This window comes from Salvia hispanica, chromosome 5 (assembly GCF_029641045.1).
Source record: "Salvia hispanica isolate PSC_SH4W2 chromosome 5, Shi_PSC_v1, whole genome shotgun sequence".
Classification (NCBI taxonomy): domain Eukaryota; kingdom Viridiplantae; phylum Streptophyta; class Magnoliopsida; order Lamiales; family Lamiaceae; genus Salvia; species Salvia hispanica.
The window spans coordinates 45,943,092-46,068,834 of record NC_142696.1 but is presented as its reverse complement, the minus strand read 5'-3'; the positions used below and the strand labels follow the sequence as shown (position 1 = coordinate 46,068,834).

General features: G+C 36.8%; 20 protein-coding genes and 2 pseudogenes across 32 annotated transcripts in view; 10 read left to right on the top strand and 12 right to left on the bottom strand.

The window, feature by feature from the left end:
• Window positions 1-7,191: 7,191 nt before the first annotated feature.
• LOC125188956 (protein MEI2-like 4) lies at window positions 7,192-7,865 on the bottom strand. Its single transcript, XM_048086080.2, has 4 exons — window positions 7,769-7,865; window positions 7,606-7,690; window positions 7,451-7,519; window positions 7,192-7,365 (listed from the first exon to the last, which is right to left on the bottom strand). The coding sequence occupies exons 1-4, from the start codon at window positions 7,789-7,791 to the stop codon at window positions 7,210-7,212; spliced, it is 333 nt and encodes a 110-aa protein (XP_047942037.1). The 5' UTR covers window positions 7,792-7,865; the 3' UTR covers window positions 7,192-7,209.
• Window positions 7,866-8,371: 506 nt separating this feature from the next.
• Window positions 8,372-9,816, top strand: LOC125188955 (F-box protein SKIP19-like). Of its 2 annotated transcripts, XM_048086079.2 has the most exons (3): window positions 8,372-9,068; window positions 9,148-9,344; window positions 9,427-9,518. In XM_048086079.2, coding segments are annotated over exons 1-3 (864 nt in total). In that variant the 5' UTR covers window positions 8,372-8,403; the 3' UTR covers window positions 9,429-9,518. The 2 variants fall into 2 exon arrangements, with proteins under 2 accessions (XP_047942036.2, XP_047942035.2); XM_048086078.2 differs by having other exon boundaries at window positions 9,148-9,816.
• Window positions 9,817-10,346: 530 nt separating this feature from the next.
• LOC125188953 (protein MEI2-like 5) lies at window positions 10,347-15,361 on the bottom strand. Of its 2 annotated transcripts, none has more exons than XM_048086073.2 (12): window positions 14,663-15,361; window positions 13,995-14,124; window positions 13,455-13,897; window positions 13,023-13,181; window positions 12,829-12,945; window positions 12,583-12,734; window positions 12,389-12,474; window positions 11,523-12,312; window positions 11,360-11,444; window positions 11,205-11,273; window positions 10,940-11,119; window positions 10,347-10,787 (listed from the first exon to the last, which is right to left on the bottom strand). In XM_048086073.2, exons 2-12 carry the CDS (start codon window positions 14,098-14,100, stop codon window positions 10,662-10,664), a joined length of 2,313 nt encoding a protein of 770 aa, XP_047942030.2. In that variant the 5' UTR covers window positions 14,101-14,124; window positions 14,663-15,361; the 3' UTR covers window positions 10,347-10,661. The 2 variants fall into 2 exon arrangements, with proteins under 2 accessions (XP_047942030.2, XP_088915760.1); XM_089059634.1 differs by lacking the exon at window positions 14,663-15,361 and adding an exon at window positions 14,570-14,643.
• A 2,752-nt stretch (window positions 15,362-18,113) lies between these two features.
• LOC125190606 (uncharacterized) lies at window positions 18,114-21,155 on the bottom strand. Of its 6 annotated transcripts, none has more exons than XR_016130881.1 (5): window positions 20,856-21,155; window positions 19,823-20,427; window positions 19,633-19,731; window positions 19,389-19,500; window positions 18,114-19,080 (listed from the first exon to the last, which is right to left on the bottom strand). XR_016130881.1 is itself a non-coding variant. In XM_048087940.2 (4 exons), exons 1-3 carry the CDS (start codon window positions 20,944-20,946, stop codon window positions 19,639-19,641), a joined length of 789 nt encoding a protein of 262 aa, XP_047943897.2. In that variant the 5' UTR covers window positions 20,947-21,155; the 3' UTR covers window positions 19,275-19,500; window positions 19,633-19,638. The 6 variants fall into 6 exon arrangements, 3 of the variants coding, with proteins under 3 accessions (XP_047943897.2, XP_047943896.2, XP_047943898.2); XR_016130880.1 differs by having other exon boundaries at window positions 19,389-19,472; window positions 20,856-21,154; XR_016130882.1 differs by having other exon boundaries at window positions 19,389-19,456; window positions 20,856-21,154.
• LOC125190607 (membrane protein PM19L-like) lies at window positions 18,322-19,270 on the top strand. Its single transcript, XM_048087942.2, has 4 exons — window positions 18,322-18,457; window positions 18,527-18,746; window positions 18,828-18,873; window positions 18,960-19,270. The coding sequence occupies exons 1-4, from the start codon at window positions 18,328-18,330 to the stop codon at window positions 19,104-19,106; spliced, it is 543 nt and encodes a 180-aa protein (XP_047943899.1). The 5' UTR covers window positions 18,322-18,327; the 3' UTR covers window positions 19,107-19,270.
• Window positions 21,156-23,282: 2,127 nt separating the features above from the next.
• LOC125186587 (SH3 domain-containing protein) lies at window positions 23,283-26,794 on the top strand. Its single transcript, XM_089058058.1, has 10 exons — window positions 23,283-23,497; window positions 23,614-23,736; window positions 24,314-24,383; window positions 24,518-24,663; window positions 25,256-25,357; window positions 25,448-25,645; window positions 25,744-25,806; window positions 25,883-25,972; window positions 26,222-26,296; window positions 26,457-26,794. Exons 1-10 carry the CDS (start codon window positions 23,438-23,440, stop codon window positions 26,574-26,576), a joined length of 1,047 nt encoding a protein of 348 aa, XP_088914184.1. The 5' UTR covers window positions 23,283-23,437; the 3' UTR covers window positions 26,577-26,794.
• Window positions 26,795-29,048: 2,254 nt separating this feature from the next.
• Window positions 29,049-34,115, top strand: LOC125190129 (ABC transporter B family member 9-like). The gene is made up of 12 exons (XM_089058972.1): window positions 29,049-29,416; window positions 29,685-29,739; window positions 29,825-30,000; window positions 30,085-30,306; window positions 30,387-30,626; window positions 30,710-31,232; window positions 31,322-31,595; window positions 31,659-32,331; window positions 32,412-32,640; window positions 32,715-32,981; window positions 33,071-33,334; window positions 33,410-34,115. The coding sequence occupies exons 5-12, from the start codon at window positions 30,604-30,606 to the stop codon at window positions 34,052-34,054; spliced, it is 2,898 nt and encodes a 965-aa protein (XP_088915098.1). The 5' UTR covers window positions 29,049-29,416; window positions 29,685-29,739; window positions 29,825-30,000; window positions 30,085-30,306; window positions 30,387-30,603; the 3' UTR covers window positions 34,055-34,115.
• LOC148926918 (ABC transporter B family member 9-like) lies at window positions 29,186-30,569 on the top strand. The gene is made up of 5 exons (XM_089059295.1): window positions 29,186-29,416; window positions 29,685-29,739; window positions 29,825-30,000; window positions 30,085-30,306; window positions 30,387-30,569. Exons 1-5 carry the CDS (start codon window positions 29,186-29,188, stop codon window positions 30,567-30,569), a joined length of 867 nt encoding a protein of 288 aa, XP_088915421.1.
• Window positions 34,116-34,131: 16 nt separating the features above from the next.
• Window positions 34,132-36,997, bottom strand: LOC125190427 (oxoglutarate-dependent flavonoid 7-O-demethylase 1-like). The gene is made up of 3 exons (XM_048087743.2): window positions 36,517-36,997; window positions 35,546-36,118; window positions 34,132-34,518 (listed from the first exon to the last, which is right to left on the bottom strand). The coding sequence occupies exons 1-3, from the start codon at window positions 36,757-36,759 to the stop codon at window positions 34,276-34,278; spliced, it is 1,059 nt and encodes a 352-aa protein (XP_047943700.2). The 5' UTR covers window positions 36,760-36,997; the 3' UTR covers window positions 34,132-34,275.
• A 6,401-nt stretch (window positions 36,998-43,398) lies between these two features.
• LOC125190217 (codeine O-demethylase-like) lies at window positions 43,399-45,208 on the top strand. The gene is made up of 4 exons (XM_048087454.2): window positions 43,399-43,670; window positions 43,743-43,990; window positions 44,546-44,870; window positions 44,948-45,208. Exons 1-4 carry the CDS (start codon window positions 43,452-43,454, stop codon window positions 45,185-45,187), a joined length of 1,032 nt encoding a protein of 343 aa, XP_047943411.2. The 5' UTR covers window positions 43,399-43,451; the 3' UTR covers window positions 45,188-45,208.
• A 7-nt stretch (window positions 45,209-45,215) lies between these two features.
• LOC125190218 (eukaryotic translation initiation factor 4E-1-like) lies at window positions 45,216-47,208 on the top strand. Of its 2 annotated transcripts, XM_089058890.1 has the most exons (5): window positions 45,216-45,685; window positions 45,895-46,054; window positions 46,143-46,268; window positions 46,843-46,908; window positions 46,992-47,208. In XM_089058890.1, the coding sequence occupies exons 1-5, from the start codon at window positions 45,534-45,536 to the stop codon at window positions 47,040-47,042; spliced, it is 555 nt and encodes a 184-aa protein (XP_088915016.1). In that variant the 5' UTR covers window positions 45,216-45,533; the 3' UTR covers window positions 47,043-47,208. The 2 variants fall into 2 exon arrangements, with proteins under 2 accessions (XP_088915016.1, XP_047943412.2); XM_048087455.2 differs by lacking the exon at window positions 46,843-46,908.
• Window positions 47,209-47,280: 72 nt separating this feature from the next.
• LOC125190216 (transcription factor GTE12-like) lies at window positions 47,281-51,081 on the bottom strand. Of its 4 annotated transcripts, none has more exons than XM_048087449.2 (10): window positions 50,943-51,081; window positions 49,458-50,412; window positions 49,297-49,357; window positions 49,146-49,225; window positions 49,006-49,066; window positions 48,848-48,919; window positions 48,237-48,349; window positions 48,050-48,116; window positions 47,713-47,834; window positions 47,281-47,611 (listed from the first exon to the last, which is right to left on the bottom strand). In XM_048087449.2, exons 2-10 carry the CDS (start codon window positions 50,349-50,351, stop codon window positions 47,366-47,368), a joined length of 1,716 nt encoding a protein of 571 aa, XP_047943406.2. In that variant the 5' UTR covers window positions 50,352-50,412; window positions 50,943-51,081; the 3' UTR covers window positions 47,281-47,365. The 4 variants fall into 4 exon arrangements, with proteins under 4 accessions (XP_047943406.2, XP_088915015.1, XP_047943407.2 ...); XM_089058889.1 differs by lacking the exon at window positions 50,943-51,081 and adding an exon at window positions 50,678-50,848; XM_048087450.2 differs by lacking the exon at window positions 50,943-51,081 and having other exon boundaries at window positions 49,164-49,225; window positions 49,458-50,375.
• A 1,528-nt stretch (window positions 51,082-52,609) lies between these two features.
• On the bottom strand, window positions 52,610-54,302 carry LOC125187530 (bidirectional sugar transporter SWEET2a-like). Its single transcript, XM_048084137.2, has 6 exons — window positions 54,121-54,302; window positions 53,744-53,780; window positions 53,442-53,658; window positions 53,219-53,377; window positions 53,027-53,146; window positions 52,610-52,954 (listed from the first exon to the last, which is right to left on the bottom strand). The coding sequence occupies exons 1-6, from the start codon at window positions 54,182-54,184 to the stop codon at window positions 52,838-52,840; spliced, it is 714 nt and encodes a 237-aa protein (XP_047940094.1). The 5' UTR covers window positions 54,185-54,302; the 3' UTR covers window positions 52,610-52,837.
• A 3,786-nt stretch (window positions 54,303-58,088) lies between these two features.
• On the top strand, window positions 58,089-63,309 carry LOC125187813 (5'-3' exonuclease family protein). The gene is made up of 14 exons (XM_089058375.1): window positions 58,089-58,412; window positions 58,972-59,091; window positions 59,313-59,436; window positions 59,586-59,723; window positions 59,834-60,043; window positions 60,136-60,311; window positions 60,408-60,480; window positions 60,563-60,686; window positions 61,147-61,247; window positions 61,372-61,426; window positions 61,502-62,133; window positions 62,234-62,261; window positions 62,584-63,002; window positions 63,088-63,309. The coding sequence occupies exons 1-13, from the start codon at window positions 58,252-58,254 to the stop codon at window positions 62,796-62,798; spliced, it is 2,157 nt and encodes a 718-aa protein (XP_088914501.1). The 5' UTR covers window positions 58,089-58,251; the 3' UTR covers window positions 62,799-63,002; window positions 63,088-63,309.
• A 3,497-nt stretch (window positions 63,310-66,806) lies between these two features.
• LOC125186039 (protein S40-1-like) lies at window positions 66,807-67,385 on the bottom strand. The gene has a single exon (XM_048082340.2). The coding sequence runs from the start codon at window positions 67,335-67,337 to the stop codon at window positions 66,984-66,986; it is 354 nt and encodes a 117-aa protein (XP_047938297.2). The 5' UTR covers window positions 67,338-67,385; the 3' UTR covers window positions 66,807-66,983.
• Window positions 67,386-81,766: 14,381 nt separating this feature from the next.
• On the bottom strand, window positions 81,767-82,486 carry LOC148926917 (subtilisin-like protease SBT5.6 pseudogene; annotated as a pseudogene).
• A 4,617-nt stretch (window positions 82,487-87,103) lies between these two features.
• On the bottom strand, window positions 87,104-91,967 carry LOC125188279 (putative F-box/LRR-repeat protein 9). The gene is made up of 3 exons (XM_048085052.2): window positions 91,633-91,967; window positions 87,787-87,942; window positions 87,104-87,707 (listed from the first exon to the last, which is right to left on the bottom strand). Exons 1-3 carry the CDS (start codon window positions 91,872-91,874, stop codon window positions 87,104-87,106), a joined length of 1,002 nt encoding a protein of 333 aa, XP_047941009.2. The 5' UTR covers window positions 91,875-91,967.
• Window positions 91,968-93,200: 1,233 nt separating this feature from the next.
• LOC125187851 (subtilisin-like protease SBT5.6) lies at window positions 93,201-97,201 on the bottom strand. The gene is made up of 8 exons (XM_048084500.2): window positions 97,123-97,201; window positions 96,649-97,024; window positions 96,453-96,564; window positions 95,602-96,157; window positions 94,966-95,060; window positions 94,537-94,888; window positions 94,013-94,226; window positions 93,201-93,935 (listed from the first exon to the last, which is right to left on the bottom strand). The coding sequence occupies exons 1-8, from the start codon at window positions 97,195-97,197 to the stop codon at window positions 93,415-93,417; spliced, it is 2,301 nt and encodes a 766-aa protein (XP_047940457.2). The 5' UTR covers window positions 97,198-97,201; the 3' UTR covers window positions 93,201-93,414.
• A 3,021-nt stretch (window positions 97,202-100,222) lies between these two features.
• On the top strand, window positions 100,223-102,418 carry LOC125188280 (subtilisin-like protease SBT5.6; annotated as a pseudogene).
• Window positions 102,419-106,294: 3,876 nt separating this feature from the next.
• LOC125187507 (subtilisin-like protease SBT5.6) lies at window positions 106,295-111,259 on the bottom strand. The gene is made up of 9 exons (XM_048084107.2): window positions 111,124-111,259; window positions 110,848-111,040; window positions 110,579-110,761; window positions 110,060-110,171; window positions 108,506-109,067; window positions 108,309-108,406; window positions 107,448-107,805; window positions 107,162-107,375; window positions 106,295-107,075 (listed from the first exon to the last, which is right to left on the bottom strand). The coding sequence occupies exons 1-9, from the start codon at window positions 111,238-111,240 to the stop codon at window positions 106,540-106,542; spliced, it is 2,373 nt and encodes a 790-aa protein (XP_047940064.1). The 5' UTR covers window positions 111,241-111,259; the 3' UTR covers window positions 106,295-106,539.
• Window positions 111,260-114,221: 2,962 nt separating this feature from the next.
• On the bottom strand, window positions 114,222-120,628 carry LOC125186221 (alpha,alpha-trehalose-phosphate synthase [UDP-forming] 1-like). Of its 2 annotated transcripts, none has more exons than XM_048082572.2 (18): window positions 120,267-120,628; window positions 119,619-119,997; window positions 119,406-119,503; window positions 118,945-119,333; window positions 118,511-118,625; window positions 118,307-118,408; window positions 118,082-118,232; window positions 117,748-117,836; window positions 117,385-117,433; window positions 116,860-116,960; window positions 116,582-116,769; window positions 116,380-116,497; window positions 115,871-116,047; window positions 115,677-115,799; window positions 115,510-115,597; window positions 115,289-115,419; window positions 115,109-115,207; window positions 114,222-114,946 (listed from the first exon to the last, which is right to left on the bottom strand). In XM_048082572.2, exons 1-18 carry the CDS (start codon window positions 120,303-120,305, stop codon window positions 114,575-114,577), a joined length of 2,808 nt encoding a protein of 935 aa, XP_047938529.1. In that variant the 5' UTR covers window positions 120,306-120,628; the 3' UTR covers window positions 114,222-114,574. The 2 variants fall into 2 exon arrangements, 1 of the variants encoding a protein (XP_047938529.1); XR_016130856.1 differs by having other exon boundaries at window positions 114,814-114,946; window positions 115,109-115,218.
• A 3,481-nt stretch (window positions 120,629-124,109) lies between these two features.
• LOC125190585 (GDSL esterase/lipase At5g45670-like) overlaps window positions 124,110-125,743 on the top strand; it is a 3,196-nt gene continuing 1,562 nt past the window's right edge. The window contains exons 1-3 of the mRNA XM_048087915.2: window positions 124,110-124,505; window positions 124,604-124,728; window positions 124,820-125,065. Coding sequence (XP_047943872.1) covers window positions 124,265-124,505; window positions 124,604-124,728; window positions 124,820-125,065 — 612 coding nt within the window. The 5' untranslated portion in view covers window positions 124,110-124,264. The remainder of the gene's footprint in view (window positions 124,506-124,603; window positions 124,729-124,819; window positions 125,066-125,743) is intronic.

The following is a 125,743-nucleotide window of genomic DNA, read 5'->3' as shown; positions in this document are numbered from 1 at the left end:
TCTTTGGAAATTCATCTTTAGCCAACATATCACAAAATTCAACCATTTATTCTTGTCAAGAAAAGAACAATCAAAAAAACAAAATAATGAATGAGACGATCTGAAAAAACCCTTTGGAAACCACATGTTCTTGACACAAGAACAACTTGACTATCATCTTCAGCAAGAATATACATACAAAAGAATGAATGAGGCGAGCAGAAAAACCCTTTGTAATCCAAAGGTTCTTGACACAAGAACAACAGCTATACTAGCAATTGCGTAAAGAACATATCAATTAATAAATCAAATCAAATTTGATCGCAAAATTCATCATTCTTATCAAGATATTCTCAGCTACTTAATGGGACAATACTTAGAGCTGAAAAACCCTTTGGAAATTAGATATTATCAGCTACTTAACATTAAATTCATCTTTAGCCAAAATATCACAAAATTCCATTTATTCTTGTCAAGAAAAGAACAATCACAAAAACAAAATCCTTTGGAAACCATATGTTCTTGACACAAGAACAACAACTATACTATATCATTTTCAGCAAGAATGTACATACATACTGAAGAATGAATGAGAATCCAGATTTTCTTGACACAAGAACAACAGAGATACAACCTATACTACGATTTTCATCATGAAATGTAAATAGCAGTAAATTAATCATGGACAACATATCAATTACAAATCAAAAAACCCTTTGAAAATCACGTTCTTGACACTGAAAACAGGTGTACTAGCATTTTCACGAAATGGGAAGAAGAAATCAAAAAATGAACAGTTTTAATTCAGGGTTTTTATGAAGGATAAATTTACCTTGTCCGTACAGAAGGTCCACCGTCCACTGCTGCATTCGGATCTTGGTTGCATTCCTTTAACACATAATGTATATCTTCCTCTTCAACATTGAGTATCTCCTTCAGACTCTTTATCATTGCCTGCTCCTTTTCTGAAAGGGATTGCAGGGAGAAGTTCCATTTTTCCTTACTCATTGCAATTGCTGAATAATTCCACACAGAACTGAATAATATTGATGATATGTATGAATGTAGAGAGATGAAAAACAGAGCAACTAAGAATGCAAGTATATATAGTGAGTGAGGGAGGGAGAGAGGGAGATTTTTCAAATCGGCTGTTAAAACCGTTTCCTTTAAATAATTATTTACGTGTGATAAAATCCATTCTTGATGGGTGCAAATTCCAAACAACTTTATTCCCTCCATTTGCTGTAGACGCATTGGAGATTTGGGTTTTGGGATTTTGCGCTCAATTTTAGTGGGATTGTGAGAATTTCCGAGTTGAATGGTTTCGTCTATAAGAGCATTCACTATGGAAGGGCCCTCCCATAGGGCCTTTCATTTTTTATTATTTCCACATCATCATTTTTTTAAAGGGCCTATCTCTCCACAATAGAAGGGCCCTCCCATAAGGAACTTCCCTTTCCATTTCATTTCCACATCATCATTATTTTATTTTAATTTTTTAGCATTTCTATATTTAATATGTTAACTTAATTAAATTAAAATGTAAAAATATTATAGTACATGATTTTAATTTATCTCAAATATTTGACAACTTATTAATTAACTAAATGAAAACCTAAATTAGTCTATTAATTTAATAAAATTATTGGCCCATTAATTTATAGTCCATCTATTTAATAAAATTATTGGCCCACTAATTTATAGTTTAAATATAAATTACTAGGGTTAATCTTCCTCACACAACCGCCGCTTTCTTCTTCTTCTTCTTCTTCCTCCATGTTTCTTCTTCTTCTTCTTCTTCTTCTTCCTCCATGTTTCTTCCTCTCTCTCATTCTTTTTCGGCAAAAAAAAAAAAAAAGATCAAAGGGCCGACTGGCGGCCCTTCTCATCGGCCATATGGGGGAGAGAGAGAGGGGGCGCACGGCGGCCCCTTTTCCACTATGGTGGGACAATGGAGGCCGATGGGGAAGGCCCTCCCATCGGCCCTCCATTGCTAATGCTCTAAATGTAAAAGGCCTGTTTATTCGGCCGGTTTCGGTTCTAACCGGACCGGTTAACCGGTTTTAAATCTTCATAAATCCTAGAACCGGAACCGGAATCGATCGGTTTCGGTTTGGAATCAGCCGGTTAAGAACCGGTCGATTCCGGTTTCGAACCGGAACTGATGTGTAATTTTAATCCAAATTTATATATAATTTTAAATAGTTCAACACTAAAAAAATAATAATCCAACATCTTGAAATATAACAAATATTCATATATGGATAAGAGTGATGCCAAGTATAGTAGGGGTCGGACTAGTTTATGTTAGCAATTTTTTTTTATAAAAAAAATAAGAGTTCTAAACTTTAGCAATGTTTTAAAAATGAGTTTTAAAATTGAATTTCATTTTTCCTTTTTTGGCTAAACAAATATTCAATGGTCTTTCCAATACTAATTGATCTTGTTGTAAATTTTTTATTTATAACGGAGCAGTTAATAAATTATTCATAGGTTAAAATCGCATTTTAAATGAATTGTTACATAAATTTGTTATAATGTTAAATTTTTATCATATGAAATGATATTGTATTTGTATAAGTTCTTTTGGAAATTAAAAACAAACTTACGATGTCCTATTCATTGTAGTTAGTTCATTAAAAATAGATTGGAGAAATAATTGTAGATTCAAAGTCACGGTTTAAATATTTTAAATACTTTAGAAAACAGAGCTTGCAAATCTAACACTATTTAAATCGAAAAATCACTCAATGTTTCCAATTGTTTTAATTTAATTCAAAATAAATTCAATTAAATTAGATTTATTAGTATATTATATTATAAAAAAGTAAAATTGAATTATAATCCGGCTCCCGGTTAGGAACCGGTCGGTTCTGGTTCGAAATCGGAACCGGTTTAATTTAAAAAGATCCGGTTCCGGTTCCTCAATTAACTGGCTGACGGTGTACCGAATACCGAAGAACCGTTTAGGGCATCCACAGTGGGACGGACAATAGCGCACCGCGTCATCATTTTATCATCTGCCACTTCCACCTGCAATGGGGCGGAGTATAGCCCGCCCTAAGCCACGCCCTAAGCATTTTACTTCTATTTTGTATTTATACAATTTATGCAAATATATCAAGCAAAATAAATAAATAAAAATAACACAATTAAGGCAAATCCTACATTTACTTAATTAAAAAAAAGTTACTCCCTCCGTCCCACATAATTTTACCCACTTTGATCCGGCACGAGTTTTAAGAAATTTAATGAAAAGTGAGTTGAAAAGGTTGGTGGGATGTGGGTCGTACTTTTAAAGTATTAGTTTTAAATGTGAGTAGGAATGAGTTAGTGGAATATGAGGTCCACTACCAAAAATGGTAAAAGTGAAGTGTGTAAAATTATGTGGGACGACCCAAAATGGAATACTGGGTAAAATTATGTGGGACGGAGGGAGTACAAAATAAGAAATAAAAAAACAAGTTACAAACTAAGAAATTAAAAAAAGTTACAAAAGAAATTTTAAAAAAAAGTGCACTAAATCCGGTCTAGAGTAGTCCCAATCTGCGGCTGAGGCCATCGATCATCCGCTGGATGCCTTCGATTTGAGCCGGGTTGGTGGCATGCATCAGGGCGTTGTGCGCGTCCAACAAAGTCCTGTAGTCGGACGAGGCCACCAAATCGGTGTAGGCATGGGACGCAACCGAAGTCTCGGTCGGAGTCGCGCTTGGGGCCGGGCTTGCGGCATGGTCAGGCGGCGCCGCGGCGGATGTGGTCGCCCTGCCCTTGGCCTTGGCAGCCTTGATGCCAGGGGGACGCTGGGATATCGGAGTGTCGGAACTCTCATCCTCGAACACCGGATTGTTGAGGTCCATTGGAGACGTGCCGCTCTCGCTGCTTGTATAATCAGCGAAGGTGTATAATCAGCGAAGGTGCGCTTCGACGCCCTCTTCTTCGCCGCCGTCGATTGTGGAAGCACACCACCAACGAACTTCTGCTTCTCCTTCAAGATCGCCCAGGACTGGTAGTGCTTGAACTCGCCGAACAATGACGTGTACGATCTCACCGCCTTGTCTTGCACATCCGACAGACTCTCGCCGCTGGCCTGCTCCCTCTCGCACTTGTCGTACTCCCCCGCGAACAGATTGACCTACTTCTTTATTTGATCTCAGTGCTTGCGTAGCTGTTCCCTATGGCGCTTGTAGGCGTGGGGCGGCTTGGCCTCGTTGTATTTTTTGCGATGCGTTCCCAATATGCCGTAACCTTCTGGTTGTTGGCGAACACCGGATCCTCTGACACATCAATCCAACATCTTGTCAAGACGAAGGATTCGTCCGTGGCGTAGTCGTCCTTCCCGGGGCGAACTCTTCACACACTGCCTTGGGCCGCCTCTTCTTGGTGGCGGAGCCCAACGCGGCGGCGGTGGATCGGCCGTGAGGAGCAGCGGCGGCAGCGGCAGGTGTGCGGTTCGGAGAAGGCTTCATGTCTGACAGCCCGTACGAGTCCGTGCTGAACTCGGACTATTCGGACTTGGGTAATCTCCAGGATTCATTTTGTTTGAAGCGTAGAATATGTAGTGTGAATTTGAGAGTGAAAGAAGTGAAAAAAGTGAGAATATATATAGGTTTTGAAAATTAAATAAAATTAAATTAAAAATAAAAAACGTGTCGCATCGTCCGCGATGCCACAGTGGCGGACGATGAGCATCGTCCGTGCTTCATCCGCAGACGATCGATTGGGCGCGGACGATAGTTAACCTATCGTCTGCGATGCTGCAGTGGCGGACGATGCGACGAACGATGCATCGTCCGTCGCCTGTGGATGGTCTTAAGGTTCAATCACATTTTATCCAAGATACGTACTTGGAAGAAAAGTAATTACTTCCTATCGTTAATACTAGGACATACTTGGAAGAAAAGTCATTACTTCCTATCGTTAATACTCGGACATAGTAGTATATTATATTGTGCTTTAATTCATGTGGCACTCTTGAGATTGAGTGCAGCTATGAACAATGATGCAAATAGTCAAGGTTAATACTCTATTAATTGTCTCTTAAAAACATTACTACTAGTACTCCCTCCGTCTCATTTGCAACCGGCTAGCCGAAATTGAGCCTACTATGGCAGCTAGCGCATCGGCCAGCGGATCGGCTAGCGCCCGCGAATCGGCTAGAGCTCGCCATCGGCTAGCCTAAATTGCCGCAATGGAGGCTAGCAGATCGGCCAGCGGTCGGCTAGCGCCCGCGATCGGCTAGCCTATCCGCTAGCCTCCATTGTGGATGCTCTTACAATTGAGTAAGAGCATCTCCAATGGAGATAGGCTAGCCACAGGCTAGCCACTCTCTCTCCCTGCCACATCATCAGCACTAAAATTCCACCTGCCACATCATCATTTTAAGCAAATAGGCTAGCCGCAATAAAAATAATTCAATTTACGGAATTAAATTTATGACAAATTACAGAATTAAAATTTACGAGACTCTCCGCTATCCTTCGGCAGTCCTCCTCAGTCTGCCCACTAGTCTGCATGCGGAGGGCGTTGGCGTACAAGCCCGAAAATCGGCCAACCGCGGCCCTGATGCGTTCCCACGCCTTCCGGCACACCTTCCCGATGAAATCCTTTCCATGCGGACAGTTCCTCTTATAGGCTGCTCTAATCTTAGCCCACATATTGACGATCCCCTGGTTGTTCGCAACCAGAGGATCGTCGCAAACCGACACCCACGCCTTGGACAGGGCGACGTTCTCATCGTCCATCCACTTCCTCCGTGCGGTGGTGTCGTCAACAGTCGGCTGCGACGACTCCCCAACCACCTTGCTCTTCCCCTTGTTGTTGTTCTTCTTCGGCGCGGCCCGACCTCGCTCTGCTCCCCCCGTTGGAACGGGGTGTCCGCCTCCTCGACATCGATCCTCAACTCCTGTAATGAGAAACGGTCATCCCCAGTGAACTGCGTCTCTACCAGGGTTGATGTGTGAGACGAAGCCGTCAAAAAGTCAAGAGTGGGACGATAGACCGTGCCCCCCCCCCCCCCCGCCGCGACCCCTGCATACCGGGCTGCACCCCCCGCCATACCGGCATCATCCTCATCATCTGTTGCATCATCTGCGGCGTACCTTCCCACCCCGCGTTCCCTGCCCGCCGCTGGCCTGCCCCCTGCCCGGCATCGCCTGCCCTCTCGCTATCAATCCCATCAACTGTTGCCAAGGGTACATGTTGTACTGCCCGCCCATCTGCCCCCATCCAGACCCCACGGGTACCGTGGGAGTCTAAGACCCGCTCGTCGCCGGAGTAAACTGGTTGTTGTTGTCCATCTCTCGATGTTGCTCTTGTACAGAAATTTAGATAGAGAGAAAACTCATTAAAACAAGTGGTGCAAATGAAAATGACGTGAAAATCGCGAATATATAGTGTTTCAAAAATTAAAAATAATAATAATAAAAAATTGCACTGGCCGATCGCTCGCCGATCGCCAGCCTGCAATGGCGCCCAGCGCATTTGCGAGCGCATCGGCCAACACCTTCAAATCGGCGTGCGCTCGCCTAATGGCTAGCCGATTCGCCGCTCGCCGATCGCAGTAGTTCAGCTAGCCGGTGGGCTAGCCGCTATTGGAGATGCTCTAACAAGTAAAATAGCTAAATATCATTGATACAAGTGCAGCACAATCCACTCCAACGAAACTATCACTTCAACCAAAATTTTGAAATACAAACATTTACTATGATAACGGATTTGTTCAAAAAAATAATCTCTCTCCACATTTAGAAATACATAATCCATCATGTACATAATTAAGGTTCTCAAAAAAGTTGAGGTGATCGACTAAGATAACCATCAGATTTGACCAACAAAAAACATCAAATCTAATTTGATTACTTCAAACTAAGAATCTTAGTACAGACACTTGACATTAATGGAACTACTTTCCCAAAATTTTCCATTAATGAGAAAAGTGTGTCATTTTACCCTGATGCATTCGCCATTACTGCGCTCTCTCATCTTGATCGCTACCGGCCAGATTCCCTGCTTGTCCTTCGTTTGAATGTTGAACTGGAACAGTTTTTAGGAGGATCTGCAACAGCAGCAATGAGATGAAAGCATGCTAAAGAAAATACTAGCAAAAATGGGAAGTATTGTAAACCAAGATAAAGCATTTGGTATGTGCAGATGATTTGATAGTTTTGATGTTGGTGATGTGATTAACAAACATAATGTTGGTTTTACCTTATTGTTAGACTCTAGGAATTCTTAGTCAAAGAGAATCGGCCTACATTGCTTATCTTCGTTCATCAAAGTCGTGTGCTTGAAATGGGCAACGAGGGAAGCCTTCCCTTGAATTCGAGCATATGCCAAATAGGTGACTTTTTCACTGTTGAATTTCTCCCACCTCTTTCCATTGAATGCCTGCGCAAAGCGAAATTTGGGAACAATGACTATCTAGCTTACAATCAAAGGATTGACCTTATTCAACGCAAAATTCTTGACAGACCTCATAAAATGGGATGATGTTTAATGGAGACAGCAAGTTGATAAATGCGTAACCAACGTTGCATTTGTTCTGAGAAGAAATGAAGTATTGTGTGAGGCATATTGCAAGGAATAAATAATAAAGATGAAGTAGCCACAATTGGCAAGAAAGTTGACCTGGAAATCAATGGGCAAATAGAGAAAATCATAAGTTCCTTTACAATGTTCATCAATGGTAGCCAGTAACATCTTTGATGTGTATCTACAAAAAAATCCATGAATGTCAAAATTCTTTAGCAACAAAGAAGATGTAGTGAAAGCATTAATTTAAGGGACTTACTTGTTGGGGATATTTTTTATCATCAAAGTTCTTCTGAGTGTCTTCACCAGTTCTAATAGAAGGTGGAAGTGAAATAATAATAAAAAAGAAGACAAAAAAAATAAAAAATTAATAATCTCTTATTCTGAAAAAGACGCATGCCTCGATCCCATATTACGAAAGATCAACGAATTTAATGTCAAATTACGAAAGGTCAGCGAATATAAACTCTTTTTCCGAAATCTCTGCTCAAGAATTTGATTGAGTTTCATCATTATAATGAACGGCCAAGGCATAATGTATAATAATTATAGCAAGTTATCTGACTATAATGTGATTGGCCATAATAAAGAGATATTTATAATCCAAGAATTATATTAAAAATAAAATAATCGATTTCAGTTAATACAACATTTAAATGTAAATATATCCTTATATACGTATTCGTTTTATAATAAATTTAGAGAAGAAGGCAAATTAGATCTTCTCTACCTCTATACACTATCTGTTTATGATTTCCAATTTTGTCTCAAGTTGTTATTTACGGATATGACGGTATTTCTGTTTGATATTATCTATATGAGAAAATGAATGCAATTATCTACTTAAATCTTTTCCAAAACCTAACGAGCATTGTTTCTCCATTCTCTTAGGCCATGTCCACACATTCCAAAATTTGGAGGAAGCCTAGTTTTCCAGCATTTCCCCCATCTCCTTTCACGCCGCCATTTGATGAGCTATTCTCATTATATCACTCCACTCCCCTGAAAAACAACCCTCATGTCGGCCCTCCACCGGGTTCCATGTATCGTTCCGCCAGTGCCATCAACCCTCCCCGATTTGGTTCTTTCCAAGGTCCCCCAATATGCACCATACATGATTACTTCGACTTCTATGCCACTCCTCACGACGAGCGACTGCGCTTACTGCGTCTATGCAACAACAGCTTTGCTTCAATATGGCTCCATTCGATGTCGATGTGGAAGACCAACGTTCTTCCAATGTCGGTGGTCGCTTCATCCTCAGACCCTCCACCATCGTGTATCGACTTGCCTAGGGATGTAACGGCCGAAATTCTGCAGAGGCTGGGGGCGGAGGGGATGCTCACAAGTGCGCAGAAAGTGTGTACTACATGGTGGAAGGTTTGCAAGGATCCAGCCTTGTGGCGAGTCATCGATTTCTCCAACCCTAGGCAGGGGATTTTCAACGACGAGTACAATGTCATGTGCCGCCGCGCAGTGGATCGTAGCCAGGGACAGTTGGTCGACCTCACCATTCAGTACTTCGGTGACGATGCACTCTTGGACTACATCGTCCACCGGTAAGGCATTAATTTTGGATTAACAAGTCTTGCTCAATGTATAAACTGATCTAATCTATTGTTGTTGCTTGTTTGACAGATCACCAAATCTTAAACGCATTAAACTTGGAACTTGCTTTTTCATATCAGGATATTGTGCACGTAGAATGGTGGCAAAACTTCCACATTTGAAAGAATTGCACCTTACTCTTAGACCAGGGCTAGGTGCTTGCGACATTGAAGTTATTGGCAAATCTTGCCCGATGTTGAAATCATTCTCATTGAACGGATCTAACTGTAAGCTTCCAGATCCAAAATTTGATAGCGATGGTATAATTCAAGGATACTTCCAGAATCTGTATGCTCTTGCAATCAGCAGAAGCATGCCTAATCTGGAGCATCTTCAAATATTTGCACACTGGATTGGAGCTGAAGGACTCGAAGCCATCCTTAACGGGTGTCCACGCCTCCAATCACTTGACATCCGACGATGTTTTTATCTCCATCTTCATGGGGGTTTGCGGGAAAGATGCCACCAGCAAATTAAAAATCTTAAACTCCCTATTGACTCGGTCAGTGATGTACCGTGGCCTAATTGTGATGGTGGTGATCCGTTTAGTATTTATGCTGTGCGCGTTGAATATTACGTATACTACCATTATACAGATGATTATCAACGTCCCGACTACAACTTCAGTGGACGATAGTTTAAGATATATACTTATATGGACAAATAATTTTCCCCTTTTATTGATTTTTTGTTTGATTAGTTGTGGTTATGTTTATCATTTTGGAACCTTAGTTTATCAATAGTCATTTGTATACCTTTGTGTCTTTAATTTTGCAGACTTTTAATATCTACATCTCTATATTTTTGCCATTGAGAAGCTGAGTTTGAATAACTAGACAGCCCATGCAACAGAAAAAGAAAGAGCAAAAGCAAAGAAGCTAAAAGGGAAAGGTGGCAACATAGCTATTAGATGAGTTGAGTAACAAGTAAAAGGCGTGTGATCAAATAGTAACTAAGTTACAGTAATAACTAATAACTAATATTAATTTTATATGTTAAAAATATCAACACAAAGAGATAAATTTATTAATCTTATTGTGTTGATAAACTTATGTCATTGTGTTGATATTTAAATTTACTTGTTGTATTGATATAATTATATCTTTGTATTGATAATTTTAATACACAGAATTGAAAGTTATTAGTTATTACTGTAAATTAGCTAGCACACTAACGCAACCCATAAGTAAAATAGCTAAATATCATTGATACAAGTGCAGCACAACAACTTAATATCATGGCCAGTGGCCACTCCAACAAAACCATCACTTCAACCAAAATTTTGAAATACAAACATTTACTATGATAACGGATTTGTTCAAAAAATTAATATCTCTCCACATTTAGAAATACATAATCCCCTCATGTACATAATTAAGGTTCTCAAAAAAGTTGAGGCGATCGACTAAGATAACCATCAGATTTGACCAACAAAAAACATCAAATCTAATTTGATTACTTCAAACAAGAATCTTAATACAGACACTTGACATCAATGGAACTACGTTCCCAAAATTTTCCATTAATGAGAAAAGTGTCCCCTTTTACCTTGATGCATTCGCCATTACTGCTCTCTCATCTTGATCGCTACCGGCCAGATTCCCTGCTTGTCCTTCGTTTGAATGTTGAACTCCGGTGCTCGCGTTGACTTGAACATTTTTTTGGAGGCCCTGCAACAGCAACAATGAGATGAAAGCATGCTAAAGAAAATACTAGCAAAAATGGGAAGTATTGTAAACCAAGATAAAGCATTTGGTATGTCCAGATGATTTGATAGTTTTGATGTTGGTGATGTGATTAACAAACATAATGTTGGATTTACCTTATTGTTAGGCTCTAGGACTTCTGAGTCAAAGAGAATCGGCCTGCAGTGCTTATCTTCGTTCATCAAAGTCGTGTGCTTGAAATGGGCAACGAGGGCAGCCTTCCCTTGAATTCGAGCATATGCCAAATAGGCGACTTTTTCACTGTTGAATTTCTCCCACCTCTTTCCATTGAATGCCTGCGCAAAGCGAAATTTGGGAGCAATGACTATCTAGCTTACAATCAAAGGATTGACCTTATTCAACGCAAAATTCTTGGCAGACCTCATAAAATGGGATGATGTTTAATGGAGACAGCAGGTTGATAAATGCGTAACCAACGTTGCATTTGTTCTGAGAAGAAATGAAGTATTGTGTGAGGCATATTGCAAGGAATAAATAATAAAGATGAAGTAGCCACAATTGGCAAGAAACTTGACCTGGAAATCAATGGGCAAATATAGAAAATCATAAGTTCCTTTACAATGTTCATCAATGGTAGCCAGTAACATCTTTGATGTGTATCTACAAAAAAATCCATGAATGTCAAAATTCTTTAGCAACAAAGAAGATGTAGTGAAAGCATTAATTTAAGGGACTTACTTGTTGGGGATATTTTTTATCATCAGAGTTGTTCGAGTGTCTTCACCAGTTCTAATTTTGTCAATATCAAGTTGAAATTGATTCTTGTTATCTATTTGGATCCCATTGGTGTCAATGAGTCGAGACCTCCCACGTTCGGCCAAAGCCTCCCAGTTAGACGCTGCATGTCCGGGGAAACGAGCAATACCATGAAACACATGACTTGGTCTTGCAGATGATATCATGCTAGAAACAGGAGATCCTTCTCCCACTGATACTGACTTCATCAAAGGAACAGTGGAATTGGTTATATCACGATAGCTGAAATCATTTGAGTCGCCCAAGTAAGCAGCACGTGCACAACCAGGTCTAGCAAATGATGATCTGGGCGACTCATGAAAATAGCCGAATTTTTGTTGGAGGGGGACAGCAGATGGAGCAGATCCAGCATGGTAGCGGTGATGCTGCTGCTGGATTTGAGACCAGTTGTAAAGACTCCCGTGATTACCACCAGATTTAAAAGGATTCCTTACAGCTTGAGTTATCGGTGTGGAATTGGTCTGTTCGGATGAACTTCCCCAGTAAAGCTTTGAACCAGAAAATGGTATGGAAGTGGATCCATTGAAAGTCGAAGAACCAAATAAAGAGTCAGACCCGACAAACTGACTCGACTTCTGCTCTGGAAGTGAATGAGACAGTTCAAAGGTATCTTGCCTGCCCCAACTGCTACCTGCTGAACTAAAACCAGGTGATTTACTGAAGTTTAGCAGAGGACTTCCAATATTAGGGCTGCTGAGGTGAGGCCATGTAGCTGCACGAACACAGTAAAAGTGTCATAGATAACTAGCAAAATATCTACCACTAATCTGAGCATCTATGAGCCATACCAGGGGGCGAATTCCCAAGAGGCAAGCCTACTTTGTGCAAGGTCCTTTCGTCTTTCTCAACCTCGTGATTCATATGCAGCAGCAAACTAATGGTACAAACAAAGGTAACGTAAAGTTAAAAATTCAACTTATACAGTGCATGAGAAATGTCTAGAGATGTGAAAGGAAGAAACAGTTGCATATCAATGTATAACCTTCTACGTGCCCCACCAGGACGACTAGGTTCCACCTTTATACGTTTCCCAGCTAAATCGCTTCTATTCAAGGATTTAAGGGCAGCTTCTGCAGCTCTGACATCATAAAATTCAATAAATTTATGATGTTTTTTATGTGGCGTTTCCCTTATCTGTTTAACACAGAGATGCAAAAGTTCCTATCAATATCAAGTTCTTTTCACAGGCATGTGTAGAAATATGTAGTGGAAATAGACAAAAGACTACCTCTTTAACCTCACCATAAGCCCCAAAAATTTGTAGAAGGTTGTCGTTAGTGACTGAAGGGTCCAAATTAAATACTACCAGAGTTCCTTGGTTTATTTCCTTGTCAGAAGGGTTCTCCTGGATTGGAGAGTTTGGGAGGACTGTCAGAGACAACGATACACTACAAGAATGCAAGCGAAGCATAAACATCAAACCTTGGGAATTGAGAAATGAATATCTAGCTTTCTCCTCCGGAGTGGCTTGTTTTGCAATGCTCGCATGGCAGTTCGAGCAGCACGAATATCGTAGTAAGAAACCATCACAAAACCCCTATGTTTAGATGCAGTGTACAATGTTCTGATATCACCATATAGCTGAAAATGATGAAACAGAAATGAGAATGCAGGGAGAGTCCATTAGGTGTTTCATTTTCAGAAGTCCCGGTGCTTACTACTATAGTTAGAGCATATGTGATAGCTATAATCAAATTAAAGCTAATGGCAACAGATGCAGGAAAACAAGAAATACCAAAACCTGTGCATTGAATACAGATATTACAGAAATAAACAAGAAAAACAACCATTTTATTGTAATGAAAATTGTAAAACAAGAAAATACCAAGATATCAACTGAGGTAGCATGAATACCTCAAAGAGTGTTCTAAGTTCTGCATCCTCAATGTTACTATTGATATTGCGAACAAATAATGTTCTGGAAGGATGCTCTCCTAGAGGGTGTTCCCCAGCAACTGTGCCCACGCCATTAGTTTGATTGGAATAAGCCACTGTGTTGCCAATTCCATCATTGGATAAACTAAGAGTAGAAGAACCTACTCTCGAGTTTTCTTGGGGATCGGATTCCAATTCTAGACCTCCTCCACCAAAAAGATCGTATTCCTCCATATCATCTACTATATTGGGCAACCAATTGGCCTCAAAATCATCCATTATCCCAGCTAGGAGTTCATCCTCATCATCGGGGAGCAAGCTCCCAACCGCATAATTACCCTTTAGCTCCTGATCAATATCATTTAAGCTGCTGGAGGTATCATACATGGACTGAAGATCACTCTTCCCTTCACTGCTACTCGCTGTGAAGAATCAAACACGTACAGAAATAAAATACTTACTACTTAATTCTTGAGAGGTAATAGAGGTACTGCAGCTGAAAGTATGTTGGGTGCTTACACTTGACATTGGCAAGAACAGGCAAGGAAATTGAATGAAGTGAGACATCACTAGGCACGCGATAAGAATGAGATCGAGGAAAGAGCTCCCACGAACTAGTTCCCATCTCGTCAGATAGATCTTTAAGCACCTGGCACAATTTGACCTCATGGCTATCAGGGATGACTACATAATTTTTTTTCTCATAAATTGTTCTAAAATCCACCAAAATAAATTCTCCACTTTCTGGATATTGCTAAACCAAAAAATGAAACAGGCATGAGATGTTTACATGATAAAGCACTAACTGAACACAACAACGCGAGCTTTGGATTCCATACAGATAAGCAACAACATTATAAAAGTAAGCTCATGAATTCTTCACAATATCTAACTGATACTCCTATAATGCAGCTACTCAAATAATATACAAACACAAGAAATTGACAGCAAATTCAAAGTATCTTAATCTTAATTGACAAAACAATTACAAATTGCATATATGCATATCTATAAGCACTACCCCTCACTCATACAGAAAGAGGGGAAACACAAACACACACACACACACACACTAACAGAGAAAAGAGCAACACCTGATAACTCTCCAAAACAGCCCACATAAAAAAATTCCAGAGCCAATCGATATCAAGCAATAAACATAGTGTATTTAAAGAGCAAAAGGGTACCTGAGGATAAGAAGTTCAAGGAAGCCACTGATATCAGTGAAGAAACACCAAAAGCATTAATTCTAGTCCGAATATTGCAAGCAAAAGGGGAGCGCATGAAAGACAAAAAAACAAAAGGAACAGAAACGTGAACAGCAAGAACTCCTCAGCCTTCTTCCGCCTTCGTTTTCATTTCCCCCTTTTAACCCCACTCAATTAATACACAAACGACATGAAATTAACACACATTGATCGCAGGAAATGCAGTGAGCAGCAATGATTTGACGGCCGAAAAATTTAATGGACGATTTTTATTTTGATTGAAATCAATTTCAACTGCTATTAAATGTTGATTTGATATCCACGTGCACATACATACGCACACATAGAATCCATAAAAACAAATGAGAAAAATGGAATTGAAATCAATAAAATAATAAATATGTTCCAAGAATCTTTTGTGGGAGAGAGATGAAGACGACAGAGTGTGCAGACAATAAGATAATCCCTGTTTAGGATTAATACGAGGATTAAGAAATGGGTATTAGGGGATTAGTTTGAATAGATTAAGAGGTTAATTACTTTACTTTTAAAAACTTTTTTATAGGATATGATAATAACTTGGGTGTGTGCTGAGTTGTACGTTTAATCCGGATTAAAAGTGGAAATAAATTTGTTTGAAATTCTTATCCCTAAAATAGAATATTTTGATTTAGTGTGATGTGAAGACTCAGGAGAATTGTGGCGGCGCTGGCTGCAGAATGACGTTTGATTTTGGTGTGCTTTATCCTCTTTTCTCCAATCAAATCTATAGTCCCTCGATCCTCGCATACTTTCAGATTTTTTTTTAAATTGATAAAATTGTCAATTAAGTCAGATTTTATAAATCGACATAAAATTGATAAAATTGTCGATTACTCCCTCCTTCCACGATTAAGAATCTTATTTCTAAATTGCACGGATGTTAATAAATATTAAAAAAAGTGAATGGAAGAAAGTTTGTAGAATATGGTCTCACTTATATATATTAGTTTTAAATGATACTCCCTCTGTCCCATTAGAAATTAAACGTTTTCCTTTTTGAGTTATCCCATTAAAAATAAAACGTTTCTTAAAATAGAAATTACTTTATCTCTACTTTTCCCTTTCTCTTACTTTACTCTCTCTTCTTTAACTCACAAAACAACACTATATAAAATCCTGTGCCGAAAAGCAAACGTCTCATATTTATTGGGACGGGGGGAGTATATGAGTGAAATGAGTTAGTGGAATGTGAGGTCTCTTTAACATTTATAGTAATTATGAACCAAGACTCTTATTCATAGATGAACCAAAATAGAAAAATGGAACTATTATTCGTGGACGGAGAGAGTAAATCCCAATTTTTAGTTGATTTATGATTTTGTCCCACAGTTTATAAAGTTAACTGATATATACTCCCTTCGTGCCAAAAATGAGAACATTTGAGACTGTATGAAATTAGTAATATATACTTCTTTCGTCCTATAATAAGAGTTACTTTCTCTGTTCACTCGTTGAGTCATTTTTCATTTCAGGAAGTTCTCTCATGGCTGAGTCATTTTCATACTCCATATAGTAATAACTTTTGTATCTTTCTTACTTTGCTCTCTCTTATTTTATCTCTCTATATTTTTTCTCTTTCTTATTTTTTATCTATTTATTTAACACACTCAACATTCATTTATTAAACTTCGTGCTGAAAAGTTTCGCCTCAACTATGAAGGAACAGAGAGGGTATATTTCACTTTACCATGAATAGTAAATATGTCTCACTTTCCGCTACTTCACTTCACTCACATTCTATTATAAAATCAATATAAAAAAGTTGACATCATATTCTATTAACTTTTCCAATTCACTATTTTTTACATTTTTTAAAACTCGTGCCCCTACTAAATGTGACTCATATTGTGAAACGAATGGAGTAATTTGTAAAGTAAGACATGATGAGAAGTGTAGTTAAATTAATGTTAGTGGATAATGAGACTCTCATTATTACTACCTCCGTCCCCCAAAATTTGCTATACTTTGACCTGACACTAGTTTTAAGAAATGTAATGGAAAGTGAGTTGAAAAAGTTGGTGGAATGTGAGTCCTACTTTTAAAGTATTAGTTTTATAATAAAATGTGGGTAGGAATGAGTTAGTGGAATATGGGGTCCATTATAAAAAATGGTAAAAATGAAGTGTATCAAATTTTCAGGGGCGGACCAAAATAGTAAATTGTATCAAATTTTCAGGGACGGAGGTAGTATTATTTTTTCATAAATGAAAATGAAATACTTTTATGGGACGGACGAAAAAAGAAAAGTATCCTTATTTTTATAGGACGGATGGAGTAACACTTTCGCACTTGTCCCATAACTTAAAATTTTTTGGCTATTATGTGGTAATGTGGACACCCTTGTTTTCCTACAAGGACATAAACGTCGTTTTAATTTAAAACGACGTTGTCTTAACACGCCTCGAAACGATGTCCTTCTATTCCATCATTTTTAGATTTGAGTGTTTTTTTCAAAAGAAAAACAAACTTGGTTCTTTTATTCCATCATCTTTTTAAAATTTTGTAATACCACGTCAGAATGTTATGTAATTAAATAATGACAAACTTAAGTGTCATGGACTAAATAATGTCACGTACTCAGCCTAAAATTTTAAGTTACGAGTTAGCTGCAAAAGTGCATATGTTATGATTTAATTAGCTAACTTTGTAAATTATGAATACATAAGAAGTCAATCAAAATTTTTGATTTAATTGACATTTTTTCTAAAAAATGATATTTAAAAATTTAAAATTAAATAAATATAAAGTAAAGTATGAAAGAGAAAAAAGGAGAAGAGCGTAGAGAAAATTAAGTAGGTAAGAGAATAAAATATGAAAGATAAAATGTAGTACAGTAGTATTTTTGCTAAAAAGAGAAATGATATATTTATGATTGGACATCCAAAAAAATGACTCGTTTATGATGGAACGAAAGAAGTAGTAGACTACATTTATATTCTATTTATGAATTGAGTTTTAATTTCCTTCTAAAATTAAGTTATTTTTTAATTATTTTTTAAATTTATTTTCTTTTAATTATCTATTTGATTCTTTCTACTATTTTTTTCTATCTCCAACTAACTTACCAAACATATTTTTCTCTTGCTGTCTTGTTCAAAAGTAATGTCTGACTTATAGAAAATAGATGGAGTATATACTCCATAAAATTGTGTAGGATAGTTCGTTGTATTTGATCTAATGTCTTACTCCATGTGATAGGAGTATTTTATTAAGTATTTCATTAACCACCCTTTCCAAAGCACTAACTTCTTTCAGTTATTAAAATCTGCTCAGAGTCAAAACTAAACATTTCACTGAGGGAGTCTAATCTTTCCCATACTTTACTCTTTTTCTACTTACTATTCTTAAATATCATTTTTTTTTAAAAACAATGAAACAAAGAAAAGAATTTAGTAAAACTGAGAGGAGAGAAATGAATTTGTTGGTATTTTGTATTCCCTGCCGTGAACACAAAGCATCATCATCATCTTTACAACCCCACACAAAACCTTTTACTATATCCAACGTTACAAGAAAAGAACCCTCAAACTCATGACCACCACCACGCTTATAAGCTTCGTACGCCTTACAAATGTTGCAGCAATCTTCTTTCACATCCAAGAATGGCGTCGTCGTCGCCTCTGCAAAACCTACCGCTGCTGCTTCTGTGTCTCAACTTCTGCATGTACGCCATCGTTGTGGGCATCGGTGCTTGGAGCATCAACAGAGCTATCGACCACAGCTTCATCATCGGTAACACATGTCAAAACTCAACCCACATCACATCACTTTTCTCACTGACTCGTCGTTTCCTCCCTACAGAGAAAGGCTTTGTTCTGCCTGCGCATTTCTCGCCTATATACTTCCCCATGGGAAACGCGGCCACTGGATTCTTTGTCGTCTTCTCTTTGATTGCCGGGGTTGTGGGAGTTGCTTCGGCCATCTCGGGAATCAACCATGTTTGTTACTGGGGCAAGGAGAGTCTCCCTGCAGCGGCTGTCGGTGGAACCATTGCGTGGAGTCTTACGATTCTGGCCATGGGGTGATTCATAATTATCCTCTAATCGTCTTTCTTCCTTCCTTTTGCTTTTATGGGAGCCAATGGCGTCTGTTTCTTTGACAGGTTTGCATGGAAACAGATCGATTTGAGCCGCAGAAATAGCCGTTTGGTGAGACGAATAAAAATCGGATCTTTACATTTAGATTTTTGAATGGTAATGTTTTGTTTATGGGTTGGTTTTTTGGTTGGTTGCAGATAACAATGGAAGCTTTCATCACAATCCTGTCAGCTACTCAGCTCTTCTACATCGCCCTCATCCATGCCTCCTATGTGGTGGCGAAGGGAATGACACCCAATGAGGCGGGGGACAAAAAATCTGCGGTGGCAACGGGAAGAACATGACAATCGACGTTGACATTTATATGCTGTTGTGATTCTTGTTCTTGTTTGATCTTTGTTTTCAGGAGTTATTTATTTTTGTTTGTGTTTGATTGTACGAATAGAGATGGATTGTTTTGAGTGAATCAAATCAAATAAAAAGGAGTGAGTGCATGAATTATGTTCAATAGCTGTTGCAAAATACTTCACAGTTTTATTAATTAAGGGGCAGTTGAAGAACAATAATTCACAAGAAAGTGTATGTCTATATTCACTGCTAAATCAACATGAAAAGGCAGAACTAACTCTTTGTTTTGATGGTGGAGATCTTCATTGACATCCTCCACAACTTCCCTCAGCCACAATGTCTGCATCTGCTTCAACAAGATTCTACAACTTAGAAATTTTGTATCAGAATCTGCAACAAATGAAATTTTCATATTTTTTGTGCTATTCAACTCAATCATAGACCAAAGGTGAACTACACAGCCAAATGGCAGAAACTGTTTTATGCAACAAATTGTGAATAAGAAATCACAGATGTGTTTACCTTTGATTAATCACCAGACCCTGAAAACATTTCAAACAATCCACAGCAACTCTTCCACGTCGTTTTTTGAACTGGATACGGAGAAGGAGCCACCACGGGCTGCAGAAGAATAGAAAAGGGACCTAATTATAGCATGAATCGTATTCCAGATTACTTGAATGTGTTCAAAGGGTTCAGACGCAACACACACCTGAGTAACGTTAGAATCTTTAACGCGTTGTGCTCCACTATCTAAACCAACTCTAGGAAGTGTTGATCTATCATCATTTTCTTGTGTAACACATTCTTTTGGATCTGTGGTTAGATCTGCTTCTTCAACTGACGTGCAAATTCTTTCTTCGACCGAGCCAAGCTTTTTCCCCTCATTCCCCTCTAGTGTACACTCAACAACCGGAGGAGCCACAGAGATGTCAGCTTGAGAAAGCACATCAGACTCTATGGCTGGAGAGATGCCTTCCACAGTTGAATCGCAAACAGACTCCACTGGCTTTCCAGAAAAAGAATCATCCACTCCCACTGATACCTCGGAAGCAATGCTCGACTCAGCTTCCCCTTTCTTGATTCCACTGTTCTCATCATCTGAGCTGCTGCTGCTGCTGCTGCCAGAACTCCCAGATGAACCTCCATCATAAGGCTTCCTGTTTTCCCCATTGTGGTCGATGATGCCATCGTTCACACCCGATTCATCCTCAATCTTGACATCCTTCTCCACCCCAACTAGAGACCCTTCCGTGGAAGAAGCACCTCCGGCCTCTGCTTCGGCCAGAAGCTTCTCTTGCTTCACATCATCATCCCCTGCCATACATATCAGTCATTTGAAAAACAGTTCAACTCAAAACCCTTTGACTCTGAGATCCATAGAGGTTTTCAAATCTTAAGAGACTAAAAGAAAAAGGGAAAAAACACCATTTCCCCATTCAACATTGATCCATGGCATTCAGCCCTTCACCAATCACCATAAACATCACATACATATATAATTTTTAGTAACTGAAACAAAGCTTAGCAACAACCCCACTTCCAATTATTGCACAAAGGCACAAACACAATAATATACTACTACTATCTCTTTAATTATTAGTAGTAATTTTTTGCAAGAATTACAAAAAACAAGATAAGCCCACAATAAGAAACCAATAGCCGACACAATGCTTTGCACAAATAAAGTAAAAAAGAAGGAATTTTTAAAAGATTTGTGCGTTCTAAAAGCAAAGTATCCGAACCGTGAGTGTGAGCAGGAGCAGAATCAGGGGACGGATTTGGATTCTCCATCTTCTTCTTGGCAGCTTTTCGCTTCTTCGCACCTGAGGGCATGATTAGTGACTGTCGGATTAGTTAAATCTACAGCAGCAACGGATCAAATTAGATTGTGAGCTCTCCCTCACAACTAATTTCCAAGCACAGCTTTGCTGGCTCTTTGGGCTTCTATGGTTTTGATTTGAGAAGGGAATTGTGTATGAAAAATGACAGTAAATAAGACAAAGGTTTGAGAGAGACTTTAGAGGTTGGTAGGGGCGAGAATTGTGAAGAACTGTCCATACAAATTAAATAAATAATTGAAGGTAATATACATGTCATGAATTAAATGGTGTAGGGATCCTGTGAATCATATTTGGGGATGGAGCTTATGCCTGAGTTAGTTGGCCAAGCACTGTAGTGGTATTGTCCGAGATCGAAGGTCTCAGGTTCGAGTCTATGCTCATAAAAATTAGATTGAGTTGGTGCTTATGTCCCAGTATGACACTACATTTGCTTTTCAGGGCACTCGGATTGTGGATTGGGCCATTGTGCTGACCGCATAACGGATTAGCCTCCGGGTGGCATGAAATCGGTCAATCCACGAGCACTATGTAGCACCAACTAAGTTTTGAATTTTGAAAATTTTTCGTTTTTCTTTTAATTTTAACTATTTTTGTGATTAAGATTTTTAAAATCTAATTTGAAAAACTCCACTTAAATTACAATTTTAGAAAGTCATAAAATAGTTAGGTTTTTCCTCGATTACCGGCTAATTTACACCATTATATCGATGAAGTGTAAAAAAGTAAATCAATGAAAGTAAATCAATGAATCTTGATCGAATCTAATGAATAATATATATAGGAAAAACTTTGGGTGCAATCGGAATCATAAATCAGCCCAATGATTTAACAACTACGTCAATTTTAAATGTTTTATAAGTATTTTAATTTTACAATAAATTATGTGTTGCGTGTACTCTGTAATAATCTCGCATAATGTTAATGTGCATATAACATATTTCTATATCCTATTACATTTCATTTACGACAAATGCATTCCACCCTATTCAAATTTGTAATTTACATAATAGTAAAATTTATATTTACATCATGTAAGACTAAAACGGCATCGTTTAATGATGGAATTGAAGAAAACCATGATAATAGGCTATGAATGGTGGAAGCGTGGGAAACGTCAGTGGTATGTAAGCATTGAATGATGATCTAAATGAAGAGGGACAAGTCAAGTGGTGTGGATTTTGCCATGTAAATAAATTTGTAGTGCAAAACTAAGTTGGTGACATTAATGAAAAGTTGAAAATCATCCAACTTTCATGGCTACCATACTGTGCCAACTGCCAAGCTAAGTTCAACCAATCTAGACGATGTGCTTTAGGAATCGGATTAATAAGCGAATTTAGAAAATAATTGATTCATGATTCAATCGAATAGACCTGATGAATGTATATATATGTGTAGTATGCATTTTTTCAAGCCCATCCTTTAATATATTTAATAGATATGAATTTGTGTATTTTTTACTCCGCCTTTGACGATGTGATTCTATACGATACTCCCTCCGTCCGCCAATAGAAGTCTCATTTCTTGGCGGCACGAGTTTTAGGAAATGTTAAGAAAAATGAGTGGAAAAAAGTTAGTGGAATAGAAGTCTCACTTATGTTTATTAGTTTTAAATGAAATATGAGTGAAATGAGTTAGTGGAAAATGAGACCCTATTAGCATTTATGGTAAAAGTGAACCGGAACTCCTATTAGCGAATAGACTTAAATGAAAAAACGAGACTCCTATACGGACGAAGGGAGTAAGTACTAACACTGAATACTTTATCTATCAGTATTATTTATCAGAATAATTATGGAATTAAATAGCACTAGTAGAAAAGTACCCAAATTCAATTAACTCCGGCACATATAAAGTAAGTAGTTGGGACTAAAATGGAAAAACTATTCAAGATTGAAAATGGAAGTTGAGCTTTCTAATTCAGACAATACGACCTGGTCCAGTTAATTTGATGAATTTAATTTAATATTTTAAACACTAGTCTTCTTGTAAACGTAAATCCTGAATGTAGTACTCCTAATTTTACAAGTAAAAATATCGATATTTTCTTCTTATTTTTGAATTTATTTTTGATACTTTTTTTGTGAATTATTGTGAAAATTAAATTTCGAAACTGAGAATAAATACTACAATCATATTTTACCAAATTTCTGCGTTCACCCTAGATTATGGTGATAGATACATTAAATTAATATAAATTTGTTAGTATTAATACTGATGTTACAGTAACTGATTTAATTTTGTTTGAATAATTAATGATTATAAAATCCTATAAATTGTAAAACAAAGAGAAATTGCAAGCGCAGAACCAACGTGAATACTCTACCTCCAAAGTATATTACAGTTCCTTGCAATTCGTTCTGATCTCGCACTAACCATTCTTCTATTGATTTTGTCAAGGCTACGAGTTCACATTGAAATCCAGTGTCTCTGCAACTAAGAGAAGATCTGAATACGGACGAGGTGAGTTCGAAGCGGCGGCAATGGATGCTTTCAGGAAACAAGCCAGTAAACTCAGAGAGCAAGTCGCCAAGCAGCAGCAGGTTTTGGCCGATTGATTTTTCGCGTTTTCTTTTCGGATTTCAATTAAAAAATGACCATAGACAGCCGTTGAGGAATTAATTAGCTTAATTGATAGCTTTCTCCTTTGAAATTGTAGGCTGTGATAAAGCAGTTCGGTGGGAGCGGCTATGAAAGTTCGGAGGTTATGGTTATTGATGAGGTTGAGTTGCAGATGCATCACCAATTGGAGAAATTGTACAGATCCACTCGATCCGGAAGGGTAATTACTACTATTTCTTTAATGCTGAACTCTGTAATTGGAGTTAGAAGTTTTTTCCTTACTAGTGAGAATTTCGTGAACAATTTAGGAACTTCGATTGTGCTTTGTACTAGTATCCTATATATATAAATGTTTTGTGCATCAATTGTAACTTGATGTCGTTTTGTTATTACCAAATTTGGATCTAGATTGATGAGTGTGATGTAAAATTCTGGAATTTAAATACAAATGGGGGGTCAGTTAGGACTTTCCAAGCTAAATTCTAGGAGTAGCTTTTACCTTTCCTTATCTGGGTGTAAATATGATTTGTGTTTCCTTTCCCATGTGTGTTTTATCATTTTTCTTTCTTGAGTCAAATGCCATCTGGTTTAGGACTTTAATTTAGTTTCATCAAGTTTTTCTTAATATGTTTCGTAATGCTAATCTGCCTTTGAAGTAAAGCATGATGCAATGGAGGACTTGTATGAGATTTAGTTTGGAGTTTAATTTGGATGTGGACCCTCTTAGTTGAAGAGTTATCTTATTTTGTTGTCATGGCTATTGGTTCTAGACATAAATCATTGGTTTTCTTTTGCAGGAGTTTCAGAAAGAAGTTGTCAAAGCAGCTGAGGCTTTCACTGCTGTGGGTTATAAACATATAGAAGCTGGTAAGTGTTTATGAATTCTTCTATATATCGGGCTGTTCGTTTAAGAACTTTCCTGGTTAACTTTTTCACTGCTATCTGTGTACAAGCAGAGTATTGCATACTTAACTTTGTCTTGCATGTGTTATCCTAGTCAGGCACCAAGTTGTCTGAAGATTGTTCCAGATACGGTGCAGAGAATACTTATGATGAGGTTCTTGCGAAGGCTGCATCTGTATATGGGGAAGCCCGAAAACATGTGGAGAAGGAGCAGGATGATTTCAACAGATTATTGTTTACGCAGGTTGGTCGATAATTTCACCTTTAACATTATCAGTTGATCGCCACCTCTTATTCTTTGAAAATCCAACCAACAAGTTGATGTCAAACAAGTCAGCTAGTCTTCGTACTTATTATCTGATTACTTGAGCATTCAAAATGGTATAAATGATATGCTCAAATTTCTTGTGTACATGTTCGGTTTTCTGATAAATACTTTACACATTTCATAGTTGGGTTTCTAATTTTAGTAACTAAAATCTCTATGGTTAATTGAAAGCTATATGCATGTTTTTCTTATGGCCTATCATGGAAAAGAGGTTAACAGTTGAAAGTACAAACTGGAATATGGAAGCTGTGACCAGACAACTACCTGACTAATTCATGATTTAGCCTATGCGGCTGGTTATACAATGCAAACATCTTTTACCTTGAAAAATAAAGTGTCTGACAATTTAAAGTCACCAAAAATAATGTGGAGAGATGAAATACTATCTTACATCTATGATCCTGGGATGAAGGAAGTATCTTCTTTAATCATGCTAATTTTTCCAAATCTGCTTGTTAGACCATTAAACCCAAATCTTGGATGACAATATTAAGTTATTTATTTCCAGGTCTTAGAACCATTGAGAGCAATGATTACCGGTACTCCCCTGGAAGATGCTAGACACCTTGCTCAACGATATAGTAAAATGAGACAAGAAGCTGAGGCACAGGTACACATTTTTGCATCAGATATATGGGCTTAGTTCTTTTTACATCAACAGTTCTACTGCAAATGGTTCTAATTTAAGTGATATATACAGGCAGCTGAAGTTGGTAGGCGCCAAGCACGTGTAAGGGAATCACCTATTCCTGAAAATGTGGCAAAGCTGCATGCTGCAGAAACTAGAATGCAGGAACTCAAAGCAAATATGGCAGTACTTGGTAAAGAAGCAGCAGCTGCATTATCAGCTGTAGAAGCGCAGCAACAGAGGCTTACCTTTCAGAGACTTATAGCAATGGTATATTTGTTAGTATATAGCTTTCTGCTGTAAGTACACTCATATTCTTGACTAAAACAGGGAAGGTCCTTATGCTATATGTGAGTTATTCTTTATAGGTCGAAGGTGAAAGGACATATCATGAACGTGTTGCTACAATTCTTGGAAATATTGAAACTGAGGTCTTTATTTTTCCCTCTTAGATTCCTTTAAAGTTTTATTTTACAGTATTGCTTATGCAATTGTTTGTTGATGAAGGTTGTTTCAGAGAAACAGAGGAAAGAGGCGGCTCCACCTGTGACTCCTCTCGTTCACGCTTCAGATAAAACAAAGTACTTTCTGGCTGAGGTATGTGAAGGCTGAACATCAGAATGTTGACGAATTATTTTAATACAGCTATAAGGAAGACAGTTAACATAAATTGCTTTAACTCGATGACAATGCAGTTTATATTCTTTCTTTTCTGCTTCTAGTTTGATTCAAGAAGACAGTTAACACAAATGTCATTTACTAGTCTGTTTTATTTTATTACTAAACAGAGCTTTTCTAGCTCCTTGCGTATAATGTCAGTGGCTGACACTCGCTATTATTTTGAAGGCAATTGTTGCTTTTGATGCTGAAACAGATAAGGAACTGAGCCTAGCAGTGGGAGATTTTGTTGTTGTTCGGAAGGTTTGGTTCTTTTCTTTACTCTCTCATTTAACATTGCATCATGCTTGATGGGTGGGAGTTTGGTCCACTAAGATTCTTGTGTTTGATGACAATGCTGCCTGCTGTGCCTCATTTCTATCGTAGTGGTCCAATAATTTGATAGATATGCGGTCTCTTTTAGGTGAATCCATCCGGGTGGTCAGAAGGCGAATGCAAAGGCAGAGCAGGATGGTTTCCATCGAAGTATGTGGAGAAGCGCCAAAGAGTTCCAACGAATTATACAGCAGCTGAAGTTTATTAATTGGCCAAAAAATTTATTTCATTTGTGTGCGTTGGTTTAATCCCTTGATCGGTCGGGGATGCTCGAGTAGATACAGTTCTGCTGTGTAATATTATTCTTGCTGTTATGCTATTATTTGTTTTTCGGTGTACTTTTAAGTTAATTTTCACTCGAATCTTTGCTTCAGGATTGTTATCAATGTTGACATCTTTTGCAAGCTGTTTTACTCTCTCATTTTTTTAATCATGTGGAATCTTGTTTGATGGGCTTCTGTAAAATAAATAGTTCTTCTGATAATAATTTTCTATTAATTGTGTGATTAATCATTATTGGAATATTAGCCTGTAAATATTTGAGTTTATGGTTTTGCACACGATTTTTTCAGTTTGTAAATACATGATATTCCTTTGTCTACAATTTCTCATAAAATTAAACTCGTCTAAAATTTTAAAAATATTAAAATAAAAAATACACCTAAATATGACACCAAACTAGCGAAGGCATTCTTCTTTCTATATTAGGGCATTTGCAACCGGAGGCCTCTCCCCATGCTAAGACTCCTCCCGTGCCATCATTCTCATATTTTTCTATCTCGGTCTCTCGGACCACAACTCCAGAACTTTCTAGTCCAAGAAGTCTAGAGTCGTCCCTACGTTATATCATTTAAATTACACTATTCATTGTTTTACTTCTAAAATTGAAATACGAAATAATATATAAACGAAAGAACTTCATTGAAAATATATAAACAATACTTAATAATTAAAATTTAGATATGCATGAAATAATCATTAATTAAGGAATTCCACCAATTTTTTTAATTATGAAATTAATTAAGGAAACTACTCATTAATTAAGGAAACCTATTTTCATTACTCAAAGAATTAAATAAAGAAATTATTACTTACAATTTTGAAATTAAATAATTAATTAAAGAAATGCTTAATTAATGATAAATTAGACCAATTCCACAACTCTTTCCATTCCATGGCATATTAAAAAAAATTCAAAAATCTTACCCTTCCGGCGGCACCCCACCTACAACAGGCGTACCGAGTTGCCGTAGCTCTTCAGGCGCCCCGTTGCGACGCCCCAACACTGGCCCAGACCTGTCGGCGCCCAGCCCCCTACAACGGACGGGGACGCTGACTGCGCCTCCCCCCTCTTTAGTTGTAAAGACGACCTTTTTAGTTTTATAAAATTAAAGATAAGATTAAATATTGAATTTATAAAATTAAATAAAAGATTCTTTATAGACAAAATATTAAAAGATGAAATAAGTAAATAGTCGGCGAGTGTCTTGTCAATCCTCTCTTGAGCGTATTTCGCGATTACGGTTTCTATTCGAAAACCGCCGTTTTCGGTTTCGTGTTCAAACCACTGGTTTTTGGGCGGTTTGAACCGGCAAACCGGCAGTTTTTCGCGGTACCGGTTCGTTTTTTACGGTTATTTGCGGTTCCGGCACGGTTTCAATTCTGGATTTTTTGAACCTGAACGGGTCCACGATTCAAAATGTCATGCTTCCGGTTCCATTTAAACATCACGATTCCGGTTTCACGGTTAACCGTCGGATCACTAAACCTTGTGCATCTTCTATCCACATATAGGAGAGAGTGACAACTCAAGCATTGTGGATACTCTAATTCAACTAAAAACTTTTAATTACTTGCCTTTCAAATCATCTGACTTATCATCTGACTTATTGTAGTTTATATTGAGTATTTATTATCTAAATTAAAAGCATTCAAATTCACGCGACTGATCTTGATCTAAGGTTAAGACTGGTGAATTTTTGTAATGTACCGATTAAATTCAAATTTATGTTAATGGTTTCCTTTTGTAGACGAAGTTTGCATGCACACACAAGTAATGCTGTTAACTTTATTTCCATATTTAATAATTATATTGGGAATGCATTTATTATATTCATCTTTATTCACTATAATGCAACAAAAAATCGAAAAAATATACTCCCATAAATCAGTTGGAGAAAATTTACTGATTCCCGAAATCTGAATAATATAGTTGAGAAGTTGCCGCGGCTTGCTTTCAAAGTCACTTTTTTATATATATAAAAAAAAATCTACAATGGTGTATTTTAGTGGTGTTTTACTGCTATGCTACATTATAAATTTGACTAAAAACGGTTTCATTTAACCTTGAACGGTATTGCATTTAATAATTAACCTTTTTTATTCCATATTTAAAAAACTTAACTTGTACAATACACAAAATCCCAACATATCACCTAAATATTTTGAATCAAATATAAATTTTAGGTAACAACTTTTTTGGAAAAATGCATTCTAGAAACTCGAAAATTAGTAGTGAAGGCTTAGTATTGAATGACCATTGCTTTTATTCCAAATTTTCACATGATAAAAATGGGATTATATTTCTTTTCTAAATTATTCTAATTTAAGTGGTATAAATTCAGATGAACTTCTAGAAGTAAAAAAGCTATTAATAAGGAGATTATCAGATTACTATATAATGACGTCTGTATAAACCATTAAATCATCGCTTAATCACTCGAGTTAGAGATTATAATACGATTCATTTCTGATATCACAATTCGATAATTGCTTCACAGTAAAAGTGTTTCGTAGTTTTCTTATTTATAGATTATAATGGCAGACGATTCATCGGCGCCGCCACCGGAGAAGAAAGAGGACGAGAAAGTGCCGTTTTATAAACTGTTTTCTTTTGCAGATAAGCTTGATATACTTCTAATAGTAGTCGGCGCAATCTCAGCTATCGGGAATGGTGTGTCGCAGCCGCTCATGACGCTTATTTTCGGCGAGTTGGTGAATGCTTTCGGCGGAGGTGATCGATCAACTGTTGTGCATGTAGTTACGAAGGTGATCGATTTGCCACATTGTTTTTGGTTAATAACTTTGTTGAATTTTCTAATTTGTGGATTTCATGCAGTTGAATTTCTTCCAAATTAATGCTGAAATCAGACTTGAGAATTTTGATTGAAATTTTGAATGTTTTCGAATGAAATTGGGCGGGAATTGAATCGAGTTGTTGCGATTAATTGCTTGTTTTCCCCTTTTTTTTGGATCGATCGAATCGGATTTTCGTATCTGTATAAGTTGATTTAAAACGATGCACTCAAATTTGCAGGTATCGTTGAAATTGGTGTACCTGGGAATCGGTACTGGCGTTGCTTCACTTCTACGTGAGTATATCCTCTGTTTCCTGCGTTTGAATTACATTGCAAACTTAGTTTCATTTCATAATGTGGTGATGGAAATCATGAACAGAGATGGGGTGTTGGATGGTGACTGGAGAAAGGCAGGCGGCTCGGATAAGAGGGCTATACTTGAAGACTATATTGAGGCAAGATATAGAGTTCTTTGATACTCAAACATCAACAGGAGAGATCATTGAGAGAATGTCGGGCGATACGATTCTCATTCAAGACGCCATGGGTGAAAAAGTAAGCTCTTAAGTTAGGCTACTATACCTTTTATGTGAAAGCTATGTGAGACAAGGATTACTAATTATAAGGTGAACATCTCAGGTGGGAAAATTCATTCAATTTTCTTCGACATTCTTTGGGGGCTTTATTATTGCTTTCTGTAGAGGATGGCGCCTGGCGCTCGTCTTGTGTACGTGCATACCTGCTCTTGGTGTAGCAGGAGCAACTACGGCTATACTCATGGGGAAGATGGCGACACTTGGACAAGCGGCTTATGCTGAGGCCGGAAATGTAGTTGATCAAACAGTTGGAGCTATTAGGACGGTATGCTTTAGAATTTTGATGCTGTGGATTTAATCAATTGCTTCTTCGTTCTCAAGAAAATTTGCTGCTAATTCTCGTAGGTTCAATCCTATACTGGTGAGGAACAAGCCGTGGAGAAGTATGACAGCAAACTTGTTATTGCTTACAAGGCTACTTTGAAACAAGGGCTAGCTTCGGGCACGGGATTCGGCTGCATGTTGTTTTTTTATCTTCTCCACATATGGACTTGCAGTTTGGTATGGAGGCAAGCTGATTATCACTGAAGGATACAGTGGAGGGAAAGTTGTTAATGTTATCATGTCCATCATGACAGGGGGAATGTAAGTTGTACTCATTAACTTACTTTCTTGTTTTCCATTTGAATGCCAAATTATGCTAACTAGGATTTATGCTTCGTCACCAGAGCAATTGGCCAGACTTTTCCATGTGTAAACGCGTTTGCAGCAGGTCAAGCTGCCGCGTACAAGATGTTTGAGACCATCAAGCGTAAACCAAAAATTGATGCTGATTGTGATGGGATTGTGTTGGAAGATATCAAAGGTGACATTGAGCTAAAAGATGTGTATTTCAGATATCCAGCAAGGCCAGAAGTTCAGATATTTCAAGGATTCTCAATGTCCATATCTAGTGGGAAGACTGCTGCTTTGGTTGGGCAGAGTGGAAGTGGGAAATCAACGGTGATTAGCTTGGTGGAGAGGTTTTATGATCCTGAAGCTGGAGAAATACTGATTGATGGTGTTAACTTGAAGCAGTTGAAGCTGAAATGGATCAGGGGAAAGATTGGACTTGTGAGCCAGGAACCTATCTTATTTGCTACGTCCATTATGGAGAACATACTATACGGCAAAGAAGATGCAACGGAAAAAGAGATACGAAGGGCTATTCAGCTTGCTAATGCTGCTAGGTTCATCGACAAGTTGCCACAAGTAAGATACAATTCTTCATTTGCCTTAATTGTATTTTTTAGCATGCTTTTCCAAAATGGGTTAGGGAATGACAGGCTTTAAAATTGCAGGGTCTTGATACAATGGTGGGAGAACATGGCACCCAGCTCTCTGGGGGTCAGAAGCAGAGAATTGCAATTGCTCGTGCCATTCTGAAAGATCCCAGAATCCTCCTTCTTGATGAAGCAACGAGCGCTCTGGATGCTGAATCAGAACGAACAGTTCAGGAAGCGCTAGAGAATGTCATGAGAAACCGTACAACAGTGGTGGTTGCACATCGTTTGACAACTATTAGGAATGCTGATATGATAGCTGTTGTGCATCTTGGGAAGCTGGTAGAGAAAGGTACATTAATTTATAAGTTCACAGTCTTGATCTCATATTCGCATACTAACATTTGAATTTTAGGCACACATGATGAACTGATGACAGATCCTGAGGGAGCTTATGCGCAGCTTGTTCGGATGCAAGAAAGGGCCAGTGATACTGAAACTAGTACCAGTGGTCAAGAAGTGATCCCTCATGCCTCTGACATACGCTTGAGCACATCTGAGGGAAGCTTGAGCAGATCTGAAAGACAGAGTTTCTCCATACGCAAATCCACAGGCAATGACTCATCAAGGCACTCATTCTCACTTTACGGTCTTCCTAACTTTGACATGCGCGAGATCCAGCCTATAGAAGACGAAATAGAACAGCAACAGCCTGATGAAAGCGCATTGAAGAGACGCAGCAAATTTTCTATCAGACGGCTAGCATCTATGAACAAACCCGAAGCACCATATTTGCTACTTGGATGTGTAGGTGCAGGAGTGCAAGGGTTGGTTTTCCCTATGTTCGGTCTTCTGCTGTCAACAGCTATCAAAATCTTCTTTGAACCTCCGAATCAGCTCAGGAATGATTCCATATTCTGGGGACTAATGATGGTTGTGCTAGGCCTCACTACTCTGCTGGCCCTTCCTGTACAGAATTACTTCTTTGGAGTTGCTGGTGGTAAATTAATTCAAAGGATTCGTTCTATGTCGTTCAAGAAGGTCGTTCACCAAGAGATCAGTTGGTTTGATGATCCTGCAAACTCAAGGTTTGTCGGATTCAAATGAAGTTACACATCTTTTTCTGTTTTGGTGTGTGTTTGTGATGGTTGGTTTTGTGTTTGTGCAGTGGAGCAATTGGAGCTAGATTATCAGGTGATGCCGCCACTGTTAAAAGCCTGGTGGGGGATGCTTTGGGACTAATCGCCCAAAATGTATCCACCTGTATAGCAGGTCTCGTCATTGCCTTCACTGCTAACTGGTTGCTGGCCATCATAATCCTACTTGTCCTGCCTCTCGTTGGAATGCAAGGATTCTTGCAGATGAGATTCTACAAAGGCTTCTCTGCTGATGCAAAGGTTTCTTCATTCTTGAATCTATATACATGCGAAAAAATAGTAATACCAAGTTTATTAATGGAATGTTTGTGCAGGTCATGTATGAAGAGGCTAGTCAAATAGCAAACGAAGCTGTTAGCAGTATCAGAACAGTAGCTTCGTTCAATGCTGAGGACAAGGTAATGAAGATGTACGAGAAGAAATGCGAGGGTCCTCTGAAGCAAGGAGTCAGGCTCGGAGTTGTTAGTGGTGCAGGGTTAGGTGTTGGTTCGTTGGTGCTCTACTGCACTCAGGCCTTCTGTTTCTACATTGGATCTCTTCTTATTCAAGATGGTAAAGCATCATTCGGAGAAGTATTCAAGGTGAAAATAATATTCACAAACACCTACTTTAGTTAAATCTTTTCTTGTGAACTGTGGTTGTTCATGTGTGTTTTGTATTACTGGATCAGGTTTTCTTTGCCTTAACCATGTCCGCGGCTGGAATCTCCCAAGCTAGCGCTACAGCTCCGGATGTCAACAAAGTGAAAGACTCTGCTGCCTCTATTTTTGAGCTGCTCGACAGCAAACCTAAGATTGATTCAAGCAAAGAGGAAGGTATAACATTGACTAGTGTTCGCGGTGAGATTCATTTTCTACATGTGAGTTTCAAGTATCCCACACGACCTGACATTCCAATCTTCAGAGATTTATGCCTATCCATACCTTCTGGCAAGGTATATCTCTCACTTCCCTCTCAAATCTGTCTGTTTCTGTGTGCATCTGTTTAAAATTGATCCTTCCTTTTACAGACAGTTGCTCTAGTTGGAGAGAGCGGCAGTGGAAAATCAACCGTCATCGCGCTGATAGAGAGATTTTACAATCCTGACTCAGGCCAGATTTTAATGGACGGAGTGGAACTTAGGAGGTTGAAGCTGAGTTGGCTGAGGCAACAGATGGGGCTGGTGAGCCAGGAGCCGGTGCTTTTCAACGACACAATCCGAGCCAACATCGCGTATGGTAAAAGTGGAGAGGTGACAGAAGAAGAGATCATCAATGCCACGAAAGCAGCCAATGCTCACAACTTCATCTCCGCATTGCCTAATGGCTATAACACCGGCGTTGGGGAGAGAGGCGTGCAGTTATCAGGCGGCCAGAAGCAACGGATTGCCATTTCTCGAGCAATACTGAAGGACCCCAAGATCCTTCTTCTTGATGAGGCGACAAGCGCGCTGGATACTGAGTCGGAGAGGATAGTGCAGGACGCGTTAGACCGAGTAATGGTGAACAGAACCACGGTTGTGGTGGCGCATCGCCTGACGACGATAATGGGGGCGGATGCCATTGCGGTGGTGAAGAACGGAGTTATCTGTGAGAAGGGAAAACATGATGTGCTGATGAAGATTGATGAGGGAGTCTATGCATCCTTGGTTTCTCTTCATGCAACTTCACAGTGATTTTAAATGTGCTCTGATGAATATCTCATTTCTTTTTTATAGTACTATTGTTTTGTGTTAATATTATTAGTAAATCGTAAAAAATTTCACATTTCATTACATTTTATTTCTAGAAACAGTCCAAGTACCATGCACATAAAACATGTTTAACTTCAACACAACATTCATTAATATTCAATATTCGAAAATGTAGCATATCAATAAGATTATTATGACTCTAATTAAATCCTCATGATTTCTAGATATGACTTTCCATTGAGCTCCTGTGTAAACAATCCTTTGAAATAATCTACTGTAGCAATACTCTTGAATTTTGCCGGAGTTTTCGGGCCCACAAGGCTTGCCGCTGGACCTATTTGGGATTCTAGATTGGGGCTGAGGAATGTGGCAATCGAAAGCCTCTCCTTGTCCCTATTCACCGTCGCTTGATGCTCGATGCTCGGGTAAGCACCGTTCGTTATAATCTGCACAATCGATTTTAATTCGGCATGTATTTTAAGAAATATGCAATGACCAGGGTAAGTATGTAAGTTGAAAAAGTTACATAAATAAGAATTCCACTGTATTTTTTAATAAAATATGACAAATGAATTACTATTAGAATATGATTCATTTCCTAAAAATAATAACGAAACTAAATGTAAATTTGACTTTTTGACTCAGTACTATGGGAGTGTATAATTATTAATTTTAGCTAAATTTTAGTCTGTTTACAATTTATAAAATTGGTAAAAGAAATCACATAATGTGAGAACAAAATTGAGTTTATATCTCCATCCACGTCTTATATAGTACTCCACTATTGTACAAAAGTATTTATCAATTCGGTAATACATTTAATGCATTATATTTACGATTTGCCAATACATTTAATGCATATATTTAGCCAAATCTACCATTTATATGCAAGTCTAAGTCAATAATACTACTCAGGTACTTTAAAAATGCTACTACTATAGATTATTTTTTATTTGGTTCGAATTAGCATTATAAATTTGTTATTTTAAAAAACTTTTATATCTCTAATAAGACGAGACTCTAAGTATACTTAGTAATAGTAATTCAATCACTTTTTATTTACATTTGTATATTCTATTTATTATGGATTAAAATTTTTGTCATTCTAAAAGTTTCTATTTTTAAGTATGGAGATAGTACCATATTATATGTAGGTGATCCGATATTTCGTCATGAAATAGTTGCAATTATACTTTAAGGTTATTTTTAAAAGTGATATTGATGCCTAATATTATGAAATTTTTTTAAAATTTAATTTTTTCACTAATGACAAAATCCAACTATATTAAACTGAAATAGATAACCATATATCGGTTCTGGAGACTTTGTAATCACACACACCACCACTATCATTTTTGCGATGTAATAACAAATAAGACAATGTAGTCGGATTTTGTTGTTGGTGGAAAAAATTAAACAAGTATTTAAGTTCGAAAAGTTTGTCGTGAAAAACAAATTATACCAGAGTAGTACCTCTAAAATGTCACCGATGTTGATGACGAATGCATCTGGGAGAGGCGAAACCGGAATCCAAACTCCCTCTTTCTTAATTTGAAGCCCTTCCATTTCATTAACCTGCAGCAGGATCGTCAGCCCCACCGCGTCGGAGTGGGGGCAGAGTCCGGCGACGAGCTCCGGCTGCGGACACGGCGGATAGTAGTTCATCCTCATCGACTGCGCCCCTTGATCAAACAGCGCCTCCATCTCCTCCACCTCCATCCCCAAACCCTTCGCCATAAACATCAAAATCTTCATCGCCAGACTCTTCACCTCCGCCGCGTAGCCGTCAATCGCACCCCTGAACGCCGCCGGAAGCTTCGGAATCAAATGCGGCTTCCTCAGATGCGCCGGCAGCGTCGTCACGAAGAACATGTCGCCCCAGTCGAGCGTCTGCTCTTCCGAGACGACGAACGCTTGGCCGTAGCCCTCCACGTCCGCCGCCTGCTGCCGGAATTCTTCCTTTTCCTCCGCCGGGAGGTTGAAGAAATTCTGAATTTCCGATTTCATCTTCTCGATTGTCGACGTTTCCACTCCATGATTGATCAACTGTAACAAATTGTTCAAATTGTAATTGATTTTGATATGAAATTTGGGGGTAAAATATTGTAACAGAGTAAATAATTGTGTAACAAGACAAATAGAAACGTAAAGAGGTACAGATTTACGTGGTTCACCAACCGTCCAACGTTGTGTTGGCTAGTCTACGCGGGCAGAAAAGGAAAACAAATTGTATTCAGATTATTTTTGAATTATAGAGTTATTTGTCACACTTCTATATAAATAGGCACAGGGACACGGGCTATGCGCAATATAACAATTAGGGCCTAAAAGAGAAACATAGCATAGCATCAGGCCGGGGACGCCTCCGCCCCCAGCGAGAACCTCATTAGGCTAATGGCAAACTATACAGATTCAAGGCATATTAATAGAAAAATGGAACGTGCCTGGAAGAAGCCCCATTGTTGGCAAGCAGTCTGGAGGTTTGTGAGCTCGGAATCGGAAGAATCGGGATGGAAGAGCTTGTGCATGTCGACGATAGGGATGTGAGACGACGGTGGGGGATGGGAGGGGGTGAGGGTGAGATTATCATCGCCGCTGCGAATGTATCTTGCCGGAACAGTAGTCGGTTTCTCCTTTGCGAGTTCTTGGACGATGGGCACCATCAGTGAACTCCCTAGCGATTCCATTCTCTCTATCTCTCTCTTACAGACAAACACAGAGAGTAGATAAGTGGAAGCAAAGTTGAAAGTTTGGTTTGTTAGGTGAAGAAGAATAAGGCCAAAAGGAACACGTAATCGTAGTGGCCGGCGATGATATATACTATGACTGTGGGTGTTTGTATTTTTGGAATTTCCTTCTTGCCTAAATAAATCAAACCACCTAACCTTCTAGAAGCCAAATTAGCATAGTTACAGTACTGCACAATACTGTCTTCGTCTCACTGAACATTTCTTTTCGGTGTGGGGTTTTATACAGTGATGCATTGCGAGTACTCCCTCCGAACCGAATTAAGAGTCACATTTCAACCGTGCACAAGTTTTAAGACTTGTAAAGAAAAGTAGGTTGAAAAAAGTTAGTGGAATGTGTGACCCATTTTTTTATATTGGTTTTATAATAAAATGTGAGTGAATTAAGTTAGTGGAATGTTGGACCTACTTACTATTTATGAGAAAAATGAGGTGTGACTCTTAATCAGAGACGGACCGAAATGGAAAAGTGTGACTCTTAATTGGGGACAGATATAAATTAGTAATAGAAATGATTAAGTAGATAAAATATAGTAATAAAGTTTTTAATGAATGTTTTGTTCCTTATTTCTACTTTCGTCCATCCTTAAAGATTTGTCACTTTTATTTTTATCATTTTTGTTAGTAGACCCCACATTCCATTAACTCATTTTCACTCATATTTATTATAATATAAAAGTAGGACTCACACGTCACTAACTTTTTCAACTCATTTTCTATTATATTTCTTAAAACTAATGCCGAGTCAAATAGTAACAATTGTAAGGGAGGGAGGGAATAATTTTTTGCTTATTAATTTAAAATGAAGTTACTAACGAAAGTGTCATATCCATGCACATATTTAATTGATTGTATAATCTGTATTCGATAAGTTTTGTTAACTATTTTTTGGTAATGTTAGCTAGGCTGTCTATTTCATGAATATATATGGGTAGTTGAATTTTGCGGGAAAACGATAAATATGAACAATTGAACATGCTCCTAGTGCTGATCAGTGACGGATTCAGGATTTGTCATCTGGGGGTACGAGTAACGAGTCGTATGATAAATAATTACATAACACTAAACAAAATAGAAAATAGCGGCAAAATAATACTCCTCATTTCCTCAAAGCGATGGGCTATATCATCATCAGAGACTTGTAGAAACATTTCTTTCTCAATGAAAGTTACCAAACAATCATTCAAAGGTTGATCATCAATTCTATTTCGCAACTTATTCTTCACAAACGTCATTCCAGAAAATACTCTCTCTACACTTGCAATAGCAACCGAAAGAATCAAAATCAACTTGATAAGCAAAAAGACAAATTCCCTCTTTGTTTCAACAAGCTTCATGAAATAGAACTAAGATCTTGCAAATTCTGAAAGCCATTATCTCTTCGCATATCCTCTATGAATATATTAAGTTGACAATCATGAGACCTCAAATTAATGCTTGAAAAATTGGAAGGATAAAAAGTTGGAAGTTTGAGTACACTCTCTAAGGCCGAAGCAAGCTTAAATTCTGATTTATTTTCTTAGATGATTCTTCCTTCAATATTTATAGCTATTTTTTGCAAATTTTTGTAAAATGCATTACTAATAAAATTATATAATAATAGTGATAAAAAAGAAAAAAAAAATTGGGGGAACCACCGTCCCCCCCTTTTTTTAATTCCCTCCGCCACTGGTGCTGATCATATTGCGACAACTCGTGACTTTAACGGTTTTAACATAAATAGTTGCTCCACCAACAATTAACAAACTCGCCAAAAATAGGAGAACAACTGTATATAAAACAACTCTTAAGAAAATACTAATACTATAAACTAAATTAAGTGTAAGAATCAATTTAATCTTAAGTTGTAAGAAGAATAGTAGGCTACTTTGTACTTACACGATCAAACGTATAAAATATAATTATGTGTTAAATATGCATAAATGCCTTAAAGAAGAGTGGGAGTACTCTACTTGCCTCATTTATATTTTAGCATTAATTTTACAAAATACGTCATCAAAACTCAATTTATTCACTTATAGCATAACATAAGATGACCTAATTATAATATTAATAACAAACAAAAGTGAGTAATTTGTAAATTTAATGGCATAATAAAAAATATATAGAGTATCAAATTCAAAATAAATACATGAGATAAACGAGATCGATGTTATAAATGATACTCACGTAGATTTTATAGATGGAGAGGGGAGAACCTATACATATGTTTGAAATAACAACAGAGGACCATTTTTGGCCATTCAATTTTGTATTCTTATGAATCATAAGTTATGATGTGTGGGTACATTTTCTTGGTGGGTACTAAAAAGAAATTATTTTAGCGTTTGTTGAGTTCTCTCGTTAAAAATGAGTTCTAAGATTATATATATAAAATAAAACAGAAATGTTTAGGCCAATTAGGAACAAAATATCACCTCGAGAAAAATGAAAAAAAATCGGTAAAGCATTTTTGTTGCGGTTATATTATCAGCCGTTTTAATTAATAATCAGCATGACGCTTTGACACGGCAGCTGAAATTTAAATGCTTTGGTCCCTAAAATGAAGTAATAGATCATCCATCGTGTATACCATTTTCACCAAACGTAACTTAAATAAAATAGTATTATATTCCAGTGCTATTAATTACTACGAAATTTGGATGAAGATGAAGAAAAGGAGAGGACAACGACTACAATTAAAATAAATAAGTAAACAAAAAGTTGGTTTAAGTCAATTTGACATAAGTAACACAGAACATGTAACACCTGCCTCCATACGACTGCTACAAATAGAATTGATGATCGTCTTAATTTATAAGTAATTAATTACAAAAAAAGTAATGATAAACAACCAAACTTTGTACGACCAAAACAAGATTATATGAGTATTTTAATGTGTTAATTAAATATTAAAATAATAAATATAGTTAGTTAACAAATTAAAAACACTTTATTAGTTTTTGGTCTCATTTTCAATTTTTTATTTTTATATTTGAATTATTTTCCTATTATTTTTTAAATTTGAATTAAAATATGCATTAATTATATTTTATGATTTAAAAATAATTTAAAAATTATATACAAATACCATAATATTATGAACGTTTTCCTATACTATATATATATATCTATACTTTTTAATTAAATGCATAAATAAATTACATTTTTCTCAAATAAATCAATTTTTGATAGTATAAAATTTAGTTGCATAGCTTTATTGTAAAAAGGAAAATGGTATTCAGCTAGTATTGTTCTAACTCGTGAATCCTATTGGGCATGAGCTATTTGATTTATGTTTTCCCACCTCCAAAAAGTAACTTCTCGCAGAGGGTAAAGGAGTGAAATTGTTCAATCATTTGGTTTATATTTTCATGTTTATCCGCGTCATGAGATGGATTAAATTTAACAAATACCATCAAAGAAATACTAAAGTAGTATTTAGTAAGAATCATCATATCCTTCATTTATCAGATCATTGTTAAACTTCATTTGGACAGTAATAGCAATTGAGCGGCTAAAGACCTAAGCAATAATTTAAAAACCGAACTAGTAAGCAAATCGACAAGTTATTGATTCACAGTTTAGCTAGTCGGATGGGTTCAACTATGATAGGATAAACCTCTTATCAGGCTGATCGGCGTCTGTAGATCGGCAATCAATAAATATCTGTCGCGGTTTTCTCACTTTGGAGAAGCCAATGAACGATAAAATAATATTGATATTCTTGATTGATTTCAAATGATTACAATGACTCCTATTTATAATGGTAATAACTAATTTAGTGGAAAAAAAGCAAAGATATGGAAAACATATGCGAATCCCTAAAATATCTAAACAAAATATGAAATATGCTCGTATCAACTCCCCCACGGTTGAAATCCTCCTTGTCCTCAAAGTGGGAACTTCGACACAATGAAGAGAGTCGAAAACATCAGCTTTGGCGGGCTATTGGCGGTGTGATGTCAGGCTGCGGAAGTAGGGTTGTCTAGCGGCTAGAGCTCGGCGGACAGACGGGATTCGGCAACCAAACTTGGTGTTGTGCGCGGAACATCTTCCGTCGGGCAAGGGCACAACTTTGGTTCGAGATGGTGGGAAGGCTTAACTAGTTGTTGTGCGCGGGTAGATTCTCGTCGGGCAACAACATAGCTATGGTTCGATCGGCGTGGCTAGTTGCTGTGCGCGGTGGATTCTCGTCGGGCAGCGACATAGTTGTGATTCGATCAGTGTTTTGGAGGGTGAGCTCGGGATGAAAGCACCAATTTGATAGGATAAACCTCTTATCGGGCTGATCGGCGTCCGTAGATCGGCGATCGATAAATATCTGTCGCGGGCGAGTGCCCTACTCGCCCGTCAAGCAAGACGGTTTTCTCACTTTGGAGAAACCAATGAACGATAAAATAATATTGATATTCTTGATTGATTTCAAATGATTACAATGACTCCTATTTATAATGTTAATAACTAATTTAATGGAAAAAAAAACAAAGATATGGAAAAGATATGCGAATCCCTAAAATATCTAAACAAAATATGAAATATGCTCGTATCAACTCCCCCACGGTTGAAATCCTCCTTGTCCTCAAAGTGGGAACTTCGACACAATGAAGAGAGTCGAAAACATCAGCTTTGGCGGGCTATTGGCGGTGTGATGTCAGGCTGCGGAAGTAGGGTTGTCTAGCGGCTAGAGCTCGGCGGACAGACGGGAGTCGGCAACCAAACTTGGTGTTGTGCGCGGAACATCTTCCGTCGGGCAAGGGCACAACTTTGGTTCGAGATGGTGGGAAGGCTTAACTAGTTGTTGTGCGCGGGTAGATTCTCGTCGGGCAACAACATAGCTATGGTTCGATCGGCGTGGCTAGTTGCTGTGCGCGGTGGATTCTCGTCGGGCAGCGACATAGTTGTGATTCGATCAGTGTTTTGGAGGGTGAGCTCGGGATGAAAGCACCAATTTGATAGGATAAACCTCTTATCGGGCTGATCGGCGTCCGTAGATCGGCGATCGATAAATATCTGTCGCGGGCGAGTGTCCGACTCGGCCGTCAAGCAAGACGGTTTTCTCACTTTGGAGAAGCCAATGAACGATAAAATAATATTGATATTCTTGATTGATTTCAAATGATTGCAATGGCTCCTATTTATAATGTTAATAACTAACTTAATGAATAAGAAAACAAAGATATGGAAAAGATATGTGAATCCCTAAAATATCTAAACAAAATATGAAATATGCTCGTATCAAACTACTGGACATGAATATTATAGCATATATAATTAAATACTATGTATTATATAATTATATAATAATTTATAATAAGATGTGGTTCAGTCTATAGGGGTGCGTTAAAATGACAACACCTCTTAAAGTAGCATCATACCATCATTTCTAGCCAATCATTTGTACACGTAGACGAATAATCAGCTGCCATGTGACAATCATAAAAAATGCTCAAGGGTAAATTTTCTCGGCAGCAATATCCAATACACTAGACAGCAATATCTAATACACTAGACAACAATTTACAACAATTTGTTCTCGGCCAGCAATATTCAATATGCTAGACAACAATCTATAGTTTGTTGTGTAGCGTTTATACTATTGCTGTGTAGCGTTTATAATATTGCTGGATACGTGGTGTCACAGTGTCACTTTAAAAGGTGTTGTCATTTTAACAAAAACCTCAGTCTATATGTAAAAATATTCCATTAACTCAATTTCTCATTTTTCTTCACAACGTCAAACAAATTTTTAAAACTCGTTCCGAATCCAAATGAGACTATAAATGGCAATAGAGGGAGTAAATAATAAATACTATAATTAAATATATCTTATTATACATTGAATATTAGAAAAAATTAGTTGGTTTTATTTGGTGAATAGGACCGGACAAGTAATCGGTTCGTGACCAAACTGGTCAGCCCGATAATTTAAAACAGTGGACCCAAGGAAGGTAATGAACACATATTTGATTCTCTATTGAATGATTGGAACATCATGATTTGAACATCTCTCCGCCAAGCTACAAACAAATGCAACTCATATCATTCTAGTATAGTAGTAGTATTCACCAAGCTATTAAAGTTATCCCCTAAATTGGTCCAGCAGCGAGTAAAGAATCAACGAAAATATTGAATCAAGCCTAGTAACATGTGGTTTTACTACGACTTTTTTGGCCCAAAAAAATACATGTTTTACAGTTAATATGGTGTGACTTAACATTGAATGCTAAACGGCGACACCATAATCAACCTTAAAATATTAAATTGCTATGCCAGCCTAATATTTCAGATACTTATGTTAATTAATTGAACCCATGAACTGCATGCACATGACATATTAATATACAATTCATCCAGTTGTTGATATATATATATATATATAGTTTACAGCAACTTTCGAAATCAAATCATAGTTTGACGTGGTTAATCATTTTCTTCTTTTAATATATTGGTATTTATCATATATTTTAATTTTATTAATATTATTCCTAATAATGCAGACCAGTGTCATGCCTAAATTAATAATTTCAAGATTCACAAAATCAAAATTACTACATGCCTTTAAATACTTCGTCCACATCTCACCATGAACACATAACAACTACACACACATATACATACATATAATTAATCTTGATTTGAGGTAGCTAGAAATGGAACTGAGCATTCAAGAAATGGTTAAGAAGCCAATTCATGAGATCCCAACGCGGTTCATTGTTGATCAAGAAGCCGCGGTTCCACACTCGTCTGAGGATTCTTCCTCAGACGTAGGAATCCCGGTTCTTGACATGAAAAGTTTGCTCCGTGAAGAAACAAAAAAATCACAACTCCAGAAGCTTCACTCAGCATGCTCAGAGTGGGGCATATTTCAGGTTCTCAAACTTTAATGCAAATTTTTTTTGTTAATTTCCTACATATAATTATTTTTCAATATATATGTGCAGCTAGTGAATCATGGAGTGGACACTTCCTTGATGGATAAAATGAAGCTTGAAATCAAAGAATTCTACAACCTTCCATTGGAAGAGAAGTTGAAATACAAGATCAAGGATGGCGAAGTTGAAGGCTACGGTCAAAAGATAATTGTTGGTGACGATGAAAAAGTTGATTGGTCGGACAGATTCTACATGATCACCAACCCTCTCCATCTCCGCAAACCTCATCTCTTCCCCGAGCTCCCTTCATCATTTAGGTATTACTTTTTTTTAATTTATAAATGAACAGAAATTTAAAAGTCGTGGTACGGTAGACTTGAGTCCAGGTCTCAGGCATTAATCACCTTACACTAGGTCAACACATGTACTATATTATTTTTAATCTAGGGGTGCTTGATTGAGCTCAAGCACCCCAAACTATATTTGTGACTTTTTCAATCTAACAACTGTAGCATCTTGATAGTCGTTTATTATTAGTCTTTGACCAAATTGCTGAAAAATTTATTGATTTTAGTCGAATTCTAGCACGTCCCGCAACATTAAAAGTCAACTGGAAAAAAATAATTTAAGTTTGGATACGACAGCTGAAATTAAGTCTTTCACTGTCGGTGAGTTAAACAATGTTGTCTATTCATACAGAAGTAACAGTTTCTGATTGAAAAACTAGGAGTACGATATATTTGGCACGGGCTAATTTCATAGAAATTAAACTTTATGATTTTTTTTTTGGTGTTTAAAGTCACAGGATAAACTAGAATTTGACAAAATTTCATGGTTCTGCCTCGAACTCCTGCTTGAACAACTCTATGCAGGAAAACCTTAGAAGCGTACATCTCTGAGCTGCAGAAGCTGTCGAAAGCAATATTCGCCGTGATGGCAGAGTCTCTGGATATGGAGGAGACAGAGGCGGAGGAGATGTTCAACGACGGGATGCAGTCACTGCGGATGACTTACTACCCGCCGTGCCCCCAGCCAGAGAAGGTGATGGGGCTGACGCCGCACTCGGACGCCAGCGGGATCACCATCCTCCTCCAAGTTAACGGCGTCCAAGGCCTCCAGGTCAAGAAGGACGGAGTCTGGATCCCCGTCCAATTCTTGCCTGGCGCCCTTGTCGTCAATATAGGAGACATCCTTGAGGTTTGTTATATTGACTAATGCCAATAATTCGGTTTCATTTGTTCGTCATTAAATGTCTCATTTATTAACTATCACAGATAGTGAGCAATGGCGTTTATAAGAGTATCGAGCACAGGGCAACCGTGAATTCAGAGAGCGAGAGAATGGCGATAGCTATGTTTTTCAGCTGCAAATACGAAGCCGAAGTGGGTCCCGCGCCATCGATGTTGATGAAGCAGCCGCCGGTTTTCAGGCGCCTGAAAATGGAGCAGTACGTCAAGGATTTCTTCTCTAGGAAGCTCAACGGAAAAACATTCCTTCATTACATGAAGCTATAATGCATTTGTAATTTTTCAGATAATAATTTTTTTTAAAAATTGCTACATCAATTGGAAATTTGGAATCATTTTAGTTTTTTTTCTCCCTAAAATTAGAAACATCAACTATTCGGCCCAAAAACTACAAATATGGATTTAGATGGGCCTCATAATGGGCCATAGATGGGCTTATATATAACAGTAGCGTTTAATCTCACTGCAAATACAAATCTGCAGAAATTAGCGGGAAAGAAACAGAAAAAACGGTAGTTGAAGAAAGTGAGAAATCAGTCAGCGAAGAGGAATTAAAGAACTCATCTGAGATGAACAAGAATCGCGACGGAGAGGGGAGATCATCGCCGGCGATATGAACGCTGCTGCGGAAGCCATGCCACCCCTGCCGACGACACATCCCTTGGAACATTCCTGGACACTCTGGTTGGATCATCCGATCAAAAATTCGAATAAGGCGTGGCGACGCCAGATCAACACCTTCTCCACCGTTGAAGATTTATGGAGGTAAATTAGTAGTATAAAGTAGTAATAGAGTAAATGGATTTAGTTTTGATCTTGGTTGATTGCATGATTGAATTATCGATTAATTTTTCATCTGATTTTCCCCCAATTCAATTTGAGTTGTGGAGATAGAAAGATTTGTTGCAGTTGGTTGCTATTCGTATTTTTGTGAACCGTGCCAACGTTGCGATTTTCCTTTTCTTGATTTGTAGTGTTTACAAAGTCAAACACTCTCCGAGCAAGCTGGGATTTGAATCCCTTTACTGTTTTAAACATGGAATTGAACCAAAGAGGGAGCATCCTATTTGTGCGAAAGGGGGGAAATGGACTGTCACTTACTCACATAATAACGACGATATTTGGCTTTACACGGTATGCTTCAATCTATCTCTGTTAAACATATATGTATAAATTTCTTCCTCCATCTTAATTGTATTTACAATTTGGTTCTTTCTTGGAGATGCTTGCGATGATCGGTGAACAGTTTCACTATGGAGATGAAATTTGTGGGGCAGTTGTCAATATTAGAGAAACGCACGAGGAAATTGCTCTATGGACAAAGAATGCTGCCAATGAAGATTTTCAGGTTCGTCTGAGAATGTAACCCCAATGGTTCCTGTTGAATTGCTTTTACGGTTTTATAAGTAAGATAGCAGGTTTATCACATGGTTTATTTCTATATTCTGTAATGTTTAGAATGTGATTGTTTTGTTTTGTGATTCTTGGTGATATAATTGAAATTTCCCTATTGAGATTTCAAGTGTCTGAACATCCTAACATGTGGAATATGCTTGGTAACCAGAAACTTCTCTCTCAGTTGGAACATCCTAATTGAAATTTCCCTATTGTCTTAAAGAGTTTTTTCTTATATGAAAATGTTGTTCAATAGTTTTCTTGTGGAAATGGGTGCTTTTATCATGAAAATGTTGTTCAATAATTTTCTTGTGTTTAATGATTAATTAGAGCTTTTTGTAAGATTTTGATCACTTAAAGGATGTGTCATAGTCTCCTGTCCTGGCTGCCCTTGGCCTATCTTTTAGACAGTGTGTAAAAAATGATGCAATATAGAGACACTGCTGTGCTTCCTTTGTTTTTGCTTTAGAAATCATGTTTGTTAGGTTTTCAGTGATTTCTCAGTCTTTCTCCTTTAAATTGTTCAGCTTAGTATTGGAAGAGAATGGAAGAAGCATCTGGATTACAAAGAAACCATTGGTTACATAGTCCATGTAAGTTTTCCTTTTAGTCGTGTTGATGCTAATACGGTACCTCAGTTTTCCTCAACTATTAATACCCTATCTTGACGATGTAGGACGATGCAAAGAAGTTTGGCAGGGGAGCCAAGTATCAATATACTGTGTAGCTTATCGGGTTCAATGAGAGACCAGCATTTCTTTCATTTTTTGGTGTATAGATGTTCAGCTAGAGTTCAGTACCTCCTCTCCTGAGATGATCAATGTCTTTAATTTTTCGTTGTACATATAAAGTAGTTTAACCCAATATTAACAGTATAGTTACACATCAATACAAAATCCTATTCAAATGGTCACCCTAGGTAAAAATGATTAAGCATTCAATTGGAATTATTTACGATCGTAGAATCGATGCCGAATGACCTTTTTTATAGATTAAAATCTTCAATGTATATACACTCAACAATTTCTTTGTTTGTTTTCATTTCTACAACTACAAAATTTCTCCCTCTTCAGCATCAGCTTTTTCCAAGTACTTCTCCTTCACGTACAAGCCGCTTTCCTTCAAAGACTCGGAATTTTGGATACTGACATCTTCATCTTCATCTTCATCCGCGTACTCCTCCTTCAAGTACAAGCCAAATCGCTGCAAATACTTTGGATTTGGATACCGACCAAACAGGACATCCATATCTTTCAACAGACTTGGAGGGCTATAGATCTCAACAGTTTTTTCCATCTGCAATAACAATTGACAGCTTTCGACATCAGCTAACATGGAAAAGAAAGACGGATCAATTGCTTGGCAGATTGTTATTATTCAATGAACGAATTGTGTACCTTCTCTAATGCCATCCTTGCAGCTTTTCTTTCTCTCTCACGACGCATCCTTAAGTCATCCAACTCCTTCCTTCGAAAAGCCTCTTCAGCAGCTTTGATTTCTGCTTCAACCCTGGTTTTCTCTGTGTGACCAATAGAACTAGGTCAGATAAATGGTGAAGCGTAACAAAGATACATCTGAAAAAAAGAAAAAAAAATGGAGAAAATGAGACGGAGTAGGTGAATAGAGATTAATATAGCAAATCAAAGCACAATCTACTTAAGTAAAAAAATTAAGCATATAACAGGTGACACGTGCATTCAGATCATAAATTGGATATACGGATGTTGAAATCACCTTTCAGCTGTTCTATCTCCAGGCGCAGTTTTTCTTGTTGCATTCGTGAAATATCAGAGTTCTCATCCTAGACAAGTAAAGACACAATATTCAGCATAACCAATCATAAATAAGTACTACTACTTCCTAGCAAACCAATCAATAACAAGACCATACTACAGAGTAGAGAACAGAATGTATCATGTACATGATTCACAGGTGTCGGATGTGTAGCTTTGAAAATAGTATCTGCAAAGCGGCTTTTCAGCATTGCAATCCGCAAAGCCTTCTTTGGCGACATTTGGACATCAGCCATCCAGCCTATATAAGAGCAAAATACTTCATATCCCAACCAATAATGGGAAGCACACAACTATTCATAATAGTGTTCAAATATGCAAGTAATAAAACGAAGTTCACATGGTTAAGAATCATCTATTTATACAAGACAATGATCCCATCCTATAGGAATAGGTTGAGCTTAGCTGTTAGAAATTGGGAATAAAAGAGTATGAGATAATGATATGTAACAAAATGTCCACATGTAATAAACTTGTATATAATGAGAAAAGCCTCATTAAAGAGTGCCATTCTTATAAGAAAGAAGGGCCCCGATACTATAGAGACTTTTCATCAAATACTAAAGACATAATACAAAATCCATAATACAAAATCCATATTACTCTGGAACATAGTAACAAACATAGAATTATCCAATATTTCTCTGATATTTTTCAGTTATGTTCACTTTTTCCTCACTAGTTCATCAGAATTGAGATATCAATAAATTTGCAAAGCCGAACATACAGGAAAGCTTACCTTCACCAGATTCAGTAGTAGTGGCAGATGTTGAACAAGGACTTTTTTCTTCATTTGGAACAACCCGACAACCTAGAGTCATTGGAAGCACATTAGATCTCAATGATTAAAAGCTTTGGAAGGGGAACATGAAGAAGAATAGCAATAAATGAGCTCACCATCTGAACCTAGAACAGAGCTGTTTGCAAGAGATGTTGAAGTACATTTGACATCACAATCCTGGTATTAAAATACAAGCCCCAATCAGGCACTAATTAAACACAAACTCATTCCCAAAGGAACTTAAACGAGCATCAACATTTGGTTCTTGACATACAGGCTTGGAGTCAATTGATTGGCCAAGGTTGGCAGATGCCGAAGCTCGTTGACTACAATGCACTGTGCAATTATACACATGGTTAATTAGATGCTAAAGTTAACCATAAAGCAGAAACATGATTCTGCTGCACCTTTGTCAGCAGTTCTGCTCAATGATGAGCATCCAACTAGTGCTGTTTTTCCAGGCTTGGCCTGTTCAAATTAACAAAGAACTCAGTTACTGCCAAATTGATGAAAGTGCAAGGCACAAAGGAGCAATAAAAATGTGTTCAGTGAAGGAAAGCATACTTACTTGCACAAGACCTGATCTGCACTTCTGTTTTTCCTCTAGTGATATCCGCCTTGAGTTGCCAAGTTTTTCAGGCACAGGAGCTTTCATCTGACCAACTGGCTTCAAAATTTGGTGATTGTTTTCTAGAACTTTCCTGGTGTTTTCATAACTTTTGTTGGTATGCTTCAGTCTTGCATCTACTGATTTCCACCTCATCCTGAAATAACCATCCAATATCTCTGCCCAGCAATGAACTTGGTGTGAAGGAGGATTATATGACATTGCATTTTCAAAAGTCAGGAGCACATCAGCAGCAAATTCCTTGGCACCAGAGTACATATTTTTCTCCAGTTTACGTTTGATTGTCCCCAAGTCCATTGGGTTCTTTATTATCTCGAAGTAATCAGGAATCTTCAGCTTCACTGGATCGACTGGCTCATTAAATGCCCGTGCCAAACTATGACTCATCAATGCTTTCAAAATCTTAGTGCACTCAAGTTTTAAATTGCTGTCCAGCTTCTGCTTTTTCCACCTTTGATCATCAGAAGATATTGCTGGCCTCTGCTTGCCGAATTTTACTAGCATTGATGGCTTCGATGGAACATTAGCCTCAGGAGGCTTACTCACACCAAAAGAAACTTGGGTTCTTTGCCTTTTAGTGCCTTCACATTTTAGGATCTCCATCTTTTGCTTTTTTGACCTTTGGCCATCAAGAGACCTTTCTGGCCTCCGCGTGCCCGACTTCACTGGCGTAGATGGCTTCACCATAACATTTTCCACAGGACACATATGAGGCCCATCAGTGCCTTCGCGTAACTTATCTTCTACTACATTCCATATACCTTTGGTAGTTACTTTGAACTTCAATGAACTCAGACCTGTCTTATTCTCAGCAACCATGTCAGTGAAGTGCATCGGGTAGCAGGATATTGTTTAAGCTTGATTCTCGGCCATAAAATTGTACGCTTCAGTTACACTGGGGAGAGAAAACAACAGAACTATAGGATTCAAACACTATCATCATGTCTCACACAAGAAATAAGTTCAAATTCATAATGTATGCATCCACAATCATCATGATTCATAAATTCTTAAGCATCCAAAACATAAGGTCGGCAAAAGAAAATACGATAGAGCAAAATTTTGAACTCGAGAAACCGAAAAAGAGAAGCAATTATAAATTCAAAGATATCCAGAACATATATACACGAATAAACATAAGGCCGGGCAAGAAATCGAACCGTCAACAATCACACGAAACAAAAATTCAAGGAGCGTGGAGAAAAATTGGGTGATATCGATTTTCAATTCAAATTAAACGCCACACTATTCGTACAAGCACACCACGGTAATCTATAGTCCGCCTGAAGCTTCTCTACATCGAACACATTTTGAAATTAGGGCACACGCAAGTCAAACTCTTAAGAATTAAGCCTCAGTAAAAAAAACCTAATTGGAGAATTTAACAGCCATAAACAAAAGTTTAGGTTTCTCGCTCATACTTACATGCTGAAGAAGTTCGTTGGTAGACCGGAAAGAGGCTTCGAAGTCGAAGGATGATTCACTGCGGCGGCGGCATTGAGGCGAGGCGGCTGCGTAAATTGTAAGTAAACGTGTGTGAGTTCGGTTTTGAGGGTTAAATAAATTAAAATAAAATACTCCTAAAATTTAGGGGTAAATATTTATACTTGCACACCAAGTAAATATAAATGCCATGGAATATCCTCGCCGGTATCTATTATGAGAGTATTTTTATATTAGTTCCCTTTTTGTGAGTGTAAAAGTTGATTTTTATCTTATTTTTCGAAATTTCCAAATGGGATAAGTGGGTTGAAACTACAACGTCCAAGATCCTTTTCCATATAAATAGTGTTTTAGATTATTTACTTTAAATATTTAGATACTTTTATGAGTTGAAAAGGTTGTATGAGAAATATTGTACTCCCTCCGTCCCATATAATTTTATCCATTTTGACTCGGCACGGATCTTAAGAAATTAAATGGAAAGTTGGGAGGTGGGTCCTACTTTTAAAGTATTAATTTTATAATAAAATGTGAATATGAATGAGTTAGTGGAATATGAGGTCCACTACCAAAAATGGTAAAAAGTGAAGTGTGTAAAATTATGTGGGATGGCCCAAAATGGAATACTGGCTAACATTGTGGGACGGGGGGGAGTAGTTGAGAATTGATGTGAAGCAAATATTCATCTTTTGTTCCGTCAAATTTTATTGGTATTATACATATTTAAAATCAATTTAAAACTATTTCTATTATAAAGCATCGAAGAGGCATAAAATGAAGTTGGAACAAAGTCGGAAGTCAAAGACGAACTTTGTAAAAAGTCAGAATGTTCCACTCGACCGAGTGGAAATGTGTCCAAAAGTCAGAGTGACTATCAATTATGTATAGAATCCACTCGACTCGAGTGGAGCTATGCCCAACTGCAAATTGACACGAAATTCAAGTATCTATGAACATGTTCAATGTGAGTAGAACAAACGAGATTATTCGAATTTTCATTTAGATTGATCTATAATCCATAGTTTAATGGTTCATTAAGTTAATTCCCATTTGGAGCATATTAGGAGCAATGTTCTCAATCTCTTGCTTTTTTCTTTTGTTCTATTTCTGTTTTAATTTAGTTTTTCAATCCAAAACCTCCCAGTTTACTTGCTTTCGAATTAAATAACCACTTCTTTCATGTGGTTCGATACCTATGACTCTTGATAGAGTATGATTTATGGAGAGTAGAAGATTCTTCTAGTGGCAAGATGACGCTCACCGTATGACATAACAGTTGATCATGACGATATATATTGTGGCCTATGAAAATTGATATCATTATCATACTATCAAAATTATTATGTAAGGTAACAATCCTTTCTCTAATTTTTCTCATGACCTGTAAAACGACTTAAGTAGTGTAGTGGAGTATATCATTATCATATTGTGCATTTTTTCTCATGACGCTCACCTTCGTCTCATTTTCACCTTTCCTTTTTAGTTTGTCTCATTCAAGATGTCCACTTTATATAGTAGCACTATATTATAAGATGTGTAGTGGAGTATTTACATTTAAGGGTTGTAAGCAAACCTTACTATTATCTCCTTTTAAATACTTCGACCCAACGTTGACTAACTGTAGAAAATATGGATTGAAAACCATACAATTTGTTTTTAAGAATTTCGCACTGCATGTCATTGAAAAATACATAGTTCATTGATTGATGAACAACAACTTCTGCTAATTTGCATTTCCTTTTTTTTTCACTCACACACAATAAACCTCCCTCACATCACACCAATTTACACAAAAGGGGATAAAGAATCGATGGAATTTAACAAGAATGACATCAAGATTTAAGGCCAGTTTCTCGGCTCTCACAAAGAGCAGCAGATCAGGCCGTGTATGGCTCGAGCAAAGGCGCTCTCGACACTTGTGCGCTAGTTCTGCTGTAATGGAAGTATAGCACCAGCTGAAGAATCCCAAGAACTGCTCCAATCCCGTTAGGAATCTGATTTATTGCAGGTGGTAAAAGGTTAGAGATGCATCTAGTAATAGTATGAAGTAGCTTGAAGAGGCTTACAGAGACGAAGGCATCGTGCTTGAGCATTCCATACGCGAAGAAAGCAATGCTCATCAAGAATGTAGCAAGAGACAGATAGTATGGCATGTATTCAACACTTTTTGTTCTTATCACCAGATTCTGTGTAATATCAAATGCAAGTTAATCAAGAATGTAGCAAGTGACAGATAAAATGAGGTGATTAGTACTCACAATGATGAATAGTGGAGAAGCAAACATGGATATGAGAGAAAACACTGATAAGTAACCAACAAAGAGCTGCCGGTTTGGTGGCTCGAAAACGCAGAGGCTAATAGAGACAATGACAGCAAACAAAGCAAACACTCCCAACAACAATCCCACCATCTTCAGCTGCAAATTAAAACTTTTTCACTTAAAACTGTTTGAACAAGTATAGAGATGAATTGAATTATACCCTTCTCCTGTGGTCTGCATAGGCTACGAATATGAGGACGTAAACGAGCTGAAAAAGGGCTCCGATTGAGTTGACGGTGGCGATCAAGATCAAGTCGGGAGAGACAAGCGGCGTGCCATACCAAAGGCATATCAAGCAGTTCAAGAGGGCGTAGATGTAAGGCAGCCCCGAGAATTGCTCCGTTGATTTGTTTCTGATGATCCTCTTGAATGTCGGACTGCAACACAAGTGCAATCAATTCATCACACATCAATTAAACCTTAGTTAAAACGAATTTCAAATGTGGGATTTTTAGCACTTACATAGGCGATACGAATAACACGAAAGCACATATATTTCCTGCAAAGACAGATCTTTTAGCAGTTTGAACAATCGTAAACTTCATCAGAGCCAAAATTGAATCTTCCAAGAAGATATTTTGTGTCTTTAATTGAGATTCATTGAGAATATGAAAACTACTAAAATAAGAATGCAAGAGTAAAGCGACGCCCCTTTTGTAGAAAGAGGGAATTAAGAAGAGTGAAGTCTGCCCCTTTTTGCGATAAAGCGCGAAGAAATTGGAAAGTGAACTAAAACGGCAACCGTCGAAATCGAATAGGAGCAACTCGTAAATGGGGTAATGAAAAAGTGAGAAAGAAGAAAAACACAGAATTTGGGTGGATTGAAATGAGAGAGTGACCTGCAACTCCAGCTCCTTCGCTGATAATTGAATAAGGTGAAGAAGACATTCCACCTTCAGCCATGGCTCTCCCTCTCTCAATGTTCTCTGGAATCGATTTCAATTTTGAGCCCCTTTTGTGCTTGATGGAGGAAGATGATGGGCCCAGTATTGAGCTGGCTTCAACGCCACTTATTTACCACGTGCCTTTTCTAATAATGTCTGAACTTTTCTAAGAAAGTCGGCACCTCCGATTTTCTGCTCCTTTCTTAATTTTTCTAAATTGATATCCTCAAGTGGGAAATTATTAATTTGTTTTGTATACTCCTTATTTATACAGTATAGGAAAAATTTATTGGACTTCACTTCTTTTCTTAATTTGATTTTTTGAATTATTGTTAATCCCAACATGTTGTAAGTAATAAAGTGCTACCAAATATGCAAATAGTCAGGGAAACAAAAATGAATATAAATGTAACCAATTATTATTGTTTAAACTCACAAGTTTGATTAATATACCGGGCCACATGGATCATGGTATAATATTCTTCAACCAATTCATTATCACGTGGCTTTAAAAATATGATAAGAGTGGTTGACTAGTCTTTTTTCTACAAATATAAAAAAGGCTTGAAAAATTGAATAATTCATATATGAATGATATTACATGGAAATCGTGCACACCACATTCGGCTAATAGTCGCACTTCGCTATCACTATATGTGCAACAGTGCAAGCAAATCAAAATAGACAGCAATAATATATAATTAAGGTGTTTTTTTACTAGGTATAGTACAATTTCAAGTTTGATATGTTTGGTCTTTCAATATTAACATAATTCTTGATCATGATATTTTATTATCTACTTTTAACACTGTTAATATAACCTTGCTGAAATAAAATAATTAAAGTATACGTATGAAAATGAAATTTACCATGAGAACGTGATATTACTCCTATATTTCAAACTGAGTCGTACTATATGAATTATGATTGTTGAAATTGAATACTCATCCAATACAGTCAAAGAGTGATGCCCAAAGTTAATGATGTTCGATATTACATATTGCTAGAAAAATTATAAAAATAATGGCGAATTATTTTTATGGCTGGATTAATTTATTGACGCCAGCTTGATATGGTTTGCAAAGCTTGCTGAATTTGTGGGGCCCCAAGTAATCATAAATTACGCCTATTTTAAACTTATTTCTATTTATGACTTCAAACGGGATAAATTTAGATTCCAGCAGATATGCGGATCTATTCGGATTAGGCCAACACGAGTCACACGACTATATAAATTCCAGTAATAGTTGAACGTTGTAAATTACTCCATAATTAGTGGTATCATGTAGTATGAGTTTGGAACGGGAATGTAAAATAAACCAATTTTTAATCATGTTTGCCTCATACTAGCTATGAATTTAGTCACACACCATTTGAGTTCTGAACAGATTTCATATATACTATTCCATATTTTTCAAATTTATACTGGTAATTAAATTTTTAACCTTTTATTATTTATAAAAAACAATATTAAAACTACTACCTGCATTTTAGTATTTTATGGAGACGAGAGATCAATTAAGAATATACAACCAATCTATTTTAGTACTAGTATATTTTAAACATGTTTGAGAAATTAATGAGTGTCGTTGTATGTGTTTAGAATGGATCAATGGAGAATGAATAGTAAAATCCATTTTTCATAAGATTTTAGAAATAAGAAATTCAATAAGATTTTAGAAATAAGAAATTCAATAATGTTAGAGTAACAAATCACTTTATCTTATATTTTCCAAGGCATCCAGCGTTCCAACAATCAGTTCAGTGTAGTAGGAGAACGACTAAATAGTTCACACGATTAAGGATGGACCTATAACCTCGTGTTTAAGGCACAAGATGTTAAAATATTCCCTCAACAAGTCACTTTTTTTTATAGCATGAGAATAAATACTTCATTCATCCCATAAAAATGGAGATTTTTCTCTTTTTTACCCATTCTATATAAATAGTCATTTCTATTTTTAGTAACTCTTTTCTCTATTAAAGTGAACTCATTCTCCATTAACAATCACATTTTCTCTCTATCTATCTCTTACAAAGCCAATTATACATAGGGGTGGTTCGGTACGGTATACCGTACCGGGAGTGCCATACCGTATACCGTACCGAAAGTTACGGTATGACAAAAACCATACCGATACCGTACCGTAAGTTTCGGTATATCGGAGTTCGGTATACCGGAAATTCGGTATGGCAGCTTTCCATACCGTTACCATGCCGTGTTATCGGTATACCGTACCGCATTTCGGTATACCGTACTTTTGCGGTATACCGAACTGCGATATGACATTCCAATATACCGTTATACCGTGTTTTGCGGTACGGCATACCGTTATACCATTATACCGCGAAAAAATCTATTATATCCAAAATATTAAAAAAAAATCTAGTTTTAGACTACTTCAAAAAATAGGGTTCCCAATTTTGATTCTTTTACTTTTGTATAATAAAAATTCTTATTTTTTAAAATTTAGTTTAAATATAACATATATAAATATATATTTATATATTATATATATCAATCGGTATACCGGTATACCACGGTATACTGAATCTTCGGTATACCGGTATATACCGGCATACCGAATCTTTGGTATACCGCGGTATGGGAAATCTAATACCGTTACCGTACCGATAGAGATCGGTACGGTATCATATCGTACCAAAAACTACGGTATACCGAAAAAACGGTATTTTCGGTATTTTTTCGGTACGGTAAGTCCGGTATTCCGGTATTTCGGTATAATTCCCCAGCCCTAATTATACATCAAAACTCATATCATTCCAAAAATCTCTAGATATATTATGAGAAAGATGAAGTATATTTTTAATGATTTTGGGGATTCCATCTATTTATCTACTGTCATAAATAAGAAAACACCCAATATGTATTTTTATATATTAGTTTGATTTTTTTTTTCACCAATTGAAAAATTATCAGTATGAAGGTAATAAATACGAATATAATATTATCTATTAGCATTATTTTAGTTATGCATATCAACCCATTTATATTAAACTCAAACTCATTTTAGTATAAATATTAATAATTTTTGCAACAGAAAAACTGAGTTCTAGATCTATTTATCAGATTATTTAAACAAATTATATTCGGGCAACTATCACATTTATCATAAATATAACTAGAATTAAATCATGCTTTTGATTAATTGAAGCCTAAAGCATGCTTTCTACGAAAGAATTAATTACCTTCTTGTTTCTAAAAAAGAATTGCAGATGACTCACTATTTCTCCACGTGATGATCTTCAATATTAGACCATAGATCTCCTTTCTGGTTCCCGAATAATATTTCGATATTAGAGTGAGCTGATCTTATCAAAATATATATGACTTGGTTTGTATGTGTTGTACGATCATTTGATCGATTAGGTATTAAAATTTTTAAATGTTATATTTGTAGATGCTGGATTATTAATTTTTTTCAATATTGAATTATTTAAAGTTTTACTCAAATAAATTTGAATTAGAATTAAATGAAAAAATCGGTTCTTCAGTTGCTATAGGAACCGATTGGTTCTACCAGTTAGAACCAATCAATCGGCCAGTTAGAACCAAAATTATAACCAGTTATCCAATCAACCGGACAGTTAGAACCAAAATCGGCCGAATATATATGCCTACTATTAATAATAAAGTCTTGTTATCCATAAATATTATTTTAACTCCGTTTTTCTTTTGTTTTTCTTTCTTATTTTCTACTAATCTGGCATTATGTCTTTAAGGTAAGGAAGATTAACGAATAATGATTTCGCTCACTAATTCATTACTGGGCCTCTTGGAGAGGGATACAAGAAGCCCAATATCATTTTACAGCAAAAGCCTAGTCCATTAGTAATATTTATTAAGTAATTCCGAAAATTACCCCCAAAATGTATGAATTTTCATCTGCAATCCCAATTCCCACTGGTACTGTGTAATTCAACATTTTCCCGCCCATTCCCTCCCTCCAAAATGGAGTCCTGAATTTCCTAGATAAAGTTTCTGTTTCGCACAAGAAAGGGCAATGGGATTTCGCATCGGTCTGTAATCATCGAGAACATTTGAATTATCGATCAAGTTTGGCGATGGGTATTCAAGGGTTGCTGCCGCTTCTGAAATCAATCATGAATCCGATTCACATTAAGGATCTGGAGGGTTGTTTCGTTGCCGTCGATACGTATTCTTGGCTGCACAAAGGCGCCCTTTCTTGCAGCACTGAGCTCTGCAAAGGCCAGCCCACATCCAAGTACTTTCACATTGTTGCCTCTCGATTAATTTTTCATCTTCGTCAATGCGCGTATTTTGGGTCTTTGTCTTGAATCTGAGAATTTCCGGCTTTCTGTATTTCTGGAAGGGAGAAAATGGGTTTTAGTATGTTTATATCACTTTGATTCCTTTAATTTTAAGCAATTAATTTTGGGTTATGAGTATCTTTTTTGTTCTTCATAGATCTGAAGAAGTTGCTTGCTTTATTAGAGATGTTAAGAACACTTTTTGGTGAATCTCTTTTAAATTGCCACTGATAAATTTCCCATAGCCAAAATAATGGTTTAGTTCAATTTTATGGCATTCTTGTTGAAGGGTTTTAGTAGAATGGGTTTGAGATAAGTGTTTTGCAATATCCACTTGAGACATAGATCTTTCTTATCTGTTTAATGAAAGTGTGTTTTCAAAATTGTCTGGTTGTTTGATCACTTGAACGAAATCTGTTATGTAGATTGAAGAAGAAGATTGTTAGTATTTGCTAATTCTAAGGCTAAGTTGAAAGATAAGATGACATAGTGGGCTTCTATCTTGGTTTTCAGGCACATTAACTACTGTATGCATAGGGTGAATATGCTACGTCATTATGGTGTCAAACCCATTCTTGTGTTTGATGGGGGTCCTCTACCAATGAAGAACGAGCAAGAGATTAAGCGAGCAAGGTATCGAATTCTGTCCATCAATTTTCTCCGTTTGATTGGCTTAATATGTTCGGCTGGTTATAAGCAATGGAGTTTCTGAAGTACCAGTTTCTGTCGCATGGTCCTTGCAGTCATGTTCTTTTAGCTTCCATACTCCCTAATTTCTTTACGGTGTACCCTTGACCTCTATTTGATGATTCATGTTGAGTAATTCTTATCTTTCTCACATATGTTATTTGCAGGTCTAGAAGAGAAAACCTTTCCCGTGCTATGGAACATGAGTCAAATGGAAATCTAAAGGCTGCATTTGAAAGCTACCAGAAGGCTGTTGATATATCACCTTCAATTGCTTATGACCTTATTCAGGTGGAGTAGCTTTTAATGTTCTGAAATTGCGAAGCAATTTTCCAAGTATAATTTGGGGTTATTTTAAACCCTTTATGGCGCTAGAACTTAACACTCTTTTGCCTTCCGTTCCTTTGACATTCTATCTGCTTGTTCTTAATTGTTAACAGGTCTTAAAGCAAGAAAATATTGCTTATGTTGTTGCACCTTATGAGGCAGATGCACAAATGACATTTTTGGCAGTCAGCAAACATGTTGAAGCTGTTATAACAGAAGATTCAGATTTAATTGCATTTGGTTGCCCAAGAGTGAGTTTTACTTGCTCATGCTTTGTTCTGATTATTCCATAGGCATTGTACTTATATTTTCGTGTATCTATTCTTGTTATATTCTCATGAACCTGTACTGTATAACACAGATCATCTACAAAATGGATAAATTCGGGCAAGGTGTTGAGTTTAAGAGTGCCATGCTGCAACACAACAAAGAACTAAATTTAGAGGGATTCACCCAAATGATGCTGTTGGAGATGTGCATTTTAAGTGGGTGCGACTATCTGCCATCTCTCCCAGGAATGGGCCTGAAAAAAGCTCACGCTCTGATGAAGAAGTTTAAAAATCACGAGAATGTATAATCATTCCCTTATTATAGGCATTTTGATGCTTTCTGTCAGTTGATTCACATTAAAGTTTGGTTACTATATATTATACCTTGATGCAGGTCATCAAGCACTTGAAATACAACAGCGTTGATGTAACTCCACTTTATGAGGAATCATTCAAGAAAGCAATTTTGACTTTCAAGCATCAACGCGTTTATGATCCTATTAGTGACGATATTGTACATCTGTCTGAGCCAGTTGCCATTGCTGATGAAGATTTAGACTTCTTAGGCCCATATCCTTTTGCTATAGATTGCATAATTAGTAAATTGATCTACACAAGCACATATCCCTCCATGCTTTACTAGAAGGATACCTTAACTAGAATCACGTCATTGCCCCAGCATGTGGCTAAAGGCATTGCAGAAGGAGACATAGATCCTATCACTAAAGATCCCATTCAAGTATGACTTATACTTTTTCATTGATTTAGAAGTATTGTGCACACCATGAGCTCCTCTTTAATTATCTTCTTTTGATAAGTAGATAGAATCTGGTGCTGCTGAAAAGACACTTCAAGCAACTTACCAGCTCAAGTTTTTCAAGCCTGACGGTGAAAGGAAGAAGATTGATTTGCCTGTGCAGAAAAATATTCTCACAAACTACTTCTGTATCCAATCAAGGCAATTTTTTTAGTTTATCATTCTCTCATTTTCACGCAGCTGGTTAGTTTTATTGCATGCACCCTTACACTAAAGCCATGGAGCCTAGGTTGAACTCTTTAAGAACATCCTATTTTCCTTCTTGTTAACGTTAAGTGCAGGTTCAATTTTTGCTTTATATATGCTCCTGAGTCCCTAACCCTTGTCATGTGACTCATGTAAGGCAATAGGATGTACATGTTTCTTACGTCTAAATCTCATCAAATTCCATGGTCTATAGTTACCTTGAACCTATATCACATTTGGTTTGATAGTTTTTGCAGTGATTTCGTGTTCTTACAACAAGTGTAATATGAGAGGGTTAAGAAAAGCATGCAAGGAACACAATTTATTTCTTGTTTCTTTTACTATTTATCTCACACCTCTTTAGAGGATTAAGAAAAGTTGGCTTTTCCTTGACATTATAAGGCTTTGCTTCTCTTGAGGCAAAGAGGAAATTCAGGGCCCCTCGAAGTGTACCAAATGAAAACAACAACAAATCTTCCAGTCCTAGCCTAGGTTTACATGAGGTCAGTTCTAATTGAATATAATATGCCTGCTTATCAGAGGGCCAGCTACCAATTTAAAGATCAGACATTTTTATTTCTCTCACAATCTGCCATTTGCTAACTATTTTTGGTATTTCTGTTTTAGGAAAAGCATGGCTCTGAAACTGATGATTTGAAGGTTTTGGGGGAACATAATCACGGTGAGAATGACATTTCTACAGATAAGAAGCTATTTCTGCAAATCAGTGCCTGCTGATTTTTTTGTACATGTATAGGGCCACTTAGCAAGAGAGGAGTCATGGGAGATAAAGAAATGCTACCACTTACATCACTGCAAAATTCAGTGTGTAAGCCTTGTATCTCCTTGCACAAGGATCTTGACTCTAATCAAGAAAATGGAAAGGCGACATCAGGAAATAAAAATGTTATAGTGAGAAGCTCATATTTTATGAAAAAACCTAACGAAGAGACAGGGAAGGAAAATGAGAGTGATGTGTACAACAGTAGTGATAACAAAATCGACACAGTTGCATCTGAGAAAACATGCAAAACGGAGGAGAAGAGAATCACTTTACGTAGTCCTTATTTTCGGCCCAGCATCAAGCAAAATGCTAATGGTCAGACAAGCAATCTTTTCGAGAAGTACTCCTTCCAGGCTCGCAGTTCAAACTTGTCTGACGTAGACAATGATGGTGAGTCAAAAAAAATAGTCGAGTACCCAAAACACAGAGTGAGGAGTTCTTTTTTCAAAGAAACTTCTGTAAATGAGAATCACCTTTCCAAAGACAAGACAATCAGTGGCGTTGCTGATGAGTCTCACAATAACAGTCACCAGGGGCTGTCAACTGATGATTCATTAGAATGCACGGCAAAGAAAAGAAAGTTAGCTCAAACTGAAAGTCCAAGTGTACGTGCTTCTTCTTAGTCCTGATCTTTATTATATGTTGTATTCTATATCTGATTCTCAAGTACTATCGGCTATATAATTTATATCCCATATGCTGCAGGATGCAAATGATAACAACTGGAGATCAGGTACATTTGCTTTTAAATATATGTGCTGAGAAAAAGGATATTCTTCAATTTTGTTTCAGATAATTCCTAGTTGAGATAGATAATTACATCATGTTACGCACTATTTTGTCAAAGAGAAGTTCAACATGAAAGTGTCTGCTTCAGAAAGGATTGAATCGTTTAGTTGTACAATGTGCTTCAGTTTCTCTCTTGGCCTCTATTAGTTTCTGATAGTATGCAAAGCTTATTCCCAGTAACACTAGCGTTCATAGCCTAAGTTGCATATACTTCTTTCAAGCTTGAGTGCCATGACATTGTTTTTAAGACAACATTACCCTTTCAGGTTACTCTTCCGATCCCGAGGATGAAGAGACACCTCAAGATGGAAAGTTTGGCTCCGATATTAGTCATTTGGGGCGTTATTCTAATATAGCAGAGAAATCAATGGAAAAGTTTGTAGCAGTGATATCATCATTTAGATACAGTGCATCTGGCTCTCGTGCTAGTGGTCTTCGTGCCCCTCTAAAAGATATAAAGAACAACTTCAAGCGAAGGTGAAAAGCATACCAATAATGCGTCCCTTTTTTCCACAAAGATAAAGAGCCTCAACTATGCCACCTCTTGTTTGAACTAGGAGATCTATACAATGAAGCTCAACCCTTCACATTTATCTGAGGAAACTTGTTTATGCATCCCCAGAAGCATCAAGATACCATAAAGCTTAAAGTTTTAAGTTTTGGTCCAAATGCATAAATATAAAAGGTTGTTAAGAACTTTAATCTTTCTCATTCATGTCTGTCATTGAATTTTAATTAACCTTTTACTATCCTTTTCTGTTTTGTTTCAGGGCTCAGTTAGAGATCTGAGATGCATGTTCATTGCTGCTGCTTCTTGCTTCCATTCATACAAATGTCAAGAAATCCAGAAGTCCATGATATTTTGTTCAATATCTATGAATTCCTACCTCAAGCATAGTGGTAACCTTAGTTAGGTGTGCCCTCATCATCATCCAGATATTGTAACTTAAATTTTTGTTCAGAAAAAAGGAAATTACTTTTTCCTAGTCCTATTGAAAACCTTTGCAAACTCTTATGCGGTCATTTTTTCTGAAAAAAAAAACAGATCTTGGATGAGCTGATTGACCATATTGAGGCAATTATGACTAAGCTTTATGCATAGCCATAAAAATGATCAATATAGAAATTAACTAATTTAGTTTTGTATGTCGAGTAAAAGCTAAAACCGGTCCTGGACATATGTCAATTTCATGATTTTAGTCATATACTTTATCTTTTGAAATTTTGCATCCTGAACATTTCAATTGAGATCACAATTGGTCCTACACTAACAATTTCGTCAATTTTAAACGGTTTTTACCCGATTTTGACCGATTTTTATGGTTTAAATAGTTTCATTCGGATTAAAACCATTTAAAAATCGGTCAAAATCGGGTTTAAACTGTTTAAAAATTGACGGAATTGTTAGTGTATTTTGATCCGAATTGAAATGTCAAGGATGCAAAAATTCAAAAGATAAAATATAAGACCAAAATCATAAAATGGGCATATGTTCATGATCAGTTTTGCCCTTACTCTTTATATGTAAGTTGTACTTTATCAATTTGACCTTTTATCTTTGTAGATTTTGGCTCCATGCTTCTTTTTATTAATAATTAACACTTAATTTAATAATCTAATCTTGTATGGGTGATGATAATGTGGTGACATTTAGCACCACTCTTTTTTGTTAAAGTATATAATCATATAAAGATGTCATAGTCGCTATCCTAACGGAAAGTAAATTGTATTGATTACTAATTATGTGATCCAATTGCAAGCATTAGCGGGCATAATTGGCAATCTAATCACAATACTGATCATCTAGCAATGTTATTACAATACGCAAATTATCGTAAGTTTTACATAGCTTTCACAAATCATGTCGCCATTTGTGGATGCAGATATACGACTTCAAGATGATTATCTTTTGTTCCATATTGATCATTGAAAAAAGCCTAACATGTCCTATCGTATACATCCAAACAATGAAAGCTATCTCAATAAAAGGTCTGAATTCTAAAGATGAAGCGCAACTTAGTTTATCTAGGACGCTTCTTCAATATTTAATATGTCAAAACTTCGAGTAATCATATGAATAAATGGAATATTATTAATATTCTTTTACATCGAAAAGAAAAGGGTAAATTTAAACACCATCGCTCCATCTCTTTATTGGGTTCCCCACCCCACCGCACCGCACCCAAAAAGAAGTCACAATTTAATATTTCCATATTAATCGATCATGCACTTCCAACCTTGTGCTGCCACATGACACATATAATGCAAAATAACAACACTATAATGCAAACAAATTGTCTATAATGCAAAATCTATAGTCTATAATGCTATCTGTGTAAATCCGTTTACAATTTGCATTATAGATAGTTTATTTTGCATTAGACAAATTCTATGTGTATAATGCAAAATAGACAATATACAATGCAATCCACTAATTATTCATCTACAATGTCTACTAATATTTGTTGTAAATTATAGCGTTGTTATTTTGCATTATATGTGTCATGTTGCAGCATGAGGTTGAAAAGACATTATTAATTTAACTTTGATTTATTTTTAAAGTACTCTCCTAACTATACACGTTAAGTTTGTCATGTGTTAGCCCAATAATTTCCAACAAAAATTAGACGATATTATGATTAATCTGTCATATTATAACCAAAATACTTTTGCAGTATATTGTATAAAATTTAAACTAGGACTTTAATTTTTATTTATAACTACTATGACTATTTATATTTTCTCCCCAACCACCAGCAAGAGAAGATCTTATGTATCACTTAGAAGATTGAGTCATCAACATACTTATTAACCAAAGTTTAAATATAAAAAGCTCAACATTTTTTATTTCCTTTCTTTCTTGATTTGGAAGTTCATGGAGTAATAAACTAGGCCCACCTCAGCAAGCCTTCTCTGTCACAGACAATATTTTAGAGTTTACAGATAGGTCGATTGAATAAACATATAGGAGTATTATATAGGAGTATAATAACCACAAATCAATTCCTCCATGAATAAATAATTATGTCAAATTAATAGCTTCAACAATCTAGTGCCTCAAATTTGTCCACGTAGCAAATTAATTTATGATTTTTACGTGGCCTTAGTAAATCTCTCGAAAGTTTAGACTAAAATATTTTATCTAGTTTAGATCAAGATGACTAAGTTTAATTTGTTAAGTTTGCTACTAAATGACAAAATTAACGTAGTTGATGAGAATCATGAGATGCCGTGGTAATGCGGTTTACAAAACAGTATTTTATTAATTGTTTTAGATGACTAATGCCTGAGTTTTAATTAACAATCAGACATGGAGATTTTGAGCATATTAAACAAATACTGACTTACTTATATACTCTATAGTTGAAATGAGGCAATCTATATTATGAAAGATTCCAAAGGAATTTTAACCTACCACCTGTTATTGTGTAAGACCAATCACTTATTCAGATAAGTAAGCAAAATATTCTTCACTTAATTAAATTAATTTGATTAGTTTGCTTTTGCCTCCTAATCTCGCAACGCGTAGTGTTGTATGATTAGCCACGTCAGTTTGGCTAATTCCATCTTGCTCCGTACCTTCTAATTTGTCTCATTAACCTTTTAAGAGCACGTGCAACAAAAGATTATTGAGTACATGCCGGGTATGTTTTAGTGCTGTCTGCCGAAGTACGTTGTTGCAGACATTAAGCACAAGAATTATATGCTTAATGACTGCAATGACGTACTTCGATAGTCAACACTAGAGCATACCCGGATATATACTGAAGGATCTTTGTTGACCATCATGCTCCAAAATGGCATGTAAGAGCACACGTCACCATTGCCCAATCAGAACCCTGACGCTTGTATTATTTCAATTTTAATTTCATTAATAACTTTAAAAAATCAGATTTTGTTAAAAGTAAGAAATACTACTACTATTTAGACTTGAGTACTTATGAATTGTGGCTAATGCTAAAAAAAAAGAACGTGAATAATGAAGTGTTTAACATCTTAGTAGCCAATATTATAACTAATTTCGTAAAATGTAAAAGTTTTTATATTCATATACTATTGTCAAATCGTTGAGCTCATATCATCACAAGAACACTGTTTCAACAAATCGAATTTATAATATACAGCCCATATTAAAATAAATTTGTCTCAATAATATTCGGAGGAGTTACCACAACTAGCTTTATAATTTAGTCCTACAATGAAACTATTTTTAGTAGTAGCATAGCTGTGGCTTGGGAGGCAGAAATGGACAAACTTTCACAGAAAAAATGAGATCTATTGAATCAGAAGTGGCGTAATGCCCCACCCACCCTCTTCTTACCCTAACAGAAACCTAATCTAACACCCTGGAATTTGGATCCTTCCAACTTATGTAACATGCATCCAATAATAATTAAATCATAATTCCAATTTTTTATAACATAATTAAAATGACTCCATTAAAAAAACTCTTTTCCCCCCCTTTCTCTGATTCTCTTTTTTGAGCGAATTAATGAAGCAATTGTATATATTTTTCCTTCTTCCATTTTTCTTACAACAAACGGACACAATTCTTGGAAATTCCGACAATCACTATAATCGATTTCTGACAAGAATGGATCCCAAAAAAAAAAAAAAACATTAAAAAAACTTAAAATTTAAATTAATTAATTTCAATTCTCAATCGTCACGTTTCGAGAAAGCCGGTGAGGCGGAGAATGGAGTTACGGACTTGGCTCAAATCCCGTCCCTTGAGAGTCCTCCCGTTTCCCGTACAAACGGAGAAGGCCATCATCTTCCCGGCCACGCGCCGCCCCACGATTACGTGCGGCGGCACCATCTCTCCGTCGCAGTCTTCCAAATCGTACCGCAGCCACGACACGTTCTCCGGGATACTCACCGGAACCGTCGAGTTCTGCTTCTTAATACTCTTCATCTTCTCCCTCTTGAATTCCTTCGAATTCAACTGGAAATCGCCGCCGCCGCCGACTTCGTCGCAAAAGTTAAACACAACCTCGGATTCGTCGAACTCTTCTGCCATTGTAATAATCTGAAGCTAGAAAATGGGGATGAAGCTGGAGAGCTGGGAATGGTGGAAATGGGATGAATTTATAGCGGAATTTGGATGAATGATTGAGTGTTTAATCAGAGCAAGATCGATTTGATTGCTGGCGTCACTGTGAAGAGGTCCCCTCTTTTTATGATTAAATTAATTAATTAATTTATTTTGATTAGTACTAGTATTTCTTTTTTTGATTAAATTAATTACTACGTTCCTCAAAATTTGTCCCAATTTGATCGGCACAAGTTTTAAGAAATGTAATGGAAAGTGAGTTGAAAAAGTTCGTGGACTGTGAGTCTACTTTTATATATTAGTTTTATAATAAAATATGAATAGGAAAGAGTTGGTGGAATATGAGGTACACTACCAAAAATGATAAAAGTGAAATGAGACAAATTTTAGGGGACGGACGAAAATAAAAAAATGAGATGAATTTTCAGGGACGGAGGTAGTAATTTATTTTTCTAAAACTTAAAAATCTCACAAGGTTTGAATTGTTTAACTTGAGGCTTACGGCTTTTGCTGGCTTTGTGGATGACTATTGTAGCTTATGAATAAATACAATTAATTTGCGTATTAATTGTCTTTTTGAAGGAATTAATTGTTTTTCTTTTGTCTTATTCCTTGCGTATTATGTACTCACATTTGTGTTATACTACTACGTATGTATCAAGTTTTTTTACTGGGGGAATGTATCAATATTTTATACTAATAAATACGTTACTCCAATTTATCATGGCTTGCTCTAAATGTTTTAACATTTTAAAGACGCATGTCTTCACTCGATAATATCCACATTTTGTGACGATTGAAAATGTTGTACTTGACGTATAAAATTATTAAATACGTAATGAATAAAATGTATCAATCAAAAAAATTGGATTTTTTCCTTTTTTTCTTTTTGTGGGATTCAAATTCTGATATAGAAACTTACTAGGAACTACTGAACTGGTAAATAAAGAATTCAATAAATTGAAAATTTTAGAGTATAAAAATTCAATGTAAAATACTAAAATTAATATTCAAAAGTTTGTCTTTTTAGTTCAACAATAAGGCCTTTATATAGGCAAATGAAACCCTAAACTTAAGGAAAATAAAAATAAAAGTAAATAAACAGAAAAGGATAACCTAATTTGATAGAAGGAAAAATAATTACTCTTAATATTTTTTCATCTACTAAATCTATTAACTAAAAAATAAATACTAAAACCTAAAATATAACTTGCTTAGTCTCAAAGTCATGTATTCTAGAACTATATCAAATTCAGGTCTAGAAATGGGATGAATCAATAGAAAATCTTCACGGGGAGAATATGTAATAACTCTCTCCGTTCTAAAAAAATAGACAATATTTGAAATGACACGGGTTTTAATGTACAATTAGTTAAGTAAGAGAGAGAGAAAGAAAAAGTGATTGGAGTATTGTTATCGAAAAATGGGACCCACCTTATTAGAGAGAATTTTTTTTTCTTGAATAAAATTAGTTCATTTTGAAGGGATATCCCAAAATGGTAAATGTGGTCTAGTTTTAAGGGAGTATATAATTATAGAACTTGATAATATCAGAATACGGTTAGAGGCGAAGTCAAATTTCGTTATTCACATTACGTAGTACATATCTTATCGTTAATTAGTTTGAAAGTATGGAGGATCTTGAAAATCAATTAATTAAATGGAAAGTATGTTAAAGAATCATGTAGCAATAATTTATGCCTTTTGAATACTATACACACACGGACACGCTCAAGTTTGAATAATCTTTTGACAAAAAAAATGTATAAATTAAATTGCCCAATAAGCTCATTTTCCAATGAAAGAAATTTGATTATGTCAACTATATAGTACTACTAGCTAAAATTCGATCATCGTGTGCAATATAATTGGACTAATTCAATAGACATTTCACTTATTTCAACGTTTCAATAGTAAGAGATAGTATATGGAAGTTAAGGGTTTAGTGTTAGTTAAGATTTTATTTACATTAGTCAAGTCTTGACAGATCATTCTCTCAAAATCTTGACAATTTTGTGTACGAATAAGTGAATCCGAATCTAAATAATTAAGGGAGTTGGGGTATCTTGCCTTTTTCATTTAAAATAGTGTAAGTGAGATTTGATTAGGTGTTCCAATAGAGACGATCAATTAGTATTATATTGGTATAAGTATGTTTTATAGTATTAATAGCTCTTCTTAACTATGATCCATCGCCTATGATCCATCGCATTCACTTTAAAAAGAAGTAAATATGCCATGAGATTATGGTTGGTTAAGAGGGTTTGTGTGTGGGGGGCTATGTGTTGAAAAAATGATGAATTTTGGATATGCTTTCTATGAATCACGTTAATACTTAGCCTTTGTGGATTAATTATGATTAGGTTAGGTTAGGAAGGTGGAGACGTAGTGAAGGTGTTGCAATCAATTTATGACCAATGAATTAAGTTTGTAGAAATTTTTTGCCTACTAAATATGGTATATGCATAGTGGATGCACACATGTGATTGGGGGCCTCTACATTTGCGTTGCAAAAGTGAGATGAAATTTGCCTAACTCTATTAACAGCCATATTTCGTTGTCCACATTTTCCACAACTTTCTCAATTTTTGTGTGTATGTGGATGTAGATATTGTATATGAAAATTAAGTAGATCCTTATGTATAAGAAACATTAATAACATATGCATCAATTTAGTCTCGATGATCTAGTGATAATTGATACAGTCGTCTAAACTGAGCTTATCGCACCCGTTACATTTCTCATACGTATTAATATAATAAGTATTAAAGAGGAGAGCCGAGAAGAGAATGGCAGCTGCACAAAGGAAATAATAAAATCCTAACAAACTAGTAGTATTAAACAAAATCTAATATAATCATATAACTAAGGAAATAGTAAATCATAAAGAAACTAAATACTGATAGTATATGAATATATGAATCTAAGAATATGTAAATTATTAATTATATCAAGATGCATTTTTGTATTGATCATTTTCCTATATGAATATATCCATATCAATTTCTTTGTCGAAGAAACACACACATTTTGTTCAATTCAATAATATGCACAATTTTGTTGTTTTGAAATGTCGAATTATAAGAATGTGCGGATTCTACCTTTAGACAATATCTCTTATTTCTAACCTCTACGTCTCAATTTAGTTATAACAAATGCCAATTATGAAGCTCTTTCTTTCCACACATTTAGTAGTAATATAACTAATATATGTGTAATTTTCTCCATTCATAAAATATCTTAATGTAAGTATTATTAAATCAAACTCGTGATAGACCAGGGTATGCACTTTATAAGATGAATAGAGTATAAATTAAAATGAATACTCTATGGGATTCATAAATTAATGCACACTTTGCTATGTTGGGTTGGGTGTCACCTAAATTAATGCACACTTATTTATCTACTTGTTTCTTCATCTTTTTCACACTTTATTTACTTATTTAGTTATTTATTAAGTACTCCCTATGTCTCAGTTAAGATGACATATTTCATCTTTTACACTTATTTTAAAAAAATCATAATAAATAACTAAAGTGGATGGAAAATAAAATAAAAAGGAGAATAATATAGAAAAGAGTCTCTTCCATATTATTCTATCTCTTACTTTACTTTTCCTCTACTTTAACTATTTATTATGATTTTCCTAAAATATATGTGAAAAACGAAAGAGGTCATCTTTACTGAGACGGAGGGAGCACTTTTCAACAAATGATCTATAATTTCTCCACTTCCAACACATTCAATCTAAACGTGGGTACTCTCTTCTTTCACTTTCAATTCATTACAACTTATAAAAAGGTACTCCGTAGTACTCTACTACTATTATTTTTCTAATACTATTTCGATAGTCTACTTACAGATTTTAGTAAAATTTCATGCCACATATAACGGGTGAGTCTAGTTCATCTTGAACTTTAATTAATATGTGGTACTATTATTTAAAATGCATGTTATCTTCATAAGTGCCAAAAATATGAACATAAATCAATGTTGGTAGATCTTATAAAATAACGGGTTGTAGACGTTTTATATATATAAATATACGCATGACTACACACATATGGTATAAGTTTACTAATTTGTAAACTAAATTAGATCGATCAACATGATTTCTTCCATATCGCGTAACACAACAACCAATGCCATGTTATAAATTAAATGCAAAAAACTCTATAAAAGGGAAAATGGGCCACCGACCAACCAAAGATCTATATATCCTCTCTTTTGACTTATCGGAAAGATTAGGAGAGCTAGAGATGAAAGGATTTTCCTTTTTCTTTAATATAAATAATGCTGTAAATATATTTTGGATTTGCCTCATTGGTTTATAAACCAATAACGTGTTCCTTTCTTTCTTTCTTTCCATTCAATATACAATTCCTAATGATTTATAACAAATGGGAAAAAAGAAACTACGTACCTAACTGAGAAGTATATTCAATTACTTATATATTTCAAAAGCTCTTAAAACGCAAATAATATGAATATAGGATTAGCTCCTAAAACGCAAATAATATGAATATAGGATTGAAATCAAATGCAAATTATAAAATTTGTACAAACTCCAAACTATGATTTGAACCGTTTAAAAATGTCAATAGATTACAAAATAATAGCAATAGAAAATATCAACACAATATTAACGGTTGACACCGTGTTGACATTTTGTTGATATTGTGTTGACATTATACTGACGTTGTGTTTGACATTAAAATCTTGAAATTTTAGACTGTGTTGATATTATATTGATAATGTGTTAAAAAATTTGAAGTTTGAATAAGTTTGCATTTTATCGAATACTGAGTACTCCCTCCGTCCCCCATTAAGAGTCACACTTTTCCATTCCGGTCCGTCCCCAATTAAGAGTCACATTTCATTTTTACCATAAATAGTAAGTAGGTCCCACATTCCACTAACTCAATTCACTCACATTTTATTATAAAACCAATATAAAAAAATGGGTCTCACATTCCACTAACTTTTTCAATCAACTTTTCTTTACATTTCTTAAAACTCGTGCCCGGTCAAAGAGTGACTCCTAATAGGGGACGGAGGAAGTATAATATAACCGTAACTACTAATAAAAATAAATTGAGATATAGAATCAAAACGGCTAGCTTGTAGCGGCTCCGAGCTTAATGAATTGATGAAATGATTTGGGTAGAAGCCGTTAACTGAAAGGGATCGGCGCAACCGGCGGCTCTTCCGGCGCAACGAAAGGGTCCCACAGTCTGGAATAATTTATGCAAACGCCTAATGAAGTAAACGAGAGAGACATGCAATCATGTGTCGACACGTATATAGTTTGACAATCACAAGAGAGGAATCTAATCCATGCCTCCAGTTGTCACTCCACGTGTTCCTATTTAGATACACGCACACCTACATTTTCTAAGCACTCCATAAAATATTATCCACATTTAATCGGCCAGATTTTAAAAAGAGTAGTGATAAATAACCAAATTTTGTTTATATTAATAATTTGATGTATTAGTTATATTAAAATAATACATATAGTAAGTGGACAAGTTAAAAAGACTTATTAGCCATTAATCTCATTTTTTATTTTTATATTTGAATTTCCTTTCTATTTTTTTTAAATTTGAATTAAAGTATGCACTAATTATATTTATGGTTCCAAAAAAGTAAAAAAATTATACACAAATCATAAATATATAACCACAATATTATGCACTTTTCATGTACTATATACGCATCCATATGTTTTAATTAAATGCATAAATAAACCTATTTTTTTAAATACACTAATTTTTTATTGTACAAAATTTGGTCACATAGATTTGTTGTTTAAAAAATATGTACAAAAAAGAGTGCAAAATGGACAACATTTTATAGACGGATATAGTACTATATACTCCATTTGTCTTATTCAAGATGTCCGTCTTTCTTTTTTAGTTTGTCTCATTTAAGATATTTAAGTTTATATATTTGAAAATTAATGTCTCTCACATTTTTTTCTCTTTAGTTATTCTACTTGTCAATTCCTCCTAAAATCATGTGCCATCCAAGAATATAAATATCTTGAGTGAGACGTACAATAATATTGTGTAGAGCATGATAGTTCTATATATTATGGGGCAAATTTTTTGTAATTTTGTCTTTATCACTTTAATTGATGTTAGGATGTAGAAAATAGACTTGTATAAATAGACGCAAGGGAAAACATCATCGTTGAAAGACAGAGATGATGAGGTGGCCATCACTAAAAGTGAAAGGTAGATGAAGAATATAAATGAAATTGTAGGGGTTATGGTCCAAATGCATAACTAAATGAAGTTTTCTAACCTTAGTAGGCCCACAATGAGTTTGTCGACTTTCTAATCCCATATCATAAGATAATTTATCCACTTAAAAGGCATTTCTTAATATTTTTATTAAATTGTTACCATACTTTTTGTAGAAAAGAGAGTAAACAATGTGCACTATTAGCCATGAATATTTAAAATTTATCACGAAAAAATGATACTCCCTCCGTCCCATAAAAGTTGAGACAAAACTTTTGGGCACGGAGATTAAGAATTTATATTAAATAAATAGGAGAGATGAAAAAAAGTAGGAAAGATAAGAGAGAGTAAAGTAAATGATGGAATAAAATAAGAGTGATTAGATGTTTTGTCTTTAGTTAAAAAAGGAAATGACTCAACTTTGTTGGGACAGACTAAAAAGGAATACGACTCAACTTTTATGGGACGGAGAGAGTACTATAATATGTGAATTTGAAAGAAAGCATTGAAATGATAAGAACGAAAAAATGATAAAATAAATAAATTAAGAATGTGCGTTGGTGAGGAGTGAGAGCATCCGCAACGCGGGCTCGACGCGGACTCGGTCTCATTTCGACGAGACGAGCCAGCATCGAGACAGCGTTGCGAGGTTCGTCTCGTCTCGACGAGACGAGACATCTCGTCGCACGACGCGACCCGACGACGAGCTGGCGAGACGATGCGCGCGCCCACGTGGCGCACGCTGGAGCATTGCGTGACGCCCACTCGACGGCCCGCGAGTGGGCGTCGTAATTATGACGTAATAATTTTTTTTTTATAAATTCAAAAAATTCGAATTTAATAATTTTTTTTTCCAAACGGTCAAATGACCGTTGGGAACAAAACGGTCGATTTTATTTATTTATTTATTTTTATTCTTCTATAAATATACTCCATACTACATTCACCATTTTACACACAAACACTACTCTCATTCCTCATTCCTCTTCCATTTTACACACAAACACTACTCTCAAATTGTTGAAAAAATGTCCGGCGATGGAAACTCCAGCGGCGGCGGCGGCGGCTCCGGCGGGTTCGACTTGAACTCGTTCGACGATTGGGCGAGCATGTCCAACTGTTTGGGTACTCCCGGTTCGTTGCCGGGCACCCAAGGCTCGACCACCCCGCCGGCGTACCAAACACCACATTTTGATGTGGATGCATACTATCGTCCTCCCCCCCAGAGGTACGGGCAATCGCCGGGATTATCCCAAATTCTGGAGAATTTTTTGGCACCTGAACGCAGTTTGCCCGACTGGCCAATTGGTGGAGGCTCCGGCTCCGGCAGGATCAGCCTCAGGCTCGGCATCAATGCCGAGGAGGAAGAGGAGGAAGCGGATGCAGAGGCTGTGGGAGACGGCAGCCGTCATCCATACAGCCAAGCCAAGACGTTGGCTCTGTACGACGCTTGGATCAGCATCTCGTACGATCCTGTCGTCGGGAATCAACAAACCCACAAGTGTTTTTGGCTAAAAGTCACCGAAGTTTACAACACAAGAAGGCCGACGAATACCGTTCCCTGCAACGTGAAGATGCTCCGCAGTCATTGGGACCGAAGCGACAGAGATGTCAAAAAATTTTGCGCGATATACAGGGGGGAAGAGGCGAATTATCAGAGCGGAGCCAGTGGAGCCGACATTCTGAGAGCGGCGTTGCGGGTCTTCAAAGACGACGTCGGCAAAGATTTCAAGCTTGTCGATGTTTGGTCGCAAGTCCACCACCTTGAAAGGTGGGCTGGCGGTGTCGAGTCGGGCTCGAAACGCACGAAGCGCACGGCGCGTGGCCACTACTCGTCTAGTGATGGCGGCGAAGGCAACACCTCACGTGAGGGCACGCCAACCGATGATGCAGGGGGGTCTTCTTCCGGTGCACGACGTCGGCCGCAAGGGACCAAGACGGCGAAGGCGGCTAGAGCCAGGGGGAGAGCGAGAGCGAGAGGGATGGGCCGCGGCGGACCAAGCCAGGCGTGCTCGGGCTCGGGCTCGGGCTCCGGCACGGGCACGGGCTCGCACACCCTAATGTCCATGTACCTAGTCGCCATGATGGCGGACTTTTCAAAAATGAATCCTGGCCAAGTTGCAGCCCATATGGCCGGAATTGAGTATATGAGAGCTCAACTTGGTATAGCTACACCGCCGACTTCGGGGGATGATGATTCGCCGGCGGAGTAGTTTTTATAGTTTCACTTAGAGTATTTTAATTATGTATTTTTTTTATTTTTTAGAATTTTAAATTATGTATTTTTTTTTTAATTTTTAGGCTTTTAAATTGTAATATTTATTTTATTTTAATGAAGTTGTTTTTATTAAAATTGAATTTGTTGGAATTAAAAATAAAAAATGAAATTGAATGAATAGTTAAGAGATGGTTAAGAGATGGAGGGATGCAGGTGCTGTCTCTTAGTTAAGAGATGAGCTGAAAAGTACAGTGGTGCCTATGAATAGTGAAGAGATGAGACGGTTAAGAGACGGATAAGAGACAGCGTTGCGGATGGCCTGAGGAGTTCCAAATGAATAGGGTTTGAATTGCGGGTGGATGTGAGGTGACGTGCATATTTTGCTTTTAGGGGAAAACGACAGTGCATGGTGTTTGTAATTTAGTCATTATCTGCATGAACATTTCACCTAAAATTAAGTAAATCTACCTTATCCACAACTCTCTCATCTCATTCACTATTTTGTGCTCAATTAGCACAAACACTTTTTTCTATTCAATCCATTGATGGGATGTCACTTGTGTCCTCTGGTACTCATGCCACGAGGGAGATGCCCATCCTTATGGCATGGCCCCTCATGATATAACAAATTCACAATCATTTCATCTCTTCCACTAATGTAAGAAACAATGATGCAAGTATGTAAAACGTTGGAAAACAATGAAATCCACTATTTATAAGTGGTTTTGAAGTCCTTACAACTTAAAAAGAAATGAAATTATGAAAATTTAAAATGTCCGAAAACAATAAAATGACGAGTTTGCCACTTAAAACGATGTTAAATGGCTAAAATCCATCGTACATCACGCAAATGCGATGAGTTTGACGTATCAACTTAGTTTGACACAATTGACGTTTTCGGCGTCGTCTGATGGAACTCCATCATCCACTACCAATCGTTTTAACAGTGGATGACACAAATTTTAATACTATAAAATTAGCAAAGTGAGAGGTACAGCAAGAAAAAGTAACTAAAGTATTTTTGTAGGGAATAATATATATTCCATCACATTAGAAAAAAACTTTTAAAAATAAAAGAAAATTAATTTTAGTGGACATGCTAAAATGGAAAGAGAGGACTAACTTAAAAATATAAAGTATAAACTATATATAGATATAAAATATTAATTTTTTATTAAAAATAGTTAGGCTGTTGCTGTTTTTTAAAAAAAATTATGGCATAAATTGATATTTGCCATCTTCTTTAAGCTCGATTAACCACTCAAAAATGTGTTTCAAGTTCGATAACATTATTTTTAAAAGCAATATTTTTATTCATATGAGCGGTTTTTATTTTGCATATCTTATGTTGTAAATTTAATTAAGAAATATTATATGTCTAAATTGAAGTCGCTATAGTTAGGTTACGTGAACATGAAAAACTTCTTATTCATATCTGCACTAAAAGATAAGCTAAGACTTTAGAGGTCCCGCAACTAATACAAGAAAAACCAATTCTTTCAAATATTAGGCTTCATTTTCCAAAAAAGTACAGATATTGAAGGAAAACAAATTAAATTGAAAAATTCAAAAATATAATAGAGACATGTCTTTTGTCGTTCTTTATTCGTTGGCGATTTAAAATTCCTAAATTGTTTGATTTACGTCTTTTCTATTTTTACGTTCTTTCATTTTAATTTCAAAGTATTTAGTTTGTTTTTTAACAGATTATATGAAAATAAATTTATGGTGCAAATGATAGTCTTTAGAAGACAAATAACGAACAAGACAATAAAGTTCAAAACGAAACGCTATAAATTATACTCCCTTCGTTTTTTAAAAATAACAACTATTTTTATTTTGGGTTGTTCCTTAAAATAAAAACTTTAGAACCTTTCTATTTTTAGAACATTGACCCCATAATCTACCAATTTCACTTTCATTATTTTTTCTCTTCCTCTCACTTCCTTACTCATTTTTCTTTTTCTCTCTCTTACTTGATCAATTATTCTCATTTATTTTACCAATTGTGCATTAAAACCTGTGCCGTTTCAAATGTTTCTATTTTTTTTATAGGAAGTAATTGATTAAGGCTTCAATCTCATCCAACTAAAAAAGTATTACTATAAAATTTGAGGCTTTAATTCAACATATGCCAACTTTAATGATAACAACTAGACATAATGATAGAATAGTTCTCAATTTAATCACATGTGCATGTATAATTTAGGAAGAACTTGTCATATATATATATCTGGTTATGTATAGGATAGGATTTGAGTTAGGACTGGAAAGGCAAGCTCAATTATGTTACATATTAATTATAAAAAATTACTATATTTCTTCTGTCTGCGAATATGAGTTCCGTTTTTTTATTTTAGTCCGTTCGCAAATAGCAGTCCTGGTTCACTTTTACCATAAATTGTAATAGGGTTCCACATTTCACATAACTTATTCCACTCACAATCCATTTAAAACTAAGTAGGACTAATATTCCACTAATTTTTTTCCACCAATTTTTCTTAACATTTCTTAAAATCCATGCCGTCAAGGAATGAGACTCCTAATCGCGGATGGAGGGAGTATTATTTTAATCTGTTTGACAATCTCAAATTAAAATCCTAAGAAAATGAGAGCGGCCCGCCTCAGCTCTGCGTGTTGAAAGCCCAATATGTATGAAAATATAGCCCAGTCCAGATAAACAACTAACGACATGTTTTTCTGGTTTTACAATAAGTAATAGATTGAGGTATCATCGTAAAAGAAAAGAAACTTACTTTTAAAATAGTTTCGTAGACAAACTAAAACTAATTTTTCATGATTAATTGAAACAACAAAAAGTATTTATACCGAAACTCTAATTTTATGTGGTTGGATTCTCTTGATACTATCCAGTTTGAGGAGAGAACTGTTAGGGAGATTTAGAATATTGAACAAAAATGGATAATTTGAAAGTTGTGATAAATCATTTTCAGATCAAATCAATTTCGGTGGTTCTACCAAAATATTTGATCGGATACAATTCAGAAGATTCAGAACTATAATATGTTGATATTCGTTGAACCAGAAGAATCGATCAGATTTTGAAGAAGATGAACCAGTGTATCTGTTGGGAAAAAACCAAAAATAACTAATTTTCAAAAGGTTTCCAAAATTGCAAATTAGTCCTTTGACTTTCAGAAATTACATTTTCGGATGAATTTCTTATATAACTCGACCCCAGCCAGGGGCTGCCACCCCTTGGACCCCGCTACCCGGGGGCGCTGCCCCAGGACCCCCTTCATCTAACATCATAATGAATTCAAATAAGCGTACACTCCGCACCTCCAGACTTATATGATATCTCATTACGACAATACTGATCAATCAAGCTAATCCAATTACACTAAAATATCCAACAAAAACCAACAAAGGAAACATGCATGAGAGTGAGTTAATAAAAAACCCTAGACTCTATTACAATTAACTTAAACGACGGTGCCCGACTAGCATGGCTAGACATGGTCTCAATCTGAAGGGGACAGGGACGGGGCCGGGGCCAACTTCTGATGTGGTCGTGAGTGGTGACTCTTTCATGGGCATGATGGGTCGTTGCTTTTCCACATGCATGGGCCGCAACTCGTGGGCCAGAGGCCGTTTAGGCTACAATTTACGGGCCTTGTGTATCCAGATCCGTATTAAATTCAATTTTTAATTTCTAATTGGTAATTTTGCAAGCCAAAATCAGAGCTATTAGAAGTGACATTTATGATCCAAAAAGAATGAAAAAGTGAAAGTAGTGAAAGAAAAAGAAAAAGATGAAGTAAAGGAAGAGGAAGAGAGTTAAGAAGAGGAAGAATGGGAAGATGAAGAAAAGGATGATATGGAGAAGACAGAAGATAAATAAGAGAAATAGAATGTTGAAGAAGAGAAAGAAGATGAAGAGAAAGAGGATGAGCAAGAGGAAAAAGAAGAAAAAGAGGAAGGGGAAGAAAATGAAGAAGAAGATAGAAATGAGGATAGGAAAGAAGAGAAGAAGAAGGAGAAAAAGAAGATGAAGAGGAAGAGTTGGAAGAAGAAGAGGAAAAGAAAGAGAAAGCAAAAGAAGAATGGGAGAAAAAAGAACAAGAAGAAGAAAAAGAAGAATGAGAAGTAGGAGGAGAGAAAGAATGAGAAGAAGAATGAGGAGTAAGATGAAAAATATGAATAGAAAGAAAAAGAAGAATATGAGTAGGAGTACTACATAGAAAAAAAGAAAGTAGTATAAGAGGAAGATGAAGAAAATAAATATGAAAACAAAGAGGAAGAGGAAGAGGAAGAGGTAGAGGAGAAAAAAGAAATAGAGGAAGATGAAAAGGAGGAAAATGCATAAGTGAAAGATGAAGAAGATCATGATGAAGAAGATGAAGATGAATAGAAGTAAGAATAGGAGGAGGAATGTGAAGAAGAGAAAATGTAAAAGGAAGGAGACGAGAAAGAAAAATGACAAGATGCGAAATAGGAAAAGTGGGAAGAGAAAGAAAACCAAGGAGACGAGGAAGAGAGGGTAGAGGATGAAAATGAGAAAAAAGATAATGCGAAAGAGGAATAGGAATAGGGGAAAGAGAGAGCGGGAGATGGAAAGGAGGAAGATGATGAAGAAGGAGATTAGGAAGAAGATGGGAAAGATGATGAAGAAGAGAAGAAAGTAGATGAAAAAGAGGAAGCGAAAGATGAACTGGAAGAGGGAGAAGACAGAGAAGAAGAAGGCGCGGAAGTGGAAGAGGGGGGAGAAGAAGAGGAAGAAGGTGAAGAAGAAGAAAAAGAAGAAGAAGACTTCAAACCCAATTGTGACATAAGTAGTAGTTCCTGTGATTTCCAAACCTGCCGGATAAACAAGAGGATACGTTGGTCTTGGTAATGGAGTGATTGATTGTCCCTATTGTGATTAACCAAACCAATTAAGTTAAAATTTAATTTCGTAGTGAACTGTAATAAGATCAAGAGAGCACTACATTTTTAGTCCCTGAATTTTGATATAAATATATTTCATCCTAACATGATATTTAATTCTAAATACGGAGTATATGACTATACTATAATGGAATGTATACAAATCATTACCGTGAAGCCATTTTCTATCGTTGATGTCATGCGATTCCCGTGGCCGCTCATGTCTTTGGGTGATCGGAAGCCTAGCATAAGGTCAAGCGAGGCCACGTGCAGCCTTACTGATTTCCTGTTAAGTAGCCAAATGAAGTTTAAATTTTTCTTTCTCCTTGATTGCAATTTATCATGGAGAAAAGAAGGTACAATAAAAATGAGAAAATTTTGTCCCATCTCCATTTCTCTTAAAGATGTGATAAAATGTTCTTGATATGATACTATGATAATATTATCATGAATTAAAATACGAAAAAAGAAAAAAATATAATTATGAAGTAGCTTATTCGATAAAGGCCTTGTTTATTGGAAGATTTATATATAGTACTATGATGCAAGGTTCCATTCTGCATGAACTCTGACCATTCTTTGAAGATCACCATGTTCTTTATAATCAAATAGAGAGTCCCAAGAACACCATATTATAGGAGCCCGACCTATATGATTAAATATCTCTTTCTCTATTATTGCATGACAAATGCTCATGCTCCTAAACTCCGATTCATATTTTCATAAAGAAATATCTAATCAAAGATAGAACAAGATATATTGCATCATGCATGTCTAAGAGATTCTTTGGGACGGGCCAAAGAAGCAAAGTCGATCATTATCAAAAGGGATGCAATCTTTTTTGTTCTTGAAGATTCGAATAATTTTGAGCGAGCCGATTAGAAGTGATATCATTTGTTACATTGGATCCGGGTAGAGACCAAAGATCACGCATATATAATAGTACTACTATATTTCTGAAAAAATGGTGAAAGCATACATTTTGCACCTTTTCAATTAAGAAAACGAACCCTAGAGAAATTAAACATGGTATAAATAAATTACCTATGACATTGAGAAGAATTGAAGGAGACACCTCCATCCCATGAAGTTGGAATAGGTTCTATTATTCCCTCATCGTTGAAACTCTCAGACTCAGGCCATACTCCTAAAAAACAATGGTTAAGGCTTTCAACTTTCAAGATAGAGCAACATTTAGATGAAGGAAGAAAGAGAATAGAAATGGTATATTTACCTGTATTCCAATCCCTCATTGTTGATACCGCTTGTCTCAACAATTCTTCTCCATTGGCCTTCGAAGCATCCCTATTTGCTTCGAGTAAGGTAATGAAATCCCGTGATCTAGTTGTGTGAAGCCTTGGTTTTGTGGGATGGCTATGAAACACTGAAATCACTCCATCCATCTCTGAGATTGTTTGAGCTTCCTGAGGGGTGAGCAATGCGGAGAAGCCATCGATGACATTCTTGTAGCTGTATACCATGCATGATTCAGCCTCCTCTTTGGAGCCTTTCACACAATGCAAATACGAGCAATGAATTTCTTCGATTTCGTGCAAGGTTTTCTCCCCATTGTGTTGTCCAAGGTATACTATGTAAACCTGGATCAATATTCAAACAAATCCATGAAAACATAGTTACTAGTTTATTAAGTACCACAATGTGATGATGATCAAGATTAAACTAACCTGGTGTTGAGGAAATGAAGCGTCTACATTAAGAATAAGTTGAACTGCAGCAAGAAATATCAACCGATAATTCATTCTCCTCAAGAATTGAAATTGTTATCTGAAATTCTCGTCCCATAGATATTTTGCTTTAAACAAAACATGAAGATGTCTGTTGGAATAAACGAACTTTCATGGAAATGGGTTTAATGTCAACATATATAGTTGTAACTTATTATAGTAATACTAAAACTTTGAGTCAATATCGTGTAACAAGATGAATGGTACTAAATCAACGGCTTCTTGTCATATTTTAGAACTAAATACAGTATAAAGGTATTTCTTATAAATCCATACCGATTCAAAGTGGTATATTTAATCTGTTTCAACATCTTAACTTAAAATCATAAAATAATTAAAAATGATAACACGCGGTCTAGATTGATAAGCAGCGCTGTCTGTTGAAAGCCCAATAGAATGTAAAAATATAGCACAGCCCAGATATACAAGTAACGCCTTGTTTTTCTTATTTTAAAAGTATACTACTACATGCTTTTACATGCAGGAAACGTAATAAAAAAAGATTGCAAAAACTCAGAAAATAATAATTCTGCTTATATTGATCTTAGTTTTTTCTTTACAGGCATGTTATTATTATTAAGGTATACTCCCTCGGCCCCTATTAATTGACATCAATTTTCTTTTCGTTCATTCCAAATATTGGCACCCTTAATTTTTAGTTTTAGTAATATACCATATTCCACTAACTCATTTTATTCACATTTTATTATAAAATTAATATATAAAAGTAGGACACACATTTCACTAACTTTTTCCATCCACTTTCCACTATGTTTCTTAAAACTCGTGCCAAGTCAACCAGTGCCAATTAATGAAGGAATGAGGGAGTATATATTTGTTCATTTGCCTAAGAGCATCTCCAATGCTAAATAGGCCAGCCATAGGCCAGCAATAGGCCAGCCACTCTCTCTCCCTGCCACGTCAGTAGCACTAAAAATCCACCTGCCACATCAGATTTAGGCCAGCCATAGGCCAGCCGCAATAAAAATAATTCAAAAAATACTACATTTACGGAATTAAAATCACGATTAAATTACGGAATTAAATTTAGGAGACATATACGGAAAAATTCATTAATTGTATTAAAAAAAAGGTACATAGATAAAAAAAAAAATTACATGATAAATAAAAAAAAACTATCGGCGTGCAGTCCTTCGTGCCCACAACTCTTCAATTATATCCTTTTGGAGTTGAATATGAGCATCCACTTGGCGCATGTCAGCAAATTCCTTGAGGCGGCCGACTTCATCGAGAGGTACCCCATGTCGTACGCTAGGGGTGGCCGTTCCGTGGCTTGGACCGGCTTCATCGTCATTGGCCCAACTAGTCAGTTGTACGCCTTCGTCTTCGACGATCATGTTGTGCAGGATAATGCATGCGTACATTATTTGGGAAACGCAGCCGACATCCCACAAACGCGTAGGACCCTTGATTGCTGCCCATCGAGACTGGAGCACACCAAATGCGCGCTCCACGTCCTTGCGCGCCGACTCCTGCCTTTCCGCAAAGTAGGCCTTCCTTTCATCATTTGCGTGCCTGATCGTCTTCACAAAGACAGGCCACCTAGGGTATATCCCATCCGCCAAGTAGTGGCCCATATCATGCCGGTTGCCGTTGGCCACAAATGAGACGGCTGGACCGATGCCCTGACACTTCTCGTTGAATAGGGGCGACAAGTTGAGGACGTTGAGGTCGTTGTTCGACCCGGCTACCCCAAAATATGCATGCCAGATCCACAGTCGGTAATCAGCTACGGCCTCGAGGATCATCGTGGGATTCTTTGACTTGTAGCCGGTCGTGTAGGCCCCCTTCCAGGCAGTCGGACAGTTCTTCCATTCCCAATGCATACAATCTATGCTGCCTAACATCCCGGGGAACCCATGCTTCTCCCCGTGCATCTGCAGCAGATTCTGACAATCTTGGGCAGTAGGGCTTCGAAGGTACTGCTCACCGAAAATGTGGATCACGCCCCGACTGAAATATTTCAGACATTCCAGAGCAGTCGACTCACCGATGTGGAGGTATTCATCCCACATGTCTGTTGCGCCTCCGTAGGCCAACTGCCTGATTGCCGCCGTGCACTTTTGAATTGGGGTGTGGCCGGGTCTGCCAACCGCATCGTGCCTGAAGCGGAAACACAGATATTCACGCTCCAAAGCGCCAACGATACGCATAAACAACTTCCTGCTCATTCTAAAACGCCGCCTGAACATGTTTGCGGGAAACCGCGGGTCCAGAGCGAAGTAGTCGTCATATAGCCGCTGATGTGCAGCTTCGTGATCCCGATCAATCACTGCTCGGTGGTGGACAACCGGTGAAGGGCGAGGTATCGCCTGCTGTTCCACCCTACGCATGTACCGCTCCCACTCGCGGTTCATGTAGGCCTCCATAGCCTCGTTCATCCTCCGTTCGTGCTCCTCAGCATCCCCACCACTGCTACCACCGGCGTTACTCATCGCTCGATGATGCTCTTGTACAAAAATTTAGAGAGAGAGAAAACTCATTAAAACAAGCAGTGCAAATGAAAATGAAACTAAAATCGCGTTTATATAGGTTTAAAAAAAAAAAAAAAAAAAACAAAATTCGGCGGTGGGCGATCGGCACGCCACAATGCCGGCCTGCGCATCGGTCAGCCCACGCCGAAAATTTGGCCGATTTCCCGCTGGCCGCCTCCAATGGTTCGACTAGCCGATCGGCCAGCGCCACGAATCGGCCAGGTCGCTAGCCGGCCATTGGAGATGCTCACACTCTTCTTAATCTCTTTTCAAATCCTTTAAGCTGAATTTTGGATGTGTTAAGAACTTTTGTTTTTTAATAGAAATGGGTTGGTTAATGTTCAATCAGTTATTTTTTTATGGTTTTGACTCAGATATTTTAATTGCAGATGTTGCAAAATATTTGTTATTTTACTGCATTTTTCTATTTACCAGCGGAGGCAAGCTATGTGGGATGTAATCAATTGCTAACTAATTACCAATCCCAAATTGAGACCAATTTTCAACCATTAGATTAGAAGATCTTGTGGTTAATATGATGCCAAGTGTAATATATTTTAAATTTAAATAATCATTAATTAAATTAAAAGGGTATTAATGTCAAATCATATATGTAGTAATTATAACTAACTACTTTCTCTCTCCTCAAAATCATCCCAAATCTTTAAATTTACGTAACTCTCTCAATTTAAATTATTTTTTCGCAAAAAATATATCAAATTAAAGATAATTTAATATGGATTCCAACGAGATCTCAATTGCATATGTTCAGACGATGTTCGGGTGATGAAATTTGATAAATTATATTTCAATTTTCGTACATGTTGATAAGCAGCTATTTTCAACAAATGCAACAAAAAATCTCAATATATTGTAGGCAAAATCTCAATATTATGCATGTCCAATCTCAATAAAAATGTGTTGATATTTTCTTGTCCTTGTGTTGATATTCTAATGTCATATTGTTGATATTTGTAATACACAATGTTGATATAAAAAAACACTCACGAAAATTATCATATGATAACATAATGACGATATTACCCTTTTGTTGATATTTTGTCTATTATTTATTGAGATTTTGTGAGCTTTAATCTCATCCACTCATTTTAAAATCCAAGGGTGGAGATTTAGTCTTGATTTTAGATTAGGGTGCTAAAAGCATTAGAATAGGACCCCTATATACTCCTTCAATCACACTATAGTTGACTCATTTTTAATTTAATAAATTGAAAATATTTAATTTTATACTTATATTATTCTTTCTTAATCTATCTATTTTATTATCTCTCAACTTTACTTACTTAACACCATTTTCTTAAATTATATAGCCAAAAGAAATAAATATCTTCACTAATAATGCATGGAACGAATTGACTATATAGTTGTGTATTACCTAAGTCGAAAGTTAGGAGAGCAATGTGGGAAATATAAACGGATGTTGTTAAGTTGTTATGCGAAAATAGGCCAAGAATTTACAGGTTAGAATTTCTTAACCCATATATTAGTCAAAAGTTGAGATCTCACTGCAAATAACATACTACATAATTCCGAATTTAAGATTAATTAATTTCATATCTTATACGGAGTACGAGTCATTTTCGTTATCAAAATTAGATTATATAAATATTATTAATACAAAGAGTAAGTTGGACTCTTTCTTTACCCACGGTGAAACAATCAATTTACTAAAATCAAAATTTTGGACATATATATGAAGTTAGTTTAAGATTTGAATGTTAATTTAACCTAGTCCCAGTATGCATACACTCATTTCATCCCATTATAGTTGGAGATATTTTTAATTAAATATTTTACTACTACTACTTTTTAGTAAAAAGAAAAATGGCTTAATTGTAAAGGGATAAAAAAAAAGACCACCATATTGTTAATGACAAAGACGACGGGCTATATTTTAGCAATCAATGAACCCATATTAGAATGACACATATCAAATCATAAAGATATATATATTCATTAAGGTATGTAACCACAAAATCATGCTAAGACAAAGTCTACTAAATAAAGAAGAGTAGTAATATAAGGCGCATTGACTATTGACAAAGTGAGGGTAGAATGAAAGTTCCAAAATGATACTACTAGAAGACATATACCTTGCTGTCGAACATGCTCAGAATTAATTGTTGCGGAAGCCGAAACCGAAACCTAAAGCTCTATATTTACGGCTATAATAGTCGTGTACGTAATTTTCAAAGCAAAAGGCAAAAGGAGCAAAAGGATCGCCGCCATCGCAATTAGGCCATGGTACATCACTAACAGAGTCATTAGGGAGTTTAAGGTGTTTAATTTTCTGACATCTTTTCCCCAAATCCCCTTCAAGATCAAGATCAAAACATCGCCGGATATCAAGTGATTCAAGACGCGGACAGCCGTTAAGGATGGCTTCGAGTCCTATATTTCCCATATAATGTGCAAATACTTGAAGATGCCGCAAATTAGGCATGCTTTTGCTGATTGCACGAGCATACAGATTCCGACAATGTCCTTCAATATAAGGATCATATTTGTATGTCCGAAGCTTGCACTTATATCCATTGCACGAGAATGATTTCAACATTGGACATGATTTGCCAATTATTTCAATATCATAAGCACCAACCCCTGATCTAAGAGTAAGGTGCAATTCTTCCAAATGTGGTAGTTTTGCCACCATTTTACGCGCACAATATCCTGATAGGAAAAAGCAAGTTCCAAGTTTAAGGCGTATGAGATTTGGTGATCTGTCAAACAACAATAGATTAGACCAGTTTGAACAATGAGCAAGACTTCTTAATCCAATAACTAACAAAATTGCCTTACCGATGGATGATGTAGTCCAAGAGTGCATCGTCACCGAAGTACTGAATGGTGAGGTCGACCAATTGTCCCTGGCTACGATCTACTGCACGGTGGCACATGACATTGTACTTGTCATTGAAAATCCCCTGTCTAGGGTTGGAGAAATCGATGACTCGACTTGTTGGAATAATTGAATGAACAATTACTTAAAACTCTCTATGATGATTAACCGAGAACGATGGAAAAGGAGCATAAACTATAAAGCGGAAGCGTACCTTAATCCATAACGAATTGAACGGCGGAATTGCTTTGCAACGGCTATGGATCTTCCAAACGATCAGAGACATTCTTTGCAATAGTCTGCCGAGAGAATACAGAGATATCAAATGTTCTTCTGACGTCTGGGGACCATAACCCTAGCTTATATTTATATTAAATATAAACCCTTTTATTTTCTATTCGGTCCCTCGTCAAATAGAAAATCACTTTATGGTATCAACACTTATTTCCATAACAATTAAATACACTCTAGCCCAAACTTTAATCTTTATTGGATCACTTTAATTGGACAACTGAAATATAGCCATACACATTAAATTAGTCATGTGGAAGCCCAAATTTCTAACAATCTCCCACTTGGGCAACACATGACACCAAATAAATGTGTACAAACTGAATGAGCGCTCAAAAGTGCTATCACATAGTGTATTTCCGAACAATCTTATCATCAACTATATCGACATAGGACTAAAGGGGCAGTCACCATATTTTTTCATGATTAAACCCAATCAGTAATCACATATGCAAATATAATCAACAACAGATCAATTATGGAGTGTAGCATGGAAATTTCATGCAAGGTGATCATACATGCCTATTTCCAACTGGTCCTCCCAAAGTGAGATCAAACCAAAAATAATGGACAAAACATAATACTTTATTTCTGCAGAGAATAACATGAGTTTTATAACTACATGTTCAAAACACAATATAGAGCAACAACCAAAACTACTCCCACTGAACGGAAGTATCCTTAAACAACATAACACCCATTTGGGCTACATGCCCATGAAAGACCTTGGGTGATAGTCCCTTAATGATTGGATTTGTAATCATCAAATCCATTCCCTTATGCTCTATATGTATTTGTCCATTCCGAACCCTTTATTTAACAACCAGGAAGCTCCTGTTGTTTTAGAATATAAGACTACAGAGTTATTGTCACAACAAACTTAAGTGGTCTTTCAATACCTTACAATATGCAGCCTAGTGACAAAATTTCACAGTCATATTCATTAACTAGATGCCCCAAAACAAGTTACGAATTCTGTTGTCATAGCAGAAGTAGCTACAAGTGTTTGCTCAACACTTCTCCACGAAATGGCTCTACAGCCAACAGACACATGTAACCTAAAATGGATCCTTTACTGTATTGGCATCTAACAAAATCAGAATCAAAATGCCTAAAGATCTCTCCAAATGATCTGATTTTCTGTATGCGAGCATGTAATGCTTAGAGCATCCGCAATGGTCGGCTAGCGACCGGCTAGCCGATTCGTCGCGCTAGCCGGTCGGCTAGCCGAACCATTGCAATCGGCAAACGCGATTTCAGCGAGCGGATCGGCATGGGCTGGCCGATCGCTCGTCGCTGGCCGAAGCGCTAGCCGATCGGCTAGCCGCCATTGTGGAGGCTCGATCGGCCAGCGATAGGCCAGTGCCGATTTTCGAATTTTTTTTTTAAATCATATATAAACGCGATTTTCGTTTCATTTTCATTTGCACCGCTTGTTTTAACGAGTTTTCTCTCTCTCTAACTTTCTGTTCAAGAGCATCATCGAGTGATGGATCACAACAACGAGTCCAGTCCGGCGACGAGCGGCTCTCAGACTCCCACAGTACCCGTGGGATCTGGATGGGGGCAGATGGGCCCGGGATTTAACATCCCTTGGAATCAGATGATGGGGATGATGGCTGGTGCGCCGGGGGGGGGGGGGGGGGCGATGGGGGGAACAGGGGGGTATGCCGGTGCCGTGGGGGATGCCGGGCGGCGGGCAGGGGAGCGGCGGGCAGTCAGCGCCCGGGTGGGGGGGTATGCCCCAGATGCAGTAGCAGATGATGCTGCAGCAGATGATGCTGCAGCAGATGATGGGGATGATGTGGCAGGGGGGGATGCCGCACGGTATGCATCCCGGGATGCCGGGGGGGGGGGGTGCAGGGGTCACCGGGAGGGGACGCGGTATATCGGCCCTCGCTTGATTTTTTGACGGCTTCGTCTCACACGTCGACCCCGGTGGAGACGCAGTTCTCTGGCGATGACCTTCTGTCATTGTATGATATGTGGATCGATCTCGGGGACGATGATACTCCCGTTCCAGCGACGCCGGCCGCGCCGAAGAAGAAGACGAGGGGGAAGGGGAAGGGCAAGGCGGTCGGCGAGTCATCGCAGCCCGCTGCCACTGGCCGGAGGAAGTGGACGGAGGATGAGTACGCCGCGGTGGCCAAGGGGTGGTTGGAGGTGTGCGACGATCCACTGGTTGCGAACAACCAGCGGGTCGTCAACATGTGGGCGAAAATCAGGGCTGCCTATAAGAGCCACTGCCCGCACGGGAAGGACTACAGTAACGAGGAGGTCCGGAAAGGGTGGGAGCGCACCAGGGCCGCGGTGGGCCGTTTTGCGAATTTGTACGCCAACGCCCTCCGTCAGCTCAGAAGTGGGCAGACTGAGGACGACGCCCGGAGGATCGCCGCGAGTCAGTTCCCCTTGGAGGGGAAGTATAAGGAGTTCACCTTCTGGGAGTGCTTCTTGTTGTTGAAGGACTCCGAGAAGTTCCGGGCTGGGTGCGACGCTGGGTGGCCGAAGAAGCAGCGACTTAACTATAGCGGCGACTACAGCGGCAGCAACGGCGGATCCCACGACCTCCCCCCGGATGCTGAGGAGTTTCCATCCCCTCCTTTATTTACTGGTCGCCCCCGCCCGGTTGGACACAAGCGGGCGCAGCGGGCTGCGAGGGGCGGATCCCCCCTATCGCCCCGCGAGGTCCAGTCCTCCGCCCTCCCAGCCGCCCCACTCGAGTACACTCTCCATTCGCGTAACCAAACGCGGGCTCAGATGTTACAGGTCTTCCGAGAGTGGAAGAACGCCACTGACCCCACGGAGAAGAGGTTTCTTTACGAGATGCTCGAGAGCATGCGTGCTGATTTAGAGATCGCGAGGTCACGGCTGGGGGTTTCCGACGTGGGCTCAGATACCACGGGTGGCGGCAGCGGCGGCGGCGGCGGCGGCGGCGACGACGAGGACGACGGCGACGGCGATGAGGAGTAGAGAGTGGCGGGGCTCGTTTGTTGAAGCCCTTTTTTTTAAAAAAAAATCATGTACCTTTTTTTTTAAAATCTTAGTACTTTTTTTTTAATGGAATGGATTATTTTTCCCGTATATGTGTCGTAAATTTAATTCCGTATATCGCAATTTTAATTCCGTAAATGTAGTATATTTTGAATTATTTTTATTGCGGCTGGCCTATGGCTGGCCTAAATCTGATGTGGCAGGTGGTTTTTTTAGTGTTGCTGACGCGGCAGGGGAGAGAATGGCTGGCCTATGGCTGACCTAAGCACCATTGCGGATGCTCTAAATATCTCATAACCCGTTTTGCTGCTTCCTAATGATCCATATCGGGTTATTGAGATATCTGCCCAACATATAAACAATTAAAATCAAATTGGGTCTAATACGCACTTGAGCACACATTAGGCTCCCAATCACCGAAGCATATGGAACCTTCTGCATTTTCTAAATCTCAAGATTTATGTTAGGGCACTGAATGAGACTAGGTTTGTCTCCTTTAGACATAGGGGTATTTCTCTACTTGCCACGAGGCGGGATCCTTGAAAACCTTCCACCATGTAGTACACACTTTCTGTGCACTTGTGAGCATCTCCGCCCCCAGCCTATGCAGAATATTGACAGTTACATCCCCAGGCAGTTCGGTCCACGGTGGCAGAGGATACGAGGATGAAGCAAGTAAAGGCTGCGGTGGTGACCAAATTTCACTAGTTTTGATCTTCATCCATTGGAGCCACTGTGCAGCTTCGCCTTCCATGCATAGATCCATTAAGCGCTCTCGCTCATCGTGAGGGGTGGCGTAGAAGTCGAAGTATTCGTGGATATTGGTGTAGAGGCAGCCAGTAGCAGGGTCGTTGCCGTCGAATTTGGGGAGTGGGGGGCCTGGGAGAGAACCGAATTGGGGAGGGTTGATGGTGACGAAGGGAGAAGGTGTATTGCGGACATGAGGGTTGTTTTTGAGAGGAGTGGCGTGAAATAACGAGAATAGCTCATCAAATGGTGGGGTGAATGGAGAAGGAAATGGTGGAAGACTAGGCTTGGTGCAATAAGATTTGGAATGTGTTGTTGTGGACATGGCAATGGAGTAATACTAACACCAGTGATAGTATAAATTAAAGGAGAAAGCATATTTATTGTGGAGAGCAAATCATATGTGTTAGAGAAAATAGGAGGAACAGGCGCGATTTTAGGAACAACTAGCAAATTCTGTTTTCTTATATTGTTAATGGCATTTTATATTACGTATTTGTAGAAGATCAATAATGACAATATCAATTGTTGGGGAGTGATCAATTGCTAACTCATCATTTAATTGCTTATTACAACTAATTTAAGGTCATACGATTTTAGAAAACGTGTGGTCTACAATTTGCCACGTGTAATTTTCGTTTTTATTAATTAAATCGAAAAAGATAAAAAAAAAATCCAAATTAGGGTTTTAGATGAAAATGTCAATATAATGTTCTGAAAATATAAACACAATACTTTGAGAATGTCAACACAATGCTTTAAGAATGTTAACTCATTGCTTATATTGACATTCTACATGTATTATATTGACATATTTTATATAGTATGTTGACATTTCTGCTTGTACGAAAAAATTAAAAAAATTTGAATTTTTTTTCAAATTTTGACGTCGGAACATATGCATGTATGATATCGTTGGAATCCTTATGAAATTATCTTTAATTTGATATATGTTATATGAATTTAAAGTATTGGGATTTCTTTTAAAAGTTAGTTATAACTAAACATGTAGTTAATTGACATTAATACCCCTATTGAGATTTTTTGGAATTAATCTTATGGACCTATGGCCTTATTGACGTTTTTCGTTGATCGTATTGACATTTAGGGATTAATTATCTAAGCCCTTAATTTGAATATCTAATGGATATTATTTAGTTGTAGTTAGTAATTAAGTTATGAGTTAGCAATATAACACTCCCCATCAATTGTTTATGTAGTCTTATTAAATCCCAAAATTTAAAACCATACATTATAACTCTGAAAATAATAAAGAAATAAATCAAAGGTAGAGCGCCTATATAAACTGTAAAAAACACAGAGTCATCATTTTTCATTTTTTCACATACTATTTGATATTGTAGAATAACAATTCTCCAACATAAAGTGAAAAGGAAAATACTATGCCACTTTATATCGAATACTATGCCACTATTAAGACGATGACACAATGTATACACAGACTCTTCAGTTCTTGCACTAATTCAGAAGCATACATAAACAATAAACAAAGTCCCATAATTTATTTGTAGTAGTCCAATTTGCAAGAAAAGAAGGCCCTAAACAACCGTCCATACCGAAATGGGGCTTCTCACTTGATGAATCCCATCACTCCACGTATACCAACCAAATGCATACACATTCTCACTACTTTCAGCTTCAACTCTGATGCTGAACTTTTGCTTTTCCCCAACCGCACTGAAACGCAATGTTTCCGGTGAGATTCGGACAAGATAACCTGGCGGCGGATCAACCGTGACCGAATACGACGAGTTTGCAGCGCCAACGTTTGTAACAGTTCTGCCGACAGTAACAGAGCCTTGCAGATTGGCAATTGCTAATGATGGGTAGTTCAAGCTGCTTGGCGAAGGCGAATTTAGCGGGCAGTTGAATGATTGATCCAGTCGATTACCGCTGCTGCGGCAGAGAAAGACTAGATAATCATCGTAAGTAGCATCGTAAACTAGTCCCGGATCAACAGCCTTGGAGGGCTGGATATGCCCTGCCCCGAATTCGAATGGTGTTGCTGGTTCTCCCAATGCGTCTGTAATGGGTTTGCCTAAGTTGTTTGTTTGCTTTGCTGCAACAAATGGAATTTATCAAAAGGAAGTTTGTTAGCAACAATAATTACTAATACAAGGTTATACATAAATGTACCAGTTGTCATTATTGCAGATCTTATGGCAGCGCTGCTCCAATCTGGATGTACGGCCTTGAGAAGTGCACTGACTGCAGCAACATGGGGACAGGACATGGATGTTCCGGAATCAATCTGGAACTTAACCACTCTGTTGTCGTCCGCCACCTTTAGAGGAGACGATGCCTCGCTCCACGCTGCTAATATATTCAGTCCGGGAGCAGTGATGTCCGGCTGCGAATGTAACAAACAACAATTACTATGTTGCATGCTACCATTTTTCAGTGAAATTGTGCGTGATATATCATAAACTATACATGCATGTCATCATCGCGGTCGTCTGTTCAAAAACAAAACAACGTTTTATTGAAAAACATCAACAATAGTACTATTACACATAGATAATCGAATTTTCCAATCTCAAACAAATCTAAATTTAATGATTTTTTCGGTAGATTTTAAATATGCAGGACATACTAAAATTTGAACAAAATAGAAAAAAGTGGGTAATGTTAAAAAATATGGAAAGATATTGTAAAGAGACCTTAAGAATGTTGGGTTGGACAAGGTTGGGGCCTCGAGAGGTGAAAGCGGCCATGAATGGAGCTGGTTTAGTGCCTAACAAAGTCGTGGTAGGTACGAGAGTTGCAGTTGGCGCTGCATCAGTCACGCTGTAATTGACGATGCTAAGCTTCTCAATCTGATCGGACAACACAACGGTTGCCGGAATGAGATAAGGCCTGCCCACTACTCCTATTCCGTCATCGGTGTTGCCAAGCACAGCTGCAACACCGCCGGCTCTTTGCACTTCCAATGCCTGCCGAGTATCTCCCAACCAGCAGAATACCGCTTTTCCTCTCACCAACGCTGGTGAAAGCGTGCCGTTACGGCATAGACTGATGTCAAAAAGAAGATTAGATAATAAGCTAAGATGATTTCATTATGTGAAGGAGATGAAATTAAGACTTCAAACCCTGTCGTTAGACGAGTGGTAGTTCCTGCGATTTCCGCTTCTCCTGCGTAAACAAGAGGATAGGTTGCTCTCTGTATTGGCGTGATTGATTGTCCCTATTTTCACCAACCAAACTAAAAGTGAGGCTTATAGTATATAGGTATAGATTTTAATGCACAATTAATAATGTAATAGAGATAGAAAGAAAAAGAGTGATTAGTAAAGTCTCACTTTATTATAGAGAAAAAAGTTTCCTAATGTTGCTATTTTTAATGGAAGTATAACTAGTATTTAGCGATTAATATATCATACTATACACTACAAAAAAGTTGCCAATTAGTGACGGATAATCAGTGAAATTTCTTCACTAAACATATTAGTGACAGATTAAGTTTGGGCAGATCCGTCAATGATAAACTTGTCGGTAAAAAGTTTTAGTGACGATTTTTCCGTCACTAAATTTACTATGATGGAATCTGTAGGCGACTACTTGGCATTGGCAATGGAATAATCTATCACTAATTAGTTACTGACACTTTTTAGTCACTAATTTTGTCACCAGTTGTAGAGCTATTGGATGTCGTCACTAATTCCGTCAGTATTTTGTGTTTTTTTTTTGTAGTGTATGAATATACATTTAAATGAAATAATACAAACCTCTACAGTCAATCCATTTCCGAGGAGGAGTGGCGACGAGAAGACGCGATCGATGCTACTGGCGCCGACAGTTATGATCCACGGGGCGACATTGGTTACCGTAGTTAGATCGGGACCTGAATTTCCCGCACTGCAAGCGACCACAACATTCCGCCTCACTGCATGCAGTGCTCCAATGGCTATACTGTCTTCGGTGTAGGGACTACTTGTATTCCCCCCAATAGAAACACTGATCACTCCAACACCGTCGGCGATGGCGTCATCAAAAGCTGCAAGCATGTCGTCGTCCAAACACGCACTCTCTTCTCCCGGACCTGGGACCCGCCAGCACACTTTGTAGATGGCCAGACGGGCTAGTGGGGCCCCTCCGCTAGCTGTGCCGTTGCCAATACCACCTACTGCGGCCGCATTGGGAACCCTCCGACCGCCGATGGTTGACGCGGTGTGAGTCCCATGGCCACTAATGTCCCTGGCTGATCGGAAGTCCAGCTCAGGGTCAAGCGGCCCGTAGTAGGCCTCGTACCCCTTCAAGTAATATCGGGCCCCTACTAATTTCCTGTGAAAAATGGTGGATTTTTCAATCCAGAAAACGAACCCTAAATTTAATAGGGAAATTAAACGAGGTATAATAATTACTCAATCCGTCCCACTCAAGATGACCACATTCTTGAGTGGCACAGAATTTTAGGAAGTATTGTTATGTGGAATAAAGTAGAGAAGAAAAAAATAGTTGAATATTTTAATGAAGAAAAATGAGAGATGATGTTATTTTCAAAATTAGAAAGTGGTCATTTTGATTGGGACAAACAAAAAAGAAAAGATGACCATCTTGAATGGGACGAAGGGAGTACCTATTACAGTGAGAAGAATTAAAGGCCACACTAGTTTGGCAAGTCCCATTCCAAGAAGTTGGAATAGGTTCCATTCCCTCGTCGTTGAAACTCTCAGACTCCGGCCATACGCCTGAAAAGATACTCCATATGGTTCAGATTTTCAATAGCAACAATTCAACAATGGAAGACATTAAAGAGAGAAATACATATTTACCACTATCGAGTACTCCAACGATGACGTTCTTGCCATAGCTAGCTTTACTCAATATGTCTTCTCCATTGGCCTTTGAAGCATCCCAGTTTGCTTCGAGTAAGCTAATGAAATCCCATGATCTGGTTGTGTGAAGCCTTGATTTTGTGGGATTGCTATGAAACACTGAAACCACACCATCCATCTCTGATATTGTTTGGGCTTCCTGAGGGGTGAGCAACGCGGAGAAGCCATTGATGACATTCTTGTAGCTGTAAATAATGCATGATTCAGCCTCCTCTTTGGAGCCTTTCACAGAATGCAAATACGAGTGATGAATTTCTTCGATTTCGTGCAAGGTTTTCTCCCCGCTGTGTGGTCCAAGGTATACTATGTAAACCTGGATTAATATTCAAACCAATTATCAAGCTATGAAAAAAGTACTAGTTAATTATCAAGCCTAAAAAACTTAGTGATAATAATCAAGATTAAATTAACCTGTCGTTGAGGAAATGAAGCTACGGCATTGAGAATAAGTAGAACTGCAGCAAGAAATATCAACCGATTATACATTTCTTTTCCTAGAATTTTAACTGCTATTACCTGCTCAATTTAAGCAGATTTATAGAGTTCTACCCATGACAGTGATATTATTGCACCTTATACTATGTTTCTGAATTCTGACTAATTCCTTTGACATTAGAGATAATGTATTAAACAAAACATGATGATGTTTGATGGAGCTAATTAAGTTAAGATTCATGGAAAATTTTATGTGACCTATATGTGTTAGAAGATGAATCGCCAGTATTTGGATACTTGATCAAAGTCTTCTTGTACTCCTCCATCCTATGTTACTCTCCCCCGTCCCATGTTACTCACACTTCCATTTTATGTTCTAAATTTGGAATTGATAATTTTAGTGTAATTAAATTAGATTTTAAATGTAATAAGAGATCACTTAATAAGGAAACACTTAGATATCACTAAATAAGGAAACACTTAATTAACTCTAATATCCTAATTCTTATTTAAAATAGAAATAGCGTAAGTAGTTTGAGATTAGCCAAAATCGAAAAGTGCTAGTAACATGAGGCAAATAGCGTCTCACTAAATATGCAACATTTGAAAACCAGTACAAGATTTTATGTAGTGTTATTTTGTGAATTAACGAAAAGAGAGTAAAGTAAGAGAGATGAAGTTGTTTCTATTTTATGAAAGTTTCATTTTTAATGGGTCACTTTATACAAGAAAACGTTTATTTTTAATAAGATAAAGAAAATATTATTTTAAAACTAAAATGCCGTTTCCATGCCTGTGTCTTATGACGACTTGCTCCGCTAAGTCCACATGATATTGTGACATATACATAGAGCTTTGACTTTAATAATTTTATTCAACAATTATTTATTTATCTTACTAGATAGCAGTAGTATTATTTTTCTATTTGATCAGCATATATGACTAATTTGATTCTAATAATTAATGGATAATCGGATTCTTTTAAATTCCACTAGTCATATAAATTAGTAATTCCAAAATTACAGTCTATCACCAACTTATTTTTAAAAATATTTCTTTCATTTTTATTGGTAGGCGGCTTGGCATCGAGCCGCTACCAAACCTAATTAGGCGTTGGTAAGATGTTGTATTTGGGTTCACATTGGTCATCCACTTAGAATAAAAAGAATTATTTTCCAGAACGCAGGAATTTATTAACTAGTGAGTGGAAAATGCTATTGTATTTCGTATTACCATTGGGCAAATGCTTGTGTACATTTTATGTGCTAAATATTCATTAGTCCAGTCAGAGTTAATCAATTTTAAATAAAAATTTATACTTCGTCCGTCCCATAGAAATAAACTATATTTCCTTTTTAATCCGTTCTATAGAAATAATCCATACCCATTTATGAAAACATTTTCACCCTCTTTTTCTTTTATCATTTATGGGTCCCACAATCTACAATACAAATTCTGTTTTCTTATATTGTTAATGGCATTTTATATTGTTCTACTACGTATTTGTAGAAGATCAATAATGATAATATTAAGTGTTTATGTCTAAGGTCTTATTAAATCCCTAAATTTAAAACCATACATTATAAATCTGAAAATAATAATAAAGAAATAAATCAAAGGTAGAACGCCTATATTAACTGTAAAAAAAACACAGTCATCATTTTTCATTTTTTCATATACTATTTGATATTGTAGAATAACAATTCTCCGACATAAATTGAAAAAGACAACTTCTAGCAAGGAAAATACTATGCCACTTTATATCGAATAACATAGCCACTATTAAGACGAGCACACATGATACAAATTATGCACAGACTCTTCAATTCTTGCACTAATTAAGATGCATACATACCTAATTTATTTATAGTAGTCCAATTTGCAAGAAAAGAAGGCCCTAAACAATCGTCCATACCGAAATCGGGCTTCTCACTTGATGAATCCTATCACTCCACCAAGTATACCAACCAAATGCATACACATTCTCACTACTTTCAGCTTCAACTCTGATGTTGAACCTTTGATTAATATTTTGCTTTTCAATAAATAAATAAATACCATAAAAATTAATAACTATATTAAAAAAATCACAGATACAACTATAAAAATGATAAACATATTATACACAAAATTATTCTAATGCATAAATCATAATATTACTATGTTGTAAATATATAAAGAAAAGATAGACAATATATGAATCTAATTTGAACTAAACTCCAATTCTAACATCTTAACCTCAAATCAAATTAGTCAGCCAATTTACCTGAATAAAATAAAAAAAGTTAAATGTACATTATTATAAATAGACTTATTATTTTTTGTAAATTACTGTAAATATAATGGTAAATAAATAATGAAAAGTCCAGTTAGACACGAAATTATAAGATATTCGATAAAGAAAATATCAATTACTAGTAAATTATTATCTATCATTGATGTGGCTATTAACTAACAAACATTTGAGACCTACTAAATTGAAATTTTGGTACATTGTATATACTTTCAGGATGATTAATAGAGTACTAAATATAAAGCTATATTATCAATCTAGAATTTTGCACTCCCTAAATGAAAATTGAACGCATTACATTTTAGTAGCTGCAATATTATTATAAAGAAAATATTTTGACAAGTATATTTTTTTAAATTGATTGTCTTTTTAATTGAATGCATATATAGACACAGTAATTAGAGCATCCACAACAGGAAGGACTAGCCGGCGGATTAGAATTAGGACTAGCCAAAAACACCTTCTGTCACGTCATTAGGACTAGCGACTGCACTGCCACATCATTAGGACATTCCACTGTACAATAGTGGACTAGCACTAGGACATCCCAACAAACAAAATCACAAATTCACAAATACAGAATTAAAATTTCGACATGAATACAATATAAAATGCAATCATTTTATATAAATTTAAAAAAACATACATAATCAAAATAATAAAAAAAATTTAAAAAGTATAATTAAACAAAAAAAACAACGATTTCCACAAATTACATTATAAATATCAACGTGCGCTCCACCGCGCCCATAACTCTTCCATTAAATCCTTCTGGAGTCGAATATGGGCTTCTTGTTGGCACATGTCGACAAATGCACGAACCCGATTGGTGTCCTCGTAAGATATCTCCATTCGTACATTTGCGGTGGCCACGTCGTGGCTTGGACCGGCAGCATCAACATCTTCGTAGGTCCAATCAGTCAGTTCTTCACCTTCTTGTTCGACGATCATGTTGTGCATGATAATACACACGTACATGACATCAGTAATGCAGTCGTCATACCACAACTGTGTTGGACCCTTCACCGCCGCCCATCGAGCCTAGAGCACACCAAATGTCCGCATGTTTATTCTAATGTTTAATTGCTTTTTTAACAAGAAACTGGTTGGGACCTGATATTATGTGAATTCCTACGAAGCCACCTACGGGCCGCTTAATCACAAGCGGGACTTGCGGTCCGCAAGAGACATTAATGGCCATGAGACTCACACAGCATCAACAATGAGCGGGTGAAGGGTTGCAAATGCCGGGGGTTTAGGGGGAATTGGCAACGAAATAGCCCGAGGTGGAGCCCCACTAGTGAGACTGGCTATTTACTTGGTGTGTTGGCAGAATCCCAACGATATCAACGTGTGTTTGGATGCAGACATCCTTGCTACGTTTGATGTCGCTGACGACGTCGATGTCATTAGTGTTTCAATTGGAAGTTTTTCAGCCATATCCTTCGAGAGAGATGGCATCGCTATGGGAGCCTTGCATGCGGTAAAGAAAATTGTTGTAGCTTGCAATGTAGGGAACTCCGGCCCGATTCCATCCACTGTCTCCAACGCCGCCCCGTGGGTAATCACGGTTGATGCAAGTAGCATCGACCGTGTCTTTTTGTCGCCGGTCAAGCTTGGAAAAGGCGTCACAATAGATGTTAATTACATTAATTAGGTTCATTGCGATTATATTGAGTTGTTATGTACTTATTTGTGGGATTCTGAATTTGATTTGTAGGGACAATCAATAACCCCATTTGATGAGGCGAGTAATTACCCCCTGATTTATGCGGGGGATGTGGAGATCCCAGGCTCAACAACAAATAGAAGCATAGGGTTGGGTCTCTATTTAATTAAATTAAATACCCCACCTACTAAAAAGAATAACATAAAATATTGTTTTTAACTAGGTTTTGCTTTAAGGGTACACTTTCACCGGATCTTGTGAAAGAAAAAGCCGTATTCTGTAGAAGAGGAGATATATGCAAAACAATAGAAGTGGCCCGAGCTGGTGGCGTGGCAGCTGTGCTCGGAAACTCTTATAGAGAAATGCAAGTGGTATTGGAGCCGTATCTGATTCCAGCAACAGTTATTCTGTTAATTGAAATCCCAACGATTTCTAACTACACAACATCAGTTAGATCAACGACGACAGCATTGACGCCCGTCCAGATTAATTGGCACCAAGCTAGCTCCCTTCATGGCTTCATTCACCTCTAGAGGCCCCAACTGCATCGACCCCAAGGTCTCAACATACTGGCAGCATGGACCGAGGCATCATCAGTCGACAAAAGACTTGTTAGCTACCAATTTGAGTCTAGGACATCTATGTCGTGCCCGCGTGTTTCTGTCGTTGCTGCACTTCTCAAGGCCATACACCCTCACTAGAGCAGCGCCACCATAAGATCTGCTCTCATAACCACCGGTGCGTACATCAAACTTCATATAACTAAGTATAACCAAAACAATAAATTACTCCCAATTTTTCTCCGTGCAGCTGGGATTAATAACAATCAGGCAGCATGATCATTGATCCATCCGGAAATCCAGCGGAACCCATTCCAATTCGATGGGGGGCATTTCAGACCGGCAAAAGCAGCGGATCTCGGGCTTATATACAACGCTTCCTACACAGATTATCTATTCTACCTATGCAGCATCAAGGTTAGAATTGATTCCACCTTCACCTGGCCGGAGCATTCAATGGGCCCAACAAATTTGAATTATCCATCCTTGGCTGTGGTAAGAACAGTGACGAATGTGGGAGCCCCAAGGAGTATATATGCGGTACCCATCAAACCTTCACTTGGGATCTTGGTTAAAATATGGCCTCCCATACTAGTCTTCTATCATGTTGGAGAGGAAAGTAGTTTCACCATCACTGTACAAGTAGTAGCCAGTGGAATCGTGAAGAAGAACAAGTACGGATTTGGATGGTATACGTGGTCCGACGGAATTCATAATGTTCGCAGTACCATGGCCGTTTCAGTGGCCTAGTTTGGCCCCTGTCTTATTTTCGCTCGATGACTTGAAATTCGCATTATGTCGGAATGACTAGAGACTCACACGATAACTTGAAAGTTGCACGATGACTTGAAAGCCGAAAAATGGTGAAGAACAAGTACGGATTTGGATGGTATACGTGGTCCGACGGAATCCATAATGTTCGTAGCACCATGGCCGTTTCAGTGGCCTAGTTAGGCCACTGTCTTATTTTCGCACGATGACTTGAAATTCGCATTATGTCGGAATGACTAGAGACTCACATGTTAACTTAAAAGTTGCACGATGACTTGAAATTCGCACGGTGTGCCGAAAAATGGTGAACTAGTTAGTGATTCAATTTGTATAATGGATTTGGTCATCCAATATCGTTTAAAGGGTGACAAAAGGAAATTTACATGTTTTGGACTTATTTTTAATTTCCTATTTTTTGTTTTATTTCATTTTGAATCCCTAGTGTTTTCTAAAAATTATTAAAAGCGGTTGACTTTGTTTTGAATTCATTTTTTGCTTAATTAGAATATTTTCTTTTTTTATGAAATTACAGTTAATTTACTTACCAGTTTAGTTATTCTTTATACATTTTTGCATTAATAGGTATCTTAATCAAAGTTGATTATCAATGGCTGAACATTTGAACATAGACGCATTGATGCTCGTGGTGGCGATCATGGTGGAGGGCGTGGAGAGACTAGGCATTCATTACTATTTTACACAAATAAGTTAGGCGTTAATTAAGCTTAAATTTTTATTTTTAAATGATTAGTATTTTATACTGCCTTCGTCCATAGTGATAGGCCATTTAGGATTGACACGAATTTTAAAGGGTAATTGGTAAAGTAAGAAAAAATGAGAAAAAGTAGTTGAAATAATGCAGTGGGGGTTGGGACCTATATACTAAAAGAGAAAGAGAAAGATTGTCATAAATAAACTATAATATAAATACAACTAAAAAGTACTCAACTTTATTAAATTTTCAAATATCAGTCTATTATTGTTAATATAAAAGTGTTTAACCTAATGTAGTTTAGTTATCTCTATAAGATCTTTATTTAATATACCGAATATATAATCGTCAACAGTAACAACTAGCGAGAAAATTTTCAAACAAAAACACTAAATATAGTGCATAAATGTTCAAATATTAATTTATTGAAAAAGGATTTATAAGTTTCATTGCAGAATTTAGCAAGTACATGAACCTGACTTGAACACTAGTGGCAAACTAGACACTTAGAAAGTTTAAGGACTGTGATACAGTGTCCATGGAATTTAGGCTTAGTTCGAGTATTGCGAAGCTTGCGAAGAAGAAAATTGAGGATTTTTCTAGTGTATAAATGCTCAAAAACTAATTTGTTCAATGATCGCTAAGTTGATATACAATATTCTTTGAACATTTTACTAATATTAATGTAGTTTCCAGAAGCTAAAATTGATATGAGGAAAATATTCATTTTAGATACTATATTTAATCTAAGGAAAATAATTCTTTATATATGATGATATCGTGTAAAACAGATGATTATATTACACTGTAGTTATCGTTTAATTTTAAACTAGCATTACGCCCATAGATTAATATATTTTTAAAATATTAATTTTTAATTTTAAATTAATTAAAAAAAATTAGAATCAATATTAATAATGAATAATATGATAACAATTTTAGTTATATGAGAATTTCTATACAAATCAACATTCAAGCATAATAAATTTGAGACAAATCGCATAATATAATGTTTAAACATTAAATCATGGAGTAGGAAGATAAAAATCTATCACCATAAATAATTAAACACAATGGATAAATACTCATCATTTTAAAAACTTCTTTATACACTACATTAGCTATAAAATTAAAATCAGTGTCAACATTATAAACTAAAACCTTCAATTCTTCACAATTCGTCACTTTTCAACAGAACTCATATGTAAAATAACTCGTTTGTCATCTTTAAAGTCATCCGTCTCACCTAAAACTACAATAAAATAAGGAACAAAATTAATTTGCAATGCACAAAATCAATAATCAGTATGTATTAAAACGATCATCCGTAGAGTAAAGCATAAGATGAGACCCATGAAAATACACAATCAAACAATTCACACCACATGCATTCGATAATAGGACAAAAAATTATTTTTGTTTGGAATTCTAATCAAATTTAAATGAAATAGTAACACCTCGCACTCAGTCCACTTAATCAAACATGACATAGTAAAATAAACTTGATTACCCCAAAACAACAACGTATATTATCCCAAAATAAAGAGATGATGAAAAAGAGTTAAGTGATTACCATGAAATAAAGGAAGGGGTAGAGTGATGATATTGTTAGAGCTGGAACAGAAAAAAGAAGGTTCAGTACTAAATGATGGTGGTGAAATATGATATGCTAAAGCAATCCAATGAAGCTAAATTCGATCTTCGAAAACAACACTTTAAAAGGAAAGTTTCCATTATTCCACAGCAATTGTTTGAGTTTCTGCACTCTCCTTGATTCAAACTAGTGCTACTACTCAAGCCGACGAATTAACACAAATAGGCGCAAATTTAAATGACATAGTAAAACCTCTCACTCACTCCACTTAATCATATAACATAGTAAAACCTTCCACTCACTCATATATATTTAATTTAATATAATTTTTTTAATTAAATGACAATTTTGCAAATTTTTCCAAAACTCCCCTTTGTATAAATATATGGAATAACTAAATGATACCGCCAAAGCTACGTGACTATGAACATTGTGGATTCCGTCATACCAAATGTACCACCCAATTTCATACTTTTCTCCACTAGATTAAGTAACCACATACTTTTTTTTTGAAATAATTTTGGAAAATTTTCAAAAATATGAGATAGAATTAATAGGCCTTTGGTGGTCCGAAATATTTTTTAGTTTTCATCATTCTCGAGTTAATTTTAAATATATTTATCGTCAATTTTTGTTCCAAATGATGCGAATTTTAATTTATTTTTCAATCATAAGACTTCAATCACTTCTTTTAGGGCCGATTTCTATCTTGGGACGTGATGCTTAAAATCAAGACCCTTGTATTTTTGGATCATATTACTCTTGCACCAAAGACCGTGTAAGTAACCATATTTATCATATTACCATGTTATTTAATCAACCATTTTAGTTAAATTCTGTATATTTTTTTTACTTGAGAAAGAGATTATTAATATTTTTTATGTTTCACCGTTGTTTTCTATTATTTCTGAAAATGTCTGTCTTGTGACGATAATTAATTACTACATTAAACTGTAATATAATTACCACTAAAAAGTATTCAATTTTATTAATTTTTTTCATTTATCAATCTATTATTTTTTTAATATAAAAATGTTTAACCTAATATAGTTTAATTATCTTTATATGATCTTTATTTATTATACTGAATATATATGTAATGATCAACAGTTACAACCAGCGATAAAATTTTCAAACAAAAATGTAAATATAGTGCATAAATGTTCAAATATTAATTTATGAAAATATGTTACGTATATAAGTTGTTTGCGGAATTTAGCAAGTACACATTTGGGAAGTTTAAGGACCGCGAAACTTCAGAGGCCATAATTAGGGATTAATTTGAGTTTGAGAAGCTTGCGAAGAGGAAAATTGAGGACTTTTCATGGGTGGTGGAATTTCATACTATGGCAATGGTGCTTTTGGACAGTATGGAATGTTGGGATTCGGAGGCAACCATTCGGGATGATCAATGTGTGGTAGACATTCATTGGTTGACAATGTTGATGTTGTCTTGACATTTTCTGTTGACGTTATCTGTTATCTATTGACATCAAATTTGAAATCTAACTGTTCATGTCATAGTTTGGAGTTTGTAAAATATATAGAGTTTGCATTTAATCCTTATATATATAATTTGACAAGTGTTCTGTTTTTTGTTGGAATCCCATCAAATATCATGAATTTACTTGTGCCTGGTACATAGCATGAATTCTGTTTCCCCTTATTGTTGGTTCAAGTTCTTGCAACCGAATATGAAGAAACCGTGTGACCCAAACAAGACAGGGAAGACTAGTATTTTTTCTTCATATTCCCATGTCATGCGCTATACCAATTGAGCTAACTTACACAGAACTAGGCTACTGAAACGGCCATGGGACTCCGAACACTGTGGATTCCATCGGACCACGTATACCATCCAAATCCGTACTTTTGTTTCTCCGCGGTTCCTGCAATGCCACCAACTACTACTTTTACTGTGATGGTGAAACTCTTTTTCTCTCCGACACGGTTGAAGTACAGTATGGGAGGCCATATTTTAACAGAAATCCCAAGCGGAGGTTTAACGCTCACGAAATAAGTACTCTTGCTGCCTCCCACATTAGTCACTGTTCTTACCACGGTAACACTGTCACGCAGATTGGGTACAGCCAAGGATGGATAATTCAGGTTTACCGGACCCACTGAATGTTTCGGGCAGGTGAAGGTAGTATCAATCTTTACTCCAATGCTGCATAGGTACAAGAGATAGTCCGTGTAGGAGGCGTCGTAGACAAGCCCAGGATCTGCTGCTTTTGCCGGTCTGAAATGACCGCCACCAAATTGGAAAGGGTCTGCTGAATTCCCGGATGCATCAGTGATCATGCTGCCTTGATTGTTATTAAGGCCAGCTGCATGGCCAAAAACAAAAAAACAATTTAATTTTGTAATGAACAAATATTTTTGTGGAATGAAATTGATGAAGCTTTTAAAGCACCAGAGGTTATCAGAGCAGATCTTATGGCAGCACTGCTCCAGCGGGGGTGTATCGCCTTGAGGAGAGCCGACGCGCCACCTATGTGGGGGCAGGACATGGAAGTTCCAGACAGAATGTTGTACTTCACCACGCGTTTGTCTGCTTCTAGTTTTGTCGGAGAAGATGCTTCGCTCCACGCTGCTAGTATGTTGAGCCCCGGGGCCGTGATGTCTGGCTGTTGAGCAAAATAATGACAAACTCATTTTTCTATCGGTTTAATTGGTCTGTTGCAGGATGTAATTATTACCTTGAGAATATCGGGCGAGAGAGCACTGGGGCCTCGGCTGGAGAATGCAGCCATGAAGGGTGCTGGCTTGATGTCTAAAACAGTCTTTCCTGGTACGATGTAGGCAGTCGGGGATTTGGAAGAACGGATGTAGTCCATGATTTTCAGACCGTTTCTGTAATTGACAGCAGTGGCAGGAAGAATATGAGCATCAGCTACTAACTCATCCCCATTTGCTAAACTGTTTCCTAAAATGAAACCAATGCCTCCAGCTCTCTTCACCTCCATGCCTTTACCCACTCTTGTCCCATTCCCTCTCAAACACATCACTATCTTACCCTTAGCCTTCTTTGAAGACAGAGTTCCAGGTAAGCATTGCCTGCAAAGTCCAACAATCTTTCAAATTCTTGTTTTTTTACCTTTTAATCACAATAAACTAGTTGGCATTAGGGATGTTGCCGGTTTAAGAATTGTCGCTTCCAACTCCAAAAAATCGGAACCATAACCAGTTCAAAAACATCAGTTTTGGCCTGTTTTTGCTATATATCCTGGTTTTCAATGTTTTTTTTCATGATTTTCATGTTTTATTAGTTAGTTGTTGGTTTCGGTTTAGTCCATGTAAGACGGTTACGATTTGAAAACCAGAACCTACAATGTGATCTAAGATTAAACTCACGATTCTGATTTAACCATGCATTTCTAGGCCGATACTAAAGAAAGGGTATATTATTCCATCAGTTGATCAAAATGCATGTTTTTGTGGAATGCCGAATCAAAGTAATTACTTACTTTTTTAAATTAGAAACATCACCATATCTAAATATTTTCCTCTATGACTTTTTTTTTATTTAACACACAAAACAGGACGGATATAAAAATTACCCGGATAGGTTTTTGGGCACATCCGGGTTCGCCACTTGACCCGCGTAAACTAACGGGTACAACTTCTTTCGCAACTTATATGGAGTCACCGTTTGTCCCTAAAATAAAAATAAAAATAAATAAAAATAAAAAATAAAAATCCATCTACAAAAAGAACTAATCAATTTTTATAACGGAGTTTGTTAGTTCGTTATTACCGGTAATTTCATGCCATTCCCAAGAACGGCGGGAGATGAGAATATCCTGTCGACGCTGCTGGCGGCGACGGTTATAATCCACGGAGCTGTGTTGGACAGCGTGGAGGGAGCGGGGCCGGAGTTGCCAGCGCTGCACGCGACCACGACGTTCCTCTTGACAGCGTGGAGGGCGCCTATGGCTATGCCGTCCTGGCTGAACGGCTGCGGGCGACTCGTCCCGATGGAGATGCTCAGCACGTCGACGCCGTCGGCCACGGCGTCGTCGATGGCGGCGAGCATGTCCTCTTCGAAGCAAGTGTTGCCTTCTTCCTTGCCGCGGCCCGGGACGGCCCAGCACACTTTGTAGATGGCCAGGCGGGCCAGGGGCGCGCCTCCGGACGCGGTGCCGGAGGCGAAGCCGCCCAGGGCGGAGATGTCGTCGACTCTCCGCCCGGCGGCCGTGGATGACGTGTGGGTCCCGTGGCCGTCCTTGTCTCGCGGGGAGAGGTAATCAAGTGATCTGTTTAGTGGGCCGTAGTATGCTTCGTAACCCTTGATGTAGTATCGGGCCCCAATTATTTTCCTAGAAATGGAATTAAAATGGGATCATGCAAACCTCGATTTAGTTCATGTATGGGGCTTAGGAATCTAAATATGGATGGAAGAAATAACACTCTATACACAAATTTCGGTAACACTACGTAGTTTGATCAAATTCTATTCCGTTTTGTAACTTAAAAACTAGCCAAAATATTTATGAAATTTGGATTTGTTCGCAATTATTTCACGATGATTTTTTTTGTAATCACTCATCATCTGACGTGACAACCGACAATTCATATACGGTGAAATTATTTGGTAAAGTTGTACTAGTACTAAACTGATATGACCTCTGTAAAATCATATGCGGACGTCACACCAATGAATTAAATGATGTCGTGTATTAATAAAGAATCACCCTCGTTTGGCTGAAATGCTAACTCTATATTACACAAATAATCATATTTTTTTCAATGCTAGATAATTGCAAATAAATTATTAAAAAAATTTCAGGCAATTTTTAAAATTATGAAATAAATCAAAATTTCAATTTTACCCTATATTAATGTCATCCAATATTACTAGTAGTAAAAAATGTCAAAAGATTCAAATGATAAAGTTATATTGTTGGTGGAACCCATATGAATAGGAAAACCAAACTAGAAACAATTTTAATTGTTACTCGTGATTTGATTGGTTAGGCATGGCCAGCCGGCCGGGCTTTAAAATAGAGGTTCACAAGATTGAATTGGTGATGCTACAACTTAGTATAAGTCAAACTTAATTTAATATTTATGTCAGTTTAGTTTCTTGTTTGATTCAAACAGACGACATGGGAAATGAACGAAACAACAAAATACGACAACAAAGTGCATGCAGGGCCAACTGATGCTTTTAGCTATCTTACTTTTTCTCTGAGACACTTTTCTACTCCTTTTTTTCTTTTTGTTTTCTAGGGAAAAAGTAATTATTCCCCCTCATGGATAATGAGATAATGAGATATGTCACGTTGAATTGATAGCTAGAAATACTCACTTGTTACAGTTGGAAGAGTTGAATTCGTCCCCGGTTTGGCAAATTCCTTTCCACGATTTAGGTACCGGAGCCATCCCTTTATCGTTGAAGCTCTTCGACTCCGGCCATACGCCTGATCCACACATGCCAAACACGTAATAAAATTTAGGATTAATGCTTAATTATAGTTTATAAACTAATGAAACATAAGCCATGTCTAGTTTGTCCTATTCAGAATTTATATATAGAGTTAATTGCCTATAAAATCACGAAGAATATCGTATTATATTGTAATTGTACTAAACCTTTTAAAATTTGAATAACGAATCACGAAAGTTCAATATTTTTACACGTATATATATGCCAATTCAACACCACATTTGTCTAGAAAAATCTTTGTAAAACAAGTGCAATTTTTAAAACTTCATGATTTATCATTAAAAAAAAAAATTCACAATCTTCAGACCAATTAATCATAAAATTCACATGCAACATGAGAATTCACGTGATTTTTTGCAATATAATATTGAGAGAATTTACCATTATCCAACAAGCCAACAACGACATCTTTTCCATAGCTAGATTTTAGCCATATGTCTTCCCCTTTCAGATTTGCCGATTTCTTGATTGCCTCTTCCACACCTGCAAATTCCCACGACCTTGTTGTGTGGATTTCATATTTTCTTGGATGGCTGCGAAATACCGACACCACTTCCTCCATCTCTGTCCAATTCAGACCAACATATTGGCATATATTACTACAATTTACAGTTTTACACACATGCAGAGAGAGAAAGAGATTCTCTTACTAGATAATGTGGAAGCTTCAAGAGGAGTGAGAAGAGCGGCGAAGCCATTGATGGTGCGCTTGTAACTGTAAACCAAAGAAGATTTTGCATCTTCCTCAGTTTCCTTTACAGAGAGTAGATATGAATGGTGGTTTTCTTCGATTTGTTGGAGGGTTTTTTCTCCACTGTGCTCTCCAAAGTAGACTATATATACCTGTATACACATTTAATCATACATTATGTATAGATCTACTGAATAATTAATTTGAAAAAGTTGTGGTTAGAGAAGCCATGAACCTGTCTCTCACTGCAGGAAACCAGAAGAGGGAGAAGGGGAAGGAAAAGCAGAAAAAGTGAGGAATGAAAATTCTCCATGTTTAAAGTTGAGATGCACGAATATAGAGGTGATACCATGAATATTTATAGGGATGAATGGAAGAATCTACATCCTTTTTTTTTTTTATTTGAGAAGTATTTTCTTTTTTTAAAGTTACTAAATTGTTGAATTTATTTGGATGTATAAATTATTATATTTATTTATTTATTTTTGACACCCTTCACATTGATATGGAGTACATGATAGGAATAGTTTTGGCAACTAATAAGAGTTGAAAATTAGTGAATCGGATTTTACGAGTCATGTTATGAAATGAAATGTGGAAATATGAAAGCTAGAAACACTTTTTTTAAGTAGGGTAGAAAGTGATGTTGGAGATTGAACTCTTAACCTCACTTTTCTCACATAGAGCCTAGAGGAATAGTGGAAGGAGTATTGACATTAGAAGCAAACTGTCATGGGCTACATGATGTATTAATAACTATTGATGAATAAAAGGTGTTCATAATTTGAAGAAAAATGTATATTATTCTTCTTGGACTAATGTCCCTCCACTGACGGATCCATGAAATGGAACTAGCTCGTGGGTCAGGCACAAGGAAAAGGGTCACCCATCAGAAGGTATAAATGATGCGGTGATCATCACTAACAAGAAAGTGAACTTTGTCCTGAAGAATTGGGGCGGAGCTTTCGCATAGGGTCGATGGTAACTCCAAAATTCGAATTTGATGAAGTTTTCGTCGACCCCTCGATTCCACTTGGATCCACAATTAACAACTAAGATTGATATCCTCAAAGGACTACTATCATTTCTAAAGCCCAATAAAATAATTATTCATACAGTCAACTATGGTTATTTGATTTATTTGTTTGTTAGCAAATTGTACAATCATATTTGCATGCCATCGTAACTCAAACGTTGGACGTATATAGAGGGCCATCCTTGCGAAATGGCCTAGCCAACTGTAATCTGACGTAATTGGGAAATGGAAAATGTGTGGAAAAGAAATACCACCACTTTGTTAGAAACTTAGAATTCTACTCGTCCTAGAAATGCTAAATTGAAAAAAAATTATACTAGTAGTAGATATGAAATTTCGAACTGAAATTATAAGTAAGGATGCCTAGTGTTGTTTCTCTAGAATTGCTAAATTGAAATATTTTTCATTTTAAGCTAAAATTAAAGTTTTAAGCTGATCTCCTACACAATTCTCCATTGGAATTTGCTTATTAATAGAGTTTCTACATACTATTGATAAAAAAAAATCTTATACCGGTACAGTATGTGATCTTTCGACACAATATCGTCCATATTGCATCACACAATTATAACAGACTACTAGAAAAAAATCTAGGACATTTATTCTTTCAATGCAGCATTTGATTTATAAATGGGATGGACAAAATTGATAAATTATTCTACTTCCTCCTATCTTAAATAAAGCAAAACATTTATTTTCCTATTTCTTTTTAGAATTGGTGTAAATTTGAATGATATATTTCATAAAAAAATGTGACTCTTCCAATGGGACAAAGAAAATAATAAAACTGAATTATATAATTTTGTGGTTGAATTGATTAGTTGTGGCGTAAGATAAATTGCATATCGATGATTAAAATACTTAAATTAAGAAAAAAATATAGCTCATAATAATTTTCGTGATAGTATTTTTAGATTTTTAGTCTGATAGAAGGTATGATGATTAATACTTACTCAATTTTTGGGTGATAGTTTTAACAATTGAGAGAGTCAAATTAGGATAGTATTAGAGAGGTAATATTTGAGGGTAAAGCTTTAATTCGAATTCAATAAAATATGATATTTAAATTTATATTCATTTGTCTATAAAAAGAAGTTAGGAAGGATAGTCCATAAAAATATGGGAAGTGATTAACATTCAAAGTAGAGGACCACCAAATAACACTTCATATCAGAAAGGCGTGCATTTTGGATTATTTTTTTTATTGGCATATGGATTGTATTGAAATATACCACACTCTCTTTCAGTTGCAGTCATCTTTTTTAAAGTAAAATCAGATCGAGATACTGTTGCCCAAATCCATATCCAACCCGCACCAACCCGACAAATACGTAGATATTTTATAAGGAAGTGCTTAAAAATAAGTAATCTAAAAATTATATAATTCCAACTTTGTGCTAGTACGTGACACATATAATGCAAAATAACAATGCTATTATACAAAAGCAATAAAAATATTAGTGTAGATGGATTTTCCTAATGATTGTACATGTATTAACATTATATATTCGATACAAATTAGTTTATATGATAATAAAAGTAAGTAGTAATTTTTACATGAACCCACCTCTATGTATAATGATGTAACCTAGACATATAATGAAGCAATTCTTTTATAATGAAAAGAGTAGTACTTCATTTATTTCTTTCTTTCCATAAAAGAGTACTTTTATACGAAAATATTTTTTAATGAAATTAGTTGGAAATGGGACAAACGATCACGGGCAAAGTTATCCCCTTTTATGAGGCAATTCTCCCCAACCGTAGCCAAGCTCAATGACCACTGTTTGCTACACTCTAGCTTTTAGAAAATAAATAAACACTGTAAATTGTGAACATCTTGTCTCATCACTCTCACATTCAGTTCATATTTACCTTTATTTGTTTTGTTCAATAGTATTATTGATATAAAATCAAATATCAACTTATTATTTTATTAATTTCTTTGCAATCATAGAAAAATGAACTAATCAGGCTTTGGTTAAGTAATTTAAAAACATCAGCACTAATTTGAAGCATTACAATCAAAATTATGCAACATTAACATGCACTAAACAAGAGTGGTATTCACATATGTTCTTCGTATAAAGTATACTAGAACCTATCTTACATAGACACATAGCTTTTTTTTTTTTTGAAGAGATAAAAATGTGTACCGGTCAACACCGGAATCAAATAGCAGCCATTTTCGAACTTATTAAGGAACAAAGTGTCAAATAATTAGCACGCGTTAAGGGACCATGGGCATGATCAAATTTGATTGAAAGAGAAGGTTTGTAATTGCAGTTGAAAATGTATTCAATCATAATCAATAATTTATTATTATCAATTTTTTTGATGAAAATCATAATCAATCAATTAAATAGGAGTAGTACTACAAAAACTAAACAACCCCATACCTCATGAGCCAAAGTCAGAATTGTTGTTTCAACTTCAGCCACCCCCCCCTATTGCTCTTTGCCTACCTTTCAATTTTCACAATCTAGACAAAACACAACATGATGAATTCTTGCTTCTTTTTCTACTTATTACCTTCTACACTTGTATCAATCAATCATCATAATTAATCTACCATGGCAACCACAAATAATGAAACTAATATAATGATTTAACTCAAAATCTTGCTATGATTTGTAACCTTTTAGTATCTTCATGGCTGACAAGCTGTTAGTTCCTTTAGCAATTCCACGACCTCGGTCGATGATCCCAGTAGATATCTTGCGCTGGAACGTTTCCTCCCCACCGCGCATGAGAAATAATTCTCTCCCCTGAGATCAAGAACCGATGAGCCCTCGTGCACAGTCATTCTCTCGCGCATACGAGACCACCAGTTCCCGTTCCCCAGAAAATTGTTGGATCGTGAATCTGGAGACGGGATAGGCAAAGCAGCATTGCGGCAGAATGCAGCTACCCCTGTAGAGTTAGACGCGAATCTGTTGAGAGGGTTGGCGATCTTGGCCCTTGCACTAGGTGCTGGTCCAGTAGGTAACTCCGGCTCGAAAAAGCTATAAATGTCTTCATCCTGGTATATTTTGTCAACAACGTATAACTATCAAACAAACCGCATGGAAAAATGCGTTGATGCGCGTTTTCAACGTCATTAGTTAGGCCGGTCCAGTCCATTCTAGTCAACGAGTGCAGCAATGATGATCAAGAAGATTGGTAAACGATACGAGTGGCTCACCTTTGGTAGAAAATGACCAACACACAAAACATAATCGATAGGAGCTTCCACGTGACTGTGATGAACTATTTCTCCCAGGATTCGATCAATTGCAGCGCCCTGAATAAAATCTTTCGAATAAATGTGCAAGTCATTTTTGAGGATTTTTTTTTTTTTTTGTATTATTACATTTAGACTCACTTTGGTTACTCCAACTGCTCTAACCTCCACAGATCTCGATCCTTGAACGACATCAACAGAAGCATTTGAAATCGGACCTGTCCATAAGTGCTGCAGCAGATCCTTCGATTGAAGCTTCCCGAATTCAACATCTGAGAATACTATCACAAGTCAATCAGAGAAATGTAACTACAATTATAGAAAAAATAATTGCATTTTCTTAATGGGGAAAGATAAACGACCTGCGTACTTATAGTTCCATACGAGTGAGGTCTCACGGAGCTCAAAATGAGACCGGGGTGTCCTCTCAGTAAAGTATTCGAACACATGCTGAAAAAAGTTTAGAAATTGATGTAAGGGTTCTATAATAAAGAAAATGGATTCTAAATGTTATGTTTACGATGTGTACCTTCACGCTGTCAACCCAATCCATGGTTAGATTTTCTGGCATTGTCGTCATCCAATCTCCTGTAGTACGACGCAAAAACATCCCGTGTTCAGCTGCCAACCACAAATTATATCCTCCAAAGTTCTGCAGAATACAGAGGTCAGCCGATAGAATGTGCTTCAGGCAAACGTGGAATCTTATGCGAAAGCACAAACCTCGTCAAGAACGTTTCTATCGCTCCCACTAAGGACAATTATGGTGGTCTTTGGATCCTCACATAGTCTTCTCAGTGGCTCCTTCAAGTCTTGGTGTAACTTAAGCTCCATTTCTTTGAACTGGTCGATCCTCCTCCCTTGGGTGTCGACAGGTTCAGTAAGCGTCGCATTGAATCCCTGCCAACAGATAAGTTTGAATCTCCACATAATTTCAAGAACATGCATTGAAACGAAACAACAATGTCCCTCACACTTATCTATACTACGACTAAGAACTGACTCATCGGGAGATGGTGAGGGAGCGAACAATAAGAACACGTTTAAGCTAGAAAGGCACAAAACAGAGTGAAGTTTTATGCAAAATGCTGTCTGTTTAGTACTGACATGATTTTCGTTACTCCAACAAATGGAATGCTACGGGAGCGGGTACGCTTATAACTGAGATCAGATTCTGAAAACACAAATACGACTCCATATTTTAAGTTGCATGAGACGGAGACTACGAATACCAGAATAAGTAAACGATTATTTGAATGTATGTAGTGCTCGACAGCGTCTCCTTTGGGAAGTAATGGCGGAATTTGCCTAATCCGTAGCTGTGCTTCAACAACAGTATCATTGAGTTCACTGTATGAAGGGGAAAAAAGTTAGTCGAGCGCAAAATACTTAACCAGAGTGAGTACTTTAACTGACAACTACAACAAAACATACCTTACAAATGTCTCGGCCCACTCTTGAGACGTGTGAGTACTAACATGAGTGAAATTATGCCGATGCCTTTTTTCTCTTTCATCTGCTGGCATAGTCAGAGCGTAACCAATCGATGAAGCAACTTCTGTAATATTCCAAGGATTCACCAGAATTGCTCCAGCGCCAAGTGACTGTGCAGCACCAGCAAACTGAAAAGTATCAAAAAACGAGGACGAAGATTAGGAATTAGCAATTTGATCTTCATAGAAAAGAATCATTTAGCCATAAGACATGTTTACCTCGCTTAGAATGAGGACCCCTTTCTTTGAAGCTTGGCAGGCCACAAATTCATAACTCACTAGATTCATTCCATCGCGTAGTGATGTAACAAGAGCAACATCTAAAAGAAAAGGTCGTGAGTAAAATGAGGAAGTATGTATAAGTAAATTGATTACGAAACCAATTCTACATGCAAGTAATTTCTTCGTTATCTCATCTCTTCAAGTCTTTCATTTTTTATAACACTAATAAGAAGGTTCGACCAGTGATCTGATTATTTTCTACGTTCCGTGAAACCACCAAAACGGAAAAGAGGCAGTTAAGCACAATTGTAACTCCATATCCCTGTCCGTCCCCGCAACAAATTCTAATCAACTGTGGCTTGGTGCTAAACATGAGACTCTCCGTATCCGCAATTTCTCATTACAATGTAGAAATCATGAAAATGGGATTACTTTTATCCGAATCTATTTTGTTTTCGTGGATATTTTCTAGACCGTGTAGTCAAAAGGTTAAATGAGGGACGAAGAGTAAGAACATGTTACCAGTAACAGCATACAAGGCGCATAATTCATGGAATTCAAGAGATCTATCCTGTGAACAAAGAACAAATTGTGTTACATAGAGTATACTCAGATAAACTCATTTTGTATAGGTAATATATATATATATCAAGAGGAATCCATGCACAACTTAAACGACAAATCAAACAATCCGAAAGGAATGAGTAGATCCGAGGCCTGTATCAGCAACCAACTACTGAACTGTGATATGTTCCACCTTTAGCTATGTAGTCTAATTTTAAAATGAGGAAGCACTGAGATCTTCAAAGATTCGAAGTTCATTCATAAACATCGTTTTAAATATAATTATGTATAACCTAAAACTTTAAAGGCATAGGGTCTCACTAGATGATGAATTGGAACAGCTGTAAGGGATCCAAATCTTCCATTTATTCTTCCAACAATTTCATGAACTTGGGATGATAGCTTCTGATCTGCCAAAATAAGTAGAAAATCATAAGCCATGATTACCTGCATGTGTCTATAAATGTTCGTGAAAGACGAGGAGCATTAAACAGGTCTGAAATTGTTAAACAACAAAGTTTCCTCTGATTATGACATATTATTTTTTTCTTATGCAACATACACAACAAGATTGGAACGCTATTCAAAGAAAAATAACTGAAGAAAACATCAGTATCATCAGTTAGACTGAATCATAAGGATGAGGGATACATACACTCGGGCACATCCGTCCTTGTTGGTACAGCAATTTGGACTAAAACTACCTTGTCGCGCCAAACTGGGTTCTCTTCAAGGAACTTTTCAAATGCCAAAATCTTTTGGGGTATTCCTTTAATCATATCTAGACGGTCAACCCCTAGCATTACCTTCAGAAATGCATACATTCGATCAGATTATATTGGATCATGAAATGTCACATAAAAAGGTTCCAAGTACTTACTTTTCTTCCAGCAAAACGCTCTTTCAATTGCTTCATGTGAGCCTTAACTACATCAAGCTCTAGAGCTCGAATGAACCGCTCAGAATCTATACCAATAGGAAACTGTAGATGACAGGTACTGGTGAAAATTAGTCGGTATGTAATAGTGCAAGTGTGAAGCTTTAAGACAAGGAAAACATGCTATTTCTAAGAATATGGGTGTACCGCAGCAACACGAGTCAGCTTTCCTTGATCTTCCACACCATCAGGGGTCCCTTCAAGTCCGAGAATACGAGTACAGGCACTTACAAAATGCCTCGCATAATCATACGTGTGGAATCTAAGAGCAAAGATGAGAAATATTAAGGCTAGAACAAAGACGAGAACTATAAACACACACGGGTAATATAAACAGGGAAAACACAACAACATTTGGAGTACTGATTCTACTTTGTTCTAAGTGGTTTGGTTTTTCTTATGTCACATAACGAGTTGCAATGATCTTAATCATACAGATATCCAACTACTGTTGTTTAGGGATCGAACTAATCTATTTGTTTCATCCCAATTATCAAGCACTATGTTACATTATGGTTCTCAGTCAATATATAGCTCAATGAAATAGCAGAAATATCTTACTAAAATAACAAGGAACCCACCCGACCAAATCAGCAGCCAGAACAGATCTTAAAAGTTCCGATCTTGATGGCAATGTCCGATGAATTTCAGAGGAGGGGAAAGGTGTGTGTAGAAACCAACCTACTTTCATCTTGCGGTTGTAATCTTTTAGGCATTTCGGAAGAAACATGAGATGATAATCATGGCACCACACCACATCTCCCTCCCTATAATGCGCATTTACAACGTCAGCAAACATCTGGTTCGCTTCCTTGTACGCAGCAAACTGAGACTGGAAGCTCCTTGTCGTTGCCAGGCGGTCTTCCTGTGGAAGCCCGAGATAGTGGAAAAGAGGCCACAATATGTTGTTACAGTAGCCATTGTAATACTGGTGCACGATCTCTTCATCGAGGAACACAGGAATGCATCTCTACATTTAGTTGAACATGTCTCAGGACGATAAAGATCAGTAATTCTTACACAAGACATCGAGCCTACGAACCTTTTCAGCAAGAGCTTTAGTCAGTGACCTTTGTCCAACTTCATCAGGAACATTCACACCAGCCCATCCAATCCATCTAGCTTCAAACTCATTGATACCTTCAAGACAAAACAGAATCAATTCAAGAATTAAGACAACTCGAAAACTGATAGAGCATAGGCAACCAAACCAGTACTCAACTCACATCTGAATACTCAACCATCCAGTTCTTACCCAAAAGCGCGCTAACTAGGCCGCCTACACTTATTTCAAGTCCCCACGAGTCGTCATCCTTCCTAATCGCAGACACTGGCAGCCGATTCGCCACCACCAGTAACCTTTGCTTGGGAACTCGAACATCCTGTTTCTCAATGCCATCAGTCAGATGCTTACCAATGACATTCCCTTCAAACATATCTTCATCTTGGTAGCCCTTGTCACCATCAGACAGATACAGATCATTTGAGTAACCAGAAATGTCCAAATCCCCGTTACTATCTCTCGATTCTTCGAGCGAGTGATAGGACTTGCTGGACCTTCTCAACACTCGCTCCCTCAACAGCCTTTCCAATCTACTCGTGGGTATCAAGGGAGCAGGGCTTCCATGGCTCTCCTGTAGTACACATCACATTCACTTAGAACTGAACCAAAACAATGCCAAAACCTCCCCAAATTGGATCACTCAATCACTTCATTTCCTCAAGATTCAGTTTTTACAACAGGGCATTTCCAAAATTCTGTATCTAACAAGTACAAAGTCACAATTCATAAACATCCAATTCATAGAAAAACACTTATAATTCACATTAATTTATAATAAATTGAGAAACACATTCATAACCAAAAACAGAGGAAATAAAAGGAAAGGGATAGAGTAATGACCAAATTGGAGGACTCTGGAGGTGATCCAATCTCCTCCATCGGAATCGAAGGTTTCAGTGAGAGAGAAACATTGGTTGTTGAGGTAGGGTGACAGTCCACAAAGGGACGATAAGTGCAAGTTGGCAAAAATGAGGATATTTTAGGAGGGTGTGGCTAATTCTAAACAAGGATAAAAGAAAAAATCTTGATTGCAAATCTTCAACCGCAGATTTATATAACCATATATAGACAGAGAGAGAGAGAGGCGGTTACAAGTCGTTTCTGATTACTGAATCTTAGGGATTATGATGGCACACAGCTTTTTCCCCAGTATTCCGCCATGCAGATTTTTGGTGCCACGCCCAAAAACAAACATAAATAGGTAGATGAGTGTCTCCAGTTATCATGCGACAAAAAGGAAGTAACACTCTACTTGTTTCCTTAAATAAGTCGGTCTCGCCGAACTAAATATCACGACAAATCTTGCCTTTCCAATACATGTGATGGACAGTTAATACAAACATTTGGATTCTCTTCTTTTTTCTGATTCTATAATTTTCTCCATCATTTATTTTGGTTTGAGATTTTTTTAGTATAAAATCATTTTACGTTAATTAAATTAAAATATATACTCTCTCTATTCCTACAAGAATAAGCACTTTTAGTCTCGTTCAAGTTTTAATGCACAATTGATAAGTAAGAGGTATATAAATTGAAAAAGTTATTAAAGTAGAATGAATTGTGATTTTATCAGGTTATAAATATTCAACCATAACCCTAGCAGGCTAATCGGTCTGCTACCTATAAATTTAATATGTAGGCAATGAACTACATAATGATGAAAATTAGTCATATTTATAGGATGTAAAACATTTAATTGTTTTTATTTTTAAGATATATATTTAAAGTTAAACATAATTAAATACTACTCCCTCCGTCCCATAAAAGTTGAGTCGTATTCCTTTTTCGTTCGTCCCAACAAGGTTGAGTCATTTCTTTTTTTAACAAAAGACAAAACATCTAATCACTCTTACTTTATTTCATCATTTACTTTAATCTCTCTTATCTTTCCTACTTTTTTCATCTCTCCTATTTATTTAATATAAATTCTTAATCTCCGTGCCCAAAAGTTTTGTCTCAACTTTTATGGGACGGAGGGAGTACTAATTTAAAAAATATATAAATAAAATAAATACTATAAGGGCTTCCTCCACACCGGGAGGCCCTTCGGGATGGGTCACCCACAACGCGACCCTTCACCATCCTGTCCTGGGAAGACGTCAAGACGGGATGGGATGGCTAAGGGCCCACGGTTGTTTCTAACATATTGTGGACACTTTTTGTTTATCACTTCTTTTGTTTTATTTTTGTTACCTTATTATATGTCTATGTTTGTTACGGACTCAATTCCCATATGATTGTGAGAATAATTGGTGTGGATATATGGACTAAATGTGTTTTCTCTCCTAATATGCTAGTCTTTTGGACTGAGTTATTCTGTTCGGTCGGTATCAAACTATCAATGTTCTTTTAACCCTTTTCTTGTTTTCCCTTTTTTCTTGGTTCAAGCGAGCAACTCTCCAACAATCGGTTTCTCTCGTGCTCTTGCGAGAAGCCACGGCTATAGTTGACAGTGATGCGGCTCGGAGGTGGAGCTGTTTCAGTTTCGTGGGCTTTTTAGACTAGCTCATTGGACGTGGCATGAAATAAAAAAATTTAGAGTTTTATTTTGTTAATTGTTATTTGGATAACTAATTTGTAAAACAGTCCAATTTTGATTATTTATGTGTTATAATTTAATTGGGTTAATATTCAATCCTAATTGAAATATTCCTTTAATTCGTTATTAAATGTCTCATTTTTTTTTTTATTTGTTCACCAATAAATATTTCATTTCACTTTTATTATTTTTTTAGGTGGATCACATATTCCACTAACTCATTCCACTAATTCCTTAACGCTAAGTTGATAAAAAAAAACGAGACATTTCAGCCGCAAAAAGAAAAAGTTTTAGTAATCAAGCAAACTGGAATTTTATATTTCATCTCCCAAAAGAAAAAGGTGTTTTTTGTATATAAAGTCTAGGCTCAGATTTGGTAGAACGTCATTACAGCCCCAAAACCGATATATGGCATGAACCCAATTGACGGCCAAGGAGCCATGAATGGAAATGGGAGTTGTTGAGAAAGAGAAAGTGGAACATGAATTGTCACCTAAATTAGAAGGGCATTGCTAGGAAATTTGCCCAAACAATATGTTATCGAATCAAATTTGGCCGATTACAATACAAGTGATAACCCATAAAAAAAGTGAAATCACGTGGTTTGGGCTTTGAAATATATATTTTTCCCCTTTTCAAAATTAAAAGGAAATAAGTTGCTATTCTATGAAACTCTTTTTTAAATTTCTACCAAAAGAAGAATTTGGGCTCAATTTCCGGACCAAAATTACGCTTGTCGGCACCCTTGCAATTCCAATAGAAAAATACCCGACATTTAATCGAGAGCTAAGGGAATCTCCCCTGCATCCATCTCAGCAAAGAAAATGAAGTTTTATTGAGATGTCCCCCTAAGTTAATTACCTTTTAAATTATTAAAACTATCAATAAATATATATGACCTAGCTAGACTAGTCATAGATTATCTTGTATCATCATCGAGCCTATTTGTTCAAATAGAAGTTTATTTATAACGTAGCGACATCACTACTATTTATGAGGACCTTATGATCAACTGATTTTGATTTTTTTCGGTTAAAGTGGATATTCCACGATCATCTAATCAGAACGTCTATTGTATCTATAAAGTTTAATTTAACAAAATTAAACCATAGTACGTCGTTCGTAAGACCTGATCAACCTGCTAGATCGGGCACAATTCCAACGTTCCAAATACTCTCGTTTCAATCCTGACAATGCTCGCCAGCTGCCCATGTTGGTAAGAGCCGGGGCCTGGTTGTAGAGACTTGGCATTGGCAACGTTGGATGTCTATCACAGTGATGGAAAGAAGAAGAAGAAATCATATATTGAGAGTAGGCCCAAAGTGGTGGTGGTCCTTGCCGCTGTTTCTTCAACTGCCATATTAACTGAGACACCATAAATAAATGCCATCTTATTTAATTACATTGATTGTCTCATCCTTCTCTCATCAATGTGAATATTACATTAATATACTTGTTGTTAAATAGCTTTCTCTATGCAATAAACTTCATCTACCAATTTAATCTAAATTGCAAATGTAGAGCAACTTTCTTCATCATGACCTCTCTCTCACACACACACACAATGATATAATTCTAATAGCTCGTCGGTAGGGATTATACTATTTGAATTAATCTCAACTTTATCACGAACTAACTAGTACTGTTCAATAATCTATTTGAATTGGTCTCAACATTAAATGTAGTAGTTGCACTCCACCTAACCCATACATGTTCGAGTTTCAGTTTCCAACCGTTCTATGCATATTTTGTGGTACCCTCTAAAATCATAATTGCACTTTTTCTCCATGATTCTAATTTTTATGACAAAGTATGGCTAGAGAGCCCCAAGTCACACTCATTGATTTATTGAAGATATCCTCTCATCCAATTTACATTTAATTAATAATAGTAAATCATACATGAATGAAAATGAAACTAGAATCACATGGGTGAAATTTTAAAAATCAAGTAGGATGAGAGTAATGCATTGCCATGGAAATGAAGAACAGGTATGCCCCATTAGCTTTATGCTAACTGTATCACATTATATCCGCGTGAAATCAATGCTCCTATCCAACTCCCATATCCTTATGCATAATAACCAACACATAAGTCAACTTCACTAACTTGGTTTTTCCTAAATCAACTTGTAATATACATGTGTATATATACATGCCTTTAATTCAATCACACACAACACCAGCCTCTGCCCTTTCCACCTTTACTTCTTTATTTCCTCATCCAAATTACTTCCATTTTTCAGCTTCATACTTAATTTAGAGTAACATTTTATTCAATTCACACATATATATAGATAATGGGAAGTAGGCTTGGGAGATGGTTGGCGTTGTCCGTGGTCGCAGCCGTGGCCCTGGCCACGGTAACAGCCGAGCCCCAAGTTCCGTGTTACTTCATATTTGGTGACTCATTGGTTGATAACGGAAACAACAACAACATTCAGTCCTTGGCCAGGGCTAACTACTTGCCTTACGGCATTGATTTCCCCGATGGCCCAACCGGCCGCTTCTCCAACGGTAAAACTACAGTAGATGTCATTGGTAAGTACTCCATATATGACCATGTAATTTGTTAAACTTCTTAAATTCAATTTTTTTCATTAATTTGTTTATAGTCTAAAAATGGTTCATTGTGACAGCTGAGCTGCTAGGGTTTGATGACTACATTCCACCTTACGCTCAGGCTCGAGGCCGAGAGATACTGAGGGGAGTGAACTACGCATCTGCAGCTGCCGGAATCCGAGAAGAAACCGGCCAGCAACTAGTAGGCATCTGTCTATGTTTTTTCCTTACATTATCAAGTAGCAACATTCATAGACTAAAACAAAGTGTGTTTTTTTTTTTTTGAATTTTAGGGCGCTCGAATTGACTTCACCGGCCAAGTAAACAATTACAAGAACACAGTGTCGCAAATAGTGGACATAATCGGTGACGAGGACTCCGCCGCGAACTACCTGAGCAGGTGCATCTACTCAATCGGAGTAGGCAGCAATGATTACCTCAACAACTACTTCATGCCTCAGTATTACACCACCAGCCGCCAGTACTCAACGGAGCAGTACGCCGATGTACTTATCCGACAATATACAGACCAATTAAGGGTAAGTAGATCTCTCCGTACCCGAATTTAATTTTTTGGTATAATAGCTATTTAAATCACGAAAAGATCTAGTCAATTGTAGTTAGTCTCATAATGTTTGAAAATCAGATTTCATTTGTTTCAATTGCCTCATTCAAGGACAGAGCCAGAAATTCTATATAGACGGAACAAAAATACACATAGGCCATGTTTGGTTGTCAGGATTCTGTCTAGGAAAGTAATCTGATTCCTTAAATTTTAAATTCCTGTGTTTGTTTCAGTTTTTAATCAAATTGGAAAAGTAATCAGAATCCGAGAACAAGGAAAGTTAGTACAATTTTCCAGGATTCTGAATCCTAGCTTTTCTTAGGTATTCTTTTTTCCAGTTTTAGGATTCTTACATATATAATGCAATATAGTATAATTTTATTATTATTATTATTATTATTATTATTATTTAGAATATTTTTAAAATAATTTAAAAATATAAATCATACTACTTAATTTTAGAAAATAAATAACTATGATTAAAATTATCATAATTATAACTTATTTTATAATAATTCATAATAATAATTAATAATTTATTAAATAATTTAAATATAATTATATAATATAAATCGTATGATAAATAATAATTATTATTATTATAAATTAATAATTAATCAATAAAGTTATAGTGTAATTTTCAGTTATTAAA

Coding starts and splice junctions, on each gene's coding strand:
- LOC125188956 (XM_048086080.2), bottom strand. CDS start 7,791: ATGATAAAAAATATCCCCAACAA. Junction 7,520..7,605: donor ATTTGCCCATTGATTTCCAG/GTCAACTTTCTT, acceptor ATTTCTTCTCAG/AACAAATGCAACGTTGGTTA. Junction 7,366..7,450: donor ACATCATCCCATTTTATGAG/GTCTGTCAAGAA, acceptor CGCTTTGCGCAG/GCATTCAATGGAAAGAGGTG.
- LOC125188955 (XM_048086078.2), top strand. CDS start 8,404: ATGTCCACACATTCCAAAATTTGGAGGAAGCCTAGTTTTCCAGCATTT. Junction 9,069..9,147: donor TTGGACTACATCGTCCACCG/GTAAGGCATTAA, acceptor CTTGTTTGACAG/ATCACCAAATCTTAAACGCA.
- LOC125188953 (XM_089059634.1), bottom strand. CDS start 14,596: ATGTGGGCTGTTTTGGAGAGTTATCAG. Junction 14,125..14,569: donor CTGTTTTGGAGAGTTATCAG/GTGTTGCTCTTT, acceptor AAATTGTGCCAG/GTGCTTAAAGATCTATCTGA. Junction 11,120..11,204: donor ACATCATCCCATTTTATGAG/GTCTGCCAAGAA, acceptor CGCTTTGCGCAG/GCATTCAATGGAAAGAGGTG.
- LOC125190607 (XM_048087942.2), top strand. CDS start 18,328: ATGGCGTCGTCGTCGCCTCTGCAAAACCTACCGCTGCTGCTTCTGTGT. Junction 18,458..18,526: donor CGACCACAGCTTCATCATCG/GTAACACATGTC, acceptor TCCTCCCTACAG/AGAAAGGCTTTGTTCTGCCT. Junction 18,874..18,959: donor GCCGCAGAAATAGCCGTTTG/GTGAGACGAATA, acceptor GGTTGGTTGCAG/ATAACAATGGAAGCTTTCAT.
- LOC125190606 (XM_048087940.2), bottom strand. CDS start 20,946: ATGCCCTCAGGTGCGAAGAAGCGAAAAGCTGCCAAGAAGAAGATGGAG. Junction 20,428..20,855: donor TGCTCCTGCTCACACTCACG/GTTCGGATACTT, acceptor TATGTATGGCAG/GGGATGATGATGTGAAGCAA. Junction 19,732..19,822: donor AAGATTCTAACGTTACTCAG/GTGTGTGTTGCG, acceptor ATTCTTCTGCAG/CCCGTGGTGGCTCCTTCTCC.
- LOC125186587 (XM_089058058.1), top strand. CDS start 23,438: ATGGATGCTTTCAGGAAACAAGCCAGTAAACTCAGAGAGCAAGTCGCC. Junction 24,384..24,517: donor TTATAAACATATAGAAGCTG/GTAAGTGTTTAT, acceptor TATCCTAGTCAG/GCACCAAGTTGTCTGAAGAT. Junction 25,358..25,447: donor GACAAGAAGCTGAGGCACAG/GTACACATTTTT, acceptor TGATATATACAG/GCAGCTGAAGTTGGTAGGCG.
- LOC148926918 (XM_089059295.1), top strand. CDS start 29,186: ATGGCAGACGATTCATCGGCGCCGCCACCGGAGAAGAAAGAGGACGAG. Junction 29,417..29,684: donor TTGTGCATGTAGTTACGAAG/GTGATCGATTTG, acceptor TCAAATTTGCAG/GTATCGTTGAAATTGGTGTA. Junction 30,307..30,386: donor CAGTTGGAGCTATTAGGACG/GTATGCTTTAGA, acceptor TAATTCTCGTAG/GTTCAATCCTATACTGGTGA.
- LOC125190129 (XM_089058972.1), top strand. CDS start 30,604: ATGTCCATCATGACAGGGGGAAT. Junction 31,233..31,321: donor TCATCGACAAGTTGCCACAA/GTAAGATACAAT, acceptor TTAAAATTGCAG/GGTCTTGATACAATGGTGGG. Junction 31,596..31,658: donor TGGGAAGCTGGTAGAGAAAG/GTACATTAATTT, acceptor TTTGAATTTTAG/GCACACATGATGAACTGATG.
- LOC125190427 (XM_048087743.2), bottom strand. CDS start 36,759: ATGGAATCGCTAGGGAGTTCACTGATGGTGCCCATCGTCCAAGAACTC. Junction 36,119..36,516: donor AACAATGGGGCTTCTTCCAG/GCACGTTCCATT, acceptor AATTTGTTACAG/TTGATCAATCATGGAGTGGA. Junction 34,519..35,545: donor ACATCGGTGACATTTTAGAG/GTACTACTCTGG, acceptor TCGATTGTGCAG/ATTATAACGAACGGTGCTTA.
- LOC125190217 (XM_048087454.2), top strand. CDS start 43,452: ATGGAACTGAGCATTCAAGAAATGGTTAAGAAGCCAATTCATGAGATC. Junction 43,991..44,545: donor GAGCTCCCTTCATCATTTAG/GTATTACTTTTT, acceptor AACTCTATGCAG/GAAAACCTTAGAAGCGTACA. Junction 44,871..44,947: donor ATATAGGAGACATCCTTGAG/GTTTGTTATATT, acceptor TAACTATCACAG/ATAGTGAGCAATGGCGTTTA.
- LOC125190218 (XM_089058890.1), top strand. CDS start 45,534: ATGAACGCTGCTGCGGAAGCCATGCCACCCCTGCCGACGACACATCCC. Junction 46,269..46,842: donor CTGCCAATGAAGATTTTCAG/GTTCGTCTGAGA, acceptor TAAATTGTTCAG/CTTAGTATTGGAAGAGAATG. Junction 46,909..46,991: donor CCATTGGTTACATAGTCCAT/GTAAGTTTTCCT, acceptor TTGACGATGTAG/GACGATGCAAAGAAGTTTGG.
- LOC125190216 (XM_048087449.2), bottom strand. CDS start 50,351: ATGCACTTCACTGACATGGTTGCTGAGAATAAGACAGGTCTGAGTTCA. Junction 49,067..49,145: donor CTGTATGTCAAGAACCAAAT/GTTGATGCTCGT, acceptor TTTTAATACCAG/GATTGTGATGTCAAATGTAC. Junction 48,117..48,236: donor ATCCGACACCTGTGAATCAT/GTACATGATACA, acceptor TTACTTGTCTAG/GATGAGAACTCTGATATTTC.
- LOC125187530 (XM_048084137.2), bottom strand. CDS start 54,184: ATGGCTGAAGGTGGAATGTCTTCTTCACCTTATTCAATTATCAGCGAA. Junction 53,147..53,218: donor CTTCTCCACTATTCATCATT/GTGAGTACTAAT, acceptor GATATTACACAG/AATCTGGTGATAAGAACAAA. Junction 52,955..53,026: donor AGCACGATGCCTTCGTCTCT/GTAAGCCTCTTC, acceptor GCAATAAATCAG/ATTCCTAACGGGATTGGAGC.
- LOC125187813 (XM_089058375.1), top strand. CDS start 58,252: ATGGGTATTCAAGGGTTGCTGCCGCTTCTGAAATCAATCATGAATCCG. Junction 58,413..58,971: donor AAAGGCCAGCCCACATCCAA/GTACTTTCACAT, acceptor CTTGGTTTTCAG/GCACATTAACTACTGTATGC. Junction 60,312..60,407: donor GATTTAGACTTCTTAGGCCC/ATATCCTTTTGC, acceptor AACTAGAATCAC/GTCATTGCCCCAGCATGTGG.
- LOC125186039 (XM_048082340.2), bottom strand. CDS start 67,337: ATGGCAGAAGAGTTCGACGAATCCGAGGTTGTGTTTAACTTTTGCGAC.
- LOC125188279 (XM_048085052.2), bottom strand. CDS start 91,874: ATGGATCTATGCATGGAAGGCGAAGCTGCACAGTGGCTCCAATGGATG. Junction 87,943..91,632: donor TTCAAGGATCCCGCCTCGTG/GCAAGTAGAGAA, acceptor TATTCCAACAAG/TCGAGTCATCGATTTCTCCA. Junction 87,708..87,786: donor TTGGACTACATCATCCATCG/GTAAGGCAATTT, acceptor GTTGTTTGACAG/ATCACCAAATCTCATACGCC.
- LOC125187851 (XM_048084500.2), bottom strand. CDS start 97,197: ATGTATAATCGGTTGATATTTCTTGCTGCAGTTCTACTTATTCTCAAT. Junction 96,565..96,648: donor CGTTGGAGTACTCGATAGTG/GTAAATATGTAT, acceptor GTATCTTTTCAG/GCGTATGGCCGGAGTCTGAG. Junction 93,936..94,012: donor ATCTGCAATAATGACAACTG/GTACATTTATGT, acceptor CATTTGTTGCAG/CAAAGCAAACAAACAACTTA.
- LOC125187507 (XM_048084107.2), bottom strand. CDS start 111,240: ATGGTATCACCTCTATATTCGTGCATCTCAACTTTAAACATGGAGAAT. Junction 111,041..111,123: donor TTTCCTGCAGTGAGAGACAG/GTTCATGGCTTC, acceptor ATGTGTATACAG/GTATATATAGTCTACTTTGG. Junction 107,376..107,447: donor TCTCGCCCGATATTCTCAAG/GTAATAATTACA, acceptor TTTGCTCAACAG/CCAGACATCACGGCCCCGGG.
- LOC125186221 (XM_048082572.2), bottom strand. CDS start 120,305: ATGGAGGAGATTGGATCACCTCCAGAGTCCTCCAATTTG. Junction 116,961..117,384: donor CGCCTTGTATGCTGTTACTG/GTAACATGTTCT, acceptor CTTTTCTTTTAG/ATGTTGCTCTTGTTACATCA. Junction 116,770..116,859: donor GGGTCCTCATTCTAAGCGAG/GTAAACATGTCT, acceptor GATACTTTTCAG/TTTGCTGGTGCTGCACAGTC.